Source organism: Amblyraja radiata, chromosome X (assembly GCF_010909765.2).
Source record: "Amblyraja radiata isolate CabotCenter1 chromosome X, sAmbRad1.1.pri, whole genome shotgun sequence".
Taxonomy (NCBI): Eukaryota; Metazoa; Chordata; class Chondrichthyes; order Rajiformes; family Rajidae; genus Amblyraja; species Amblyraja radiata.
The window spans coordinates 8,352,754-8,488,994 of record NC_045999.1 but is presented as its reverse complement, the minus strand read 5'-3'; the positions used below and the strand labels follow the sequence as shown (position 1 = coordinate 8,488,994).

The following is a 136,241-nucleotide window of genomic DNA, read 5'->3' as shown; positions in this document are numbered from 1 at the left end:
GTTAAAAAAAAAATCAAACTCGTGGTAAGCACGTAGAATGTACGTAGCGGGTACGTCGGAGCTCGGGGACGTCTCTTAGCGGCTCCTAACGCTAACGGCAGGTACTCGGTAAACGCGGTAGGCTCGTGAAGATTTTTCAACATGTTGAAAAATGTCCACGAGAGTCCCGAGTACCGATGAGTGGCCATTACCGTAATTCTCCAAGTTCGAATCGGGGAAACTCGGGAGAACTCTTGAATTAGCTCGTACAGTGGGACAGACCCTTAACTCCAGCATTTTGTGTCTATCTTTGATCCTTGTCAAGTGTCCTTTACAAGACAGTTATCACCCTCCTCTCCCCCTCTCCTTCCCCCACCTCCCTCACACTTCCCCCCCTCCCTTTACCCCCCCCCTCGTCGCCCTTCCCCCTGACCCTCCCCCCCCCCCCTCGTCGCCCTTCCTCCTGACCCTCCCCCCCCCCCCCCCCCCCACCTTCCTGTTGCTCTCCAGATTCATTCAACAGCAGTCCAACTGTGTCAGCATTTACAGTCGGTCTCTTTGTATCTTTCAGTTCCGTCTCCATTTTAGATCTGCAGTCACACGGCATGGAGGCAGGCCCTTCGGCCCATCGAGTCCACACTGCCCAAAGCACCCATTTGCACTAACCCTACGCTAATGTCATTCTGCTCTACATCCCCATCAACTCCCTCCGTATCCTATCACCAACACCCAAGGGGTAATGTATGTACCCCAGCCGGGTAGCTGGGCCTGGCCAAGACGGTCATTCAAGGGTCCAGGTGGAGGGGTACGGTACGAGACTCTAGACTTTCGACATACAGCGTGGAAACAGGCCCTTCGGCCCATCGAGTCCATGCCGACCGCCGATCACCCTGTACGATAACACTATTACAATATACAATTTACAGAAGCCAATTAACCTACAAACCTGTTCGTCTTTGCAGTGTGGGAGGAACCCGGAGCACCCGGAGAAAACCCACGCAGGTCACGGGGAGAAGGTGCAAATTCTCTACAGACAGTACCCGTGGCCAGGATTGAACCCGGGTCTCTGGTGCTGTAAGGGAGCAACACTATCACTGCCGCCCACACTCGACTGCCTGCCCCTCTTCTGGGCCTCCGTCCGTGCCCATGTGTCTATGGCGACTGGAGGCCTTCTGTGAACGCTGGTCGCAGCGGGGGGGGGGGGGGGGGTCGAGTGAGTCGTGGATACGAATGAGAATGTTGTTATCTGATGATTCATTGATGTTTGCCAACTGCTGGCTAGTTTTGATCTTCCTAATACCTTGCAGCTGTGATTACTTGAATGAAAACAGGCCCTCCGGCCCACCGAGTCTGCTCCGACCAGCGATCCCCGCACATTAACACAATCCTACTCGCACGAGGGACAATTTACATTCACACCACCTAGCTGGAGATCCTGGGGAAAACCCACGTATGTCACAGGGAGAACGTATAAACTCCCTACGGAAAGTGCCTATGGTCAGGATTGAACCCGGGTCTCCGGCGCTGTAAAGCAGCAACTCTACCGCTGCGGCACCCTGACCAGTTATGTTTTGATTTGACACTAATTTTTCAATGGTGCAATTGTACTGTATTATCACAAGTACCAAGGTACAGTGAAATTCACTTCAGCACACAGTTCAGTACAGTTATCACTAAATCTAAGAACTTCGATCGATCTTAGATAAGCAGCTTAGATGCAGGACAAGTATATAGTACTAGTATACTGAGACAGCATACGAGATTTCGCCAGATCTGGTACCATTTTTAGCCCCGTTTGTTCGAGGTGTACAGTTTGGAGAAAAGTATCGGTGATGAGAGGAAGGAGACGGGCACGAATATCTTTATTCAGAGGATGTCGAATCTGCGGAATTCTTTGCCACAGAAGGCTGTGGAGGCCAAGTCAACGGATATTTTTAAGGCAGAGATAGATAGATTTTTGATTAGTACGGGTATCAGGGGTTATGGGGAGAAGACAGGAGAACGGGGTTAGGAGGGAGAGATAGATCAGCCATGATTGAATGGCAGAGTGGACTAGATGGGCTGAACGGCCTAATTCTGCTCCCATCACTTACGACCTTATGAGAGGGAAGATTTGTTTGGACAGGTGAAGACTGAGGCAGTGTAAAACACCCTTTAGGAATGTTGGCACACTAAAGTAGGATTCATTTCTGCCCCATTATTGTGGGCACTGATTATTTAAATCTTTGTAATTAACTTTTGGCTGATGTGTGTGTCATAACAGTGCCACGTTGGGAAATTCCCCTTCTCAAGTTTCATTACTGATCTTATGTAATACCAGTTTGATTTCTGCGAGCATCATATTGAATTCTCAACGGCGAATGCCGTTTGTGTCAGCTGTGAGAACAATAAGAACAATCTTTGGTTACTCCCAAGGTTGTGGGGGATGCGGTTCCTGAGCTGGAGCTATGAGTGCGTAGTCCAGGCTGAGAATATTGAGAACTTCTTCAAAGTGAAACCTTAACTCCGTTTCACTTTCCACAGATGCTGCCCGACGTGCCGAGCCTTTCCAGCATCTTCTGGTTTTTTTTTTCTAATGCCCCTGCCCCACTAAGGAAACCTGAACGGAAACCTCTGGAGACTTTGCGCCCCACCCAAGGTTTCCGTGCGGTTCCCGGAGGTTGCAGGTGGTTGCCGGAGGTTGCAGGTAGTGGAAGCAGGTAGGGAGACTGACAAAAACCTCCGGGAACCGCACGGAAACCTTGGGCGGGGCGCAAAGTCTCCAGAGCTTTCCGTTCAGGTTTCCTAAGTGGGACAGGGGCATAACTCTTCAAACTGCGTTCCCTCTCGAATATTGCCCCCCCTTGACTGTTAATGCCAACATTTTAATCCCTTGCATTCAATCCCTTGTTCCACTACAACCTTTTGAGATATTTACTTTATTCAGTTTAGTTTCGGAAGGAACTGCTGATGCTGGTTTAAACCAAAGATAGACACAAAAAGCTGGAGTAACTCAGCGGGACAGGCAGCATTCCCTTTCTCTCTATAGATGCTGCCTGTCCTGCTGAGTTACTCCGGCTTTTTTTTTGTCTATCTTTAATTTAGTTTAGAGATACAGCATGGAAACAGGCCTTTCGGCCTACCGAATCCACACTGACCATCGAGTTCTATGTTATCCCAGTAACGCACCCACTCCCTACACACAAGAGGGACAATTTACAGAGCGCCAATTAACCTACAGATTTGCACCTCTTTGGGATGTGGGAGGAAACCAAAGCACCCTAAGGAAACCCACACAGTCACCGGGAGAACGGACAAACTCCACACAGACAGCGACCGAGGTGGGAATCAAACCTGGGTCTCGGGCGCTGTGAGACAGCAGGGTTACCAGTTGTGCCTGTTGCCACCACTTCACCCATCACCTCTTCTCACCTATGCCCCTACTTTCCCACTGATCTTCAATTGCTGTGGCCATCCCTACAGTGCTATGATTTGCCACCATCACTTGCCAACACACTCTTCCACACCCGTCAATGCTTCTCCAGTCAAAGAATCCTTTTTACCCTTCATCCCCAATGTTATTTTAACAATGATTGTCAAATGCAAAGGAAATATAAAATAATAATGGACTTGTGAAGGTTATCGGCTTTCCCCCTGGACCTATTGGGCTAAATGGGTTGTTTCTGTGCTGTTATTGTTCAGCAGACCACTTTAGACTTTAGAAATACAGCGCAGAAACGAGACTATCGGTCCACAAAGTCTACCCTGCCCATCGATCACCCTGGAAACAAGCACTATCTTATACACTAGGGACAATTTACAATTTTTTTTTAAACAAAGGCATTTAACCTACAAACCTGTACGCCTTTCCAAGATTCAAGATTCAAGAGAGTTTATTGTCATGTGTCCCAGATAGGACAATGAAATTCTTGCTTTGCTTCAGCACAACAGAATATAGTAGGCATAAATAAAGAACAGATCAGTGTGACCATATACCAATGAATATATATATATATACACACATAAATAAACAGATAAAATGCAATGGGCTATTAATGATCAGAGTTTTGTATGAGTTGAGTTTAATAGCCCGATGGCTGTGGGGAAGCAGCTATTCCTGAACCTGGATGTTGCAGATTTCAGGCTCCTGTACCTTCTACCTGAAGGCAGCAGAGAGATGAGTGAGTGGCCAGGATGGTGTGGGTCCTTGATGATGCTGCCAGCCTGTTTGAGGCAGCGACTGCGATAAATCCCCTCGATGGTAGGGAGGTCAGAGCCGATGATGCACTGGGCAGTGTTTACAACTTTTTGCAGTCTTTTCCACTCCTGGGCGCTCAAGTTGCCGAACCAAGCCACGATGCAACCGGTCAGCATGCCTTTTGGAGTGTGGGAGGAAACCAGAGCACCCGGAGAAAACCCAGGTGGTCACGGGGAGAAACTCCGTACAGACAGCGCCCGTGGTCAGGATTGTATGTGGGTCTCTGGCGCTGTGAGGCAGCAACTCTACCGCTACACCACCGTGTGCCACAGGCACTTGTATGTCATGCCGTAGTTTCATTTCTCAAGGCTGGCTGCAGCAACTTTCTAAAGACAATGTGTTCTTGGAGTTCTTCCATGGAAGTTTTAATTTCCCTGGGACTTTGAGCGGATCCTATTGGGACATCATCCAAAGGAAGTCTTAACCTCACCCGCTTTACAGAAAACAGACAGAGTCAGACAGGGTGGCACGGTGGCACAGCGGTAGAGTTGCTGCCCCACAGCGCCAGAGACCCGGGTTCGATCCTGACTACAGTTGCTGTCTGTGCGGAGTTCGCAGGTTCTCCTTGTCACCGCGTGGGTTTCCTCCGGGTGCTCCGGTTTCCTACCACATCCCAAAGATGTGCAGGTTGGTAGGTTAAATGGCTTCTGTAAAATAATTGTAAATTGTCCCTAGTGAGTATGATAGAGCTACGTAGTATATTCCAGGTGATCGCCGATCGGTGCAGTCTCGATGGGCTGAAGGGCCTGTTTTCACGCTATATCTCTGGTGAAAGTCGAAAGATCAAATTGAAGAAACGTCCCGAGCTGAAACGTCACCTATCCATGTTCTCCAGAGATGCTACCTGATCCGCTGAGTTACTCCAGCACTCTGTGAAACGTCACCTATCCTTGTTCTCCAGAGATGCTGCCTGACCCGCTGAGTCACTCCAGCAGATAGACACAAAATCTGGAGAGAAGGAATGGGTGACGTTTTGGGTCGAGACCCTTCTTCAGACTGAGTCCCTACCCGAAAGCTGAAGAAGGGTCTCGACCCGAAACGTCACCCATTCCTTCTCTCCACAGATGTTACCTGTCTGTCCCGCTGAGTTACTCCAGCATTTTGTGTCTGTGTTCAGTTTTAACCAGCATCTGCAGTTCCTTCCAAGATTCCAAGACATTTTGAGTTACTCCAGCATCTTGTTTCAGATCCAGTGGTGGTTCACACTCCACCGGAGATATTTTGTGGTTCTGTGCCAATATGCAGGACTGGTCATGGATGTACCTGTGCGAGGTGTTGCATTTGCTCAGGGTATCCGTGACTGCTGGGATAAAGCATACTTCCGAAAGATTCCAGCCAAGTTCGTGCATCAGATTGGAAACAAGTACGAAGCTACTGTTTAATCACCAAACAATGGGTCTTTGAGCGGCAAGGAATGAAAACCTGACACTTATTTTGCTAGGTATGCACGCTCCTTGGACGCCAGCCAATTTGTGGGTCAACATTCTTTCGATAGATTATTTGGAGCTAGTTTTACGCAGGTAACATTTCTTATCAGCCATTGTTATACGTCAGCAGACATTTGTACTCTGACACAATCTTATTGGCAATTAATTTTCTCATTGGAAATATTTTTGGTAGTCTGGTTAGTAATGGGCCTGTTCCATTTCGGCGATGTTTTAGGCGACTGCCGGCGAATACGACAATGGAATTCACCGAAGTCAGCACTGGCGGCAACCTGCGTCACCTGGCGACAACATACGACATCCTGGTGGCCGACAACCTAAGTTAACCTGGCGACGACCTACGATGTCAGCTGATTTACATCGGTGAGACCAAGCGTAGGTTGGGCGATCGTTTCGCCGAACACCTCCGCTCAGTCCGCAATAACCTACCTGACCTCCCGGTGGCTCAGCACTTCAACTCCCCCTCCCATTCCCAATCCGACCTACGCTCATTGGCGTCAAGCTACGCTCATTGGAGTCAAACCCACTGTTGCCAAAAAATTTTCACCATGTTGAAAATCCAGCGGCGACCTGAAAGACTTTACAACTCTTTGGGCGACTGAGGAGACGACTCACGACCATACAGGCGACACCCCTGCGACCATATGATGACAGCCTAGTCGTCTAAAAAAATCGCCTAAGTGGGACAGGCACGTAATGGTAACTGTTTAAAATACGCATTGAAGTGGCATGGAGACACAAGGAACTGCAGATGCTGGAACCTTGAGCAAAACACAAAGTGCTGGAGTAACTCAGGGGGTTCAGGCAGCATCTGTGTGGAGGTGACTTTTTGGAAGACGGACACAAAATGCTGGAGTAACTCAGCGGGACAGGCAGCATCTCTGCAGAAAAGGAATAGGTTTCGGATTGGAACCCTTCTTCAGATAGAAAGAGGGGTTCCGACCCAAAACATCCCCTGTTCCTTTTTTTCAGAGATGCTGCCTGTCCCGCTGAGTTGCTCCAGCATTTAGTGCCGATTTTCAGTATAAACCAGCATCTGCAGTTTCCTCCTACACATTGAGTTAAGTTAATTCATGATGGGAAAATTAAAACAAATCTTTCCCATGTACAAGGAAGTAGATAGAAGGCAGATTGAGGAGAAATGATCGGCAAATAGATTGTTTGAAAGAAAGGAGACAGGCACTAATATACAAACAAGAGGTTACTTTTATGTGACTATCTTCCTGTTGTTTCTTGGTGCCATGCGTTCCCAGTTTTAACCTCTTGCTTCTGTCAGCCACACAAAGAGTCTTCCCCTGAAGATAGACACAAAACGCTGGAGTAACTCAACGGGCCAGGCAGCATCTCCGGAGTAGCATGGTGGCGCAGCGGTAGAGTTGCTGCCTTACCGGGCCCGGGATGCGGGTTCGATCCCGATCACGGGTGCTGTCTGTAGGGAGTTTGTACGTTTTCCACGTGACCTGCGTGGCTTTTCTCCAGGAGCTCCGGTTTCCTCCCACACTCCAAAGACGCACAGCTTTGTATCCTAATTGGATTGGGAACATTGTAAATTGCCCCTAGTTTGTGTGGGATAGTGTCATCGTGAGGGGATCGCTGGTCGGCGCGGACTCGGTGGCCCGAAGTGCCTGTTTCCGCGCTGTAACTTTAAACTAAACTAAACTAAACTAAGAAAAGGAATAGGTGATGTTTCAGGTCGAAACCCTACTTCAGACAGAGAGTCAGCGGAGAGGGAAACCATGTTGCTTCAAGTGAGAATAAAGGGGAAGATACAGAGTACAGAATATAGTTCTCAGCATTGAGCCCTTCAGTTCCATAGACAAAGTCCAATGTCAATGGGGTAGAGGTGAACCAAACAGGACCCTAGTTTATGGAAGGACCCTAGCTTATGTCTTGTGGCTTTTTATTTGTATGACTGACTTGGCAAATAAAAGTCCTCGTATGTTGAAAAAACATTACTTGGCTAATAAAATATTATTGTATTATTATTATTGTCGAAACATTTAAGAGTCAGTGAAGACATGGCCAACTTCCTCAGGCTTCTCGGGAAGCCAAGGCGCTGGTGTGCCTTCCTGTCTTGCAGTGCAGAGTTGGTACGTATCCAGGTTAGAAGCTGTGGAGGGAAGATCTCCTGATGGCTTTCACACCAACGATATCTTTACTTTAGTCTTTAGCGCGTAAACAGGCCCGCCGGGTCCCTGGTGATCCCTGGACCAGCGATCACCCTACACACTAGCACTAGCACTATCCTACACACTAGGGACGATTTATAATTTTACCAAAGCCAACTGATCTACAAACTTGCACGTTTAGTTTAGTTTAGTTTTGAGATACGGCGCGGAAACAGGGCCTTTGGCCTAGTGAGTCCGCGCTGACCAGCGATCATACACAAACACTGTGGTACACAAACACCATGGGACCATTTACAATTTTACCAAAGCCAATTAGCCTACAAACTTGTACGAATTTGGAGTGTGGGAGGATACTGGAAACACCTGGAGGAAACCCACACGGTCACGGGGAGAACGTGCAAACTCCATACAGACAGCGCGCAGAGTCAGGATTGAACCCGGGTCTCTGGTGCTGTAAGGCAGCAACTCTACCACTGCGCCACACGATGTATCGTTGCTACCTATCTGTAAAACTGTTGAAGTGTTCAAGAAGGAACTGCAGATGCTGGAAAATCGAAGGTAGACAAAAATGCTGGAGAAACTCAGCAGGTGCAGCAGCATCTATGGAGCGAAGGAAATAGGCAACGTTTCGTCCCGAACTGTCGAAGTGGGACAAGTCTTTCAGCTATCACCTGATGCCACAGAGCAGCTCTGACACTGGACAGATGGGTTAAACTCTGCTCAAATATCTGGGTAGGAATAAGAACCACATCCTCCTGACACAGATGCAAGCGTGCTCCCGTCAAACCACAGCCCGTCACAAGCCGTTCAACTGGGCCTGGGAGGAGGCCGAATGAGCAAACCTCGACAAAAACCTCCTCATCTATTTACACGAGTGAAGTCTGTGTGAAGTGATTGTTGGCCAGGAAGATCTGTGCGACAAAAGTACTTAAAAGTGAAACTTTACATCGAGGCACCCCATCACACAAGGCAGCTTCCCTTCCATTGACTCCATCTACACTTCACGCTGCCTCGGCTAGAGCCAGCAGCATAATCAAGGACCAGTCTCCAGAACAAGGGGTCTTCCAGAACAAGGGGTCACAATTTAAGGATAAGGGGGAATTATTTTAGGACCGAGATGAGAAAAATATTTTTCACACAGAGTGGTGAATCTGTGGAATTCTCTGCCACAGAAGGTAGTTGAGGCCAGTTCATTGGGTATATTTAAGAGGGAGTTAGATGTGGCCCTTGTGGCTAAAAGGATCAGGGGGTATGGAGAGAAGGCAGGTACGGGATACTGAGTTGGATGATCAGCCATGATCATATTGAATGGCGGTGCAGGCTCGAAGGGCCGAATGGCCTACTCCTGCACCTATTTTCTATGTCTCTATGTTTATATGTCTCACCCCGGTCACTCCCTCTTCTCCCCTCTCCCATCAGGCAAGAGGGACAGAAGCGTGAAAACGCACACACCTCCAGATTCAGAGACAGTTTCTCCCCGCTGTTATCAGGCAACTGAACCATCCCAAACCCACCACCAACCAGAGTGCGGTCCTGACCTCCCATCTACCTCATTGGAGAACCCAGCACTATCTGTAATCGGACTGCACTGGACTTTATCTTGCACTAAATGTTAGTCCCTTTATCCTGTATCTGTACACTGGGCAGTGGTCAGGATTGTAATCATGTGTTGACTTCCCGCTAACTGGATAGCAAACAACAACAAAGTTTTCTGCTGTACCTCGGTACACACAACACTAATAAACTAAACTAAAATAAACCATCACGGGTGATTAAACATGTTGATATGAAGAAAATCAGGCAGGTTTTCCAATACGGAAGATATTCTTATGCCTGAAGGCTCTGAGGGCCAGAGTTGCACTGTTGTGCAAGGAATTTGCATACTCTGCATGGGACTGCATGGGGATTCCCCTGGCACTCTGATTTCCTCCCACGTCTTAAAATGTGCTGTTTGATAAATTAATTGGCCACTGTAAATTACCGCAGGTTTAGGTTTCTGGTAGATAATTAGGGTGGCGTGCAGGGGAAGGTGAGAGAGAACAGGTTCCATGCAAAGTATGTGAGAGAATGGGGTTGATGAGATTTCCCAGGGGCTGGCATAGACTCAATGGGCTGAATGGTCTCCTATTCCCTTTGATGAGTGAGGTCCCCAGCCAGAAATGCATAACAAAGAGAGCGTTCAGTTTCTGCTGTTCAATATCGCCATTTTATTGACATGGACATTAGGCATTTGAACACTCAGGAAATGCACAGTGTGCTGGAGTAACTCAGCAGGTCAGTCAACATCCCTAGGGAACTTGGATAGGTGACGCTTCGGGTCAGGACCCTTCTTCAGAAAATTAATCTGAAGAAGGCTCGACTCAAAACGTCACCTATCCATGTTCCCCAGGGATGTTACCTGACCAGCTGAGTTACTCCAGCACTTTGTGCCTTTTATTTTGTAAACCAGCATCTGCAGTTCTTCCTGTCTCAATTCCTCCTGTTCCACGTGTACAGTGTGCCGCTTGCCCTCAACTTATAAGGGATAGGAGCAGAATTAGGCTATTTGGCCCAACAAGTCTACTCCACCATTAAATGATGGCTGATCTATCTCTCCCATCCTAACCCCATTCTCCTGCCTTTCCCCATAACCCCTGACACCCGAACTAACCAAGAATCTATCTATCTCAGCCAAAAAAATATCCGTCGACTTGGGCGACTTCCATCACGTCAACCTCCACTTTAAACAAGAGTGATCTCTGTCTGTGATTGCAATAGTGCGGTGAACAATGTGGTGGCTCGTGGGTTGTAGATTGTGATGGTCTACAGTACCAGTTCTGGGCTACTATAGATGTAGCAGAGCCAACAGGTCAGTTGAGGACACCGTCAACTTAGCAACTCATCACATCCTGAACCACCTGGAGTCCGCAAACACATATGCCCGCATCCTGTTCATGGATTTCAGCTCGGCATTCAATACAATAAACCCGGCTATACTGTTTAATAAATTACTGGACATGAACATTGATCCATGCATTTGTTACTGGATTCACAGCTTTCTCTGGAACAGGAAACAGAGGGTGAGGATCAACAATAATACATCCTCCCCTCTGTTCCTCAGTACAGGCACACCCCAAGGCTGTGTTCTTTCTCCCTGGCTTTTCTCTCTTTACACAAACCAGCTCACATCCCACCACAGCTCTGTCAACTTGTACAAATACGCGGACGACTCAACAATCATAGGTTTCATCACCAACAACCAAGAAACTGAATACCGTGCACAGATCAACCAAGCAGTGACCTGGTGCACAGACCATGACCTCTCACTCAATTCATCAAAAACAAAAGAACTCATCATTGACCTAAGACGCCAGCCACCCCCCAAAACTCCTGTGCTCATCAACGGTGAATCCATCATCATCACTGACACTTTCAAACTCCTTGGTACCCACATCAGCAACAATCTCAAATGGAGGACAAACGCAGACCACATCTATGGAAAAGCCCAGCAAAGACTTTTCCATCTTCGACAGCTTAGGAAGTTCAGAGTAAGGCCTCATCTGATGCTCTGCTTCTATACAGCCATTATTGAAAGCATCCTCACTTCATCTATCACAGTTTGGTTCGGCAGCCTCGACTCACTCTCCTGGAAGAAACTACAACGCATTATAAACAGAGCTTCCAAAATTATTGGCTTACCCCTTCCATCACTTGAATCACTCTACCATAAACGGACACTTCACAAAGCCCGCAAGATCATCACTGACCCCACTCACCCTGCACACTATGCCTTTCAGCTACTGCCCTCTGGGAGGCGTTACAGGTCAATTGCCTCCAAAACAACCCGTTTCAAAAACAGTTTCATTCCTACCGCAATTAACTTTTTAAACTCCGTACGGTGAGGAAATACGAATAAGCGTGGCCCTTATGTATTATTAAATGTGTCTGTTTGTATGTATATCTACGTCACGAGTTGGATGTTTGATGAAATGTTGGAACCTGTATCGAGCTGTACTGAGAACAAATTCCACCAGCCTGGCTGTGTGGTCATTAGAAAAATACAATACAATACAATTGCCTGTGCTACATAAAGGTGGCCTCTCCAAGTCTCTAACCCAAGTTTAGTTTAGTTTAGTTTAGAGATGCAGTGCCGAAAAACAGGCCCTTCAGCCCACCGAGTCTGCACCAACCAGCGATCCCCGCACATTAACACAAGCCAACACACACTAGGGATAATTTACACTTACATCGAGTATACAAACCCAAGCCAAACACAACCTACAAACATGTACGTCTTTGGAGTGTGGGAGGAAACCGAAGATCTCGGAGAAAACCCACACAGGTCACGGGGAGAAGGTACAAACCCTGTACAGACAGCACCCGTAGTCGGGATCGAACCCGGGTCTCCGGCGCTGCATTCGCTGTAAGGCAGCAACTCTACCGCTGCGCCACCGTGCCCGTCCAAGTATCCAATCTTCCATATTTTAATCGCGATTTATTTCCATTTGTTTATGCACAGATGTACCTACGATAGATCTCCTAATTAGTGTGGACTCTGCCGTTATAAATAGCACTATGTTTCTTAGCAACATAGATATACAGTACTATACGTCCAAGGCCATAGCAATGTCGATCTGTGAAAGGGTCTGCCAGAATTACATGGACATCAATAGTCACAAGATGTTGACATCCCACTCTCAGGTGACTATAAAGGCAGAAGAGAGCAGGCTTGAATATATATCAGATTTTGAGGTAGACAGAGATCTTTATTGCAATGTTTCCCCCCCCCTCCATTATAAAAATAAGCTCAATATTATAGCTCAATAATTTCTCCTCCATATGATAAGTATCCAGTCCTAACGCCAGTCTGTCCTTCCATCTTAATGGGCCTATCCCACTTAGGTGTCTGCTTGCGACTGTCAGAGTGGAACACACACACACACACACACACACACACACACACACACACACACACACACACACACACACACACACACACACACACACACACACACACACACACACACACAACACATCGCAAAGGCGGGGGACAGGGCAAACGGGGGGAGCGCTGTCTGAGTGAAATTCACACGGTGCAAAGCCAAGATGATACAGACACACACCGCGATGAACAGGAAGGTTGGCGCTGTAATTAAGACGGCTAAATCACAGTGTACGGGAAGTCCTTTAAAAGATGGGGGGGTGGGTGGGGGGGGAGAAGGGGGGGGAGAAGCGGGGGATGAAGGGGGGGAGAAGGGGGGGGGGAAGGAGGGGGAGAAGGGGGGAGAAGGGAGAAGGAGGGAGATGGAGGGGGGGAGGGGGGGAGAAGGGAGGGGGAGAAGGGGAGGAAGAAGGGGGTGGGGGGAGAAGGGGGGGGGAGAAGGGGGGGGAGAAGGAGTGGAGACAACATTTAAGAAGCCAGAGATACAAGTCAGTGAAGCTCGGAAGACATTTAACATTACCGGTCGGTTATCCTTGGTTCTGAAAACTACTGCTTATGTTTTGTTTTCCCGATGAGTCAATGAAATTCACCGGTCAGCGCCGGCTACAACCTACGAGAACCTTCGACCTCCTGGCGACCCACCTACGGCACGAGAATTCTCGCTACTCTCCATGGCGGCTTCATTCTAGTCGCCGCTAATTTTTCAACATGTTGAACAATTCGTGGCGACCATAATGAGGCCACGACTAGTTCCCAGAATGCGGGAACTCTCCACGACCATGAAGGCGACTCCCCGGCAACCACCCGTGACGCGAACATGTGGCGACCATGTGGCAACTGCATAGTCTCCTGCAGTCGCCTAAAAAGTCGCCTAAGTGGGACAGGCCCATGAAGATAGTTTATTCTCAGAACAGTGGCCCATGATGTTGTATTTATATACGAAACGATACGATAGAACTTTATTCATCCCTGGCGAGAAATTGGGCTGCCGACAGTCACAACACACAACAAGGTACACGAAAAATTGAAATGAAAATTAAATTAAAAGTGAAAAAAAAGAAATGTCAAGCGACTGTTGGCTGGCTGCCGTGTGCATAATGCTTTAACCAGAATGGACAAACAAACGCAGGCTTAATCTCCTACGCGGAGGATTCTAAAACTATAGTGATCACAAAGTCATAGAGGCAGCAGCAAGGAAACAGGCCTTTCAGCCCATCCATTTATACTAACCCAATTTTATTCTCCCCACATTCCCATCAACTTTCCTCAGATTCTACCACTCACGTGCATGCCATTAATTCCCTTATTAATTTACCATCCTGCAGGTTTTTTGGTGAGCAGCGAGGGAGGGGTGGGGGGGGGGGGTGTGAGGAACCGGAGCACACCACCTTCACGGCCACAGGGAGAATGTGCAAACTCCACATGGTCAGCGCCCGAGGTCAGGATCGAACCTGGGTCAACAGGGAACTGTGAGGGAGCGCCTCTACGAGCTGTGCCACTGAGCTGCCCCCTAGTGGCAGTCCCTGGTCCACCAGAGAAGGTGAGTATATTCCATTCACAAAATCTGATGTAGTGTTGTACAATGAGCAACTTTGTATTGTAGCCTCCTAGATATCGGCGAGACCAAGCGTAGACTAGGTGACCATTTCACCAAACACTCTATGATCTGCTGGAATTCCCAGTTACTATTTTAACTCCACGAAGCAGGCTGCTTAGGATGAACCTCAACTAAAGACCAAAGATAGACACACGAAGCTGGAGTAACTCAGCGGGACAGGCTGCATCTCTGGAGAGAAGGTATGGGTGACGTTTTGGGTCGAGACCCTTCTTCAGGCCGAGAGTCAGGGGAGAGGGAAACTAGAGGGAGGAGACTCTAATGGGACTGAGACCCTGTCTAGGACCTGGCTAGTCTGAAGAAGGGTTTCGGCCCGAAACGTTGCCTATTTCCTTCGCTCCATAGATGCTGCCGCACCCGCTGTGTTTCTCCAGCATTTTTGTCTACCCTGGCTAGCATTGGCAGGATCCGTCTCACCTCCAGCCGCACATGGTCTTGGACAAAAACCAAGATGCTGGAGGAACTCAGCGGGTCAGACACCATCTGTGGAGGGAATGGACAGACAAGGCTTCAGGTCAGGACCCCATCTTCAGACCGATGGAGTAGAGGGGAGAAAGCTGGGAAAGAGAGACAGAGGGGGAGTGAGATGGAGAGGGGGGGAGGGGGAGAGAGAGAAGGAGGGAGAGAGAGAGAGAGGGAGAGAGAGACGGGAGGAGAGGGAATTTCTCCAGCTTTTTTGTCTACCTTCGATTTTCCAGCATCTGCAGTTCCTTCTTAAACATACTGTCTGATTCACCTCTACCCCATTGCGGACATTGGACTTTGTCTATGGATCTGATGCGCTACAATGCTGAGAACTATATTCTACATCTGGTTTACTCTATCTACTGCTCTTGAGTTTGACTTGATTGTATTCATGTAAGGTATATCTGATCTGTTTGGACAGCGTGCAAAACACAGCTTTTCACTGAAACTCGGTACACGTGTCATTAATAAACCTAATCCTGAACTATTCGGGGGATTACAATTGGCATCTGTGGCTAAATTGAAAATACAGAGGACTCTGGTACCAGGGTTACAGTCTGAGATGGATACAGAGTGGGGTGAGGGCTATTTGGGACCAAGGTGTCCTTTTTCACATGGGGGATAGTGACTCTAAACAAGAGTGTGAATAGTCATTGGAACATGGAACAGTACAGCACAGGCCCTTCGGCCCACAATGTTTATGCTGAACATGATGCTGTAGCGGCACCTAGTGGTGAAGCTGGGCATTCAGAACCCTCGTCATTGGTCGGGACTGTCACGTGACCAGGGGGGGTGGGGGAAGGGGGGTTCGTTTGCTGGCATTTGAGAGTAATCAGTAGTTAGTGCTCCTCGCGTCGACAGGAGCTGTAATCGTTAATTCTTAACGAGGGACGCGATAGTTCGAGCATTTGTTTTCATTAATAAAGAATATTTCGCTCAACCTGCCTGGTCTCACTACAATGCCAAGTTAATATGATCTGCCTGTACATGATCCATATCCCTCTAGTCCCTCTATATCTATATGTTTATCTAAAAACCTTATAAATGCCACGATCGTATCTGCCTCCACCACCTCAGGCAATGCGTTCCAGCACTCGCTGTGTAAAAAATTGCCACGCACATCTCCTTTAAACTTTCCCCCTCTCAACTTATAGCTGTGCCCTCTAGTGTTGGACATTTCTACCCTCGGGAAAAAAGGTTCTGGCTGTCTACCGTATCTTTGCCTCCCATTATTATACATACTTCTATCAAATTTCCTCTCCACTTACATTCTAGAGGAAACAATCCAAGTCTATCCAACCCCTCTCTGTATCTGAAAGCCCCTAATCCAGGCAGCATTCAGGTAAACCTCCTCTGCACCCCTCATTACTATAATGGAGTGACCAGATTTGTATGCAATTCAGCCAAAGTCCTATAGTGATGAATCATGACTTCCTGGCCGGGATGGCTGAGAGAATGGAGCGGCTGGACTTGTACACTCTGGAGTTTAGAAGGATGAGAGGGGAATCTTATTGAAACATATAAGATTATTAAGGGTTTGGACACGCTAGAGGCAAGAAGCATGTTCTCGATGTTGGGGGAGTCCAGAACCAGGGGCCACAGTTTAAGAATAAGGGGTAAGCCATTTAGAACAAGGAGATGAGGAAATACTTTATCACACAGAAAGTTGTGAGACTGTGGAATTCTCTGCCTCAGAGGGCGGTGGAGGCCGGTTCTCTGGATGCTTTCAAGAGAGAGCTTGATAGGCCTCTTAAAGATGGTGGAATCAGGGGATATGGGGAGAAGGCAGGAACGGGGTACTGATTGGGGATGATCAGCCATGATCACATTGAATGGCAGTGCTGGCTCAAAGGGCCGAATGGCCTACTCCTGCACCTATTGTCTATTGTCTTATATTCATTGCCCCACGCAAGGAAGGCAGCTCTACATTTTGTCTTCTTTATCACTCTTTCTGATGTCGCTGTTATAAATTTGAACACCAACATCTCTCTCCACATCCATATTGTTAAGGGTCTCGCCATTAGCTATTAACTGGACAGGCTAGATGCAGGGAGAATGTTCCCCGGTGTTGGGAGAGTCCAGAACCAGGTGGGGTCACAGTTTCAGAATAAGGGGTAGGCCAATTAGGACTGAGATGAGGAAAAACTTATTCACCCAGAGGGTTGTGAATCTGTGGAATTCTCTGCCACAGAAGGCAGTGGAGGCCGATTCACTGGATGTTTTCAAGAGAGGGTTAGATATTATCTTAGAGCTAACGGAATCAAGAGATTGGGGAGAAAGCAGGAATGGGGTACTGATTCTGGATGATCAGCCATGATCATATTGATTGGTGGTGCTGGCTCGAAGGGCCAAATGGCCTACTCCTGCACCTATTTCAATGTATACTTTCCCCTTACATTCTACCCACCAAAATCTGCCCATTTCTGGAGCTGATCTATGTCCCGCTGTATCTTCTGGCAGTCTTCCTCACTGCCTGCAACTATTCCAATTATAGTGTTGTCAGCAAACATATACCAATCAATCTACATTTACACCCAGGCCATCATTGTGTATGTTAGAGGAATCAGGAATATAGAAATGGCACCGGATCATGGCTCTGAGGTAGAGGATCAGCCATGGTCTTAATGAATGTGAATGGTTCGATGGTAATCATGCATTGTTTTTAAGTTTTTTAGTTTAGAGATACAGAGTGAAAGCAGGCCCTTCGGCCCACCGATTCCGCACTGCCCAGCGATCCCTGCACATTAACACTATCCTACACACACAAGGGACAATTTTACATTTATACCAAGCCAACCCTGTACGTCTTTGGAGTGTGGGAGGAAACCGAAGATCTCGGAGAAAACCCATGCAGGTCACGGGGAGAACGTACAAACTCCGTACAGACAGCACCCGTGGTCAGGATCGAACCCGGGTCTCCGGCGCTGTAAGGCAGCAACTCTACCACTGCGCCACCGTGCTGCCCTTTCTTTCCGCTGACTGGTTAGCCTGCAACAAAAGCTTTTCACTGTACCTCAGTACACGTGACAGTAAATGAAACTGGACTAATGAATGGCGTGGTAAGTTTAAACAGCCTTGTATTCTGTTCTTGAACCTTATGAATCTTTTTTTTAATGTTTATTTTATTAGAAGCAATTGTACAAGAATAAAGCAATCGGCACAACAATTATACAATTTTCGTACAGCTTCATTTTTAACATTTTATAAACTGATACATGAAACGGGAAAAAAAGTAAAAAGGAAAGAATGAAGAAAAAGAAGAAAGATACAAAAAAGAGAGAAGAAAAGACCCGTGAACTGCCAAAGAAGTGAGAGAAGAAAAAAAAGAGACCCCCCCCAAAAATGGAGATGTGTCCCACTATCCCCCCCTCCCCCTCCCCCCCCCCCCCCAGCTCACCCATCCCAAGCATCGGTTTTAAATTTGTGTTTGACCATTCTATTGTTGAAGAAATTCAGTGAAAGGAGACCATGTTTTGGAGAATTGGTCTGATTTATCAGCCAAAACAAGCCTAATTTTTTCTAAATGTAGTGTCTCGGTCATTTCTGTGATCCACATCTTCACTGTGGGGACTGTTATCTTTTTCCAGAATTTGAGTATATGTTTTTTCGCAGTTATTAAGCTGTAGTCAAGGAAAAGTCTTTGGAATGTCGTTAACTTAGAACAGCCCTCTGACATTCCTAAAATTATTAGTATTGCATCTGACTCCAGTTGAATTTTAAGTGTTTTAGAGATGATATCGAATATTCCCATCCAGAAATTTTGTTTTTTTATACAGGATGCGAAGGAATGGGTTAAGGTAGCTTCTTGGAGGTGACATTTGTCACAGATGGGGGAGACAGATGGGAAAATCTTATTCAATTTGGTCTTTGAATATTATAACCGAACCTTATGAATCTTGTGTTCATAAGTGATAGGAGCAGAATTAGGCCATTCGGCCCTTCAAGTCCACGCCAACATGAATCATGGCTGATCTATCTCTCCCTCCTAACCCCATTCTCCTGCCTTCTCCCCATAACCCCACATCAAGATTAGATCAACATCTGTGTGTGAATGTGTGTGAGTGATTGGTGGTGGTCGGAGGGGCCGTAGGCGCAGATTGGCAGCCACGCTTCCATCAGTCTGCCCCAGGGCAGCTGTGGCTACAGAAGTAGCTTACCACCACCGAGTGTGACTGAGGAGTGAATGAATAATGCGATGTAAAGCGCCTTGAGTATTAGAAAGGCGCTATATAAATCCCATCCATTATTAATATTATTATTATCTGGACGATCCAGTGATGTGCTCTCGTTATTGTATCAAGTCCAAAGACGTACAGGTTTGTAGGTTAATTAGCTTGGTGTAAGTATAAATTGTGCCTCCTGGTGTGTGTGGGACAGTGTTAACGTGTGGGGATCGCTGGTTGGCACTGACTCGGTGGGCCGAAGGGCCTGTTTCCACGCTGTATCTGGAAAGTAAACTAAACTAAAATTGCACACATTACTCCCCCCCTCTATTGAGCCCTGTGGTGAAATGGCGTGTTTACTGTAAATCGTATTGTTTCTCAATGGGCAGCTGCTGCAGGTCTGCTGATTGATGGTTGTGGCTGAGTTGATCTAGTCCCGGAGTCTTGGCACATGTGTGTGTGTGTGTGTGTGTCTGGCACCGCGTCTCAGTCGACAAGGGACGCGCTAGTCGGTCAGCAAATCCCGACCAGCAACAACCCCCCCACTAACCCCCACCTAAAAAAAAAAACCTCTCCAGCAACTCCCCACCTCCAAATATTATTCCCACAGCCCCGATGTTATTTGTTCTCACAAAGGCTTCAGGGAGAAACAGACTTCTGGAAAGTGCCGTTCGTATTTTCAGACTGCACGGTGCTTTAAATAGTATCTTATATAGGGAGAGGGGAGGGGAGTTGGCTGACAGGTGCAGTCACTGGGGTATTGACACTAAGACAAATCTCCGAGCAGGCGGAATAGTGAGTACAAAAGTAGTTTCTATTGTATTACACTCATTATTTCTCACTTTAGAGAACCTTTGGCCGCTGGGTCTATTGTCAAACACAGTTCTGGAGCCTGTAAAGTTGTCTAGAGGACGTACACTTTTCTCTCTCTGTACACCCATGAAGCTGCCTGCATCTATTTTTAAACTCTGAACACCAGCCCCGTTATAACTTTCGCTCTCTCGGTAGATTCGTAGGTTTGTAGTTTGTAGTTTGTAGATTTCATGCTTCCAATACTTTTTTTAAATGAAAAAAAAACAACTTTCTGGTGATTGCAATAGTTAGCAAATTAATTTGGGGAATGTAAAGGAGAAGTTTTGAAATGCCAGCGTTAAGGGCGCAGACATTTACTGGAAATGGTTCTTTGGTGATTTGTATTAATGTTAAACTCCTGTTTAAATTTCTCCCAATAGCTGGTGATCCTCACATCAAACCGAGAGGATTTGTGGCTGGTTTTGTCCGGGGTGTTTCTTTGGGATTTTACTTCCTCGGGAGTCTGGATTGAGGGATCTGTGGCGGTCGAGGATTCGAGGTGGGGTTTGCACAGAGGCAAGGAAGGAGAATGAGTTCCAAGCGGATTATCCGGTCTTATTCGGCCAACGGCCGCTACCCATCCTTCGACACTAACGGGGATAATGAGCCGCCTGTCCGGGGAGAATCTAGCCGGAGTTATTTCCTCAACGTGCGGCCTGAGAACAGGTGAGATGTGGGCAGTGGCTTCAGGGATCTGGGGACAGGTGGAGGCCTTTCGGCCCATTGAGGCTGGTCTACATTCCGCACTGGCAAACCATTGGCATGTGCTTTGCTGGATAATACAGGTGTCATGTAGTTTCTGTAGTGTAGTGTTCTGAAGAAGGGTCTCGACCCAAAACGTCGCCCATTCCTTCTCTCAATAGACAATAGACAATAGGTGCAGGAGTAGGCCATTCGGCCCTTCGAGCCAGCACCGCCATTCAATATGATCATGGCTGATCATCCCCAATCTGTACCCCGTTCCTGCCTTCTCCCCATATCCCCTGACTCCGCTATTTTTAAGAGCCCTATCTAGCTCTCTCTTGAAAGCATCCAGAGAACCTGCCTCCACCAGGCAGAGAATTCCACGGACTCGCAACACTCTGTGTGAAAAAGTGTTTCCTCATCTCTGTTCTAAATGGCTTACTCCTTATTCTTAAACCGTGGCCCCTGGTTCTGGACTCCCCCAACACCGGGAACATGTTTCCTGCCTCTAGCGTGTCCAAGCCCTTAACAATCTTGTAATGTCGTTTCTGTAATGTAGTGTAGTGTCTGAAGAAGGGTCTCGATCCGAAACGTCTCCCATTCCTTCTCTCCGAAGATGCTGCCTGTCCTGCTGAGTTACGCCAGCTCTTTGTGCCTATAAAATGATCCCACTATCATGTCACAATGCTCTAATGTGGTATACTCATGTAGTATGTAAAATGATGAGAGGCATGGATAAGGCACAGAAGCATAGTATACTAATGTAGTATGTAAGACGTATAGGTTTGGCAGTTAATTGGCTTGATATAAGTGTAAATTGTCCCTAGTGTTCGTAGGATAGTGTTAATGTGTGGGGATCACTGGTCTGTGCGGACTCGGTGGGCCGAAGGGCTTGTTTCCACGCTGTATCTCTAAACTAAACTAGACTAAGTTAGTCCCATTTGGACGTGGTTGGCCAATAGTCAAGTCGAGCTTATCGTTCAAGCACAAGTGCGGTGTATATGTATGTGCGGATATACACAGTATGTACGGTGAGGTACAGGCACAATGGAAATCTTGCTTGCAGCAGCATCACAGGCACCTAGACTCAGACAACACACAGAAACATAGACTGCAGAAGAATCTCGACCTGAAACGTCACCCATTCCTTCTCTCCAGAGATGCTGCCTGTCCGGCTGAGTTACGCCAGCTTTTTGTGTCTACCTTCAACATATTATACTTATACTCATAGTGTTTTATGACTGTTGGCAGATCAATTTCTCTCCTGGGATAAATAAAGTTCTATCGAATCGTAAAACGTTTGTGAATTTTATAAAACGGTTAAACGACGGCCGTAAAGGAAAAGGAAGACATTGGTGCAAATCACATTTAGAAATAAAACCCAAAACAGGACTGCACAGTGGCGCAGCGGTAGAGTTGCTGCTTCACAGCGTCAGAGACCCAGGTCCCCAGGTTCTATCCCCACTACGGGTGCTGTCTGTACGGAGTTTGTACGTTCTCCCCGTGACCTGCGTGGGTTTTCTCCGAGACCTTCGGTTTCCTCCCACCCTCCCAAGACGTACAGGTTTGTAGGTTAATTGGCTTGGTATAAGTGTAACTTATCCCCAGTGTGTGTAGGATAGTGTTGGTGTGCGGGGGATCGCTGGTCGGCGTGAGCTCGGTGGGCCGAAGGGCCTGTTTCCATGCTGAATCTCTAAACTAAACTAGACTAAGTCCATGGTAGTACAAGAGGTGGTCTGTAGAATTCTGTGGCCAAGATGGCTTTTAAGGGGTCAAATTTTGTTATAGCTGCAAACTAATAAATCTATTATCAGAAAAGGAGGATGGTGTGTATATGGAACGTGTTGCCAGAACAAGTGGTAGAAATGGTTACAATTATGACATTTAAAAGACAATTGGATGGGTACATGGATAGGAAAGGTTTGGAGGAATAAGAGTCAGGCTGAGGCAAGTGGGTCTAACTCGGTTATGCAACTTGGTTAGCATGGATGTGTTGGGCCGAAGGGTCTATTTCCATGCCTTATGATCCTATGACATTGTCAGGCTGGTGAAACCTTTGCGTTCTGGGATGCAGGGTGTTCCTAGTGCCCCAGTGTGTGATCGGCAAGAGAAAGGCACAGCAAGCAATTTGGGGGGGAAAAAGATGCATTTTGGTAGTGGTTGAATCTAAAAGGAGAGATATCGTACATCAGCTTCACTGGGGGCATGGGTGAGACAACATCTGGACTACTCCATACGCAACGCTTGCTTACACAAAGGACTGCAGATGTTGGAATCTTGAGCAAAAACAAAGTGCTGGAGGAACTCAGCGGGGTCAGGCAGAAGTGTGGGAACGCACACCTCCAGGTTCAGGGACAGTTTCTTCCCGGCTGTTATCAGGCAACTGAACCATCCTATCAGCAGGTAGACAAAAGTGCTGGAGAAACTCAGCGGGTGCAGCAGCATCTATGGAGCGAAGGAAATAGGCAACGTTTCGGGCCAAAACCCTTCTTCATCCTATCAGCAACTTGATAGCAGTCCTGAGCTACCATCTACCTCGTTGGAGACCCTCGGGCTATCTTTAATCGGAAATTACTGGATTTTATTTTGCACTAAACATTACTCCCTTTATCGTGTTTCTGTACACTGTAAATGGCTCGATTCGAATCATTTATAGTCTTTCCACTGACTGGATAGCACACAACTTAAGCTTTTCACTGTACCTCGGTACACGTGACAATAAACTAAACTGCACTAAATCTGTTAAGGCAATGAAGTTTTCTGAACTGAAGACGTGCCCTAACCTGCAACATTACCCGTCCATTCCCTCCATAGATGTTGTCCACCCTGACCCACTGACTTCCTTCAGCACTTTGTTTATTAGAGAAGGTTCGCTAGAATGTGTAGGAAGGAACTGCAGATGGAACGAAGATCGACACAAAAAGCTGGAGTAACTCAGCGGGACAGGCAGCATCTCTGGAGAGGAGTAATGGGTGACGTTTCGGGTCAGAAGAAGGGTCTCGACCCAAAACATCACCCGTTCGTTCCTTCTCTCCAGAGATGCTGCCTGTCCCGCTGAGTTACTCCAGCATTTTGTGTCTATCTTCAATGTATTGAATGGGAGGGTTGACTTTAGTGGGAAAAGGTAGACTTGTATCTGGTGGAATTCAGAAGAGCGAGAGGTGACTTGATTGAAGATCTTGAGGGTCTGGAGAAGATGTTTCTTCTGGTGGGTGAATCTTACTTAGACTTAGACTTAGTTCCTCCCACACTGTTGAGTGCACTGGGCAGCAAGCTTTTGCCATCCTGTTTGGTCATGTGTGACGTCTTCCACCCTCGATAGGCTTGCGTCCCGGCCTTCCAAATCCTTCTGGAATGTTCACCTCCATGTGAGTTTTGGTCCGCCTCTTTTCCTTCTTCCGTCAGCTTGCCTCGTCATTGCTATCTTAGGTGCACGTTCTGGTGACATTCTGAGTACATTTCAAGCCCTGCAGATTTCATCCTGCGTCCCTCTATGTCCTGGCTGAGAGGCCTAGTTGCAGTTTCCCGGTAGAACTCCTCGCTTGTGATGCGGTCCCTGTAGCTAGTCTTCACGATCTTCCTCAAGCAGCGTTGTTGGAACGCATCCAATTTCTTTTTCATCTTCACATTGATTTTCCATCTCACTTGGCATAGAGGGCTGTAGGGAGGACTGCGGACTGGAAGAGCTTGACTTTTAGCATCTTGGATATCCCGCCACTAGACCACATTGGCTGCATTCTTCTGAAGACTGATGCAGCTTTACCAATTTGGGAGTTTGTGTCGACTTCTGCATCTCCATCTGCTGTGAACATGCTGCCAAGATGGGCACATCTTGTGGCGATTTCCACAGTTTACAATCCACAACTGCTTGGGGGACCCCCACTAGAGACAGATGGGTGAAACCTTTCCCCTCAAGAACATGGCGATTCTTGGGTATTCTCTTCCCCTAAGGGTGGTGAAACCTGAGCAGTTAACTTTTTTTAACGTGGAGGTAGATCGCCCAAACATCGGACATTCGAAGGCCACCTTCCTTCACTCAAAGGCCAAAGTACCAGCTTCAAGGGCGTGACGTTCGTGCATTTGTCTGGCATCCAACGACCATCCATTTTGGTGGCCGATACCAGACTGAACCTGTTGACCTGGTGAAGATGAAAGGGCAAGACCCATGTGTAAATGCTGCAACATTAATATCTGACCAGTGAGCGTGGAGAATTTACAGGCAATATCCCATCCATAGAGAGACACAAAAATCTGGAGTGATTCAACAGGTCAATTTAGAGGTACAGTGCGGAAACAGGCCATTCAACCCACCGAGTTAATGCCAACAGCGATCCCCACACACTTACACTATCTTACACACAAGGGAGAATTTACATCGAAGTTAGACACAAAAAGCTGGAGTAACTCAGCGGGTCAGACAGCATCTCTGGCAAAAAGGAATAGGTGCCGTTTCAGGTCGAGGCCCTTCTTCAGACTGTCTGAAGACCCGAAATGTCACCTATTCCTTTTCTCCAGAGATGCTGTCTGACCCGCTGAGTTTCTCCAGCTTGTTGTGTCCATCTTCGGGTTAAACCAGCATTTGTAGTTCCTTCCTGTACAATATCCCATCTACTTTTGCTCTTTGCAAAACGTGCGTTTTGCTGAGCTGTTTTGTACGAAGTCTAGATATAACCATAACATACAGGGGGGGCAGTTACAGACAGTATCAGAGAGCAGGATTGAACCTGGGCTCACTGGAGCTGTGAGACATCAGATTCACTATCAGTGTCTCTGTGTCACCTCTATAGGGAGCATTCACATTTCCAGAGTAAGCCTTTAAGAAGGAACTGCAGATGCTGGAAAATCAAAGGTAGACAAAATTGCTGGAGAAACTCAGCGGGCGCAGCAGCATCTATGGAGCAAAGGAAATAGGTGACGTTTTGGGTCAAGACCGTTCTTATAGGTTACAGTTTAGTTACTCTTCACGCTATCTGCTGTACTTATTGTCTGCCTTTGATTGTACTCGTGTATACTATTATCTGATTTAAATGGATAACACACTAACAAAAGCTTCTGGCTGTCTTGTGTAAGGAGGAACTGCAGATGCTGGTTTATACCAAGGATAGACACAAAGTGCTGGAGTAACCCAGCGGGTCAGGCAGCATCTCTAGAGAAAAAGTACAGATGACGATTCAAGTCAGGTCTGAAGAAGGGTTCCGAACCGATATGATGTCTGACCTTCGCTCCATAGATGCTGCTGCACCCGCTGAGTTTCTCCAGCTTTTTTGTGTACCTTCGATTTTCCAGCATCTGCAGTTCCTTCTTAAACAACATGATGTCTGACCTGCTGAGTTAAGACATCGTATATACAACCCCACCCAGAGGCCTACCGTTTACTGTGTAGGTCCTGCCCTTGTTCGACATCCCAAAATGCAACACCTCACATTTTTCTGTATTGAATTCCATCAACCATTCCTCCGCCCACCTGGCCAATCGATCCAGATCCTGCTGCAATCTTTCATGACCATCTTCACTATCTGCGAAACCACTCACTTTTGTATCATCAGCAAACTTGCTAATCTTGCCCAGTCTGTCCCCATCCAAATCATTGATGTAGATGACAAACACTAACGGGCCCAGCACCGAACCCTGAGCCACACCACTAGTCACAGGCCTCCAGTCCGAGAAGCAACCTTCCACCATCACCCCCTGCTCCCTTCCATGGAGCCAATTTGCGATCCATTCAGCTATCTCTCCTTGGATCCCATGTGATCTAACCTTCCAGAGGAGCTTATCATGAGGAGCCTTGTCAAATGCCTTACTGAAATCCATGTACACAACATCGACAGCTCTGCCCTCATCAACCTTTTTGGTCACGTCTTCAAACAAACTCAATCAGATTTGTGAGACACGACCTCCCATGTACAAAACCATGCTGACTATCCCTCATCAGCCCTTGCCCATCCAAATGCCTGTAGGTTGAGGTTCACAACATCAGTCGTACCATGGGTTGCTCCCCAGTGGACACCAATAACCTGTAGATAGACACAAAGTGCTGGAGTAACTCAGCGGGACAGGCAGCATCTCTGGAGGGAAGGACTGGGCGATGTCTCGGGTCGAGTCCCATATCTTTGCAGCATCTGTGTCCGCAATTTTCAAGTTCTTCTATATCAATCCAGGAAACGTTAGATTCATGGAGTCATGCATGTACAGAAATAGGACCTTCACCTTGCCTCACAGCCATCTGTCGGTCCATTGTGAAATGTACTTGTTGACGTTGGCAAACAGTCCTCCCATTCCTTCTCTCCGGAGATGCTGCCTGTCCCGCTGAGTTACTCCAGCATTTTGTGTCTATCTTCGGTGTAAACCAGCATCTGCAGTTGTTGATACCTCTATAATCTTTTTTGCTTGCTGTTTCAACAAAGTATTAACACAACTATCTGGGCATTTTTATGTGGCAGAGGAATGCCATAGAAATTAATGTTTAATTTTATTGCCCCATATGTAGTTTTTTTACATATATGGTCCGAGTTTTGTTAGGAATAGGAATACTTTATTGTCATATGTGACTAGGCACAGAGAGACTCTCTGGTTGCATAAACAATGTATACAAATAAATATCAGCCACCTACGGCGCTGGCGCAGTTACAAAGCACGCCGGCTCCCCCTCTTGTCCCCCCCCGCCCCCACCATTGTCCAATGTTCGTCCCCTCCCCCCTCACGGAGGTCCAGTACAGTTTATAGCGGACTCAGATACTATTACTGTGCGGAAGCAATTTTTAACCTGCCAAAGAGATGGCAGCCAAGAAACGTCACCTATCCATGTTGTTCTCCAGAGATGCTGCCTGACCCGCTGAGTTACTCCAGCACTTTTTATTCTTTTACGCAAACCAGCACATGCAGTTCCTTTTATCTCCCGTGTATCCACATAATCCGCACATTATGTGTTTATTGCTGCGATTATTCCCACCAACTCATTTCACATTAATATGAAAACTCTTTGTATTCGCTAATTCATTATGGCGCAAAGGAGGCCATTCAGCCCATCGAATCTGTACAGGCTCCCATTAGAGCAATCATATTCTCCCTCTGCTAATTCCCTGGAGCTTTCAAATTATTGTCTCTGACTCGTGCCCATTTATTTATTTATTTTTGCCCCTTACCACGCAACGGCCACTTTACCAAGCCGTGCAGCTTTGGAATGTGGGAGGACACTCATGCGGTCACAGGGAGAATGTGCAAACGCTATCCTGGCCACACACTTATCTCACCACTGCCAGCAGGAAGAGGTACAGGAGCCTGAAAACTGTAACGTACAGGAACAGCTTCTTCCCTACAGCCATCGGGCTATTAAACGCAACAACGAATAAACTATGAGCACTGAACTGCAAAAGACTATTACTATTTGTTATTTGCACTATATTTGTTATTTATTGAACTTTTTCTTTTTTTCTCTTCCCTCTTTATGTACAATGTTTACATATTCACATATTGTGTTGTACTGCAGCAAGTAAGAATTTCATTGTCCCATCCAGGAAATATGACAATAAAACACTCTTGATTTGACTTGTTTCCGCGCTGTATCTCTAATCTAAACTCATTTGAGCACTGCCGATTATTTTCTCTTTCAGACAAACGTTTTGCACCATCATTGCTCAGATAACGGAAGAGACTCAGCCAGGTTTTGAAACCACACTGAAATCCCATTCAGTATCTGAAGACTCTGATATCAAGTTCACTTGCATAGTCTCAGGTATGGAACTCACTTGTTCTTTTCTGGGGATGATCCCACCATGAATTGCTGGCTCCATTGCTGATATACACTTGTTAATTGCATCCAAACCATAACTTTGGAGCCCCAAAAAGGGACCGCGGGTCTGATGGTGACAGAAAGAACTGCAGATGCTAACTTATTTTTGGCTATTCAGTTTTGGTCTCCTAATCTGAGGAAAGACATTCTTGCCATAGTACAGAGAAGATTCACCAGACTGATTCCTGTGATGTCAGGACTTTCATATGAAGAAAGATTGGATAGACTCGGTTTGTACTCGCTAGAATTTAGAAGATTGAGGGGGGATCTTATAGAAACTTACAAAATTCTTAAGGGGTTGGACAGGCTAGATGCAGGAAGATTGTTCCCGATGTTGGGGAAGTCCAGAACAAGGGGTCACAGTTTAAGGATAAGGGTGCAATCTTTTAGGACCGAGATGAGGAAAACATTTTTCACACAGAGAGTGGTGAATCTCTGGAATTCTCTGCCACAGAAGGTAGTTGAGGCCTGTTCATTGGCTATATTTAAGAGGGAGTTAGATGTGGCCCTTGTGGCTAAAGGGATCAGGGGGTATGGAGAGAAGGCAGGTACAGGATACTGAGTTGGATGATCAGCCATGATCATATTGAATGGCGATGCAGGCTCGAAGGGCTGAATGGCCTACTCCTGCACCTATTTTCTATGTTTCTATGTTTATGGGGGGGAAAAAAAAGCAAAGTGCTGGAGTAATCAGCGGGTCAGGCGGCATCTCTCAAGAACATGAAGAGGTGACGTTTTGGGTCTGGACCCTTTTTCAGACTCCAGGATTGACATTAGTCTTGAGAACAATGCCAGACAAGTGTACACAAAGCTGTACGGGGTGGATGTGAAAGTGGGACATGATAGGAAAAAAGACACAAAGTGCTGGAGTAACTCAGTGGGTCAGACAGCATCTCTGGAGTACATGGATAGGTGACTTCAGGACGGGCTCCTTCTTCAGACTGGGAGAAAATCTTCAACGCAGACATATCTTGAGGAGATCTTTCAGTAGAATGTATACGCAAGGAACTGCAAATGCTGGTTTACAAAACCGACACAAAGTGCTAGAGTAACTTAACGGGTTAGGCAGTATCTCTGGAGAACATGGATAGGTGGCGTTTCAGGACAGGACCCTTCAGATAAATAGATGACGTTTCAAGTTGGGACCCATCTTCAGACTAAAGATAGAAGATAGAATTTGTGTGAATGGGTGGCCATTGGCCAATGTGGACTCGTTGGGCTAGAGTGCTGGGTTCTATGCTGTATCTCTAAAATTAAACATAAAACTACAGTTGAAACTTCAGATGACAAACGACTAGAGTAATCTCTTGAGAAGTGGCGCAGCGGTAGAGGTGCTGCGTATCAGCACCAGAGACCCGGGTTCGATCGTGACTCCGGGCGCTGTCTGTAGCGAGTTTGTACGTTCTCCCTGTGACCGCGTGGGTTTTCTCCGGATACTCCAGTTTCCTACCACAATCCAAAAACGTGCAGGTTCGTAGGTCAATTGGGCTTCTCTCAATCTGTGCCTAGTGTGGAGGTTGTCAGTGTGGGATAATATAGAACCAGGGTACGGGTGATCGTTCGTTGGTGAGGACTGTTGGAAGGGCCCGTTTCAACGCTGTATCTCTGAACGGAATCCTGGCATTGATCCCGGCGTTATTGCTACAGGTCCACCACCAATTTTCTGGCAATTAGATATCCGGCACTTCCTTTAATCCGGACAGAATTACGAGCCTGCACTTGAAATCCCTCCAGGAAATCACTGGATGGATTTAAGAGATAGTTAGATAGAGCTCTATGGGGCTAGTGGAATCAAGGGATATGGGGAGAAGGCAGGTTATTGATTGGGGACAATCAGCCATGATCACAATGAATGGCGGTGCTGGCTCGAAGGGCCAAATGGCCTCCTCCTGCACCTATTTTCTATGTTTCTAAGTTTCTAAGTCCCCCCAAAAATGTGGCATCTAGGCCGGGTGAGGCGGGCCATTTCCCCATTGATCGGGACCTCCGCGACCAATCGGTGGTGTGTCGTCCCCCCCCCCCCCCCCCCCCGGCTCTGGAACTCCGACCCAGCCACAGATGACAGATCCGTTCCCATAGCCGACTTCCGAGGCTGACTCTGGGCCGGCATCTCGGCCCCCCCGGCGGCTAGGCGGAACGTTCTGCTCCAGTTCGATTCCTCTTAGAGGCCGTGGCCTGTGTTGGTCCAGCAAAATGGACAGTCCAGCAAGGTCCTGGAAGCACGGATGTAGGGAAACTGGTGGTGGACCTGTATTAGCGGTGAACAGGCCCAAATCCCGATTATCTGCATTTTCGGAGTAAGCTCAATAAATGACGTAGCATTAAGAAGCAGACAAAACTCACAGAACTTCTAAACCCGAAATTAAATCTTCATTGCTGTGTACCGTGATGCTACATTGTAATTTGCTGCTGTTTCATGGATCTGTGAGTGATCCTGGGTCATGTTAACAGCCTGTTACAAACACAACGCCGCACAGTGGTGCAGCGGTAGAGTTGCTGCCTGACTGCGCCAGGGACCCGGATTCGATCCTGACCACGGGTGCTGCCTGTACGGAGTTTGTACATTCTCCCCGTGACCTGCGTGGCTTTTCTCTGAGATCACACTCCAAAGAGGTTAATTGGTTTGGTATAAATGTAAATTGTGTGTGGTATAGTGCAGGGATCGCTGGTCGGTGCGGACCCGGTGGGCCAAAGGGCCTGTTTCCGCGCTGTATCTCTAAACTAAGAAACAATAAACCAAGATGTGCTTGTGTCAGAGGCCCAGTGGCTATAATGTTCCATGTATTTCCAAGCTACAGTGGAAACCATCATAAGCTGCAGATCAGGCAAGTTCAACTCATTACAGTTCAGTTTATTGTCACGTGTACCGAGGTACAGTGAAAAACTTTCTGTTGCCTGTTAAACGGTCAGCAGAGACACTATAGCAGAGGATGCTTTGAAAATGCAGGGTGACTTGGAAAGGTTGAGGGAGTGGGCAGATGCACGGCAGATGAAGTTTAATGCGGATAAATGTGAGGTTATCCACTTTGGTATCAAAAACAGGAAGGCAGATTACTATCTAAATGGCGTCAAGTTGGGAAAAGGGGAAGTACAACGGGATCTGGGGGTCCTTGTACATCAGTCCATGAAAGTAAGCATGCAGGTACAGCAGGCAGTGAAGAAAGTGAATGGCATGTTGGCCTTTATAACAAGAGGAGTCGAGTATAGGAGCAAAGAGGTCCTTCTGCAGTTGTACAGAGCCCTAGAGAGACCCCACCTGGAGTATTGTGTGCAGTTTTGGTCCCCTAATTTGAGGAAGGACATTCTTGCTATTGAGGGAGTGCAGCGTAGGTTTACAAAGTTAATTCCCGGGATGGCGGGACTGTCATATGCTGAGAGAATGGAGCGGCTGGGCTTGTACACTCTGGAGTTTAGAAGGATGAGAGGATATCTTATTGAAACATATAAGATTGTTTAAGGGTTTGGACATGCTAGAGGCAGGAATCATGTTCCCGATGTTGGGGGAGTCCAGAACCAGGGGCCACGGTTTAAGAATAAGGGGTAAGCCATTTAGAACGGAGATGAGGAAACACTTTTTCTCACAGAGTGGTGAGTCTGTGGAATTCTTTGCCTCAGAGGGAGGTGGAAGCCAATTCTCTGGATGCTTTCAAGAGAGAGCTAGATAGGGCTCTTAAAGATGGCGGAGTCAGGGGATATGGGGAGAAGGCAGGAACGGGGTACTGATTGGGGATGATCAGCCATGATCACATTGAATGGCTGTGCTGGCTCGAAGGGCCGAATGGCCTACTCCTACACCTTCTTCTTGGAAGCTCCCTCAAAACCATTATTCAATCCTTCAATGGAGGAAGATGCATTCCTTTGTATTAAACACAAAAATAAATGGTAGAAACATTCAGTGTGTCAGGCCGCATATGTCCAGTCCAGGCACCTACCTGTGTAAAAAGAAAAGTTGCCTGTACATCTCCTTTAAACTTGCACTTACCACGCACACTCGTTAAAAAACTATTTTAAACATTTGTGTGGGAAGGAACTGCAGATGCTGGTTTAAACTGAAGATAAAGATACAAAATGCTGGAGTAACTCAGCGGGACAGGCAGCATCTCTGGAGAGAAGGAACAGGTGACGTTTCGGGTGGAGATCAGCTCCGAGACAAGGAGATAAGGAGGAGTAAGGTGTGAAAACGGGACATAGCTGGAAGGCAGGAAACATGTCCCTGATGTTGGGGGAGTCCAGAAACAGGGGCCACAGTTTAAGAATAAGGTAACGGGACTGGAAGCGATGTCCCATTGTCACACCTTGCCCCTCCTTATCTCCATGTCACCCTCTCCCCTGACTCTCAGTCTGAAGAAGGGTCTCGGCCCGAAATGTCACCCATTCCTTCTCTCCAGAGATGTTGCCTGTCCCGCTGAGTTACTCCAGCATTTTATCTCTTTATCTTCAGTTTAAACCAGCATCTGCAGTACCTTCCTTCACATTATTACCGCACAGACGTTGATCAGGGAAGATCATGACGTGATGTTGTCCTGGATTGATTATTCTCCTTTAGGTCCGGTTAGTGTCCAGCTTCACTGCTTTCTGTCACATGATACATTTTTATGTTGTTAACTTCAAGCTATTTTAACCATCCAGCACGCTGGGCTGTGCTTGCGGCAAGATAGGACATGTGAGAGATATTGAGTTACAGACCATCCCTCTGGGTTATGGAGCAGGGACCTAGTTGTAGGCTGCGTGACCTGCGGCTTTAATTGAAGGTAAGCAGTAAGGGTGGGTTAGCAGGGAGTGACCCAAGGCGGTCCATGCAAAGGCCCTAGGTCACAACAGACAATAGGTGCAGGAGCAGGCCATTCAGCCTTTCGAGCCCGCACCGCCATTCAATGAGATCATGGCTGAACATCCATAATCAGTACCCCATTCGTGCCTTCTCCCCATATCCCCTGACTCCGCTAACTTCAAGAGCCCCATCTAGCTCTCTCTTGAAAGTATCCAGAGAACACTGCCCTCTGAGGCAGAGAATTCCACAGACTCACAACTCTCCATGTGAAAAAGTGTTTCCTCATCTCTGTTCTAAATGCCTTACCCCTTATTCTTAAACTGTGGCCCCTGGTTCTGGACTCCCCCAACATCGGGGACATGTTTCCTGCCTCTAGCGTGTCCAAACCCTTAATAATCTTATATGTTTCAATGTCACCTCTTAAATACACTAAGTTCCACTTCCAGCTAAACCTGAATCAATGATAAATTGGTAATAGATAGCAATTTGAGCCGGCACAGTAGAGTCACATTAACACTATCCTACACCCACTAGGGACAATTTACCAAGCCAATTAACCTACAAACCTGTACATATTTGGAGTGTTGGAGGAAACCGGAGATCTGGGAGAAAACCCACGCAGGTCACGAGGGGAACGTACAAACTCCATACAGACAGCACCCGTAGTTGGGATCGAACCCGCGTCTCCGGCGCTGCATTCACTGTAAGGCAGCAACTCTACCGCTTCACCACCGTCACCATCTCCTGGCTAACAATGATCTATTCTACTTTTTCCACGATCTCCACCCCCCTTTGATGTATCGATCTTACACCTTGCACTTCCTTATCTCTGTATCTCCTCCTCCCCTGACTCTCAGTCTGAAGAAGGGTCTCGACCTGAAAGTCACCCGTTCCTTCCCTCCAGAGATGCCGCCTGCCCCGCTGAGTTTCTCCAGCATTTTGTGTCTCAAAGAGATTCTATCTATTCCCCCTCATGGTTGGTGAGTTCTGACGATGAGGCATTTTGCCAGACAAGCTGGGCAGTCTGCTCTGGGAACCACGCCACTGGATCCATGGAGTCATTACCCTGCAGTGCCGCTAGGACGTTCCATGCTGACCAATGCCCTTGTGGTCAAAGGTGTTGGTTCGGAAGGACAGACGGTGTGGCAAAGTCCAGCTGACTGGCACATTGTGTGGCATATGCAAATTTAAAAAATAAATGTTGACAGTAAAAGAACAATAATTAGAACTAATGATATATCAAAGATCAATGAGACAGCCCTGCCTAAAGAGCTGGCCATAGAAACATAGAAACATAGAAAATAGGTGCAGGCGGAGGCCATTCGGCCCTTCGAGCCAGCACCGCCATTCATTGTGATCATGGCTGATCATCCCCTATCAATAACCCGTCCCTGCCATCTCCCCATATCCCTTGACTCCACTAGCCCCTAGAGCTCTATCTAACTCTCTCTTAAGTTCATCCAGTGACTTGGCCTCCACTGTCCTCTGTGGCAGGGAAATGCATAAATTCACAACTCTCTGGGTGAAAAAGTTTTTTCTCACCTCAGTCTTAAATGACCTCCCCTTTATTCTAAGAATGTGGCCCCTGGTTCTGGACTCGCCCAACATTGGGAACATTTTTCCTGCAGCTAGCTTGGCCAGTCCTTTTATAATTTTATATGTTTCTATAAGATCCCCCTCATCCTTCTAAACTCCAGTGAATACAAGCCTAGTCTTTTCAATCCTTCCTCATATGACAGTCCCGCCATCCCAGGGATCAATCTGGTGAACCTACTCTGCACTGCCATGCTATGAGACTCTGCAACATCCCATTCTCAGCTTACACTTTGCACAATAATAAAAAATGATGTTACACATCAATTCAGTGTTATTTCTGTAACCTGCCTCATGACTCGCAAAAGGAAGAAGCGGGCAGGGACATGTGAGATAGGATCACATGAATAGTGTGTGTGTACACTGAAGTGCTTTGACTCTGGTTGTTGTCAAACTTCTCTCGAGAGGCCGGGTCACTCGGTCTGTCAGGCATTCCATGTCGACGTGATGGCATCACCGGTACAGTGTGGAGCTTCATGTCCGTCAGTGGTAGGAGCAGCATTAGGCCATTCGGCCCATCAAGTCTACTCCACCGTTCAATCATGGCTGATCTATCTCTCCCTCCTAAGCCCATTCTCCTGCCTTCTTCCCAGAATCCCTGACACCCGTACTAATCAAGAATCTATCTATCGTCACCATCTCTGCCTTAAAAATATCCACTGACTTGACCTCCACAGACATCTGTGGAAAAGAATTCCACAGATTCACCACCCTCTGATGAAAGAAATTCCTCCTCAACTCCTTCCTAAAGGAATGTCCTTTAATTCTGGGCCTATGACATATGGTCCGAGACTCTCCCACTAGTGGAAACATCCTCCCCACATCCATTCTATCCAGGCCTTTCACTCTTCTGCCTCTTTGGGGACCCTTCAACTATCTTTAAATTGGACTTTATTTTGCACTAAGTGTTATTCCCTTTATCATGTATCTGTACACTGTGAATGGCTCGATTGTAATCATGTATAGTCTTTCCGTTGACTGGTTAGCATGCGTCAAAAGCTTTTCACTGTACTTCGGTACACGTGACACTAAACTAAACATTAACTCACATTTGGCCATGTGATCAAGATAGACATAAAATGCTGGAATGTCAACGGATCAGGCAGCATCTCTGGAGAAAAGGAATAGGTGACAGTTCGGGCGTCTTTTTCACACCGAGAGTTGTGAGTGTGGAATTCTCTGCCTCAGAGGGCAGTGGAGGCCGGTTCTCTGGATACTTTCAAGAGAGAGCTAGATAGGGCTCTTAAAGATAGAGGAGTCAGAGGATATGGGAGAAGGCAGGAACGGGGTACTGATTGGGGATGATCAGCCATGATCACATTGAATTGCGGTGCTGGCTCGAAGGGCCGAATGGCCTACTCCTGCACCTTATTGTCTATTGTCTATTGTTTTTGACTGGACAAGCTAGCTGCAGGAAAAATGTTCCTAATGTTGGGCGAGTCCAGAACCAGGGGCCACAGTCTTAGAATAAAGGGGAGGCCATTTAAGACTGAGGTGAGAAAAAACTTTTTCACCCAGAGATTTGTGAATTTGTGGAATTCCCTGCCACCGAGGGCAGTGGAGGCCAAATCACTGGATGGATTTAAGAGAGAGTTAGATAGAGCTCTAGGGGCTGGTGGAGTCAAGGGATATAGGGAAAAGGCAGTGCTGGCTCGAAGGGCCGAATGGCCTCCGCCTGCACCTATTTTCTATGTTTAACTGGCCACCTTCTCCTCGACCCAGCAATAGTGCTCGGGCAACTCTTGCTTAGCATCTGCCTGAAAACAGGATGTTACTGGCACCAAACTTACAAATGCACCCATAGACATGAGGAACTGCAGATGCAGGTTCACTTTAAAAAAAGACACAAGGTGCTGGAGTAACTCAGCGGGGTCAGGCAGCATCTCTGGAGAACATGGACAGGTGACTTTTCAGGTTGGCTTCTGAGAAGAGTCTGAGGAAAGGTCCTGACCTTTGGAAAGGTGATGGTGATGTTTCTGGTCGAGACCCTTCTTCAGTCTGATAAAAGAACGGAAGAAACTATCAGAATTTTAAATTTTAAGATTTAACAAAGAAAGAAAAAGTCTCGCATTTGGTTCGTGCCCTTTGTAACCACAGTGTTCCAATGCTCTTTACAGCCAATGAGACATTTCTGAATTGTAGTCACTGCTGTAACACAGGAATTAGATAACCTGAAAAAGACACAAAGTACTGGGGCGACCCAGTGGCCCAGGCAGCATCTCCAGAGAACACGGATATGTGATGATTTGGGTCCGGACCGTTCTTCAGACTGAGTCATACTGCACGGATCCATAACTATTGCCCCAAATTTCCCACAAGATGCCCCATCTCCACTAGTCCCATCTACCTGCGTTTGGCCCATATCCTTCTAAACCTTGCCTATCTATGTACCTGCTGTTATAACAAGGGTGTGAAGGTAGGTCCTGACCTGAAACATCTCCTAGCATCATCTCTGGAGAACATGAATAGGTGATGTTTTGGGTCAGGACCTTCCCTCGGGCTCTTCCGAGTTCCGACCTGAAAAGTCACCTGTGCATGTTCTAAGAGATGCTGCCTGACCCGCTGAGTTACTCCAGTATTTTGTGTCAACCTATGAATCTGTTCTGTGACCGGTTTGGTGTTCAAAGCTTCAGTTTAAATCTATCCAGAGGCAAGTTGGGGTCAGGCGATAATGCTGTGAGCACGTCTAATCTAAGTTGCTGCTCAAAGTTAATTCCCTTTATAGATGTTATTCCCTTATCATGTATCATCTATATGTTGTAAATGGCTCGATTGTAATCATGTACTGTCTTTCCGCTGACTGGTTAGCATGCAAAAAAAGCTTTTCACTGTACCTCGGTAACACATGACAATAACGGCACGGTGGCGCAGCGGTAGAGTTGCTGCCTCACAGCGCCGGTGACCCGGGTTCGATCCTGACCACGGGTGCTGTCTGAACGGAGTTTGCACACTCCAAATGTTTGTAGGTTAATTGGCTTGTTATAGTGTCCCTAGTGTGTGTAGGATAGTGCTAGTGTGCGGGAATTGCTGGTCGGTGCGGACTCGGTGGGCCGAAGGGCCTGTTTCCGTGCTGCATCTCTAAACTAAACGAAACTAAACTGAAAACCACCAGCCAGAATATGGAGGCAATCTGTGAAGGGATACCACCCAATGCTGGATGCAGCTTAACACTCTGTCCTTGCTTGTAGAGTCAGGAGCTGTAAAGGCTCCAAGTTCCTTGCTGTGTTTAAAAATAAATCTGCTCCTTCACTTCCAGCCCTTCCCCTCTCCCCTTCAAGGACATTCAATGACTACCACCCTCATAGAGCCTTACCCCATGGACACAGGTTCTTCAGCCACTCTCGTCCATGTCGACTGGGTTTTACAACAGAAATGTACCCAACTTGTCTATGCCACCTGAGATTCCCCATCTACGCTAGTCCCAACTGCCCGCATTTGGCCCATATCCCTCTAAACGTTGGATAGGCACAAAAAGCTGGAGCAACGGGACAGGCAGCTTCTCTGGAGAAAAGGAATAGGTGATGTTTTGGGTCGAGACCCTTCTTCAGACCCTTCCTGAACTCAAAACATCATCTACAGCATTTTATGTCTTTCCTTAACATTAATACTAATGAATACAGTGCATGATTCATGAACTACATGATTATGTGCAGTTTTGGTCCCCTAATTTGAGGAAGGACATTCTTGCTATTGAGGGAGTGCAGTGTAGGTTTACAAGGTTAATTCCCGGGATGGCGGGACTGTCATATGTTGAGAGAATGGAGCAGCTGGGCTTGTACACTCTGGAGTTTAGAAGGATGAGAGGGTATCTTATTGAAACATATAAGACTGTTAAGGGCTTGGACACGCTAAAGGCAGGAAACATGTTCCCGATGTTGGGGAAGTCCAGAACCAGGGGCCACAGTTTAAGAATAAGGAGTAAGCCATTTAGAACGGAGACGAGGAAACACTTTTTCTCACAGAGAGTGGTGAGTCTGTGGAATTTTACTTCGGAGTCACGTGAGTGACTACGTGAAGAACCCCGCCAGGACGCATGCGTGCCATATCGCTTTCACGCTTGCGAAACGACAGGCGGGGTGGAGCGTTCCCCCGCAGCGGTAAGTTTGAAACCGCGACCTGCAGGTAAGTGACTTACTCTGCGGTAGTTTTTGTCCCCGCGCTGTTTTTATACAGGGGGGGAAGCTGGACAAAATAGTGTCCACAAGTGCTGCGAGTGAAGCTGGCTGGGGAGGACCGCGAAGTTGCGGGAGCCAGCAGCAGCTGAAGGCACAAGCCCCGTAAGTGGGATCAGCTGTGCCGACTTTTGGTCCTGCGCCGGCCAGAACACCACGGCCGGGCGGGAGACTATTCACAATGGGGCCGTCGACTTTGACAAGTCAAAACGGCAGGAGGAGGGGTGGAAGGACGTTCCCCCTTAACGGCAAGTTTTAAGCCTGGACCTGCAGGTAAGTGATACTGCGGTCTTTATTGTTCCCATACTGTTCTACAGGTGGGGGAAACATGCACAAGACAAAGAAGTCGACCAGAGCTGCGACAAAGCTGGCGGGGGAAGACCGCGGAGTTGCGGACGCCAGCAGCGGACGGCGGCACAGGAATCACCCGTAAGGGAACAGCTGTGCCCGACTTCGCCCCCGCACCGGCCAGATTAAACACTGCGTCTGGGCGGGAAGGCAAGAAGAAAACCAAAAGAGTCGTTGACTGATGAGTCCGGCTTTGAGCAGCCGCGAGCGGCCAGCGACTGTGAGCGCTGGAGCCGGTTGGAGCGGCTTATGGAGCAGAGCTCCAACATGACAGACTCCGGGAGATGGAGTCTAGTCACCGTGGGGATATAAAAAACACCCACAGCAGCACCTTACGTAGGGCTGCACACCATCTCCCTCGTCAGAGGGCAGTACTGGGGGGTCAATTCTGGGCTGACCCTGAAGAGGGGTTTTGACGAACAAAACTACAAGTGTGCAGGGGGTGCAGGAAGGCAAAATCTACTGGTCATGGTGTTCAAATACATACAGCCAGACCACGATGGACACCACTGCAAAAATACTTGGGACCAGGAATCTGCGCATCCCTGAATGTTCCAGTCGTGGAAATAGCATCTGGAAACATGTCGGAGCAGGACTTAGGAAAGCCTTGGGGTCTCCTACAGCCAAAGACAGCACCCTTGTGCACCCACCAGCAGAACAAGAGAAGCTGGTGAAAGCTCAAAGGCCGGGCATACAGGACAGCGGTCTTTTAGACCATAGCCCAGACCGGCCTTTCTGGAAGATGCGCAAACCCCCAACCCAAAAACAAACCCAGACACCGGCGCCTCAACCTCCACGAAGACCACACAGAAGAAGCAAACTTCCACTGGTAACAATGGAGGTAGGTGGGTCTGGTCCCTTACAAATTATAGGAAGAGTGGATAATACACACATTGGTGGGAGATTACACTCTTTTGGATACATGGTGTATATCATCTACAGACACTTATATCCTAAGCAGTATCCAGGGATATACCATTGAATTGTGCAAAAGGGGTAATGGGTAAACCCAACACGATTGGCTGGAATTTGTGTCTTATATCTTTACCAAAAACAAATTAGATGGTGACAGTCGCATCATCATCATTGACCAAATTGAATACATTGTACTATATATTCAGTACACAATGGGAACTGGTAACTGCTAAAGGACTGATTTCCAAAGGCTACTCCATGGCTAGACCTAAAAGATGCTTACTATTCAGTGCCTACACAGACTGATCACAAACGTTATTTTAAAAAATTCAACTGGATGGGGCAGCTCTGGCAGTATAGAGCTCTACCAAATACATAATCATATGATCATACTAATTATGGGCTTAACTTTGGAGTTGGCCTAACTAGCTGTAACAGCCACCATACAATTGGGTGAAAACTGGGGTTATCATCCATCCAGTTAAATCTAAACTAACGCCTACCAACATAATGGATTATTTGGGGTTCACTATTGACAGCTCACATGTCGGTGACTTTACCAAAGGACAAGGCTACAGTCTTAACTGAGGCCTGCAACAACCCCACTGACATCAGTGAACCGTCATTCAGATTGGTAGCAAGGGTAATTGACATATAGTGTCTGCCTTTCCAGCCACACAATTTGGACCTTTGTATTACCAAAAATCTACAAAGGGCAAAAATACAAACAAAGTTAATACTGGTCATTTCGACAGACCAATAAGCCACCAATCAAAGCTTATGGAATTAAAATGGTGGAGGGATAACATTCGGCATTGTTCCAACCCTATCGTTATCAGCAAACCCTTAGTGGTGCTACAAACTGATGCCAGTGCGCTTGGTTGGGGTACTACCAAGGTAGATGAAAGGCACAGGAGGCATCATTATCACAGACACTGGGCATAAACTACCTGGAAATGTGGGGTGCGTTCTATGGCCTAAAGTCATACTGCTCTGGGATAAATCACCAGCAGAGTGACAATCTGACTAATACAATTTGGTAATGGTGTGTCCAGAGAAATATTGGAATATCAGCTACTTACCTACCAGGTAACCCAAAATTCAGTGACAGACATCAGGTCACGCAAATTCAATAAAATAAGACTTAATCACCAGTTACCAAACTGTGTTTCTTGGGAACCAGACCCTGGGACAGCAGGGACAGATGCTTTTCACTGCATTGAGGGGGCAATTGTTTATCTATGTATTCTCTCCTTTTCTGCATCATCAGTCGGGTATTACGGAAAATACAACAAGACTCAGCGTCTGTTAATTGGTAGTGCCGATTGGCCTACTTAACCATGGTTCCCTGTGATACTCGACATGGGTTTTAACCATGTATCACCATCCTGAAACAACCAGATTATTAGTTCATCCCGTAACATCCCATGTCAAATACAACAGACCTATCAATTTGTAGAGTCTAAAGAAACCTCTACTGCAACTGGGACTGGCGGACCGAACATTGAACATTATCTCAGCGGGCCACAGACAGTCCACCAAAAAACTATATCTGGTATACATCAGGAAATGGGAGATATATTGTCACAGAAACAACATCACCTACAGTTCGATGAACATAACGTCTGTTCTGGAATTCCTGGCAGGCCTCCATTATGATGAGGGGCTCGGTTACAGTGCCATTAACTGCGCCAGAAGTGCCCTTTCAACATATCTATGGCGAGGATCAGAGCGTCATTCTGTTGGGACTCACCCCTGGTAACCAAACTTATGAGGGGAATTTTTAATATCAATCCCCCAAGAACCAGGTACTCTCTAAAATGGGATATGAGTATTGCCCTAACGTTGCTAAGGAATTGGTCTCCAGCAACAGCTCTGTCTCTGCAGAGACTGACGCACAAAACAGTCATGCTGATGGCTTTGGTCACGGCACTAAGGGTACAGTCGTACATAAGTTAAGGCTGGACTATATGACTTCTTCAACAGGAATATAACGTTTCATATTACGAATTAGTCAAACAGAACAGACCGGGATCATCAGGCCTCAAAATAGAATTTAGGGATTACCCTACAGATATCGTCTCTGTATGATAAGACAATTATTGTTATATATGGAGAACACCAAAAACATCTGAGGCTATGAGATGGCACTACTAATCAGCCACAAACAACCCCAAAAAAAAAAAAAAAAAAGTGTCGGTTCAAACTATTTCCAGATGGCTGAAACAAGTTTTAACAACAGCTGGGGTGGATACTAACATATTCAAATCTTATTCCACCAGGGCTGCAGCTACATCGGCAGCTATGGAGTTGGATGTACCAATGAACCAAATCCTCGAGACAGCAGGATGGATCAGGGGAAAATGTTCCAACTATTCTACCACAAACCAGTAGTTAAACTGGAACTTTGCAGTCAATTTTAAGTTCTGTAATATAATTTCACCCCATAAATAGGGGCTATAATTTGTTGTTAACAATTTATCATGGATTTCAATGTTGGATTCATGTCTAAACATGTTAACACAATTCCTCCCACAGTCAATTAAGGCAGATGTGATGCATGGACTCGTTTCCACGGCATGAAATCACAGAGCTTTGAAATCTTCACGTAGTCACTCACGTGACTCCGAAGTAAAATAGTAAGATTAAACGAGAACTTACCAGTTCGAAGTTTGATCGTTATTTTATGAGGAGTACGTTGAGGGAATACGTGCCCTCCGCTCCCACCCTTGATCATATACTCAACTGGTATTTTCTTCTCTAATCTTACTATGTTCAGTCATTACAGTTATCTGTGATTTCACACCGCTGCTTTGAAGAATGACACGCATGCGTCCTGGCGGGGTTCTTCACGTATTCCCTCAACGTACTCCTCATAAAATAACGACCAAACTTCGAACTGGTAAGTTCTCGTTTAATCTTACTATTCTCTCCCTCAGAGGGCGGTGGACGCAGGTTCTCTGGATGCTTTCAAGAGAGAGCTAGATAGGGCTCTAAAAAATAGCGGAGTCAGGGGATATGGGGAGAAGGCAGGAACGGGGTACTGATTGGGGATAATCAGCCATGATCACATTGAATGGCGGTGCTGGCTCGAAGGGCCAAATGGCCTACTCCTGCACCTATTGTCTATTGTCTATTGTCTATTGTCTAATACAATGGGTGCGCCAGCACTGAGATTCTTTGTGCTTTCTGACTAACCATGTTGTATCTCTTATTTTGAATGGAAATGACACTGTGGCTGACCTGAATATGTTCTATTCCTAGGACATCCGGCGCCGGAGATCACATGGTACAAAGACGACAAGGAGATGGACCGATATTGCGGCCTTCCCAAGTATCAAATATTCCAATACGGAAAGAAACACTCACTTCAGCTGTACAAGTAAGTGATGGAGCCTTGGTATCATAGAGCACAGAAGCACACCCAACTTGCCCATGCCCAACAAGGTACCCCATCTACGCTAGTCCCACCTAGTCTACGCTAGTCCCAGGCAGCATTTGGCTTTTATGGTCTCAACCCGAAACGTCACCTATTCCTTTTCTCCAGAGATGCTGTCTGACCCGCTGAGCTTACTACAGCTCTGTGCGTCTAACTTTGGTTTAACCACCATCAGCAGTTCCTTCCCATGCATTTGGCCCATATCTCTCTAAACCTTGTCTGAAGACTGGTCGTTGCCTATTTCCTTCGCTCCATAGATGCTGCTGCACCCGCTGAGTTTCTCCAGTACTTTTGTCTTCCCTCTAAACCTTTCCTAACTATGTACCTGTCCAATACGTCACCTATCCTTGTCCACCAGAGATGCTGCCTGGCCCGCTGAGTTACTCCAGCACTTGACGTCTTTTTTTTTGTCAACCAGCACCTGCAGATCCTTGCTTCTACCTGTCCAAGGTAAGGTCAGGTAAGAAAAGATTTTGCTCTGGTCTGGTGCTGCAACTTCCCTCTGCTGTTCCAACAAAACACACAATGGGCAATGTTGAGGTAGTGGATAGGTACAACATTGGGCGTTCATCCCTGTCCCCCAGGTGAGGCAAAGTGTCTAATTTTGTAAACCGGCATCTGCAGATGCTTGTTTCAACATCTTTCAAAACCCTTTGTGTGACAAAGAGTCCTTAACCCGAAACGTTAACTTCGTGTCTCTTTCCATAGATGCTGACTGACCTGCTGAGTCTTTGCAGTGTCTTTAGATTTTATTTAATATCTGAATGCACTCGCTAGAATTTAGAAGATTGAGGGGGGATCTTATAGAAACTTACAAAATTCTTAAGGGGTTGGACAGGCTAGATGCGTGAAGATTGTTCCCGATGTTGGGGAAGTCCAGAACAAGGGGTCACAGTTTAAGGATAAGGGGGAAGTCTTTTAGGACCGAGATGAGAAAAACATTTTTCACACAGAGAGTGGTGAATCTGTGGAATTCTCTGCCACAGAAGGTAGTTGAGGCCAGTTCATTGACTATATTTAAGAGGGCGTTAGATGTGGCCCTTGTGGCTAAAGGGATCAGGGGGTATGGAGAGAAGGCAGGTATAGGATACTGAGTTGGATGATCAGCCATGATCATATTGAATGACGGTGCAGGCTCGAAGGGCCGAATGGCCTACTCCTGCACCTATTTGCTATGGTTCTGTATTTCTATGCAAACATCCAGGTATTTAAGATGGGAAATTCGAGGAACTTCAAGCTTGTGCTGAAGATCTTTTCATAAAGTTATTTTAGGACAATAACTCTATTTCTAAGCCCTTTTTCTGGGCATATTTCCTTTTCAAAACATGTTGCCAAGTTGCTATTGAAATGTGTTGAGTAGGTATGACTGGTTTAGCCTCGAGTAGCATCGTTTGTAACCAAGAACGGTTTGTGCCTGCAGATGTACAGAGGACGATGCGGCAATCTACCAAGCTTCGGCCAGGAACAGCAAAGGGATCGTCTCGTGTTCTGGCGTCCTGGAGGTGGGCACCATGAACGAGTACAAGATCCATCAGCGGTGGTTCGCCAGGCTGAAGCAGAAAGCAGACGCCAAGAGGCGCGAGTTGGAGGAGTCCAGGATGAGGGGCAAGGAGAACATCGCCTCCATGGCCAACGTCCACGATCGCAACCTCCAGAGGACGTTGAGTCCAGAGAGGGCCCAGCGCAAACGCAAGTCCCAGCTCGAAGCCAAAGCGGGCTCTCTCGACTCTTGGAGGGACAAGGAGGTTGGGTTCAAAGTGCACATCCCTGACCCGCACGCGACGTTGAGCAAGAACGTCGAGCGGGCGGAGAGAGACACTGCGTCGAGAGCCGAGATTCACAACGGCTACATCACCGGTCCCCAAGGGGCCGAGCTTGCCGCCATGACGGAGGGGAAGCTGCCAGCGAACAATTCGCTGGACGACTTGGAGAAGTGCCTCTTGTTCGGCAGCGGCATCTACGAAGTGGAGCCGCTTGTTTCGCCTCGCCCGTCGGACAAGGAGTTTGCGGCAAGGAAGAAAAAGAGGAGGCTTTCGGGAGACAAAGGCAGGGCGTCGTCGAAGAAAGCCGAGGGCGACGAGACCGCGCTGAATGGCGTCGACCAGGGCAGCGACTCCGGCGACTTATCCCGTTACCTCAGGGACACTCTGCGGAGAAGCAAACTGCGCAGGGATCCCCAGCGCTCCCAATCTGAGGACTACATGGGGATTGATGAGCAGGTGTCATCAGTGGTGTTGGGACAGAGGCAGAGGCCTTCCAGTCCAAAGAGCGAGAGAACCGAGATACAAAGTGACTTTGGGCGCCAGTCACACGAGGAAGCCCAATCTGAGGCGACAACATTTACAAACGGCGCCAAACCCGATGACCAAGAGCCCACGTTCTCCAGCCCCCAATCTCCCGACAAAGATGTGTACTTCTCCATGAAGGATATGTACCTCGAAACCATTTCGGGACCAGAGTCACTCAGTCAGCGACAATTAACTCAGGCTTTGGAGAAGATCTTCGAGGTTGACGCCCAACCCCAACCCGACGGTCAGAAAGCGCCACCGAGTGGGTTTGCTGATGATGCGCCAGATCAGATGGAGGTGAGGTCGGGAAACGATGGCGAACCGATGAAGACCAGCGAGGATTTACAAAAGATGGAGGTGTCGAGGACAGAAGTGGACGCGTGGACGCCTCAAGCCGGTTCGCAGATGCTAAAGGTGGACGCGTTCGACAAGGTGCAGCCATCTTGTGGAGTGACGGAGGATGCCGGAGGTAACAAGCCCAGAAAGGGGGGCATTTGTACGGTGGACATGCCTGGGAATGCAGCGCAAGAAGGCTTTAAATCTCCTGTCTCACCCGTGAATACAGTGCCACAGCCTGTGTTCCGGGTCTCGTACTCGTCGGTGGCGGTTCAGACCGAGGATATCCTGGAGGCTTCGGCACCATGTGGGCAAGGTTACCCGCCAAAATACCCACCCTTGGCCTTGCCAAATGAGCAGCTGGACTACCCAACTCTTCCCGAGGTGAGTGCTGTCTTGGTGGTGAATGAGATCAGGGCTGCCAACATTGGGTGACAGTTGGGAGTGAGAAATTGCGAGAGACCAAGCCCGAGGGAGCGCAGCGACTGAGGCGGGGGAGGGAGGGGGGAGGGTGTGGGAGAGGGGTGTGATGGTGTGGGAGGGGGGTGTCCCCCTCGCATTGGTATGGAGCGTTTGCATTTTTCAGCTTGAAATTGTGCAATCTGGTGCATATTGTAGCGAGTCTTTTAACTTACACTTGAATGCAATATTTATGCTTTAAATTGGATTAGCTGTGAATAATGTTAGGCTAAATTACATTCCACAGTAGAGCCAGGCTCTGATCAACATGTGGAGCACATGAATGATCTTAGTATATTCATGTATGGAAATCAGATTATAATCAAACACTTGGCCCATGTTGACCAACCTGGGTCTCACTGCACACATGGTACTACTCCTGACCCTGACTCCAGTTGCATACCTTCTCTTATTCCTGGCCCTGAGTCCAGCCTTTCATCTGACACAATTCTACCCTGATCATAGCTGCTTACCTGCTTAGGTTCCTGGTGCTAAACACTCCCATTGTCCCAGCTTTGACTGCACGCCTGGTACTATTCCAGACCTTGACTCTGGATGCACACTTGACCTTACTCCTAGCCCCTCTGCACTGACAATATATCTGGCCTACGCATAAAACCCCATAATCTGACCCCCTGGACTTAACCTATTACTTAACCTATTACGTTAAGCACCTATTAAGTCCATAGGTGCTTATCTAATGCGGTAATCTTTTATGGGGCACTTCACAGACCAAATTTTTTATAACAAAATTTGCAACATCCATTGGCTTCCTTGTTATCTAACATGCTAGTTACTTTGTCAAAGAAGTCATCAATTGGTTGAACACAATTTCTCATCCAAAAAATTATACTCACTCAGCTGTATAAGTATTTTGTTAACATTTCCTTAATTTTCCTAATAAACTCTCCTGAAGTCATTTTCACCCCCAATATTTTCAGTATTTTGCTGTCTTCCTCTCAGCTGGGACTTTTCCGACATGCAAAGTCCAATAACTATATAGTCGTTAGAATTTAGAAAATTGAGGGGGGATCTTATAGAAACGTACAACATTCTTAAGGGGTTGAACAGAAGATTGTTCCCGATGTTGGGGAAGTCCAGAACAAGGGGTCACAGTTTAAGGATAAGAGGGAAATCTTTTAGGACCGAGATGAGAAAAACATTTTTCACACAGAGAGTGGTGAATCTTTGGAATTTTCTGCCACAGAAGGTAGTTGAGGCCAGTTCATTGGCTATATTTAAGAGGGAGTTAGATGTGGCCCTTGTGGCTAAAGGGATCAGGGCGTATGGAGAGAAGGCAGGTACAGGATACTGAGTTTGATGATCAGCCATGATCATATTGAATGGCGGTGCAGGCTCGAAGGGCCGAATGGCCTACTCCTGCACCTGTTTTGTATGTTTCTATGTTTCTATATATTTAAGCAATATTATTCTATTAATTGTGATCTTGAGAGTACATAATATTTTCTGTGGTATTCCTAACACAACAATGATGCCGTTTACCTTCATCTTCATCACACAGACTGCGCTCCTCCGCTTTCCCTGGCCCCCACCTTCGCTGTGTGTGTGTGTGTGTGTGTGTGTGTGTGTATATATGTGTGTGTGTGTGTGTGTGTGTATTTAAATGTGTGTGTGTGTGTGTGTGTGTGTGTGTGTGTGTGTGTGTATATATGTGTGTGTGTGTGAGTGTGTGTGTGTATTTAAATGTGTGTGTGTGTGTGTGTGTGTGTGTGTATGTATATATATGTGTGAGTGTGTATATATATGTGTGAGTGTGTGTGTGTGTGTATATATATGTGTGTGTGTGCGCGCGTGTGGTCGGTAGATGCAGCTTGCGATTCCCTCGCTCGATGCAGCTCCCGGTTTCAACGCGGCCGGTCGATCCAGCTCGAGGCTTTCCAGGCGAGTGTCCTCGAGCTTGAAGGTTGAAGACACTCTTCTGGACTCGGGGATTAGGTCGCCCAAGTGGGACAGGCCCTTTAGGTTTAAGATGAGAGGGGAACGATTTAATAAGAACCTGAGGGGCAACTTTTTCACACAGAGGGTGGTTGGTACATGGAGGGAACTGCCTGTGGAGGTATTTGAGGCAGGAACTAGCGCAATATTTTTAGTTTAGTTTAGAGATACAGTGTGGAAACAGGCCCTTCGGCCCACCGAGTCCGTACCTAGCAGAGATCCCCGCACATTAACACTATCCCACACACACTAGGGACAATTTACACTTATATCAAGCCAATTAACCTACAAACCTGTACGTCTTTGAAACCGAAGATCTCGGAGAAAACCCAGGCAGGTCACGGGGAGAACATACAAACTCCATACAGACAGCACCAGCACCTGTAGTCGGGATCGAACCTGGGTCTCTGGCGCTGTAAGCGCTGTAAGGCAGCAACTCTACCGCTGCGCCATCTGAAAGATATGTGGACAGGTAAATGGATAGTGGGACATGGGTCTGTGTCCTTGCTGCTCGGCACTCTGACTCTATGACCTCATGGAGGACAGCGTTCTGGTTGAGTGGGAGAGTTTGGCTCGCCGCCTATTTAGAGAAGCATTAAGCAAGCACTGTTTGACAGGAGTTGCATATAATGACATCTGTTGTAGCTGATGCTGTTGCTAGCGGCAGTAGGTGACCTCCAGAATGGGAGGCAAAAACCACGTCGTCATCCATACCGGGTACATACGATACCACAACATGTAAAGCGGAACAAATGCCAGGAGGATATCAACTCATTAGAAGTGACGTCGTGCTTCTCTTTAACACTTGCCTTTGGAAACTGCGCATGAAGATACCCTTCACGTTCCATCGGCACATTGAAGCCATCTTTAGTTTAGTTTAGAGATAGAGTGCGATGACAGGCCCTTCGAGTCCGCACCGACCAGCAACCCCCTCACACATTAACACTAACCCTACATACACCAAGTCAATTAACCGACACACCTGTACGTCTCTGGAGTGTGGGAGGAAACCGAAGATCTCGGAGAAACCTCAGGCAGGTCACGAGGAGAACGCGCAAACTCCATACAGGCAGCACCCGTAGTCGGGATTGAACCCGGGTCTCCGGTGCTGCAAGCGCTGTAAGGCAGCAATTCTAGCGCTGCACCACCATGGCCGCCCACGGTTTTCTTTTCGGTGTCTCAGTTACAGAGAGAATTATCAGTAGATTAACTGCCCAGCATTTCCTTTTTATTCTTCAGTAGGCATCGTGCCCTGGGATAGGAGACACGACGTTGAAGAAACATTTAGACAGGTACACGGATAGGACAGGTTTAGAGGGGTGTGGGCCAAATGCAAACAGGTGGGACTGGTGTAGATGGGACATGTTGGTCGGCATGGGCAAGTTGGGCTGAAGGGCCTGTTTCCACTCTGTATGACTCCATGACTCTAAATGACCAGAGGATCCTAAAAACTGATGGAGTGATTCAACCCCAAGGCCTCTCATCTCGGTTCAGTTCCTGGACCAGCCTTAAGGATGAACGACACTGAGATGGGTATTAAATGAGCATCAATTTCACACACAAAAAACCCCAGTGTCTACCTGCACAGTACAAGTAGTTACTTGGGGACACAGACTCTGAAATGTATATAAAATGTAGAAACAAAGAACGGGTTTATACCAAAGATAGACACAAAGTGCTGGAGTAACTCAGCGGGGTCGGGCAGGTGGGACTAGTGTAGATGAGGTATGGGTTGGTCGGTGTGGGCCAGGCTGGGCCGAAGGGCCGGTTTCCACACAGTTTGGCTCTGTGACTCCAGGAACTGCAGGTGCTGGAATCTGAGCAAAACACAAAGTGCTGGAGGAACTCAGCGGGTCAGGCAGCATGTGTGGGGCAGTCACGGTGGCGCAGTGGTAGAGTTGCTGCCTTACAGAGAATGCAGCGCCGGAGACCCGGGAACATGCAAACTCCACACACACAGCACCGAAGGTCAGGATCAAACTCAGGTCTCTGGTGCTGCGAGGCAGCCTGTCTACCAGCGCCGCCCAATGCCACAGAAAACAATGCAGTCCACTTAGTAAATGGGATATCGAAATCTCCAATGCACTGTACCTCCAGGTTGCTGAAGCAGAGAGATAACTCGATAGACCCAAAATGAAGAGGGTGTGAGCTACAGGGAGAGGTTGAGTAGGCTGGGACTATTCCATGGAGCGTAGGAGGATGAGGGGAGATCTTATAGAGCTATACAAAATCATGAGAGAAATAGATCGGGTAGATGTACAATGTCTTTTACCCAGAGTAGGGGAATCGAGGACCAGAGGACATAGGTTCAAGGTGAAGGGGAAAAGATTTAATAGGAATGCGAGCGGTGACTTTTTCACACAGTGTATGGTGGGTGTATGGAACAAGCTGCCAGAGGAGGTAGTTGAGGCTGGGACTATCCCATCGTTTAAGAAACAATTGGCCAGGTACATGGATAGGACAGGTTTAGAAGGTTATGGACCAAGTGGGACTAGGGTAGCTGGGACATGTTGGCCAGTGTGGGCGAGTTGGGCCGAAGGGCCTGTTTCCACACTGTATCACTCTATGACTGTAAATCAGCGGGACAGGCAGCATCTCTGGAGAGGAGGAATGGGTGACGCTTTGGGTCGAGACCTTTCTTCAGCTGGGTGAAATGCCACCAATCCAGATTTCTTCAGACTTGAAGAAGGGTCTCGACCCGAAACATCGCCCATTCCTCCTCTCCAGAGATGCTGCCTGTCCCGCTGAGTTACTCCAGCATTTTGTGTCTACCTTCGATTTAAACCAGCATCTGCAGTTCTTTCCCACACATTGTCAGACAACATGGTTCTCCTTGTAACTGTTGGACCAGCACCTTTTATCAACAATTACCCAAATAAGAATAAAAAATGCAATAGAGGGTCACAAATAAACTGCAGCTATGAATAGACGTTTGTAACCACTTTGGAATGTATTTCTCAACCTGTTGATAAAGAAAACAGGACAAGGGCTGAAAAATGAAGACACAAAATGCTGGAGTAACTCAGTGGGACAGGCAGCATCTCTGGAGAGGAGGAATGGGTGTCTGAAGAAGGGTCTTGATCTGAAACTTCACCCATTCTTTCTATCCAGAGATACTGCCTGTCCCGCTGAGTTACTCCAGCATCTTGTGTCTATCTTCGGTGTAAACCAGCATCTCCAGTTCCCTCCTGCACCATAAGAATTAAAGACAGCTGGCTGAGTCTCACTGGGGCTCAAATGACAATAAAAATATTGTATTGTATTGTATTGACATGTCACCAATCCAGAGTTTTACTCTCGACACAGAAGGAGGCCATTTGGCCCGTAAAATCTATGTTAGCTCTCAGAGCAGTTCCATTCCTTCCCTTGTTTCTCTTTGAAACCCCTTACATGCTTCTCATCATCATTTTAAATAATGTTTTCAATTACGTATTATATTTATGAGTTAGATTTGTGTATTGTTTTACTGGTCAAAATATACTGCCAAATGCATGGAGGCATCTTGGAATTATTTTTCATATTTCTAACAAATATTTATATTTTTGTGTATTCATAAGTTGATGTAGGAAAAGCAATGGTCGGGAAAGTAAATTGGTAGTAAGGAATGCATCCTACCTACATCCTTGAAATAATCGAAAACAGTCTCCTCCATTGCATCTTTCATTCAGTCAACAACAATACACAATCCCAACCCAATGAAGGGGCTGTCCCACTTGGGCGACCTAGTTGGCGACTTTAGGAGAGTTTGAAAAAATGACATGTTGAAGACCTCCTTCGACTATGTTGAAGACCAGCTGCAACTAACTTCGGGAAAATTGGACACTGAATAGTGGAGAGTGAAGACGATCTCCTTCGATCTCCTTCGACCTCCCTTCGACTATGATGAAGACCATCTACCACTACCTTCAACTACCCTCGATTACCTATGACTAACATGCCGACCTACTTCGACTAAACCTTCGAATAAAAAAAGTATCGATTTTTTTCCATGGCGACCTTTTTTTACTCGCGGGCATTTTGTTAACATATTGAAATAAACGCCGCGCCCTAGCTGAGGCCTCGAGTACGCGGAGACCACTCTCGAGCATGAAGGAGAGTTACGAAGACCTCCTACGACCTCGTGTCGACCATGCTGCGAGTACGAGTCGAGGACAAACTCGCCAGAACTCGCGGATTAGGTCGCCCAAGTGATCAGCTGTTGCCTCACAGCGCCAGAAACCCGGTTCAATCCTGACTATGGGTGCCGTTTCTATGGAGTTTGCACGTTCTCCCTGTGACCGCGTGTGTTTCCTCCGAGTGCTCCAGTTTCCTCCCATATTCCCAAGACGTGCGGGTTTGTGGATTAATTGTAAATTTCCCCTAGACTGTGGCATGCAAAAGTAGGATAACACAGAACTAGTGTGAATGGCTGATGGATGGTCAGGAAGCACTCGGTGGGCCGAAGGGCCTATTGCCACGCTGTATCTCTAAACTAAAACAAAACTGAACTAAAACAAGTGTGAAGAGCTCACCTTGGCCTCTGCAGGATAATTGCAAACAATTTGACGCTTACTAGCAATGTTACTACATTTTGAGATTTAAAAAATCAAGTCTTTAATTTATCCCATCAGATAAAGCATAAAAAGAAGTTTAATTTGACACCTAATTCACTTTCATATCTTCAGTATTAAAAAAGTTATGGCAATTTTCATACTCGGAAATTGGCATCTTGTTCCCTATTGCTTTTTCATTGACTTAACACAAAAGCTGTGATCGAGAACATTTAAAAACCGATAACTTTCTTAAAATTTAAGAGAACTGAAATACATTTTCAGTTATTATAGATTGAAGCATTCTGAAACAAATGAAACAATCTTACTTAGATTACTTGAAATTAAAGCATATAATTAGTTAGTTACCTAATTGTAGCTAATTACAAAATTCAATTACTAGATCTAAACATCTATCCATTTCTTAAGAATAGATTAACATTTTTAAATAGCCTAAGTGTCCAAATAACATTCACACAATAATTCAGAATATAACATAATTTTAAAATCTCATTGTCATGGGTTTATAGGCCAAATGGAAGGAATTTAATGTTTAATACCTGTAAATTAATGGCCATTTAAATCAGCTTGCGAGTGGGATTTTCTGGAATGGGACCATTTGGAACGCTGAGGTTGCGGTGATTTTAGTCCCCATATCGGCAGCAAATACACTGCCGGTTCGTTCGGGGACTAAATCACCGCTTCGCAACGTAAAATGTGAATTAAATACATCTTAAGAAACACTTTTATACATAAAAAGAAACTACTTTCTTTTACCTGGTCCTCCATAAAATCCGTCCCCGTTGTCGGCATTGGCGGTTTCAGAAGCGGATTTTAAAATCATTCCAGCGATTAACTTGTCGGGTGAATTTTTTTTAAAAACACACAGAATGGCCGATTCTTTAGCAACATCTTGCACTCCAACAAATATAATTCAGGACCAGGTCGGAAAAAATCCTGTTTTAACCCCGTCCCCCCCTCAAACGCGCCAAAATCGCGCACAAGGCCAGTGGCAGAATTGCAGCGCCGTTGAAGGTAAGTTTTGTAACATACCTACACTTACGTTTTTCTTGGTTTTTCTCGGTTGCTATGACAACAATGTATTGATTTATTGGCCTTGTGCACATTTGCAAGAGTTTAGTTTAGTTTATTATTGCCACATGTACTGAGGTACAGTAAAAAGTTTTTTGTTGCGTGCTATCCAGTCAGCTAAAAAGACTACACTTGATTACAATCAAGCCGTCCACAGTGTACAGATTACAGCTTTGGCCCACCGAGTCCACCCCGACCAGCGATCCCCACACTCTAACACTATCCTACACACATTAGGGATAATTTACACATACACCAAGCCAATTAACATACAAACCTGTACGTCTTTGGAGTCTGCGAGGAAACCGAAGATCTCGGAGAAAACCCACGCAGGTCACAGTGAGAACGTACAAACTCCGTACAGACAGCACCCGTAGTCGGGATCGAACCCGGGTCTTTGTCTCTGCAAGGCAGTAGCTCTACCACGACGCCATCATGCCGCCCTGCTTTCTAACTCTGTGACGTTAGGAAATTAGATCTTAAACTGATCTCATCTGCACTGTACATGATCCTCATCCCTCCATTCCTTGCCTGGTTTAAAGCCTCTCAAATGCCATTATCGTATCTGCTTCCACCACCACCTCCACCCTTGGCAGTACGTTGCAGACTCTCATCACTCTCTGTGTAAAGAAACCTGCCTCACATATCTCCATTAAACTCTCCCCTCCCATCTTATATCTATGCCAACTATTATTAGACATCTCCACCCTGGGGAATAAGGTTCAGAATCTTTATCCCTTTCTACGCCTCTCATAATATTTTACACTTCTATCGAGTCACCCCTCATGAATAGTCAGGTTGCAGATTATCGGAGTTTTACTGTATCTCTTTCAAGAGTTCCTGGACTTTATGATTGGCATGAATCTTACTGTGAGCTCACGGAGTAACCTAACACCATCCTGATTACAGCTGTTTTTTGTCCTCAGCTTAGAAGTGCTGTGGGGACATTTTAAATGTGCAAGGCCCGACACGTAGAGTCGCTGCCTTACAGCGCATGCAGCGCCAGAGACCCGGGTTCGATCCCGACTACGGGTGCTGCCTGTACGGAGTTTGTACGTTCTCCTTGTGATGTACGTGGGTTTTCTCCGAGACTTTCGGTTTCCTCCCAGGTTTCCAGGTTAATTGGCTTGGTGTAAATGTAAATTGTCCCTAACGTGTGTAGGATGGTGTTAATGTGCGGGGATCTCTGGTTGGTGCGGACTCGGTGAGCCGAAGGGCCTATTTCTGTGCTGTACCTCTAAACTAAATGAAGCTTACTCAGATACATATTGCTTCTTAACACAGAGGCACAAACCTCCTAATCTATGAATTGGGACGAAATGGGACCCAACGAGTCACACTTGGTCTAGTCATTCATAAAGCATGTAATCCTAACACTGATAAGGCAGCTTCAATGATAATCAAACTCTCGATCTCTCCTGTGTTCAAGAAGGAACTGCAGATGCTGGAAGATCGAAGGTACACAAAATTGCTGGAGAAACTCAGCGGGTGCAGCAGCATCTATGGAGCGAAGGAAATAGGCGACGTTTCGGGTCTGAAGAAGGGTTTCAGCCCGAAACGTCGCCTATTTCCTTCGCTCCATAGATGCTGCTGCACCCGCTGAGTTCCTCCAGCATTTTGTGTCTATCTTCAGTGTAAACCAGCATCTGCAGTTCCTTCCTGCACAGTAGCTTAGTTTATTATTGTCACTTGCAATGAGGTACAGCGAAAAGCTTCTGTCTGCATGCTATTCAAAGAAAAGACTATGCATAAATACAATCAGCTGTCCATGGTAAAAGATAAAGGGTAAAAGGTACAACATTTAGTGCAAGATATAGCATTGAAGTCCGATTACATAGAAACATAGAAACATAGAAAATAGGTGCAGGAGTAGGCCATTCGGCCCTTCGAGCCAGCCCCGCCATTAGATATGATCATGGCTGATCATCCAACTCGGTATCCTGTACCTGCCTTCTCTCCATACTCCCTGATCCCTTTAGCCACAAGGGCCACATCTAACTCCCTCTTAAATATAGCCAATGAACTGGCCTCAACTACCTTCTGTGGCAGAGAATTCCACAGATTCACCACTCTCTGTGTAAAAAATGATTTTCTCATCTCGGTCCTAAAAGACTTCCCTCTTATCCTTAAACTGTGACCCCTAGTTCTGGACTTCCCCAACATCGGGAATAATCTTCCTGCATCTAGCCTGTCCAACCCCTTAAGAATGTTGTAAGTTTCTATAAGATCCCCCTTCATTCTTCTAAATTCTAGCGTGATTATAGATAGTTCAATAGTCTCCAATGACATAGAGGGGAGATAGACACAAAAAGCTGGAGTAACTCAGCGGGACAGGCAGCATCTCTGGAGAGAAAGAATGGGTGACGTTTCGGGTTGAGCCCTTTCTTCAGACTAGTCAGGGGAAAGGGACACCCTTGCTCCTCCTCTTTGATTCCTCCTGCTCTCTGTCACGAAGGGTCTCGACCCGAAATGGGCTCCACCCTTCCTGAGGTCATCTGTTGCTGGCACTGATTTGTTCCAGCCTTTTCTCGCCTCCTGTCCCCCCCATCCCCCACCTTTATCTTTCAAGGTTCCCTGCCCGAAACGTCACCTATCCATGTTCCTCAGAAACGCTGCCTGAGCCGCTGAGTTACTCCAACATTTTGTGTCCTTCTCTGCGGTCTCTTGTCATCTTGGATGGAGTTATCACCAAACCAAGAACGTATTGAGAACGTCCAAGAATTTTTTATGATTCCTACTGTACTTTTATTAATATGTGTGAAATTTACTAACATATTGAATGAAATGGGTGCTGAATTAAACAGTATCAATGATTCCTGGGTAGTGTGTGAGTGTGAAGGGTTTTCTATGATTTAACTATAGATTTTGACCAGTCTGCTTCAGTCAGTGTATTGAGTCAGGAGTTGGGTGGTCATGTTACAGCTGTACAAGACGTTGGTGAGGCCACGTTTCAGATACTTTGTACAGTTCTGGTCTCCCTGGCAACCACCTTGCAAGGGTTCAAAAGTTATGGGGAGAAGGCAAGAGAATGGGGTTAAAAGGGAAAGATGGATCAGCCATGTTTGAATGACACACAATGCTGAAGGAACTCAACGGGGCAGGCAGCATCTCTGGGGAGAAGGAACGGGTGATGTTTCAGTTCAGGATCCTTCTTCAGACTTCAGATATCGACCCGAAACGTCTCCCATTCCTTCTCTCCAGAGATGCTGCCCGTCCCGCTGAGTTACTCCAGCATTGTGTGTCCATCTTTGGTTTAAACCAGTATCTGCAGTTTCTTCATACTCAGCCATGATTGAATGATGGAGTAGACTTGATGGGGAGAATGGCCTAATTCTGCTCCTATCACTTATGAACCCAAAGTTATGATTAAGTGATTAGCCACAGAGTGGGAGAGTCTAAAATTAGAGGGCACAGGTTTAAGGTGAGAAGATGTAAAAGGTCCCATTCCACGCTGAGGGTGGTGTGTCTATGTAATGATCTGCCAAATAAAAATATAGAAGTGATACAGTAACAATATCCGACAGATACGGCTAGGATAAGTTTGGAGGGATATCAGCCAAGTACGGTCGTGAAACGAGCTTGGTTAGGAGGGACGAGTTGAGTCGAAGTATAGTTCTCACCTGCTCAGCACATAAAGTGGGCTAGATTATTGAAAATATCCCTCCAAACTTTCCCAAGTAACAAAAGTAGCTTTTAAATGCCGCAATTCGAAGGTTCAAACGTCAGTTTATTGTCACATGTACCAATTCAATAGGTACAGTGAAACTCGAATTACCATACTAAGAAAAAGCAACAAGACACACAACTACATAAAAGTTAACATAAACATCCACCACAGTGGATTCCCCACATTCCTCACTGTGATGGAAGATAATAAAGTCTAATCTTCTTCTCTCTTTATTCTCCCACGGTCGGGGTAGTTGAACCATCCGCAGTCGGGGCGATCGAAGCCCCCGTGTTGTGTCCATGTCTACAACTTGCTGACTCGAGCTGCTCCTAGACTTTCCCCAGTAACTCACTGGTTCAGGCAGTATCTCTGGAGAACATGGCGGACGACAGATGGCACAATGGGCTAAGTGTTCGGCTGGCAACCGGAAGGTGGCTGGTTCGAATCCCGCTTGGAGTGCATACTGTCGTTGTGTCCTTGGGCAAGACACTTCACCCACCTTTGCCTGTGTGTGTGGATGTAATTATGTGAAGCACTTTGGGGTCAATGCAAGTTGACTAAAAATGTGCTATATAAATAAAGAAATTTAATTTAATTTAACATGGATTGGTGACCTATCAGGTGACATTTTGGGTCGAGACCCTTCTTCAGACCAAAGATCTTTGCTTCAGACTGGTGTCCTGAAGGAGGTGTCGGAAGAAAGGTCCTGACCAGAAACGCCACCTATTAATGTTCTCCAGAGATTCTGCCTGAACTGCTGAGTTACTCCAGCATTTTGTGTCTTTATTTAATCCACTCACGTTTAACAATCTTTATGAGCTCCTTCTCCCATGCAAATGAAGCCCAAATAGCTGACCTCCATTGGCATAACTTTAGATCCTAATTTAAAGGCCCGTCTCTTCTGCTTGTGTTTTCCAGACCATGGGGCTAAGGCAAGGGGCAGAACCTAATGGTTCCCCCGTCTCGGAGAAGGTGGACAGTGAGGGCAGCGTTGGAGCCTTCAGCGATGAGTGGGAGAAATTGGACATCCCCAGCATCTCGGAGCAAACGGACATCTCGGGCGAGCCGCCCGTCCCTGTCACCTTGGCCTCTGGGGAGACGGAGGAGGAGCTGAGGGACTGCCACAGTGAAGGTACATCACCACCTCAGAGTGATGAGGAAGCTAGCCCAGTGGCTGGAAGGATAGACCAGACTGCCCACCAGCAAGACCTCACAACCGATATCAAAGCAATAGAAATCTCCACCACACCTCTTTCCGTTGTCTCCCAAATCGTTGCTATCCCTCAAACCTCCCGAGAGGAGATGATACTTACAGATGAAGAGCCTCTAGTTGTAGAGGAGATACCAGACCAACAAGTTGTCACAGGTTCTCAGCCTGATGCTCCATTCACTGGTTCGGAAGTTCCTTTGGATGAAGAGGTTTCTAGCGAGGTGAGTGTCGAGAACGAGAAAGTCTCTGAGGAAATCGAAGACGAACTGTTGAACGGCAATGAGGAGAAGGAAGCGAGACCCAAGGAGGAGGAGCCGGCCCACGCAACCGCAGATGGTTTTGGCACGCACTTGGTCGAAAAGTTTCTGTCGTACTTAAAACTACCCAGTTTTCTGTCGGGTGAGAAATCTGTCCCCGGAGTGGGAAAACCAGAAGCAGCAGCCGATAACTTGCCAGTCCCGGCTCTACTCTCAGACAAGGGTGTGCCGCACAAAACGAAGGAACATACAGATGCATCTGAATTGCCAGCCACTGGCGTGGAGATATCGTTGGAGTCAGACGTTTCCCCATCTTCAGCAAACGTGCTTCCAGCCAGCACTGAAGATCACCATCTTCCCGAAGAAGACCATCTATTGGATGCGCCACCCACAGAGGCAGATGTTGACCCCGTTGAACTCGTCATTAGGTCACTATTGACCACCGTGGAAGAACTTAACATGGACACTGCGATCATTGTGCCACCATCGTCAACGTTAAGTGCTCCCTTCTCCAACGTTGCATCCTGGACCGCCCTTGGAGATGACAGTGCTCCTAATGTGGTGGACACGGGAGATCCCGAGACACCTCTTCAACCAACAGCTGCCCCCGAGATGCCATTGGACCAGTATACTCAACCAAGTCAAGTGGAGGCATTAAGACTCCCAAGGCTTGAAATGGTCTCTTCTCCTCCACCAAGCTTGGATGTTAAGAGCCTCGAAGGACCAGAGGAAGAGCAAGGTAGAGTGGGTGAAAGTAAAATGGACTTAACCGCACACAAGAGTCTGGTAGATAAAGCAGAGGAACAAAATAGTGCTGGGGAAATTAGCGGTGACCAATCTAAGATGTTGCAAGTGACATTGGTTCCCAGTGATGGAATGGTACCTGCTCCAGGGCCAAGTACTGAAGATGTAGATGTTTCACAGCCAACAAAGATGACCTCAGATGTACGGGTGGAAGTAAGCCAAGTGCCATCCATCGTGGTGGACAACGTAACATTGAAGAGCGTGACACAGGAGAGAGTAGAGGATACCGAGGCATTGAAGAAAGAAGTCCTGCCTGCGCAAGGCTCCAACGCCAAGATGAAGCTCAGCGACGCTCTGCCTGCCATCCCGTCCGCCACGCCGGCGGAACTCGCCTCCGGTGCCCGCCGCAAGATCTTCCTGCCCAGGTCCAAACAAGTGGAGGAATCTGAAGCGTTGGCGGCGGACCTGCCCGCCTTGTCGGCGCACACGAAGAAAGAGGAGGGGGTGAGGAAGGTCCTTGCCGAGGGGGATGCCGGCCACGCAGAGGAGGAGCCGGCTCGCTTCCCGTTGGCGCTCAAGAGAAGCGCGGCACTGTTGCAGGCCCCTGCGGTGCAACAGAATGCGCCACTGGAGAGGCGATCGCCAACGACAGCGCGCAAGATGTCCATGCTGGAAGTGCCCAAACTGTACGAGGAGCCTGCGGACAAAGTAGAGAGTTCCGTGGACCCTGGAAAAAGTGGAGCGAAAACTGAGGAGGCCAAGTCAGCTAAGAACCTCTTAAAAGGTAGGAGGGCACTACGACTTTGTCCTGGATAACTGGGACCCTTTATCAAACAGGGCGGAACTCATTGCCACAGACGGCTGTGCAGGCCAAGTCAATGGATATTTTTAAGGCAGAGAGATAGATTCTGGATTAGTATGTATGTCGGGTTATGGGGTGAAAGCAGGAGAATTGGGTTGAGAGGGAGAGCCATGATTAAATGGTGTAGATGATGGGCCGAGTGGCCTTATTCTGTTCCTATCATTTATGCAACAGAGCCCCACAATGGACAAACTCGGCTTAGTTTTTCATGGACGCTAGTTAGACTTGTGACACAGTAGTTTGGCCCATTTTTGTCTATCTTCGATTTTTCCAGCACCTGCAGTTCTTTCTTAAACTTTTAAACTGAAGTGGTAGGTTGGGATGGCGTTCTGTCCTTTTGTATCTATCTTTGGTTTAAACCAGCATCTGAAGTTCCTCCCCACACAAGTCATTTGATATGCTTGCTTTTATAGGCTGAAGCATTGTTGGGAAGTCATGTTAAAGTTGTATAAAATATTGGTTGGACAGAACTTGGAGAATTCTGCACAGTTCTGGTCACCGTACAACAGGAAGGAAGAGGTAGCGATAGAGAGAGTGTGGAATAGATTCACCAGGATGTTTAGGAAGGCAGATACTGATTTACACCAAAGATAGGCACAAAGTCCTGGAGTAACTCAGCAGTTCAGCATCTCTGGATAAATAGGATGGATAAAGTTTCGTGTCGCTATCCTTCCCCAGAGTCGAAACATGGCTCATCCTTTTTCTCCGCAGATGCTGCCTGACCCGCTGAGTTACTCCATCACTTTGTGTCTATCTTCAGCAGGATGTTGCCTGGAATGGAGAGATGTACTGGAGATATGAGGAGGGATTGGATGGACTGGGTTAATTCGCAGTGGAGTACATGAGGATGTGATGTGACCTTGCGGAAGTTTATAAAGGGATGAGGGGCATTGAGAGGATAAATAATCACAGTCTTTCCCACAGGACAGGGGAGGCTAGAACTGGGGGACGCAAGTTTAAGGTGAGAGGGGAGAGATTTAAATGGGATCTGAGGAGTATGTTTTTCCACTCAAAGGTTGATGGTTTTTTGGAAGGAGTTGCTAGAGGAGGTTATGATTCAAGATTCAAGAGAGTTTATTGTCATGTGTCCCTGATAGGACAATGAAATTCTTGCTTTGCTTCAGCACAACAGAACATAGTAGGCATTGACTACAAAACAAATCAGTGTGTCCATATACCATTATATAAATATATACACACATGAATAAATAAACTGATAAAGTGCAAATAACAGATAATGGGCTATTAATGTTCTGAGTTTTGTCCGAGCCAAGTTTAATAGCCTGATGGCTGTGGGGAAGTAGCTATTCCTGAACCTGGTCGTTGCAGTCTTCAGGCTCCTGTACCTTCTACCTGAAGGTAGCGGGGAGATGAGTGTGTGGCCAGGATGGTGTGGGTCCTTGATGATACTGCCAGCCTTTTTGAGGCAGCGACTGCGATAGATCCCCTCGATGGAAGGAAGGTCAGAGCCGATGATGGACTGGGCAGTATTTACTACTTTTTGTAGTCTTTTCCTCTCCAGGGCGCTCAAGTTGCCGAACCAAGCCACGATGCAACCGGTCGGCATGCTCTCTACTGTGCACCTGTAGGAGTTGCTGTATGGAGGCTGATGCAATCACATTGTTTAGCCAGTACGCTGCCAAGTTTTATTTTACTATTGGCCATGACCCAAGTATTCTTGGGAGTGGCACTGAATCAGTTTAAAAGGTATTTGGACAGATGGGGATTTTAGAGACTGCAAATGCTAGCATGGCGAACAAAACACAAGGGCGGCACAGTCACGCAGCGGGTAGAGCTGCTGCCTCACAGCGCCAGAGACCCGGGTTCGATTCTGATCCACGCCGCTACCTGTGTGGAGTTTGCACGTTCTTCCTGTGACTGCGTGGGTTTACTCCGGATGATCCGGTTCCCCCCCCCCCCCCCCCCACACCCCAAATGACGTGTGGGATTGTAGGTTAATTGGCCCTCTGTGAGTTACCCCTAATGTGTGGTGAACGTGGGATAACATGGAACTCGTGTGAAACTGGTGATCGATGGTCGGCGTGGACACGGTGGGCCGAAGGGTCTGTTTCCACGCTGTATCTCTAAACCAAACAAATTACTATAGGAACTCAATGGGTCAGGCAGCCTCTGTGGAGGGACAAGGACACACAATGTTTCCGATCGAGCCCCTTCTTCACTTTTGTAATGAACCCTGTTAACTGACTCACAAGTAATTCAATGTTAAACAGAATGGTTTAAAGAAACATACTTAGATTAGTACGGATTATGGGGAGAAGGCAGGAGAATGGGGTTGAGAGGGGATGATAGATCAGTCATGATTGAATGGCAGAGTAGACTTCATGGCCTAACTCTGTGTCAAGAACTTATGAATATTACCAGCTGGACTAGAAGGAAAATACTTTGTGGCGACTTAAGAAAGGAATATTTAACTAGCTAATAAGAGTGATTTCTTGTAAATTCCTCTCTTCAATGCTCTTCAAGTGAATGGAGTCCAATGTATGTCCGTCATATCCAGTTTGAGGTGTGAGCTGGTGGATCTGTTTCTCAACGGCCACCATTTGCTGCTGTGTAATGGCTTCCATTTACAGATGTGCTAATGGCCACCATTCACTGATGTACTACCCTGTGACCAACCTTCATATTTTGCCGCCTTTAGCTCCACAGGTCATTCGAAAGATCAGAGCAGAGCAATTCTCAGATGCTTCTGGGAACCTGAAGCTGTGGTGCCAGTTCTTTAATGTGCTGAGTGACTCCACCATCAGATGGGACAAGGATGGACTACACTTGAACAAGCTGAAGCGAAGGTAGCCACCACCAGCTTTTTTCCTTGCTCCGGGCACCCAATGGTAGATACTTTGCTTGCTTGTTCCAAGTGGATTGGTTCCTTATTGTAGTTTCCCCTGGGAAACGCTGTAGACAAGTTTAAATGCCCTTCCTCCACCCTAACTCATTCTTTTGTATCCTCTGTAAAAATACAAAACTTCTGGACGGAAATATTCAATATCATTTCTAAAGCACTTAAAATTCAATTGGAGCCAGATTCAAAACTATTAATATTAGGAATGTCAGAGGGCTGCCCTAATCTAACGATATCTCAAAGACGCTTCGTTGACTATGATTTAATAACAGCGAAAAAAGTTATACTTAAAGTCTGGAAAAAGATAACAGTCCCTACAGTGAAGATGTGGATCACAGAAATGACCAAGATACTACATCTAGAAAAAATAAGGCTTGTCTTGACTGACAAACCAGATCAATTTTCCAAAATATGGTCTCCTTTTATTGAATTTCTTCAACAACATAATGGTTGAACACAAACTCAAAACTGACGCTAGGATCGGGTGAGCGGGTGTATGGAAGGGCAGTGGGATATATCACCGCTTCTTTTACTTCTTCGTTAGTTCTGGGATTTTTTTTTTTCTTTTTCGTGTCTTTCTCGAAATTCTTTTCTTTTTCTTTTCTTCTTTCTTTCCCTATTTTCCTTTTTCCTTTTTTCCGATTTAGTTATTAATTTATAAAATGTTAAAATTGAAGCAGTATGAAAATTGTATAACTGTTATGTCGATTACTTTCCCTTTGTACAATTGCTTCTAATGAAATAAATATTAAAAAAAAAAAAATACTAAAAAAAATAAATGCCGTTCCTCTTACTTGGCAGTGAACTCCTGTCAGAAACCACCTTCCAACTGAGGGGGGGTGGGGTGGGGGGGGAGATAATGGCGGGGACTGGCGGGGTCTGCACTGTTCCAGATCCAGCTAATGCTTGTTATTTCTTCCTTCCTGGATTCTACCAGCTCTGGCGATGAGAGCCAAGTGTCGTTGGCCATTGTAAAAGCCTCAGCGAAGGACTGCGGCGTTTACAGATGCATGGTGGAAAACGAGTATGGTTCAGATGCCACGGATCTCCTGCTGAGCAGTGAAAGTAAGTATCGGAGATCGACATGTTGTGTTTCAGCTGTTGTAAATAACTGAAGCCTTACACCAAGATAAAGGTCCAAAGACTTTATTAACTACATAGCAAACATGACTTCACACTTGCACGTCTTTCTAATCCTAAGAGAACCAGGCAAGGAGGGCTACTGTAAAGCTATTGTATTGGGCGTAACTACAAAAGCATGACATAACATGAGTGACACAGATCTACAAATACTGGAGTAACTCAGTGGGACGGGCAGCAACTCTAGAGAGAAGGAATGGGTGACGTTTCGGGTCGAGACTCTTCTTCAGACTTGGCATTCAGTATTGGTATTGGTTCATTATTGTCAAGTGTGCACAAATATAATGAAAAACGTTTGGTTGGCATAGAGGGAGTGCAGAGAAGGTTCACCAGACTGATTCCTGGGATGTCAGGACTTTCATATGAAGAAAGACTAGGTAGACTAGGCTTGTACTCGCTAGAATTTAGGAGATTGAGGGGGTATCTTATAGAAAATTACAAAATTCTTAAGGGGTTGGACAGGCTAGATGCAGTAAGATTGTTCCCGATGTTGGGGAAGTCCAGAACAAGGGGTCACAGCTTAAGGATAGAGGGGAAATCCTTTAGGACCAAGATGAGAAAAACATTTTTCACACAGAGAGTGGTGAATCTGTAGAATTCTCTGCCACAGAAGGTAGTTGAGGCCAGTTCATTTGCTATATTTGCAAGAGGGAGTTAGATGTGGCCCTTGTGGCTAAAGGGAGCAGGGGGTATGGAGAGAAGGCAGGTACAGGATACTGAGTTGGATGATCAGCCATGATCATATTGAATGGCGGTGCAGGCTCGAAGGGCCGAATGGCCTACTCCTGCACCTATTTTCTATGTTTCTATGTTTCTATGATCCAGTGTCTAGATATCCAGGCCCCTTTTCTCTGCTGAAGGAGGGTCTCGACCTGAAACGTCACCCGTTCCTTCTATGCAGAGATGCTGCCTGTCCCGCTAAGTTACTCCAGCATTTTGTGTCTATCTTCTGTACTGTTCTATGTTCTATGTGGTATTTATCTTGTAACTGTATGTGGTACCATTGCTCTGGTGAAAATAGGTGTTGCCTTTCCGACACCACAAACCGACATTGACTTCCATTGACCCCATTTATACCTCACGCTGCCTCGGCAAGGCCAGCAGCATAATGAGGCACAAGTCTCACCCCGGCCACTCCCTCTCCTCCCCTCTCAAATCGGGCAAAAGGTGAAGTGTGAAAACGCACACCTCCAGATTCAAGGACAGTTTCTTCCCAGTGGTTAGCCGGCAACTGAACCATCCAACTATACAACTTGGGCGGCACAGTGGTGTTGAAAAAGCTACTTTCTTAACTACTAAACCAGGTTCGCTTCTTAATAAACAGACAACACACAAACTGTTTGGTAGACCAGTTCAAAACTTTACTTAACATCGGCCGATGGAAGGGAGGGAGAACTCCAGTCAAGTAACCATTACAGACACTTGACCGTCCTCCGTTCACCTTTCTGAACAACAGAATTACATTGCCTTAAATAGGGTTTTTTTGTCCCCTTAGCACATTTCACAGACATTAGTCATGGTCAGAGGTACAGGAAAAGGTTTCCACAGAATGCATCACATCAAAGGCCTTTTGTTTACATAGTACAAGATAACATTGGCCATTTGGTTTACGACATTTTATCTTCACAGAGATCACCCTAGCTCTTTCGCCTGCTGCTTCCTCGCTGTCATTTGGTCCCTCATAAACATTGGCCATTTGGTTTATGGCATCTTACTTCAAAGATGTGACTAGCTGTTTCTTTCTCTGTCACCTCCTCACTTGGGAGACAATGTTATAGGATTTATTATCCCACACACCCGCAACCTGAGGCAAGCCTAATTTGAGACTAAATATAAGCTGTAAGCTAGCCCAGAAGCCAATTTAATATCTTCTTATATTTTAACTAAAATTCAGCTTCATCATTGTAAGCGGTAGAACTACTGCCCTACAACGCCAGAGACGCGGGTTCGAATCTGACTACAGGTGCTAGTTTGTACGGAGTTTGTACGTTCCCTCTATGTCCTGTGTAGGTTTTGTCCGAGATCTTCGGTTTCCTCCCACACTCCAAAGATGGTATAAATGTAAAATTGTCGCTAGTGTGTGTCGGGTAGTGTTAATGTGCGGGGATCGCTGGTCGGTGCGGACTCGGAGGGCTGAAGGGCCTGTTTCTGCACTGTATCTCTAAACTAAACTACCTTAAACTGGAGAGCAGTCCTGAGCTACGATCCACCTCATTGGAGTTTATTGGACTATCTTTGATCGAACTTTACTGGACTTTAACTTGCACTATACATTATTCACATTATCCCCTTTATCATGTATCTGTACATTGTGGATGGCTCGATTGTAATCGTGTATTGTCTTTGTATTAGTACGCAACATTGAATGGCGGTGCTGGGTCGAAGGGCCAAATGGCCTACTCCTGCACCTATTGTCTATTATCTATTGTCTAAAAGCTTTTCACTGTACCTCCGTACACGCGACAATAAAATAAACTCAATTCACAAGTTCGCAGGTTATGGGAGTAGAATTAGGCCATTCGGCCCATCGAGTCTACTCCTCCATGCAGTCATGGCTGATCTCTGCCTCCTCATGCCTTTTTCCTGCCTTCTCCCCATAACCCTTGACACCCGTTCTAATCAAGAATTTGCCTCTTTCTGCCTTAAAAATATCCACGGACTTGGCCTCCACAGCCCTCTGTGGCAATGAGTTCTACAGAGTAACTACCCTCTGACTAATTAAGTTTCTCTTCACCTCCTTTCGAAAAGAGCGCCCTTTAATTCTGAGGCTATGATCTCTGGTCCAAGACTCTCCCACCAGTGGAAACATCCTCGCCACATCCACCCTATCTATGCCCTTCCTTATTATAACCATATAACTATATAACAATTACAGCACGGAAACAGGCCATCTCGGCCTTTCTAGTCCGTGCCGAACACTTACTCTCACCTAGTCCCATCTACCTGCACTCAGACCATAACCCTCCATTCCTTTCCCGTCCATATACCTATCCAATTTATTTTTAAATGATAAAATCGAACCTGCCTCCACCACTTCCACTGGAAGCTCATTCCACACAGCTACCACTCTCTGAGTAAAGAAGTTCCCCCTCATGTGACCCCTAAACTTCTGTCCCTTCATTCTAAAAATCATGTCCTCTTGTTTGAATCTTCCCTATTCTCAATGGAAAAAGCTTGACTGTACCTCGGTTCACGCGACAATAAACTAAACTCAATTGACAAGTCCACAAGTTATGGGAGTAGAATTAGTGTATTCTGTAAGTTTCAATGAGGTCCCCCTCAACCTTCTAAACTCCAGTGAGTAGAGTATTAACTCAATTAATACATCAGTGGCAGTAAAAGATGTGGGAGTGATCCAAAGTCTTGCAAGGCACGGTGTGAATAGGCTCCATTTTCTTGTCACCACCATATAAGCAGTTGCAATATTTTTTTTGGTGCATATTAAATTCTTTCTGTTTTCTGCACTAGTGTTGACTGGATTTGTTTCAAGAGAAGAGATTGAAGGTAAGATACAAGCTTTGAATTGCCCCACCGATGTTTTCCCTTATCCCGGGTCCCCATCATTCTTTGTAACCTATGTCGATGTGGGTGTGTGTTCCAGTGGGTGAGGAGATTGAGATGACACCCATGCCGATCACCAAAGGACTGACGGACACGGGATTTTGGGGCAATAAGCTCTTCGGCAGAATCATGACCACGGAGCTCAACGTCGGTGATGGTTTCCGCCGCAAGGCAAGCCGGGTGAAGGTCATCTACGGACTGGAGCCGATATTCGAATCTGGTGCCACCTGTATTGTCAAAGTGCGAAACTACATTTCTTACGGGACCAAGCCTGATGGTGGACTTGTTGACAGCAACCATGATCTCACTATGCAAGTAAGTCATGCCCTTTGTTAGAAGCTGCTCACTGCATTGTGTGGAGCAAGTTTTCTTCCCACAGAGGGTGACGGGTTCGCCAGTATTCTGCCATTGTTGTCAGCGTGGGTTTTCTCCAAGAACTTCGGTTTACTCCCACACTCCAAAGACGTACAGGTTTGTAGGTTAATTGGCTTCAGTAAAATTGTAAATTGTCCCTAGTGCGTAGGATAGTGCTATTGTAAGGGGATCGCTGGTTGGCACAGACTCGGTGGGACGAAGGGCCTGTTGCCGCATTGTATCTCTAAACTAAACTAAAACTCACTTCCAGGGGTGGTGTTGGAGGCAGATACGATAGTGACTTTTAAATGGGTACATTGATATGCAGAGAATGGAGGGATAGGGATCATAAGACCATAATATCATATGACATAGTAGCAGAATTAAGCCAGTCGGCCCATCAAGTCTACTCTGTATTCAATCATGGCTGATCTATTTTTCCCTCTCAATCCCATTCTCCTGCCTTCTTCCTGTACCCTTTGATTTCCTTACTTATCAAGAATCTCTGCCTTAAAAATATCCAATAACTTGGCCACCACATTTTGGTGTAACCAAATTAGCAACGAATTCCACAGATTCACCACCCTCTGTCTTAAGAAACTCCTCCTCATCTCCATTCTGAAGGAACATCCTTTTATTCTGAGGCTGTGCCCTCTGGTTCTACAGTCTCCCACTATTGGAAACATCGTCTCCACATCCACTCTATCACATGCCAACAGATGTATGTATCGTGCATCATGTTCGGCACAGACATTGTGGGCCGAAGGGCCTGTTACTGAGTCATACTGTTCCATGATTCTATGATATCAGATTGTATTCTATTGCAATACACCTATGGATGACTTTCCCTATTTTCGAATCATCCTTGATGAGAGGTATAGAGGAAATTTAAACGAACCATGGAACATTTTTGCATTTGTATGTACAGGTATTAGCATTTGTCTCTGTAAATTATCCCTGGCATGTAGATTGTACGGGTGATCGCTGGTCGGTTTGGACTCAGTGGGCCAAGGGCCTGTTTCCATGCTGTATTGGATGATAATAGAGCATCCTCTGGGGTCTGTACGCAAAGAGTCGCAATGTATCACCGCCATTTTGCCACATCCTGAAAATGGCGGTCACGGTGGCGCAGCGGTAGAGTTGCTGCCTTACAGCGAATGGAACTCCGGAGTCCCGGGTTCGATCCCGATTACGGGTGCTGTCTGTACGGAGTTTGTACGTTCTCCCCGTGACCTGCGTGGGTTTTCTCCGAGATCTTCGGTTTCCTCCCACATTCCAAAGACGTACAGGTTTGTAGGTTAATTGGCTTGGTAATTGTAATAATTGCCCCTAGTGGGTGTAGGATAGTGTTAGTGTGCGGGGATCGCTGGTGGGCGCGGACCCGGTGGGCCAAAGGGCCTGTTTACGTGCTTTATCTCTAAACTAAATGTAGTGGTGGGGTAAGTCTGATGCCAGTAGATCTGGCTGTGATTCTAATTAGATTAGAAATTAATTAGATCCTTTATCTGTCATTCAGACCTTTCGGTCTGAACGAAATGTCGTTGCCTGCAGCCATACATGTAATAATAAACAACAAAACAAACAATAAACACAAATTAACATCCACCACAGTGAGTTCACCAGGCACCTCCTCACTGTGATGGAGGCAAAAATCTTAGGGTTACTGTCTCTTCCCTCCTCTTCTCCCTCTGCGCTGAGGCGATACCCCACCGTGCGATGGTAAGTCAGTCCCGCGGCTCACCGAGCTCCACGAACGGGCCGGTTCAAGCTCCGCGGCCCGGGTGGTCGAAGTTGCCGCCCTCCAGTCCAGCGGACGCAGCTGTTGCCGCGGGAGCTCCGGAAAACAGGCACCAGCCTGTGACCTGCGAGCTCCCGACGATGTCGCCTGCTGGCCCGCAGCCGAGCCCCGGATTCAGGTCGCCGCCGCCAGAACGCCGCCTCAGCCACCGGAGCACCGTCCCCGCGCCGGGCCGCCCTCATGGGAACGCCGTCTCAGCCCCGCGCCGGACCACCCTCACGGGAGCGCTGTCCCAGCCCGAGCCGGGCCGCCACAGCCACCGGAGCGCTGTCCCAGCCCCGAGCCGGACCGTCCTCACGGGAGCGCCGTCCCAGCCTTCGAGTCGTGCCGCTGCCACCGGAGCGTTTCAGTCCCGAGCCGGACCGCCCTCACCGGAGCGCCGAGTCGTGCCGCTGCCCGAACGCCGCCACAGCTCGAAGACGGCCAGCCTCGCGTTGGTGAGTACTGGCTGGCTCTACCTCCGGAGCCTCGAGGTCGGTCGCAGGTTGGAGGCCGCCAGCTCCACCATTAGGCCTCAGCGCGGACGGAGGCAGAGGAGGGGGATACGACAAGAAAAAGTCGCATTCCCCCGAAGGGAGAGACAGAAAGCCCTGTTTCAGCCCCCCCCCCCCCCCACACATAACACAACCTAAAAAACAAAATTTAACTAAACAAGACAAAAAAAACAACACAAAAAAGTAAAAACAGACGGACTGCAGGCGAGCCGCAGCCGTACAACAGCGCCGCCACTTCCGGAGTTGCTAGTTTAGTTCAGAGATACAGCGTAGAAACAGGCCCTTCAGCACACCGAGTCCTTGCCAACCTGCGATCCTCGCACACTTACACTCTTACACACAAGGGAGAATTTACATTGAAGATAGACACAAAAAGTTGGAGTAACTCAGTGGATCAGGCAGGATTTCTGGAGAAAAGGAATAGATGACGTTTCTGGTCGAGACCCTTCTTCAGACTGAGAGTCAGGGGAAAGGGATCGGAGATTTACATTTATACAAAGCCAATTAACCTACAAACCTGTATGTCTTTGGAGTGTGGGAGGAAACTGCAGATCCCTTAGAAAACCCACGCAGGTCACGGGGAGAACATACAAACTCCGTACAGACAGCACCGTACAGACAGTCAGGATCGAACCTGGGTCTCTGGCACTGTAAAGGCAGCAACTCTACCGCTGCGCCACCGTGCCGTCTTTGTGGTGCTCCCTGTATCATAGAGTCACACAACATTGAAACAGGCCCTTCAGCCCTCTTGTCTATGCCGACCAAAATGCTCCATCTACTCTGGTCTCACCTGCCCATATCTCGAAACCTTTCCTATCCAATGCAGGTGGAGATGGTAATGTTTGATTTTGTTTTAAAGTTACTAATTTAATCTTTTAATTTTACAGGAATGTAAGCTTCAAAATACAGCGAGAGAGTACAGTAAAATATTTGCCGCTGAGACGCGCGCAGTGGAAGGGTTCGGGCCCGTGCCAGAGTAAGTGCTTGTCATTTATACATCTTGATTTTACAAAACGATGGCTATTTGTGGCTTACCTGGATGTGTGCTCCCAGGATCATTCCCCTGCACTTGCTGTATCGCCCTGGCAACAACATACCCTATGCAACTATCGAGAGGGACTTGATGGGGCAATTTATGAAGTATGCAATGGAGGACAAGAGCAAGAATCTGGCGGGTGAGATCGGCTCTGAAGTCGTACAGAGGTGTCACACCTTTCAACACTGGATTTACCAATGGACAAACTGCAACCTGCTGGTGACTGACTTGCAAGGTAAGGTTATAATTAACTTCAGGCTCTACTGTAGCGCGGCACAGTGGCACAGCGGTAGAGTTGCTGCCTTACTGCCCCGGAGACCCAGGTTCGATCCTGACTTGTACGTTCTCTCTGTGTTCATTCTCTCTGGTCTCCTCCCACATTCCAAAGACGTGCAGGGTTGCAGGTTAATTGGCTTCGGTAAAAATTGCAAATTGTCCCTAGTGTGTAGGATTGCGTTAGTGTGCGGGGATCGCTGGTTAGTGTGGACTCGGCCTGTTTCTGCGCTGTATCTCTAAACTTAACTGAACTAAACTGAACAATGGGAGCTATATTCAGGTGTTGCTATGCACATTGAATGAGATTCATTGGGCCTGTCCCACTTGGCCGTCATTTACATGACTGACCCGCGACGGTCTTGCACGTCATCATGCGTCCACACAGCCGTCTGGAGCGCGTGACGTCATTTGAAGATAGACACAAAATGCAAGAGTAACTCACTGGGACCGGCAGCATCTCTGGAGAGAAGGAATGGATGATGTTTCGGGTCGAGACTTCTTCAGTCTGAAGAAGGGTCTCGACCCGAAACGTCACCCATTACTTCTCTCCAGAGATGCTGCTGGTCCCGCTGAGTTATTCCAGCACTTTGTGTCTATCTCCAATCGTCTTGGCCCCGCTCTGGGAGTAGGAGTGGGGGCGGATCCGGATCTGCAACGGCCGTGAGCCCCAGGCCGAGCTCGGCCATCGCTTGCCTGCTTCTGCTGCTGTTGGAGGTGAGACGTTGCGTCGTGCCAGGGTCTTGGGCCTGACCCATTTTGGCCGTCAGTTACGCGACAGGCCGTTGGCGCGCGAAGATTTAGTGCAGGACGAAGTCCACACTCCTCCACACCCCTCCATGCGCCCGTCCCACCCTAGCCACGCGCTACCCACGCACTACCCACACGCTAGCAGGTCGCGTAAATGGCGTGCGAATGATGCCCGTGGGACAGGCCCTTTAGGCGATTTTTTGGCGAGTACAGGCGACTGCCGCAAAATTTTAAACGTGTTGAAAATTTTTCGGCGATAGTGGTGACAATGTTTGCTGTCGTAGGTTGTCGCCAGGTGTCAGAGGTGAATTCCATTAACACTGGCAGTCCCTGGCAGTCGCCTAAAGAGTCGCCTAAATGGAACTCTGACTAACTCTACAAACCTCATCTGCACCCCACATTAGGCCAGAATAGTGACACAAGTTAGTCTTTACAAACTACGTGATTGCTCATTGAACTATTTTCTTTTTTGCCTGGTCCCTTCTCGACACAGGGGTGGGACTGAAGATCACCAGTGTGCAGATCGCTACTAATTCCAAAGGGTAAGTCAAGATTATCATTCATCCAGGTCAGACCAAGACCTTGTACCAACCATCTGTCTATCAACCCCACCCCTTACCATGGTTTATTCCCCACCTCCCTTTACAATCAGCAATACAACCAGTTCTTTAGCAAGAGCGAATTGGGAAATTGTAGTCAGAGACGTCGCAGTTTGTTTCAAGTCAAGGTGGTGCAGTGGTAATGTTGCTATCTCTCAGCGCCAGGGACCCGGGTGCTGTCTGTACAGAGTTTATACGTTCTCCCCATGACCCTTTTGGTTCTCTCCGAGATCTTCACTTTCCCCCTACACTGCAAAGAAGTCCAGGTTTGTAGGTCAATTGGCTTGGTTTAAGTGTAAATTGCCCCTAGATGGTGTTATATGGTGTTAAGATGGTGTTAATGTGCCGGGATCACTGGTCTGTGCGGACCTGATGGGCCGAAGGGCCTGTTCCCGTAAACTAAACTCCTCCTAGAGTCAAGAGTGTTTTATTGTCATATGTACCTGAGACATTTTCAGGTGAAGACCCTTCCTCAGACAGGAAGAAAAGAAGGGTCTCGACCCGAAACATCACCAATCCATGTTCTCCAGAGATGCTGCCTGACCCGCTGAGATATTCCAGCACTATGTGTCCTTTGGATAAAGATGTTTCTTCTGAATTCCTGTTGGAATTCTTAGTCCTTATCTTATTTTTGCTGCTTATTTTCGAGAGCTGGAAACGTCCTTCCTTGATCTAGAATTGCAAAACATTTGGAGAAATAAGGAACTGCTGATGTTGGGTAAAAAAAAAAAAGATGCAAAGTACTGGAGTAACTGCGGGTCAGGCAGTGTCTCTTGAGAACATAGATAGGTGAAATTTCGGGTCGGGAAGCATCTCATTTTGTAGGTGGATAGGAAGCTTTCAGTTTAGTTTTTCAGTGTCGAGGCTGGGACCCTTCTTCAGACTAGTGTTCTGATCTGAACCACATTCTCCAAGGAATGCTACCTGACCCGTTGAGTTAAGGGCCTGTCCCACTTGGCAATTTTTTTCGGCGACTGCCGGCGTCAGATTAGGGTCGGCAAAAGATTTTGAACATTTCGAAATCCAGCGGCGACAAAGAAAATGTTGCGACACTTGAAAGTACACCGCGCGGCATACGTTATCACGCCGCGTCATATATCGGTGACCTGATATGTCAGCCCATGATGCCGGTAGTCGCCAAAAAAAAATCACCAAGTGGGACAAGGCCCTTTACTCCAGCACTCTGTGTCTTTATGTGTAGGAGGGAACTACAGAGGCTGGTTTAAACCGAAGATAGACACAAAAAGCTGGAGTAGCTCAACGGGTCAGATAGCATCTCTGGGGAAAACGAATGAGTGATGTTTCGGGTCGAGCCCCTTCTTCAGGATAAGCCCCTTCTAAGGATAAAGGGGAAATCTTTTAGGACCGAGATGAGAAAATCATTTTTTACACAGAGAGTGGTGAATCTGTGGAATTCTCTGCCACAGAAGGTAGTTGAGGCCAGTTCATTGGCTTTATTTAAGAGGGAGTTAGATGTGGCCCTAGTGGCTAAAGGGATCAGGGGGCATGGAGAGAAGGCAGGTATGGGATACTGAGTTGGATGATCAGCCATGATCATATTGAATGGCGGTGCAAGGATGAAGAGCCGAATGGCCCACTCCTGCACCTATTTTCTATGTTTCTATGTTTCAGTCTGAAGAAGGGTCTCAACTCTGTGTCTCTATTTCTTCTTTAAAATCTCTTCTCCTCACTGAATTGGATTTCCTTTCGCAGGTATCAGGGCCTGACAGGGAATTGTTCTTCCTCCGTCATTGAAGAGTTTCCCGACACCCATCAGTGCAACCACTTGTGTGAGGCGCTATTGCTGAAGTCATTGAAAAACGCCGACAGCCTCCAACCGCATAAACCCAAGGGATCCAAGAGCCCATCGATGACCAGGAGGGCCCAGTCAGCCCAGTCCAGCCCTCAGATGCAGAGGAAGGGCCAGTCCAGTCCTCAGTCCCAGAGGAAGGGCCAGGCCAGTCCTCAGTCCCAAAGGAAGGGCTTGGTTAGTCCACTGGTCCAGCGGAAAGGACAGACCAGCCCACTAGTCCCACGGAAAGGCCTAACAAGCCCACAAGCTTCTCGGAAAAACACCTCAGACCCCAACGTGGCCCCTAAGGATGGCAGTGCGGAGGACTCCCAGGAAACCGGGAAGCACAAAACAGTGGAGATCCCCAAGACTGTCAAACTCCGGTAGACACGTTGGTGCAACCATCAGTCGGCGACAGGGCATCAAGCACTTTTTATTTTTGACAATCGACTGTTTAATCTGGAAAGATTTGAGTCAAACGAGGGATAGGAGAAACTAAAGAGAGTTAAGTGACATCAGCAATAATGTCCCCATGGTACTGAACATCCACGAGAAGCCTCATGAGTTCAAACATCATAATTCTGGGCCGCTTGTGGGCAACGTTGAGTAGCGCCATTGGGTGGGCCTTTATCATGAATCAGAGAACAAAGTTTGCATGTTTTACGAGCCGTCAGCAGAACCGCTGAGATTTGCTCTTGAAATAACCACCTGCATGAACTGTTCTTTAGAACCTATAGTGTATGTTTTATTATTCTTATGCTTTGGCTTTTAAGTTTATGGCAGGGAACTAAAAGCCTCTGCTGCAGGCTGGCTAAAGTGCGTCAACGCAAACTAGAGGGCGTTTACAATGTCAGCGACTAAGACACTAGAAATACTCTGTACCAATGAGTGCTTTAGTACTCCGGGTATTCCGGGCAGCACGTTGAGGTTGCTGCCTTGCAGCGCCGGAGACCCGCGTTCAATCCCCACCACGGGCGCTGTCTGTACAGAGTTTGTACGTTCTCCCCGTGACCCGCGTGGGTTTTCTCCGAGGTCTTCGGTTTCCTCCCACTCTCTAAAGACGTGCAGGTTTGCAGGTTAATTGATTTGGTACAAATGTAATTTATCCCCGGTGTGTGTAGGATAGTATTAATATGCGGGTCGGCGCGGACTCGGTGGGCCGAAGGGCCTGTTCCCGCGCTGTTTCCCTAAACTAAACTATTTATTGTGGTAAGAGTTTACGGGTAAGTGAAGCATTTGGTTTATATTATGACTACTATCAAAACGTTTAAGAAATGTTTAGACAGGTACGTGGATAGAGGGATGTGGGCCAAACGCAGGTAGGTGGGACAAGTGTAGATGGGACATGTTGGTCGGTGTGGGCAAGTTGGGCTGAAGGGCCTGTTTCCACGCTGTAAGACTCTATATTAGCCAGATGGAGGATTAGCTGGGACCATTATTGGGAGAAGGACTGTGTCAAGGACAACACTTCTACTTGCTGTTACTTGCTGGTTTGTGTTTGATTTGTATTTTGCAATGACTTTGATTCTGTTGGAGCAACGTCCCACAGTGAGTAGTGAAGTGCATCTTGCCTGGATTGTTGAGGCCTGTCCACAGGCTTTAGTTCAGTTCAGTTCAAGTTTATAGTCGCATGTACCGAGGTTCGGTGAAAAGTCTTTGCTGCGGGCTAACCAGCCAGTGGAAAGGCAATACGTGGTTACAATCCAGCCATTCGCAGTGAACAGACACATGATAAGGGAATAACGTTTAGTGCAAGGTAAAGCTAGTAAAGTCCGATCAAAGATAGTCCGAGGGTCACCCATGAGGTAGATAGTAGTTCAGGACTGCATCTAGATGCGGTAGGATGGTTCAGTTGCCTGATACAAGCTGGGAAGAAACTGTCTCCGTATCTGGAGGTGTTTGTATTTTTTGCCCGATGGGAGAGGGGAGAAGAGGGAGTGGCCGGGGTGCCTTTAATTATGCTGCTGGCCTTGCCGAGGCAGCGTGAGGTATAAATGGAGTCAATGGAAGGGAGGTTGGTTTGTGCGATGGTCTGGGCTGGTTCCCAAACCAAGTTGGCTGTAATCCCTTGTGGTCTTGGATGGAGCTGTTCCCAAACCCAGCTGTGATGCATCCCGATAAAATGCTTTCTACGGTGCATATGTAGAAGTTGTATGAGCACGAGGCTTGCTATTGCTCACTGATTAGGGTGCCCTGGTTCAAGCTGTAGCATGAACCCCCCTCCCTTTGCAGAATGATACTCCGTGCAGGTACATCCTTGCTCCTTTCTCGAAGTGCGTCTCTTCTTTACAGCATGTAGTGTTGGTGGACTTTACACTCCCAACCCCACTCTCTGATGTAAATGCACCATCCCTAAATAATGTATTGCACCATCTCCTTCAGTTGGTTTCTGGAGAGGATAACAAATGAATAATGGATCCCTCCTGATCTGTAACGCAGGATGAAAATTGGATAGATTTCCTACGTGATCCATTCCCGTCCCCATTTCATTTCCGGTTCGTTCCCAGGGGATCAATGAGGGGCAAGGGCAATAATGGGGACCTTCACTCCAATGTATACTTCTTGGTGGGACTCAGGACCAGCTGAGATTTGCTGGATATTTGTTCAGTTTGTACGGCTGATGAACTGATTTATTTGGGTACTTTGGACCCTGGTCCTAGTTGTGAGCAGTGCAGACATAAGCTGATAGGAGATAGGCACAAAAAGATGGAGTAACTCAGCGGGACAGGCAGCATCTCTGGAGAGAAGGAATGGGTGACGATTAGTGTCGAAATGTCATCCAACCTTGGGTCTCGACATGAAACGTCACCCGTTACTTCTCTCCAGAGATGCTGCCTGTCCCGCTGAGTTACTCCATCTTTTTTGTGTCTATCTTCGGTTTAAACCAGCATCTGCACTTCCTTCATTCAACATTGAACTGATGGGAGAATCGGTGGTCCATTCATAGGATGCCAGGGTATTATGCGCTCCAGTTTCTTCCGTAGGGTGGCACAGCGATAGAGCTGACTCCTCACTGCGCCAGAGACGCGGGTTCGATCCTGACCTCGGGTTCGGTCTGTGTTTGGAGTTTGCACGTTCTTCCTCCGGAATCTCCGGTTTCCTCCCCATCTTGAAGACGTGTGGGTTTGCTGGGTTAAATGGCCTGGGAGCTGCAAAATCCTCCCAATTCACTGGAATAATAAATGAACCAACATCAGTATCTTGACCCAGGCCAATGTCCTCAGCTTTGGAGATCCTGACTACCTTCATGTTGGTCAAACATATCGCTTGCCCTCCTGACACCAGGCTCTCCAAGCCGGCAGGCCACTCACAGAGCTGAGATCTGGCACAACTACTATCAGAGCGGCACGGTGGTGCAACGGGTAGTGCCGCTGCCTCACAGCGCCAGAGACCCGGGTTCGATCCTGACCTCGGGTGCTGTCCGTGTGGAGTGTGCACGTTCTCCCTGTAACCGCGTGGGCTACCTCCGGGTGCTCCGGTTTCCTCCCACATCCTAAAGACGTGTGGGTTTGTTGGTTAATTGGCCGTCTGTAAATTGTCCCCAATGCGTAGGGAGTGGAATAACAAAAATGGAATAACATAGAACTACTGTGAACTGGTGATCGATGGTCAGCATGGATTCAGTGGGCTGAAGGGCCTGTTTCCATGCTGTATCTCTAAACCAAAGCCTCCTCTAGTATCTTTGCTCCAAACTAAAAGGAGGATAGGAAGACAGAAGTAAAAGTTCAGAGGTCACTTAAATTGCACGCAGAGGAATGAAATATGGACACAGCAGAGGTGTTGATTGGAATTGTAACCCTGTGATGCTAATGGCAACATGCCCTGACTGAGCACTGGAGCAGTGTATTTAACCAGCGTGTCTGAACATGTACAATGGAATTAGACTGAAGAAGGGTCCCAACCCGAAACGTCAACCATCAATCTTCTCCGGAGATGCTGCCTGCCTTACAAAATTCTTAAGAGGTTGGACAGGCTAGATGCAGGAAGATTGTTCCCGATGTTGGGGAAGTCCAGAACAAGGGGTCACAGTTTAAGGATAAGGGGGAAATCTTTTAGGACCAAGATGAGAAAAACATTTTTCACACAGAGAGTGGTGAATCTCTGGAATTCTCTGCCACAGAAGGTAGTTGAGGCCAGTTCATTGGCTATATTTAAGAGGGAGTTAGATGTGGCCCTTGTGGCTAAAGGGATCAGGGGGTATGGAGAGAAGGCAGGTACAGGATACTGAGTTGGATGATCAGCCATGATCATATTGAATGGCGGTGCAGGCTCGAAGGGCCGAATGGCCTACTCCTGCACCTATTTTCTATGTTTCTATGACCCGCGGAGTTACTCCAGCGCTTTGTGTATTTTAACGTACAGGCCGGATGGCTTGAGATTGATCCTGGGAAGTAGCAGCCCCTTCCCAAATGGACTTGAGCATTTGGACTTAGACACTGCTGTGGTATTGCCCCAACATAGACCGCTGCGATTGGAACATTGGCGTTTCATGAGCAGCCGTTAATGTGCCTGATGTGACGTTTCTTTAATCAGAGGGTGGTGAATCTGTGGGATTCCTCGCCACAGAAGGCTGTGGAGGCCAAATCGATGGATGTTTTTAAGGCAGAGATAGATAGATTCTTGATTAGTACGGGTGTCGGGGGTTATGGGGAGAAGGCAGGAGAATGGGGTTAGGAGGGAGAGATAGATCAGCCATGATTGAATGGTGGAGTAGACTTGATGGGCCGAATGGCCTAATTTGGTTCCTATCACTTATGACCTTGACACTAATACAGAATCCTAGTTGATCAGAAGCGAGTGAACCTGGGAGAGTAAAAATAACCCGGTGTGGAACTCACTTAGTGTTCCACCGCTGCTGCTTCTGAAGATGTAACACTTTCAACTGCAACATTGCGTGTAGCAGTTCTGTATTGAACAGTACTGGCAAAGTGAAAAAATATACAGTGGGAAAGACATCAATAAAGACATGCCTGCACGGTGGGGCAGTGGTAGAGTTGCTGCCTTACAGCACTTACAGCGGCAGAGGCCCGGGTTACATTCTGGCTATGCTTGCTTGTCTGTACGGAGTTTGTACGTTCTCCGCATGTCCTTTGGTTTCCTCTCACACTATGAAGACGTACATGTTTGTAGGTTGATTGGCTTGGTAAAAATATAAAAATTGTCCCTAGTACATGTAGGATAGTGTTAATATGCGGGATCGCTGGTCGATGCGGACTCGGTGGGCCGAAGGGATTGATTCCGTGCTGTACCTCTAAACTAAACTAAACTAAATGATGACCTTTAAGGTTTTGAAATGAGCAATCTGTCATTTTACAATTGGTCATCATGAAAACTGCAGTTCTTTTACTTTTTTCGTTTAACAAGCAGTTTTTATTCAATTAATTGCCGGTACTAAAAAGATTAAAACTGCTCGATTGTGCAGGAAGGAACTGCAGATGCTGGTTTAAACTGAAAATGCAGTAACTCAGAAGGTTAAGAAAGCATACATAGATACATAGAAAATAGGTGCAGGAGTAGGCCTTCGAGCCAGCACTACCATTCAATGTGATCATGGCTGATCATCCACAATTAGTACCCTGTTCCTGCCTTCTCCTCATATCCCTTGATTCCGCTAGCCCGAAGAGCTCTATCTAACTCTCTTTTGAATGCATCCAGTGAATCGGCCTCCACTGCCTTCTGAGGGCAGAGAATTCCACAAATTCACAACTCTCTGGATGAAAAGGTTTTTCCTCATCTCAGTTCTAAATGGCCTACCCAGCATCACTGGAGAGAAGGAATAGGTGACGCTTCGTGTCTCGACCCCTCTTCAGACTGAGAGTCAGGGGAAAGGGAAACAAGATATAGACGGTGATATAAAGATACGTAGAACAAATGAATGAAAGATATGCAAAAAAGTAACAATGATAAAGGAAGAGCTTACAGCGCCAGAGACCCGGGTTCGATCCCGACTGCGGGTGCTGTCTGTACGGAGTTTGTACGTTCTCCCTGTGATCACGTGGGTTTTCTCCGAGATCTTCAGTTTCCTCCCACACTCTAAAGACGCACAGGTTTGTAGGTTATTTGGCTTGGTGTAAATGTAAAAATTGTCCTTAGTGTAGGATAGTGTTAGTATGTGGGGATCGCTGGTCAGCACGGATTCGGTGGGCCGAAGGGCCTGTTTCCGCGCTGTATATCTAAACTAAACTAAAACTAAACTAAGACATGGGCCAGATTCACCCCCCCACCGACTCCAACGATGTTTGGCTGAGATGATTCCTGCAGCCAAAACTCTTTGGCACAGGCATGTGGGTCCCGACCCGAAACGTCACCTAGCCATGTTCTCCACAGATGCTGCCTGTCCCACCGAGTTACTCCAGCAGTTTGTGTCTTACCTCGGCGAAGTCATCATTAACTCGTGCAAGCTTCACATTTTAGACCAGTGACGATTGATACAGTTGGGGGTGGTGAATCATTTGGCTGAGATTGCAGCAGCTCTATATGGTTTTTAACAGGTGACAAAATAGACTTGGTGAGGGAAATGTGAAGATGCTGACATCGTTGCTGAGTGCCATTTACATTAAACACAAGCAGATCAGTCAATCAGTTTGCAGTTTCAGTTCAGTTTTGTTTATTGTCACGTGTACCGAGGTACAGTGAAAAGCTTTTGTTGCGTGCTAACCAGTCAGCGGAAAGACCATACGTGATTACAATTGAGCCATTCACAGTGTACAGAAGTTGGAGAAGTCAATGTTCATACCGCTGGGGTGTAAACTACCCAAGCAAAGTATGAGGTGCTGTTCTTTCAATTTACACTGGGTGGGCCTCACTCTGACAATGGAGGAGGCCCAGGACAGAAAGGTCAGGTTGGGAATGGGAGGGGTAGTTGCTGAGCCACGGGGAGATCAGGTAGGTTAAGACGGACTGAGCGGAGGCGTTCAGCAAAACGATCGCCGAGCCTGCGCTTGGTCTCGCCGATGTAGAGAAGTTGACACCTGGAACAGTGGATACAGTAGATGAGGTTGGAGGAGGTGCAGGTGAACCTATCCCTCACCTGGAAAGACTGTTTGGGTCCTTGGATGGAGTCGAGGGGGGTGGGGGTGAGGGTAAAGGGACAGGTGTTGCATCTCCTGCGGTTGCAGGGGAAAGTAAGGAACTGCAGATGCTGGTTTAAATCCCGCTGAGTTACTCCAGCTTTTTGAGGATTTTACTTTCTCTGGATCTACCCGATTAAATCCTTTCTTGATTCGAAACACTTTGAATGTGCTTGTTGTGGTTAACCGAAATGCGGAGTGGTATAATGTCATTCCTGATAGCCTGGGTCAGGTCAGCCTGACCCAATTCAGGTCTGGTGTCACAGTTTGACTTGGCATAGCATCCTCCGCTTTCCCTTCTGCACCACAACAGCGCCCTCTACTGCCCTGGGGAAATTACACAACTCCCATCTCATATTTCGCTTGTTTAAGAAGAAGCTGCAGATGCTGGAAAATCGAAGGTAGACAAAAATGCTGGAGAATTCAGCGGGTGAGGCAGCATCTATGGAGCGAAGGAAATAGGCAACGTTTCGGAAGGGTTTCGACCCAAACATTGCCTATTTCCTTCACTCCATAGATGCTGCCTCACCCGCTAAGTTTCTCCAGCATTTTTGTCTACCTCATATTTCACTTGTGCAGCTTGCAACCCAGCAGTATGATTATTGATTCCTCTAACTTCAGGTAACCCAGGCATTCCCTCTCTCTCTATCCCTCCACCACCCAAGTCGCACTGTCTTCTGGTTCCCACCCAACAAACATCTAACAATCTCTTATTTACTTTATAATCGTTACTTTTTTGCATATCTTTCATTCATTGTTCTTTATCTCTCTACATCGTCACCTATATATCTCATTTCCCTTATCCCTAACCAGTCTGTAGAAGGGTCTCGACACGAAACGTCACCCATTCCTTCTCCCCAGAGGCGCTGCTGTCCCGCTGAGTTACTCCAGCATTTTATGTCTATCTTCGTTTGAATAATGAAGATACACACAAAAAGTTGGAGTAACTCAGCGGGACAGGCAGCATCTCTGGAGAGGAGGAATGGGCGACGTTTTGGGTCAAGTCCTTTCTTCAGACTGAGAGTTAGGGGAGAGGGAAACAAGAGATATAGACGGTGATATAGAACAAATGAATGAAAGATATGCAAAAAAGTAACAATGATAAAGTAAACAGGCGATTGTTAGCTGAGGGCTAGATGAAAATGAGTTACAGACAATGAGACTCAACAAGCCAACTGAGCTCAGTACAAAGTTTGATTTCTCTAACTTCAAGTAACCCTTGCATTCCCTCGCTCTCCATCCCTCCCCCATCCTAGTTCTCCGACTAGTTTCACTGTCCTCCTGATTAAACTTTACAGGTTGTATGCCCCGTTGTCACCTTCTTCAGCCAACAATGAACCATTCTACATTTTCCTTGATCATCGTCCCCTTTGATCTGTGTTTTCACACCTTACCCTTCCATATCTCTATCTTCGTCTCCTCTCAGTCTGAAGAAAGGTCTCGACCCGAAACGTCGCCTATTTCTTCTCCCCAGAGATGCTGCCTGTCCCGCTGAGTTACTCCAGCAGTTTGTGTCTATCCCACATGGACCGATGCAACTTCCATCTAATCCCAAGGATCCACCATTGCTTTGTGTTGTTAGATAAAGACCATTGCAAAGAGAATTCCTTAAAGCAGCAGGATGAAGATACCATGTACTTTATCCATTATATTTGACGCAGGGTTTTAAATTGAAGAGGTTCTGTCTTTTCCCTACCAACAGTCCCTATCATTTTAGAACTGAGACTCACAACAAAGCAATGGTGAACAATTCTTCATATACATCTATACCCCATCATTGGTGTACCAGCACTCATGCATGCGCACACGCACATATACTCACATATATACATACACACAAACATACACACAAACACGCACACACACATACACTCACATACATACACACATGCACACGTACACTCACATATATATATACACACAAACACACGTACACACACACACACACACATACTCACATACACACACATACACATACACACACACACACACACACTCACACTCACACACACACACACACACACACACACACACACACACACACACACACACACGTACACTCACATACACATGTACACATACACACATTTTAGGTTAGGTTATTGCCATGTGTACCGAGGTACAGTGAACCGTTGTTTTGCGTGCTAACCAGTCAGCGGAAAGACAATGCATGATTACAATTGAGCCATCCAAGGTGTATGGGATGCATTATAAAGGGAATAACATTTAGTGCAAGATAAAGTCCTGTAAAGTCCGATTAAAGATAGTCCGAGGGTCTCCAGTGAGGTGGACGGTAGCTCAGGACCAGTCTATAGTTTTCAACAGGATGGTTCGGTTGCACGATAATAGCTGGAAAGCGACACTCACAGACACACTCACAGACACACTCACAGACACACTCACAGACACACTCACAGACACACTCACAGACACACTCACACTCACACACAGTGGGTGGCATGGTGATGCAGCTGGTAGAGTTGCACCCTCTGACCAAGGCAGCATTCAGGTAAATCTCTTCTGCACCCTCTCCAAAACCTCCACCTCCATCCTGTAATGCAGTGACCAGAATTGCACGCAATACTCTCGGTTTGGCAGGACTAGTAAGATTAACCAAGGGTTTCGGCCCGAAGCGTTGCCCATCTCCTTCGCTCCATAGATGCTGCTGCACCCGCTGAGTTTCTCCAGCTTTTTTGTGTACCTTTGATTTTCCAGCATCTGCAGTTCCTTCGTTAACACTATATTCAATTGCTTTCCCTTTCAAAGTTATACTGGGTGAATTCTAAAAGGTTACACTTTGCATTGATTTGACTTTTACTGCATGAATAAATTGCAGATACTGCTATCGCTGCTCTTTAAAGTCACTTCCAATGGGTGCTGGTCGTTCTTTGCATTTCTGCATCATTGGCCAGTCTTACAGTACTTTGAATCAGATGAAGTCATCTGTAAGTTTAGATGCAGAAAGTTGCTCTGACGTACTTGGAAATTAAATTCTAAAAATAATGGCACTGATAACGTTGTAATGTTTGGGACTTTAATAGCTTGCATCAGCTGGAAGTTTTTCCATAGAGCTAAGGTTTAGGTAGGTATTTTGATTGGTACGGGTGTCAGGGGTTATGGGGAGAAGGCAGGAGAATGGGGTTAGGAGGGAGAGATAGATCAGCCATGATTGAATGGTGGAGAAGAAGTGATGGGCCGAATGGCCCACGTTTGCTTCTACCACATGAACTAATACATGTAGTTAATTCATTAGCTCCGGGCTGAATTATATGGATCATCATCCACTGCCTGCCTCTTTGATTCTTTTGAAATATCTCACAGAATAAAAGTTCTGGGAACTCTCAGCCTCACCTGGATGTGGAGAGGATGTTTGCACTGGTGGGAGAGTCTAGGACCAGAGGTCAGCCTCAGAATTAAAGGGCGCTCTTTTAGGAAGGAGGTGAGGAGGAACTTCTTTAGTCAGAGGGTAGTTAATCTGTGGAACTCATTGTCACAGAGGCTGTGGAGGCCAAGACAGTGGATATTTTTAAGGCAGAGGTAGACAAATTCTTGATTAGAACGGGTGTCAAGGGTTATGAGGAGAAGGCAGGAAAATAGGATAAGGGGGCAGAGATCAGCCATGATTGAATGGCTGAATAGACTCGTTGGGCCGAATGGCCAAATAGCCCTGTCCCACGGTGCGAGTTCATTCCAAGAGCTCTCCCGAGTTAAAAAAAAATCAAACTCGTGGTAAGCACGGAGAATGAACGCAGCGGGTACGTCGGAGCTCGGGGACGTCTCTTAGCGGCTCGTACCGCTAACGGCAGGTACTCGGGAAGACTCGCTAGCGGCAGGTAAGCACGGGAAGACTCGTAAAGATTTTTCAACATGATGAAAAATGTCCACGAGAGCCCCGAGTACCGACGAGTGGCCATTACCGTAAATATCCGAGTTCGAATCAGGGCAAACTCGGGAGAACTCTTGGTATGAACTCGTACAGTGGGACAGGGCTTTAACTCTACTCCTGTAACGTGAACTTGTGACCTCTGGATGAAAACGTTAGCAACACATATTCTTGTATAGGTACATCCGGTCATCCTTGTGCTTGTGGAAACAAGGAACTCCTGATGCTGGTTTACACAAAGGGACACAAGGTGTTGGAGTAACTATCCACGTTCTCCAGAGATGCTGCCTGACCCGCTGAGTTACTCCAGCACTTTGTGCCCATTCTTGCATTTGTTTAATTCATTATTATTTTAAAAAACCTATTGCCTCAATTTAATGAGAAACCATTAACTGAACGAATATTTATAAAGTATTTAGAAGGGCTTAATTGAACCCAAACAACATTGCCTGCTCACTACAGGTTGCCGATGAATAGACTCTTTTGCCTTTGTCGGACAAGTTATGGACTTACTGAGTCAAGATTGTGTTATCAATATGAGCTCTCCCTCTCTGTGACCTTTCCTGCTCTGATCAAACTCTCTGGGCCAGAAGATAGACACAAAATACTGGAGTAACTCAGCGGGTCAGGCAGCATCTCTGGAGCGAAGGAATGGGTGACGTTTCAGGTCGAGACCCTTCTTCGCTAGACTGAGAGTCAGGGGAGAGGGTGACACGGAGATAAGGATGGGTAAGGTGTGAAAATGGGGCATAGCAGGAAGCTATGTCGCATTTTCACACCTTGCCCTTCCTTATCTCTATGTCTCTGATGTTTCAGGTCAGGAGCCTTCTTCAGACCCGACCCAAAATGTCACCTATCCATGTTCTCCAGAGACGCTGTCTGTCCCGCTGAGTTACTCCAGCATTTTGTGTCTATCTCTGGACTAGAATTGGCAGCAATAAAAGGGAGACAGTGAGACTGACCTTGGAAACGATACCGAAGGCAACTGAACCCACCCCAAACACTGGGCACCCATGTACACTAATCCTACACTCATCCCACTTTACTCTCCCTCCCTTCCCTGCGCCTCACACTAATCTCACGCATGCCAGGGGCAATGTACAGCTGCCATTTAATATGCCATTCATACCATCTTTGGAGTGTGGGAGGAAACCGGAGCACCAGAGGAAATCCTGAGGGACCACGTGCAAACTCCACACAGACAGCACCGGAGATCAGGATTGAACATGGGTCGCTGGAGCTGTGAGGCAGTGGTAGGAGGCAGTGAATCAGGGCGACACCTGGTGGCTGGATGTAGATTGTTGATGGAACCCTCAGTTGCTTTATGCTTCAAGTTATAGTCGGTCACCTTGACCACTGTATTTCACAAGCGGAAGATGAGCAGTTAAATAGAGCACTCGATTTAACTGAGCTTTGGTGTGTATGAGGAGAGAGAAGGAAAGAAAGGCATGGGGTGAGATGGGGTTGATTCTTGGAAGGGGTGTGTGTGATGTTTGGTGGACTGTGTGGGGTGGGAGGACCCGTTGCTCCTCCTGTGCAGCAGGTGGCGCTGCACAGGACAAAGGGAGATGTTTTGTATGTAGTTGATCCTGTAGGCAGACAGTGTGCGGGCAGCCATTGTGACTAGTCTTGCTGCCAGCATTGAGTGAAACATTAAAGACTTCTGTTGGGGTGAGATGGAGTTGATTCTTGGAGGGGGTGTGTGACTGGGATAAGTGAGTGCGGGAAGTCATAGTGAGGTGTAGGTGGATCTGGTGGAAAATGGGAGAGGCTGAGAGATGGAAGGAGGTAGTGGGAAGAATGAGTGTAGTTTAGTGTATTATTGTCACGTGTCCCGAGGTACAGTGAAATGCTATTGTTCACGTGTTATCCAGTCAGCAAAAAGACTTCACGCAAATTCAATCAAGCCGTGTACAGTCTTTTCCCCAGGAGAATGGGGTTAGGAGGGAGAGAAAAATCGGCCATAGTTGAATGACGGAGTAGACTTGATGGGCTGAATGGCCTAATTCTGCTCCTATAACTTATGAATACCTATCACCGATCAATATTCTCCAGAGATGCTGCCTGACCTGAGTTACTCCAGCCCTTTGTGTCCTTTTATGTAAACCAGCATCTGCAGTTCCTTGTTTCTACTTTTTTTGAGTGCTTTGCCGATCTTAGTCGCACTAGCTGCTAAGTTATCATACCTTGCTAAAGTCTATCAAAGTTCAAACATTTCCTATATAGTCACCTTTGATGCACCGAGTCTCTTGCCCAGAGTAGAAACATCGAGTAGCAAAGGACATAGTTTTAAGGTGAAGAGGAAAAGATTTAATAGGAATCTGAGGGGTAATTTTCCCCCACAAAGGGTGGTCGGTGTATGGAACGAGTTCCCAGGGAAGGTATGTTTAAGAACGAACTGCAGATGCTGGAAAATCGAACATAGACAAAGCTGCTGGAAAAACTCAGCGGGTGAGGCAGCATCTATGGAGCGAAGGAAATTGACAACGTTTCGGGTCTGAAGAAGGGTTTCGGCCAGAAACGATGCCTATTTCCTTCCCTCCATAGATGCTGCCGCACCCGCTGAGTTTCTCCAGCATTTTTGTCTACCTCCCAGAGAAGGTAGTTGAGATAGGGACTATTTCAATGATTAAGAAACAGTTAGACAGAACTTCTTCTTCTTCTTACGTATGGCGTGCGCAGCCTAAAGTTGGAGGTCAACTTGTTCTATTTGATCTATTTGTTAGTGCACGTCGGGTTGATTGCATTAGTCGAAACATGGCGGACCACGTGAAGGTTGCAATCTCCCACCCCAGTTAGACAGATACATACATCTATGGAGCGAAGGAAATAGGCAACATTTCAGGTCTGAAGAAAGGTTTCGGCCCGAAACGTTGCTTATTTCCTTCGCTCCATAGATGCTGCTGCACCCGCTGAGTTTCTCCAGCATTTTTGTGTACCTACATACATAGGAGAGGTTTGGAAGGATATGGGCCAAAGAATTCCATAGATTCACCATTCTTTGATTAAATAAATTCCTTCTCACCTCCTTCCTGAAGGAACAACCCAGCTGTATTTATTGTGCACTTCGAATAGTGACAAGCAATCGCATGGTACTTACCAAATGTACCACACGTTAGACTGATTCTCATTACATTCAGGGTGTTTGGGAATACCGATAACCCTTGTTATAACGGACGGGAAGGAGGTAGAAGGGGGGAGATCGGTGCCTGTTTTTGCCGACTGTCCGCTATAACTAAAGAGGTTTGCTCCAAGCACTCTGGCTTGTTTTCAAATACAAAGTTCTTTTGAACAGCTAAAAATGTATTTTTGCTACGAAAGATAAAAACATTAGCTTTAGTTTTAAAGCTAAAAATACTAAAGGCAGTTTGTTGCAGGGCAGCACGGTGGCGCAGCGGTAGAGTTGCAGCCTTACAGCGCCGGAGACCCGGGTTCGATCCCGACTGTGGGCACTGTCAGTTCGGAGTTTGTACGTTCTCCCCGTGACCTGCATGGGTTTTCACCGAGATCTTCGGTTTCCTCCCACACTCCAAAGACGTATAGGTTTGTAGGTTAATTGGCTTGGTGTATGTGTAAAATTGTCCCCAGTGTGTGTAGGATAGTCTTAATGTGCGGTCTCGGTGGGCCGAAGGGCCTGTTTCTGCGCTGTGTCTCTAAAACAAAAAAAGAAACTAAAAATATGGTTTAACAGAGTATCATTGCTCAAATGTCTATTGAAGCTATCACCTGCCAATGTCAATGGCCTCCCGCAGTGTAACTAGCAGCCTGTGTTCTTAAAGAGGCAATGTGTCTGATTACTGTGGGGACCGCTATAACCGAAACCCATTATAAAGAGGCCCGTAATAACGAGGGTAGTTTGTATTTAAAAATCGGGTTTAGTGTGGGGGGGAAAAGAAGCATTTCACATTTGTCCAATGTTAGCATTGACCGCTATCTGAACAAAACAACTTTATGTTATATTAATATTGTTTAGAATATTCCTGCTCATATAATTGAAATACAGTGGAACCCCCTTTAAGCAAGCATCATATCAGTAATTTCATTATTTAAAGAATTAAAGAATTAACACATTTCACTGGGGTTTTTGAAATGTTTCACTATTTGGGAGTTTAATTATCAAGGGGAGTTCGGTTATGAAAGAAATTTCATTCAATAAGGAATTTTATTATAAGGTTTCATTGTAAAGCATGCTTCATAATGAAGGGGGTTTTGTTGTAATGGTTTCATTATAAAGAAGTTTGGTTTTCAATGTATTGGCTATGTTAATAATTGTGGTACTTAAAGTGCACATCCCTCGAACTCAAGTCTTTTCATATTCACATCACTGTGTATCACACTAAGAGGAAAGAAATAAAACATTGTCCAACTGAAAATGGGTTTTTCTTTTAGTCAAAATGGAAGCGAGCGAACTTAACTTCACTAGGGTGTATGCTGTTGAAAATATGATGCTCAAAATGGTTCTTGGCATGTCTTCCAACTCAGTCTAATCTTCAAGGATCAGTCTGAAGAAGGGTTTCGACCCGAAACGTTGCCTATTTCCTTCGCTCCACAGATGCTGCCTCACCCGCTGAGTTTCTCCAGCATTTTTGTCTACCTTCAAGGTTCAATTGCCATCTTTGTGTCTCACCCTCTCCACTGCCCGTGTTGGGTCTTCTAAAGGTAGAACATAGAACAGTGTGGGTGGCACAGTGGCGCAGCGGTGGAGATATTGCCTTACGTGCCAGAGATTCTGACTACGGGTGTAGGTAAAGACTACCTCCTCCTGATTACGGCCAGTGCCTTCTCTCAGGCACAGTGGTGCAGCGGTAGAGTTGCTGCCTTACAGCACAAGAGACCCGGGTTCGATCCTGACTACAGGTGCCGTCTGTACGGAGTTTGTACGTTCTCCCTGTGACCACGTGGGTTTTCTCCAGGTGCTCCAGTTTCCTCCCACATCCTAAAGACATGCAGGTTTGTAAGTATATTGGCTTCTGTAAATTGTCCCTAGTGTACAGCATAGAACTAGTGTATGGGCGATCGATGGCCAGTGTGTATTCTGTGGGCCAATGGGCCTGTTTCCACAATGTATCTATAAAAACTAAAGCCAAGTTCCACAAGAACAGGACTTCCTGCCCACAGTGCCAGTACTGAACGTGATGCCACGACTGATCCCATCTGCTGCACACGGACCTTATCTCTCCATTTCCTGCATATCCAGGTGCCTATCCAAAAGACTCTAAAAATGCCACCTATCGTATCTGCCTCCACAACCACCCCTGGCAATAGACAATAGGTGCAGGAGTAGGCCCTTCGAGCCAGCACCCCCATTCACTGTGTTCATGGCTGATCATCCACAATCAGTACCCCGTTCCTGCCTTCTCCCCATATCCCCTGACTCCGCTATTTTTAAGAGCCCTATCTAGCTCTCTCTTGAAAGCATCCAGAGAACTGGCAGAGAATTCCACAGACTCCAGCTCTCTGTGAGAAAAAGTGTTTCCTCGTCTCCATTCAAAATGGCTTACCCCTTATTCTTAAACCGTACGGTGACCATATCAGGCAAGTCCCAGGCTGTCACAGGCCTGCAGCCCTCCTTCACACTATTTCTATACACTTTGTACATAGAAACATAGAAAATAGGTGCAGGAGTAGGCCATTCGGCCCTTCGAGCCTGCACTGCCATTCAATATGATCATGGCTGATCATCCAACTCAGTATCCTGAACCTGCCTTCTCTCCATACCCCCTGATCCCTTTAGCTACAAGGGCCACATCTAACTCCCTCTTAAATATAGTCAATGAACTGGCCTCAACTACCTTCTGTGGCAGAGAGTTCCAGAGATTTACCACTCTCTGTGTAAAAAATGTTTTTCTCATCTCGGTCCTAAAGGATTTCCCCCTTATCCTTAAACTGTGACCCCTGGTTCTGGACTCCCCCAACACGGGACCATGTTTCCTGCCTCCAGTGTGTCCAAACCCTTAACAATCTTATATGTTTCAATAAGATACCCTCTCATCCTTCGAAACTCCAGAGTGTACAAGCCTAGCCGCTCCATTCTCTCTGCATATGACAGTCCTGCCATTCCCCGTTCCTGCCTTCTAAACCATATCCCTTGACTTTAAGATCTTTAGATAGATTAGATTAGATATAATTTATTGCCACACAGCCAGGCTGGTGGAAATTTGGGTTGTCTGCAGCGATACAATAATAAAGAACACACAACCACAATAAAACTGTAACACAAACATCCACCACATCATCACTGTGGTGGAAGGCACAACATTTGGCCAGTCCTCCTCCATTTCCCCCCCGTGGTCAGGACCAGAGTCCAGAGTCAGTCCAGGATCGGCTCTTCCTCACCGGAGACCGCGGCTTTAAGTTGTTGTAGGCCGCAGGCCGGCGGTCAAGATTTAAAGTCTCCGCCGCAGCCAGAAGCACCGTAGACTGCAGGGCCGGCGGTCGAAGCTCCCCTCCAGGGGTGATGGTAAGTCCATGCCGGCCCTGCGGTAGAAGTCGGCCGCGGGCCGGCAGTGACGGCTTCTTCTTCCCCCGGGTCCCCCACGAGGGATCCCGGGCTGTAGACGCCGCACCAGCTGGAGCTCTGCAGACCGCGGCTTCAGGCTGCGACTTCAGGCTGCCGGCTGCCCCGGGCCAGCGAAACGGAGCGCTCCCCTCCAGCGAGCCCCAGCGAGGGCTCACCCGCTCCACGCCGAGAGTCCATGCTGCGCCCGCCGCTGAAGCCCCGGGCGCGTCTCCAGGAAAGGCCGCGTCGATCCTTGATGTTAGGCCACGGGGGAGGCGACCTGGAAAAACTCGCCTCTCCATGGAGGAGGCGACCGAAGCGGTTTCCCCCTCACCCCCCACATAAAACACACAAAGAAACATTAAATACAGACTTTAAAACATACTAAAAAAATAAAAAAAGGTTGAAAAAGGTTAAGAGCTCTAACTCTCTCTTGAAAGCATAACAATGGCTCGTTCTTGACATACACCCATTAGTACTCCCAGTGAGAGGGGCGGCTGGGTGGCCCAGTAGTAGAGTTGCTGCCTTACAGAGCCGGTGACCCGGGTTCGATCCTGACCACGGGTGCTGTCTGTACTGAGTTTGTACGTTCTCCCCGTGACCTGCGTGGGTTTTCTCCGGATGCTCCGGCTTCCTTCCTCACTCCAAAGATGTGCAGGTTTGTAAGTTAATTGTCCCTCGTGTGTGTAGGATAGTGCTAGTGTATGGGATGGACCCGGTGGGCCGAAGGGCCTGTTTCCATGCTGTATCTCTAAAGTCATATCTACCTGGAACAAATACAAACAGTCAACCACATAAAACCACCATAACAGGCGGGGTGAGATTATCATAGATAGGTTTACAAGCTAATATACTAAAATTGGAACAATACTGGGAAAACGAGCATGGAACCTATGCAAGGAAGACGCACTCATTCATGAAACAAACCCTGGTTAGGTGCTATGTACCCCTTCCATCAGTAGGTGGAGGTATTGAGCTGACTACATGTTATTGGGAATCCTTGTGGGCCTGTCCCAGTTAGGCGATTTTTCAGGCGACTGTTAAGTTGCCAGCAGTCACCTGAAAAACCGGCAACTGGAATGGCGACTGTCAGAGTGGAACACACATGCACACACAGCTTACTTCACCAGCCCGTTACGCAGGCGGGGGACAGGGCAAGCGGGGGGGAGCGCTGTCTGAGTGAAATTCATGCGGTGCAAAGCCAAGTTGATACAGACACACACAGCGATGAACAGGAAGGTTGGCGCTGTAATTAAGACGGTGAAAGCACAGTGTACGGTAAGTCCTTTAAAAGAGGGGGGGGGGGGGAGGGGGTGGAGAATGAGTGGAGGCAACATTTAAGAAGCCAGAGATACACGGCTGTGAAGCTCGGCAGACATTTAACATTACCGGTCGGTTATCCTTGGTTCTGAAAACTACTGCTGATGTTTTTTTTCCCAATGAGCCAATGAAATTCACCGGTCAGCGCCGGCTACAACCTACGAGAACCTTCGACCTCCTGGCGACCCACCCACGGCACGAGAATTCTCGCTACTCTCCATGGCGGCTTCATTCCAGTCGGCGCTAATTTTTCAATATTCGACCATAATGAGGCCGCGACTAGTTCCCAGAATGCGGGAACTCCTCACGACCATGAAGGCGACTCCCCGAAGCGAAACCACCCGCGAACATGTGGCGACTGCATCGTCTCCTGCGGTCACCCATAGGTTTTAGTATAGATTACCATTTTATGTTTATTGTCACGTGTATCGAGGTACAGTGAAACGCTTTTTGTTGCGTGCTATCCAGTCTAGTTTAGAAATACAGCGTGGAAACAGGCCCTTCAGCCCAACGGTTCCGCGCTGACCAGCATCACCCCATACACTGGTTCTCCCGGTTGCCAAACACTTTAATTCCCCTTCCCATTCCCACACTGACCTTTCAGTCCTGGGCCTCCTCCATTGTCAGAGTGAGGCCCAACGCAAATTGGAGGAACAGCATCTCATATTTCCAGGTCTTTCCAGGTGCGGCAGAGGTTCACCTGCACCTCCTCCAACCTCATCTATTGCATCCGCTGCTCTAGATGTCAGCTGCTCTACATCGGTGAGACCAAGCGTAGGCTTGGCGATCGCTTCGCCGAACAACTCCGCTCGGTTTGCAATAACCAACCTGATCTCCCGGTGGCTCAGCTCCTCAACTCCCCCTCCCATTCCGAATCCGACCTTTCTGTCCTGGGCCTCCTCCATGGCCAGAGTGAGGACCACCGTAAATTGGAGGAGCAGCAACTCATATTTCGCTTGGGCAGTTTGCACCCCAGCGGTATGAACATTGACTTCACAATTACAGGTAGTCCTTACTTTCTCCTCCCCTTCTCAGCTCCACCTCTTCTTTTCTTCTTTTCTTCTTCCCGCCTCCCCCCCCCCCCCCCCCCCCCTCACATCAGTCTGCAGAAGGGTTTCGACCCGGAACGTTGCCTATTTCCTTTGCTCCATAGATGCTGCCTCACCCGCTGAGTTTCACCAGGATTTTTGTCTACCTTCGATTTTCCAGCATTTGCAGTTCCTTCTTAAGCATCTCATATTTCATTTTGGCAGCTTCCAAGCCAGTGGTATTAATATTGATTTCTCTATTTTCAAGTAACCATTACATCCCCTCCCTCTCCATCCCTCCCCCACCCAAGTCGTACCAGCTTCAAAGTTGTCTCGTTGAGTCTCATTGTCAGTAGCTCATTTTCACCCAGCCCACAGCTAACAACGGCCTGTTTCCTTTATCATCATTACTTTTTTGCAGATCTTTCATTCATTTGTTCTACATCTCTCTACATCACCCTCTATATCTCTCGTTTCCCTTTCCCCGACTCAGCCTGAAGAAGGGTCTCGACCCGAAACGTCACCCATTCCTTTTCTCCTGTCCCGCTGAGTTACTCCAGCATTTTTGTGTTTGTCTTCGGTTTAAACCAGCACTTGCAGTTCCTTCCTGCACATTGAGCCACTGATACCCAACAGACTTTTGTGGAAATTCACCACAACTCTTCAAAATAAGCTTCAATTTATTTGCAGTGATTGTTGTTCACAAAGACCAGATAATATAAACAATTTTCAGCAGACTTAAAATAGTAATGGCACATTTTAGCAGCTTGATAATAAGTTATTTATACTTGAGAGAAAGGACTTAAGTAGGCGGTTCCCATTCAATGTTTTAGAATTTGAAGTCATATTTTTCTCTGAATGTTTGAGGGGAAATTCACAGACTGAAGGAGTTTGGGAGATCATATTTAATATTCCGAAGCGATCAACAGAAATGGCTAAAGAAGTAAATGCAGAGTCTTTTATCCAGTAAGGGAATCAAGGAGAGAGGATGAAGGTGCGGGGGGAATGATTTAATAGGAATCTTACGGGGCAACTTCTTTACAGGGCCTTGGTACAGGGTCATGGTGAGACCACACCTCAGAGTATTGCGTACAGTTTTGGTCCCCTAATCTGAGGAAAGACATCCTTGCCATAGAGGGAGTACAGAGAAGGTTCACCAGACTGATTCCTGGGATGGCAGGACTTTCATATGAAGAAAGACTGGATAGACTCGGCTTGTACTCGCTAGAATTTAGAAGATTGAGGAGGGATCTTATAGAAACTTACAAAATTCTTAAGGGGTTGGACAGGCTAGATACAGGAAGATTGTTCACGATGTTGGGGAAGTCCAGAACAAGGGACGAATGAAACAGTTTAAGGATAAGGGGGAAGTCTTTTAGGACCGAGATGAATTTTTTTTTTCACACATAGTGGTGAATCTGTGGAATTCTCTGCCACAGAAAGTTCACTGGCTATATTTAAGAGGGAGTTAGATGTGGCTAAAGGGATCAGGGGGTATGGAGAGAAGGCAGGTACAGGATACTGAGATGGTTAATCAGCCATGATCATATTGAATGGCGGTGCAGGCTGGAAGGGCCGAATAGCCAACTCCTGCACCTATTTTCTATGTTTCTATGTTTACACTATGTATGGAACGAGCTGCCAGATGATATAGTTGAGGCAGGTACTAAAACAGCATTTAAAAGACACTTGGACAGGTACATGGATAGGAAAGGTTTATTATATAGGCCAAATGCAAGCATGTGCAGCTGGAATTCTTAAGGGATTGGACAAGCTCGATGCAGGAGAAATGTTCCCCATGTTGGGGGAGTCCAGAACCAGGGGTCACAGATTAAGAATAAGGGTGTCAGCCATTTATGAGTGAGATGAGGATAAACTTTTTCAACCAGAGAGTTGTGAATCTGTGGAATTCTCTGCCATGGAAGGCAGTGGAGGCCAATTCACTAGATGTTTTCAAGAGAGAGTTAGATTTAGCTCTTCGGGCTAAAGGAATCACGGGATATGGGGGAGAAAGCAGGAACGGGGTACTGATTTTAGATGATCAGCCATGATCATTGTTGAATGGCGGTGCTGACTCGAAGGGCCGAATGGCCTACTCCTGCACCTATTTTCTATGTTTCTATGGTGTAGATGGGGCATTTCGGTCGGCATGGGCAAATAATGTTATATACAGTACAGTCAAGTTTGTTAAAGTGGGATTGTTAAGGAGGATTGTGTTACGATGAGCAGACCTGTGACGCATATTCTTACAATCGCATGTATAAACCTGCATCAATCCCCCCCACAAATTGTATGCATCGAATTGGAAACTTTCCTTTCAAGGAAAGCACGGAGCTAGTATTTTTATAAACCAAAAGCTACGGAAGTCCATAGATGCTTAGCCACATTAGGGTGGCTATCACTAACTGCACTAATTGTAGTTGTAGTTGCTTTTCTTTTTTACTTTCCACACTTTACTAACCCTATTAGCTATCACCTTTTTTATCTTATATCACATTATATTTTGTATTTGGAATGGAATTGCATATTTTATTTAAGGAGATACGTTCGGATGGAAAACAGACGTGACCTAAAATTCATCTACCTGAAGTTCAAGTATAAGGTAGGGTTGAGTGTGCTGAATCATCTGCTCTACCACTTAATCACAAGATGCAAGACATGAATATAAAAATTGGGGGTGAGGGAATTAAATTCTGTAGTTGGAATGTTAAGGGAATTAATGAACCTATCAAGAGAGGCAAAGTGTTAGCTACATTTAAAATCATTGAAAACAGATATAATATTTCTCCAGGAGACACATCTTAAAAAGGAAGCACAACATAGACTGAAAGCAAAATGGATTGCTAAAGCGTACCACTCTTCATTCTCACATAAATCAAGAGGTGTTGCAATATTAATTCGTAAAGGTATACCCTTTAAACATATATCAACGATAGAAGACATTGAAGGCAGATATATTATAATAATAGGGGAGTTATACTTAAAAAAGGTGACTCTCCTCAATGTGTATGGACCAAATTTTGATAGCCCTCTGTTTTTTTAAGAGAATTCTTAACAATATCCCGGAAGGCACACAACAAAACTTAATAATTGGTGGAGATTTAAATTGTACATTGGATGCTTGTTTGGACAGATCATCAACTCAAAGAAAACTAAAATCTTGATCAAGTGAATTTTTAAATTCATATATTAATACCACTAATATTAAGGACGTTTGGAGAATTGAAAATCCATCGGGCCGAGAATACTCATTTTACTCACCAGTACATAAAACTTACTCAAGGATAGACTATTTTTTGGTAGATTCAAAACTTATCCCATTCACCTATAACTCACAATATCACAACATCATAATCTCAGACCATGCCCCATTAACATTTATGATCAAAGTAAACGGAATGGCAGAGACACAGTCACAATGGAGATTTAATCCCCAAATCTTAAAAGATAAGTCATGTAATGAATATCTAGTAAAACAGATTAAAATGTTTTTTGAGGCTAACGATAGCCCTGAAATCTCTGCCTCGCTTCTTTGGGAAACATTTAAAGCATTTGTACGAGGAGCATTAATTTCTTCCCAATCATGTTTTAATAAAGAGAATAGGGCCAAACAACAGAAACTGGAAATGGAAATAAAGCAATTAGACACAGAAAATGCAGCAGCACCATCCACGATAAAACACAATAAAATTGCAGTATTGAAATATAAATTAAACAAGATTTATTCAGACCAAGTTATAAAACTTTATCAACATACAAAACAATCACATTTTGAATTTGGTGACAAACCACAAAAACTATTAGCGCGTCAACTTCGCAAATTGGACGGGGAAAAAACAATACACAAAATTAGAACAGATAAGGGAGAAACATTAACACTGCCTAAAGATATTAATGATAGATTTCTACAATACTACCAAAAATTGTATTCATCTAAAATAACAGAACAATCAACGGGAATGGAAACATTTTTACAGAATTGTAAGTTTGCGGGTCTAGATCAGAAAGAGAGAGAATTGCTAGGGGCTGAAATTACGTTTGTGTTACGATGAGCAGACCTGTGACGCATATTCTTACAATCGCATGTATAAACCTGCATCAAAATCTTTGTTCTGCAGAGAATGGTTTGTGGACCATCTCTGCATCCAAGGCTAACACGATGACAGGACACAGTGAATTAAAAAAATATATACAAATATCGGGAGGAAAACTAGAAGAATCACTGGCAGGGTGCACTGGTGTTGTAGACACTGCAGCAGCTTTGCAAGAAACTCTGACTGACATTTGTCCATTGTCCTTCGAAGGTAAAGTTTCCATTTCCAGTCATATTGGTGCTGAGGAGAGAAGGGGGGGGGGGGGAGATATTAATTCCAATAGAAAATTATTATTATTTTTTTTAATTTTATTTATTTTTAATTTTTATTAGAAGTACAATAATATGGCACCGTAGATACCTAGTGTCTATTGACATGTTACAGTTCATATACAGCTTCTTATTTATTTATTTTTATTTTAACAATAAAAAGGAGACAGAAAAATAGAAAATAAATAGAGAAGTGTGGTTGCAGGAGGGCTGTGATTGGAAACTAAATATTCCAGGATTTCGTTGCTTCAGGTGTGATAGAATTGGAGGGGCAAGAGGTGAAGGTGTTGCATTGCTTATCAGGGAATATGTTACAGCAGTGCTTTGGCAGGATAGATTAGAGGGCTCGTCTAGGGAGGCTATTTGGGTGGAACTGAGAAATGGGAAAGGGGTAGCAACACTTATAGGGGTGTATTATAGACCGCCAAATGGGGAGCGAGAATTGGAAGAGCAAATATGTAAGGAGATTGCAGATATTAGTAGTAAGCACAAGGTAGTGATTGTGGGAGATTTCAATTTTCCACACATAGACTGGGAAACACATTCTGTAAATGGGCTGGATGGGTTGGAGTTTGTAAAATGTGTGCAGGATAGTTTTTTGCAGCAATACATAGAAGTACCTACTAGAGAAGGGGCGGTGCTGGACCTCCTGTTAGGAAATGAGACGGGTCAGGTGGCAGAGGTATGCGTTGGGGAACAGTTCGGGACCAGTGATCACAATACCATTAGTTTCAATATAATTATGGAGAGGGTCAGAACTGGACCTAGGGTTGAGATTTTTGATTGGAGAAAGGCTAACTTTGAGGAGATGCGAAAGGATTTAAAAGGAGTAAATTGGGACATTTTGTTTTATGGGAAATGTGGAAGAGAAATGGAGTACATTTAAAGGGGAAATTTTAAGAGTACAGAATCTTTATGTCCCTGTTCGGTTGAAAGGAAATAGTAAAAATCGGAAAGAGCCATGGTTTTCAAGGGAAATTGGACACTTGGTTCGGAAAAAGAGGGAGATCTACAATAATTATAGGCAGCATGGAGTAAATGAGGTGCTTGAGGAGTATAAAGAATGTAAAAAGAATCTTAAGAAAGAAATTAGAAAAGCTAAAAGAAGATATGAGGTTGCTTTGGCAAGTAAGGTGAAAGTAAATCCAAAGGGTTTCTACAGCTATATTAATAGCAAAAGGATAATGAGGGATAAAATTGGTCCATTCGAGAGTCAGAGTGGACAGCTATCTGCAGAGCCAAAAGAGATGGGGGAGATATTGAACAATTTCTTTTCTTCGGTATTCACCAAGGAGAAGGATATTGAATTATGTGAGGTAAGGGAAACAAGTAGAGTAGCTATGGAAACTATGAGATTCAAAGAAGAGGAAGTACTGACACTTTTGAGAAATATAAAAGTGGATAAGTCTCCAGGTCCGGACAGGATATTCCCTAGGACATTGAGGGAAGTTAGTGTAGAAATAGCAGGGGCTATGACAGAAATATTTCAAATGTCATTAGAAACGGGAATAGTGCCGGAGGATTGGCATACTGCGCATGTTGTTCCATTGTTTAAAAAGGGGTCTAAGAGTAAACCTAGCAATTATAGACCTGTTAGTTTGACGTCAGTGGTGGGCAAATTAATGGAAAGGATACTTAGAGATAATATATATAAGCATCTGGATAAACAGGGTCTGATTAGGAACAGTCAACATGGATTTGTGTCTGGAAGGTCATGTTTGACTAATCTTCTTGAATTTTTTGAAGAGGTTACTCGGGAAATTGATGAGGGTAAAGCAGTGGATGTTGTATATATGGACTTCAGTAAGGCCTTTGACAAGGTTCCTCATGGAAGGTTGGTGAAGAAGGTTCAATGGTTGGGTATTAATGGTGGAGTAGCAAGATGGATTCAACAGTGGCTGAATGGGAGATGCCAGAGAGTAATGGTGGATGGTTGTTTGTCAGGTTGGAGGCCAGTGACTAGTGGGGTGCCACAGGGAGCTGTGTTGGGTCCACTGTTGTTTGTCATGTACATCAATGATCTGGATGATGGTGTGGTAAATTGGATTAGTAAGTATGCAGATGATACTAAGATAGGTGGGGTTGTGGATAATGAAGTAGATTTTCAAAGTCTACAGAGAGATTTATGCCAGTTGGAAGAGTGGACTGAAAGATGGCAGATGGAGTTTAATGCTGATAAGTGTGAGGTGCTACATCTTGGCAGGACAAATCAAAATAGGACGTACATGGTAAATGGTAGGGAATTGAAGAATGCAGGTGAACAGAGGGATCTGGGAATAACTGTGCACAGTTCCCTGAAAGTGGAATCTCATGTAGATAGGGTGGTAAAGAAAGCTTTTGGTGTGCTGGCCTTTATAAATCAGAGCATTGAGTATAGAAGTTGGGATGTAATGTTAAAATTGTACAAGGCATTGGTGAGGCCAATTCTGGAGTATGGGGTACAATTTTGGTCGCCTAATTATAGGAAGGATGTCAACAAAATAGAGAGAGTACAGAGGAGATTTACTAGAATGTTGCCTGGGTTTCAGCAACTAAGTTACAGAGAAAGGTTGAACAAGTTAGGGCTTTATTCTTTGGAGCGCAGAAGGTTAAGGGGGGACTTGATAGAGGTCTTTAAAATGATGAGAGGGATAGACAGAGTTGACGTGGATAAGCTTTTCCCACTGAGAGTAGGGAAGATTCAAACAAGGGGACATGACTTGAGAATTAAGGGACAGAAGTTTAGGGGTAACATGAGGGGGAACTTCTTTACTCAGAGAGTGGTGGCTGTGTGGAATGAGCTTCCAGTGAAGGTGGTGGAGGCAGGTTCGTTTTTATCATTTAAAAATAAATTGGATAGTTATATGGACGGGAAAGGAATGGAGGGTTATGGTCTGAGCGCAGGTATATGGGACTAGGGGAGAATAAGTGTTCGGCACGGACTAGAAGGGTCGAGATGGCCTGTTTCCGTGCTGTAATTGTTATATGGTTATATCAGAAAAGGAAAATGAGAAAAGAAAGAAAATGAAGAGAAACGAATCAGAGGTAGAAAGCAGAAGAATAAAGGAGAGATAGCTATTTGTTATTCTTGACCAGAGAATGATCAATCATAACACAATGAATTATAGATCACCATAAGACCAGTCAACATTCCTTCCAACCCCGCAAAGTATCACCTCATTCTTTGGTGATAGAGCACGGGAACAGGCCCTTCGGCCCACTGAGTCCGTGCCGACCAGCGATCCCCGCGTCGACCAGCGATCCTACACACACTAGGGACAATTTTTACATTTATACCAAGCCGATTAACCTACAAACCTGTACGCCTTTGGAGTGTGGGAGGAAACCGAAGAATCTCGGAGAAAATCCACGCATGTCACGGGGTGAACGCACGAACTCCGTACAGACAGCGCCCGTAGTCAGGTCACCGGCGCTGTAAGGCAGTAGCTCTACCGCTGCGCCACCGTGCTGCCCCGAACGTGGTTGAAAACTATGGTCTCTCTTTAGAACATAGAACAGTGCAGCACAAAAGGAGGCCCTTTGGCCCACAATATATGTGCTGAACATGATGCCCATACTAGCTCTTCTCTGCTGTACGTAACCCATGTCCCTCCATTCCCTGCATATCCATGTTGCCATCCAAAAATCCCTTCAATGCTAAATTGTTAACATGATCTCCAGCCTGTACACGAGCCATATCCCTCTATTTTCTGCACTTCCATGTGCACTCGGTGGGCTGAAGGGCCTGTTTCTGCGCTGAATCTCTGCACAAATGCTGGAGAGACTCAGCGGGTCTCTCAGAGACTCAGCAGCATCTATGGAGCGAAGGAAATAGGCAACGCTTCGGCCCGAAACCCTTCGGGTTTCGACCCGAAACGTTGCCTATTTCCTTTGGGTTTCGGCCCGAAACGTTGCCTATTTCCTTCGCTCCATAGATGCTGCTGCACCCGCTGAGTTTCTCCAACATTTTTGTCTACCTTCGATTTTCCAGCATCTGCAGTTCCTTCTTAAACACTAGAACTAAACAAAGCCGAACTAAGCAGTGGAACTCACCTCCCGTAGAGACTGGAACAGCAGCTTTGCAAGTCGGTGCTGGTCCCACTGAAGTCACTGCTATTGAGGTAGCTGATGCAGTCTAAAACCTCCCTCGGCACGTACAGGATCCCTAAAGCACAGAAAGCAAAGATAAACAGGCCGCAAATAGATAATCCGTTATTAACTCACATTATTTCAACGGCTCAATGGTTTGATGGTTCCTTTTTATCGCGCGTATTGCCTTGTAGCGCCAGAGACCCGGGTTCGATCCCGACTACGGGTGCTGTCTGTACGGAGTTTGTACGTTCTCCCCGTGACCTGCGTGGGTTTTCCCCGCGATGTTTGGTTTACTTCCACACTCCAAAGACGTACAGGTTTGTAGGTTAATTAGCTTGGTATAAATGTAAAAATTGTCCCTAGTGTGTGTAGGATAGTGTGCGGGTGTCGCTGGTCGGTGTGGACTCGGTGGGCTGAATGGTATGTTAGCATTCATAGCAAAAGGATTTGAGTATAAGAGCAGGGAGGTTCTACTGCAGTTGTACAGGGTCTTGGTGAGACCACACCTGGAGTATTGCGTGCAGTTTTGGTCTCCAAATCTGAGGAAAGACATTCTTGCCATAGAGGGAGTACAGAGAAGGTTCACCAGACTGATTCCTGGGATGGCAGGACTTTCATATGAAGAAAGACTGGATAGACTCGGCTTGTACTCGCTAGAATTTAGAAGATTGAGGGGTGATCTTATAGAAACTTACAAAATTCTTAAGGGGTTGGACAGGCTAGATGCAGGAAGATTGTTCCCGATGTTGGGGAAGTCCAGGACTAGGGGTCACAGTTTAAGGATAAGAGGGAAGCCTTTTAGGACCGAGATGAGAAAAACATTTTTCACACAGAGTGGTGAATCTGTGGAATTCTCTGCCACAGAAGGTTGTTGAGGCCAGTTCATTGGCTATATTTAAGAGGGAGTTAGATGTGGTCCTTGTGACTAAAGGGATCCGGGGGTATGGAGAGAAGGCAGGGATGGGATACTGAGTTGGATGATCAGCTATGATCATATTGAATGGCGGTGCAGGCTCGAAGGGCCGAATGGCCTCCTCCTGTACCTATTTTCTATGTTTCTATGTACAAAGTGTATAGAAATAATGTGAAGGAGGGCTGGAGGCCTGTGACAGCCTGGGGCTTGCCTGATTTGAGCACCGCTCATAACAACTGTAGCTCGGACAGTACTTGGAAAATGGGGCTGAAACATGGCGACTCTTGCATGCAGGCTCGGTAGGCAAGGAAAGGATTTAATTGTGCATTTGAACCTCACACAGGTGATAATTAAGCACCATTGAACCTTTGAACGTAATTGCGGTATTTTTGTTTCGTGGATGGTTTCAGGCATGGTCTGAACGGGAGTGAAATACTGACAGCACTTTGTTTACCTGCGACACATGCGTTCACCAGCGAAGTGAAGAATCCAGTGACGAGGGCTCTGATGATTATTTCTGCAAAGTCACTCTTACGGTTTGGAGCTATGGCAGCTGTAAGGGGCGGCGGGGAGGAAAGGGAGAGAGGGTGTGTCAGAGAGAAGTCGTTATCGTGGAGAAGGCATGAATCGACAACATGGATCTTTGCCAAATTTCAGGACATCACCGAGCTTTCAATGGTTTTTGCAAGAAGGTCATTTCTAGTTGTCTGATTGCTAATACCCTGTTGTCAAACGTTTGATATGGGCGGCACGGTGGCGCAGCGGTAGAGTTGCTGCCTTACAGCGCCAGAGACCCGGGTTCGATCCTGACTACGGGTGCTGTCTGTACAGAGCTTGTATGTTCCCCTTGTAACCTGTTCAAGTTCAAGAGAGTTTATTGTCATGTGTCCCTGATAGGACAATGAAACTCTTGCTTTGCTTCAGCACAACAGAACATAGTAGGCATATCTTGTCGGTCAGAAGTCTATCACCTGCGATGGAGATGGTGAGGTCAAGGAATGGTAGGGAAGTGTCGGAAATAGTCCAGGTGTATTGGAGTGCTGGATGGAAGTTGGTGGTGAAGTGGATGAAGTCAGTCAGTTGTGTGTGGGTGCAGGAGGTGGCACCAAAGCAGTCGTCGATGTAACGGAGGTAGAGGTCGGGGATGGGGCTCTGGTACGTATTGAACAAGGATTGTTCGACGTACCCGACAAGGAGGCAGGCGTAGCTGGGGCCCATGCGTGTGCCCATAGCTACGCCTTGTATTTGGAGGAATATAGTAGGAACATAGTAGGCATTGACTACAAAACAGATCAGTGTGTTCATATACCATTATATAAATATATACACACATGAATAAATAAAATGATAAAGTGCAAATAACAGGTAATTGGTTATTAATAATCAGAGTTTTGTCTGAGCCAGGTTTAATAGCCTGATGGCTGTGGGGAAGTAGCTATTCCTGAACCTGGTTGTTGCAGTCTTCAGGCTCCTGTACCTTCTACCTGAAGGTAGCAGGGAGATGAGTGTGTGGCCAGGATGGTGTGGGTCTTTGATGATACTGCGTGGGTTTTCTCCAGATGCTCCGGTTTCCTCCCACACTCCAAAGACGTATAGGCTGGTATAAATGTAAATTGTCCCTAGTGTGTGTAGGATAGTGTTAACGTGCGGGGATCGCTGGTCAGCGCAGACTCGGTGGGCCGAAGGGCCTGTTTCTACATTGTATCACTCGATGTCTCTAGGCTACCTTGTCACATTGAAGGGGTTTTATCACAGGGACAGTTACTTACAGAGTCCCCCGAGCATGATACCGATCGAGGAGAAGTTCGCAAAGCCACAGAGAGCGTAGGTAGATATCGTTTCGGCTCTAGGCTGCAAATAAAAACAGAAATCAAACCTTTCTCATCCATCTCCCCGACCGACCTCTCAGATGTTGCGATTAAAGTTCTCAGTTTGTGAAAGAGTCTTACAGCACAGGAACAGGCCCTTCGGCCCACTATGTCTGTACTGACCGTCAAGTATTCATCTGTGCTAATCCCATTGACCAAACTTGCCTTAGACTTTGTAGAAACCTCCGTAGCCTTCTAGTTTAGGTCAGAGATATAGCATGGAAACAGGCAATTCGGCCCATCGAGTCCACGCCGACCATTGATCGCCAGTTCACACTAGTTCTTTGTTGTCCCAATTTCACATAAATTCCCTGCACATTCGGGGCATTTTACGGAGGCTAATTAACCTACAAACCCGCACGTCTCACTTACCAGGCTTTGTCCTGCCTCACCTTTCTCCTAGCTTGCTTCTCCACCTCCAGCATCAGTCTGAAGAAAGGTCCCAACGCCGAAACATCACCGCCATCCATGTTCTCCAGAGATGCTGAGTTACTCCAGCAATTTGTGCCCTTTTTTTCTGACCCAGCATCTGCAGTTCCTTGGCTACTTGTTGGCTGAAACTTCACTTTTGACTTTCACATTAGGCAGCACGGTGGCACAGTGGTAGAGTTGCTGCCTCACAGCGCCAGAGACCCGGGTTCGATCCTGACTACGGGTGCTGTCTACACGGAGTTTGTACCTTTTCCCCGTGACCTGCGTGGGTTTTCTCCAAGATCTTCGGTTTCCTCCCACACTCCAAAGATGTACAGGGTTTGTAGGTTAATTGCATTGGTTATAAATGTAAAATTGTCCCCAGTGTTTGTAGGATCGAGTTAAGATAGTCCCTAGTGTGTGCAGTGGTTTGATGGTCAACGCAGACTCGGTGGGCCGAAGGGCCTGTTTCCGCGCTGTATCTCTAAAAGAAACTTGCTACAATACGCAATACTCACTGAGATCCATTGCTTCTTGCCGTTGATAAATTCAGATACTCCTGCTAGACGTTTGCTCCTGTACTGGGAAAGGTTCTGGTAAGCCACAAACTCGTTGAGGAAGAGTTTAACTCCAATCAGCTCGGCAACGAGGAACGAGTCTTCCCAATCAGCTCCCATAATGAAGGCCAGAGGCATGAAGATATAAGAGCAAATATTCTGCAAAAGAGCAAATATTCTGCAAAAACAGCATAAAAAAGTGCTCAATATCCACTTTTTTTTTTTTTTTTGTCTAGTTTAGTAATTTTTTTGGTTATTAGGTGGTGTTATGTGTGTGGGGGGAGGGTGAAACAGAGCTTTCTGTCTCTCCCTTCGGGGGAATGCGACTTTTTGTCGTATCCCCCTTCTCTTCCCCCGTCTGCGCTGAGGCCTAATGGCGGAGCTGGCGGCCTCCAACCTGCGACCGACCTCGAGGGTCCGGAGGTAGAGCCAGCCAGGACTCACCAACGCGAGGCTGGCCGTCTTCGAGCTGTGGCGACGTCCGGGTAGCGGCACGACTCTGCGCTCCGGTGAGGGCGGACGGTGCGGAGCTGAGACACTCCTGGGCGGCCGGCACGGCTACCGGCTGGAAGGCGCTCCCGTGTGAGCAGCCCGGTGCGGGGCTGAGACGCTGCCTTGTGGGCGGCCCGGTGCGGAGCGGAGACGGTGCTACGGCGGCTGAGGCGGCGGCGACCTGGATCCTGGGCTCGGCCGCGGGCCGGTGGAGGACAATGTCGGGAGCTCGCAGGTCACAGGCTGGTGCCTGTTTTCCGGAGCACCCGTTGCAACAGCTGCGGGCAGCTTCGACCACCCCCCGGGCCGCCATCGCCCGGTGGGGTATCGCCTCGGCGCAGAGGGAGAAGAGGAGGGAAGAGACAGTAACTCTAAGACTTTTGCCTCCATCACAGTGAGGAGGTGTTTGGTGAACTCACTGTGGTGGATGTTAATTTGTGTTTATTGTGTTTTGTTATTATTACATGTATGGCTGCAGGCAACAGCATTTCGTTCAGACCGAAAGGTCTGAATGACAAATAAAGGATTCAATTCAATTCAATGCACATCCCCAACCAGAGTGGCGTATACAGTGTAGTGGAGGAAGGAACTGCAGATGCTTCATCTATCAGCAGCTGAGGAAGCACAATCTGCCACAGGCAATGATGGTCCAATTCTACACGGCCATCGTAGAGTCTGTCCTCATTTTCTCCATCATGGTCTGGTTTGGCTCAGCCACCAAGCACGACACCCGGAGGCTGCAGCGCATCGTCCGATCAGCTGAGAAGGTTATTGGCTGCAACCTTCCCCCCATTGACGAACTGTACACTGCAAGGGCCAGGAAGCGAGCGGGCAAGATCATCTCTGACCCCTCTCACCCTGGCCACAAACTCTTTGAATCACTTCCCTCTGGAAGGCGACTCCGGACTGTCAAAGCTGCCACAGCCAGACATAAAAACAGTTTTTATCCACGAGTAGTTGCTCTACTCAACAGCCAAAAATCTGTAGCCTCCATTTGATCTGGTATTTTGTTGGTTCACATGCTTGATCAATGGTGTTTTATCATTAATGTTTTATTATTATTAATGTTTAGTGTTTTCTGAGTCATTTGTAACTGTCACTGTATGTCATGTTGTTACTTGTGGGCGGAGCACCAAGGCAAATTCCTTGTATGTGAATACTTGGCCAATAAACTTACCTAGCTTATCCATGTTCTCCAGAGATGGTGCCTGACCAGCTGAGATACTCCAGCACCTATTGTCCTTGTTTTGTTAGCCAGCATCGGCAGGTCCCTGGTTCCCCAATAAAACATTCCCGGTTGGAACATGTTTCGGAAGGAACTGCAGATGCTGGTTTACACCGAAGATACACTCAAAAACCTGGAGTCTCTCAGCGGGCCAGGCAGCATCTCTGAAATTTGAAGAAGGGTCTCGACGCGAAACGTCACCCATTCCTCCTCTCCAGAGTGCCGTTTGTCCCACTGAGTTACTCCAGCATTTTGTGTGTGTACACAGCATTAACTCGGAGAAGTAGAGACACCGAGTCACGGGCGCTAAAACTGGCCCTTCGGCCCATCTCAAGGTTTCAAGGTCAGTTTATTGTCACATGTACCAATTAAGGTACAGTGAGATTTGAGTTATGCTGACCAAGATGCCCCTACTAAGCTAGTCTCATTTATGTCTAGGGTCTAGAAAGTGGCATGGTGGTGCAGCGGTAGAGTTGCTGCCTTACAGCGCCAGATCCTGGGTTCGATCCTGACTACGGGTGCTGTAATTGTAAATTCTCCCTGTGACCACGGGGGTTTCCTCCAGGTGCTCTGGTTTCCCCCCAGACAGGTTTGTAGATAACTTGGAAAATTGTGGATTGTCCTTGGTATGTAGGATAGTGCTAGTGTACAGGGTGATTGCTAGTCAGCGTGGACCTTGTAGGACTAAGGGCTGGTTTCCGCGCTGTTTCTCTAACGTCTAAAAGCGTGGAATATAGGCGTGGAAACCGGCCCTTCGGCCTACTGATCCCATGCCAACCATTGATCACCCGTACACTAGTTCTATGTCATCCCATGTTTGCATCCTAACACTAGGGGCAACTTACAGAAGCCTGCACATCTTTAAGATGTGGGAGGAAACCAGAGCACCCGGAGAAAATCCACTGGGAGAATGTACAAACTCAGCACAGATAGTACCCGAGATCAGGATTTATCCCGGGTCCCTGACACTGTGAGGTTGGCAGCTCTACCACTGTGCCACTGTGCATGTGGCATTTGGCCCACATGCCCCTAAACCTTTCCTATCCATGTACTACTTTTCACACAGAGTGGTGAATCTCTGGAATTCTCTGCCACAGAAAGTAGTTGAGGCCAGTTCATTGGCTATATTTAAGAGGGAGTTAGATGTGGCCCTTGTGGCTAAAGGGATCAGGAGGTATGGAGAGAAGGCAGGTACAGGATACTGAGTTGGATGATCAGCCATGATCATATTGAATGGCGGTGCAGACTCGAAGGGCCGAATGGCCTACTCCTGCACCTAATTTCTATGTTTCTATGTTTCTACTATCCACGTGTCATTATTGAGTTCAGATGTCGTTATAGATGTGTAGAACAGGCGGATTCTACGGCTTCCCAGCTCAAAGTTAACTGTGAGGAGGATGCTAGGAGACTGCAAGGTGACTTGGATAGGCTGGGTGAGTGGGCAAATGTTTGGCAGATGCAGTATAATGTGGATAAATGTGAGGTTATCCACTTTGGTGGCAAAAACAGGAAAGCAGACTATTATCTATTGAGTTCAGATGTCGTTATAGATGTGTAGAACAGGCGGATTCTTTAAGCTCAAAGCAGTCAGGGAGAATTGAACGGTGTTTCCCTACAGAACTATGACAGAGGGAAGCCCTTAAAGTTCTTTAGGGCCTTTAAAGATCTATAAGGTGCTGGTCAGGCCACATTTTGAGTACTGTGAGCAAATTTGGGCACCATATCTGAGGAAGGATGTGCTGGCTCTGGAGAGGGTCCAGAGGTGGTTTACGAGAATGATCCCAGGAATGAGTGGGTTAGCATACTCGCTGGAGTTTAGAAGGTTCACCGTGTATAGATACATGATAAGGGAATAACGTTTAGTGCAAGGTAAAGCCAGCAAAGTCCAATCAAGGATAGTCCGAGGGTCACCAAGGAGGTAGATAGTAGCTCAGCGCTGCTCACTGGTTGTGGTAGGATGATTCAGTTGCCTGAGAACAGCTGGGAAGATACTGTCCCTGAATCTGGAGGTGTGCGTTTTCACACTTCTATACCTTTTGCCCGATGGGAGAGGGAAGAAGAGGGAGTGGCCAGGGTGCGACTCGTCCTTGATTATGCTGCTGGCCTTGCCGAGGCAGCGTGAGGTGTAAATGGAGTCAATGGAAGGGAAGGTACACAAAAATGCTGGAGAAACTCAGCGGGTGCAGCAGCATCTATGGAGCGAAGGAAATAGGCAACGTTTCGGGCCGAAACCCTTCTTCAGATGGAAGGGAGGTTGGTTTGTGTGATGGTCTGGGCTGCGTCCACAATTGGCAGCGATTTCTGGAGGTCTTGGTTGGAGGTGTGTACGGCTGGTCTGTGTGGATATGGGTGTAGTGTTTACAGGGGGACATGTCGAGGGGTAAAGATGTATCATACCTCGAAGCTGAGCTGAGGGTAGTCCACCATACCTCCAAACCAAGAGAGAGCCGCGTTCAAAAACTTCAGAATAGCTAAAAATGCAAGCAGGTTCACGGTGATGTTAGCAACCAAACCAACCGAGGCAGAGGCACCATTACTTGCAGCTTCTAGAACATTCTGTTCTCCGCTGAAGGGGGAATAAACAAAAGAAAGAGACGGTTAGCTTTAAACGCTCCAGAGATCCAGGTTCGATCCAGACTACGGGTGCTGTCCGTACGGAGCTTGTGCGTTCTCCCTGTGACCGCGTGGGTTTTCTCCGGGTGCTCTGGCTTCCTCCCACACTCCATAGACGGCCAAGTTTGTAGGTTTGTTGGCTTCGGTAGAAATGTAATTTGGCCCTAGTGTGCAGGATAGTGATCATGAATAGGTCATCATTGGTTAGCATGGTGGGCCGAAGGGCCTGTTTCCGTGCTGTGAGTTAGCAACCCCATCACTGTAGGTTTGGACATCACTGTGCCACCCAATTTCAAGTCCCAATTCCTACTGAGCCTAGTATCCTAGGCTTGGATAGAAGGGATGTGGAGAGGATGTTTCCACTAGTGGGAGAGTCTAGGACCAGAGGGCACAACCTCAGAATTAAAGGACGTTCCTTTAGGAAGGAGTTGAGGAGGATTTTCTTTAGTCAGAGGGTGGTGAATCTGTGGAATTCATTGCCACAGAAGGCTGTGGAGGCCAAGTCAATGGATAATGTTAAGGCAGAGATAGATAGATTCTTGATTAGTATGGGTGTCAGAGATTATGGGGAGAAGGCAGGAGAATGGGGTTTGGAGGGAGAGATAGATCAGCCATGATCAAATGGCAGAGAAGACCTGATGGGCCGAGTGGCCTAATTCTGCTCCTATCACTTATGTCCTAATGCCCCTGTCCCACTTAGGAAACCTGAACGGAAACCTCTGGAGACTTTGCGCCCCACCCAAGGTTTCCGTGCAGTTCCTGGAGGTTGCAGGTGGTTGCCGGAGGTTGCAGGTAGTGGAAGCAGGTAGGGAGACTGACAAAAACCTCCGGGAACTGCACGGAAACCTTGGGTGGGGCGCAAAGTCTCCAGAGGTTTCCGTTCAGGTTTCCTAAGTGGGACAGGGGCAATAAGACGTTGAAGACTCCGGAGCGTTTTGATCGTGGACACATACAGAGCAGAGCTGGACGCACACACCTACTGTCTAGTTTCACTCCTTCCTCAGTCTTGAACTTGGATTCTTCGACTTCAGGGTAGCTGAGCTTGGAAAGAGCGAGAGCGCACGGCGCTGCCATCACGGATGCCGCTATCAAATTGGACGCATTAATCTGGAAGACAAGGCGAGGACAAAGATATTAATGGAGAAGAACAACTAACCCAAGGGATTCCGGCCAGTTTCTTGAAAGACAAAGGACAAAGGACATTTATTGTCACGTACACCAATTGGTGTAGTGAAATTTGAGTTGCCATTTGCAGCATACCAATAAAAATAAGACACAACATTAAAGAAGAATTTAACATTAAACATAAAAGCATCCTCCCACAATGGTTCCCACTGTGAGGGAAGGCAGCAAAGTCCAGTCCTCTTCCTCTTGTTCACGCCGTGGTCGGGGACTATTTCAGGCCTCCGCAGTCGTCGCAACGGCGGCCCGGTGAATTAAAGATGAATTAAAAACGAAATTAGGATGTGTAGGAAGGAACTGTACCTTTCTAACTGTTTCTTAAATGTTAGGATAGTCCCAACCTCAACTACCTCACCTGGCAGCTTGTTCCATACACCCACCACCCTTTGAGTGGAAAAATTACCCTACAGATTCCTATTAAATCTTTTTCCCTTCACCTTGAACCTCTGTCCTCTGGTCCTCGATTCCCCTACTCTGGGCAAGAGACTCCGTGCATCTATTACGCCAGGCGTAGATATGATAGACAGTTAGAACCCTTTCACCAGGTAGAAATATCTAATATTAGAGGGCGTGGGTTGAAGGTCAGGGGGCAAAATGAAAAGAAGATGCACATGATGTTTTTTTACACAGAGGGTGGTGGGTGCCTGGAACATGCTGCCAGGAGTGGTGGTGGAGGCAGATATAATCATCGCATTTAAGAGACTTTTGGATAGGCACATGGATTTGCAGGGAATGGCGGGATGTGCGCAGGCACCGGCATAAGGTCGTATGGTGATAGGAGTAGAATTAGGCCATTCAGCCCATCAAGTCTACTCTGCCATTCAATCATGGCGGATCTACCACCTCACCCCATTCTCCTGCCTTCTCCCCATAACTTCTGACACCTGTACTATTCAAGAATCTCTCTATCCCTGCCATAAAAATATCCACTGAAGGCAGTGGATCCTCAGAGGGCGATGGAGGCCAATTCTCTGGATGCTTTCAAGAGAGAGTCAGATGGAGCTCTTAAAGATAGCGTAGTCTGGGGATATGGGGAGAAGGCAGGAACGGGGTACTGAATGTGGATGATCGGCCATGATCACATTGAATGGCGGTGCTGGCTCGAAGGGCCGAATGGTCTACTCCTGCACCTGTTGTTTATTGTCTATTGTCTCCACAGCCTTCTGTGGCAAAGAATTCCACAGATTCACCACCCGCTCTGACTAAAGACATTTTGTCCTCATCTCCCTAAAAGAATGTCCTTTGATTCTGAGGCTATAAGATTCTGTCTTAGTACCAGCTTTTAACAAACGATGCCTCACATTTTTGACCTTGTAGTTTACTTTAGTTTATGGAGACTGCATGGAAGCAGGCCCTTCGGCCCAGCGAGTCCATGCTGACCACTGATCCATCATTCACATTATTCTACATCATCCCACCTTCTCATCCACTCTATACGCACTAGGGGCTATTTTACAGAGGGCCAAGTGACCTACAGACCCACCCGCACGTCTCTTTGGGATGTGGGAGGAAACCGGAGCACCCGGAGAAAACCCACGCGGTCACGGGGAGAAGGTGCAATCTCCGCACGGAAAGCGGCCGAGGTCAGGATCGAACCTGGGTCTCTGGCGCTGTGAGGCGGTGGCTCTCCCAGCTGCGCCACCGTGCCGTTTGAGTTGGACTTGAATCTCAGCCTCCGTGTTTTTGGCCGGTGGTTTCTAGGTTTCTTGCTGTCCCTTTGTTAGTTCAGTTTAGTTTAGAGGATAAGCGCGCAGCCCTACCTACACACACTAGGGACAATTTACATACACTTATACCAAGCCAATTAACCTACAAACCTGCACATCTTTGGAGTGTGGGAAGAAACTGGAAAAATCCCACACGGGCCACGGGGAGAACGTACAAACTCCGTACAGACAGCACCCGTAGTCGGGATTGAACCCGGGTCTGTGACACCGCAAGTGGTGCAAAGCAGTAACTCCACCGCTGCGCCACCCATCATTCTATGAAAGTTTCAAGTGAAAAGACAAATGTAGATGGTCATTGATGCTTCAAGACTGGCTGGCTCTTACCCCGAAGGAGATGTAGGCTCCAAGCACACTGCCAGCGATGGTAGCAAAGCCCCCAGTCATCACAGCGTGGATCTCTGATTTGGTCATCTCCATCAGATAGGGTCGGATGAGAAGAGGCGCTTCCGTCTGAAAAGAAACATTCCTTCAGGTGTTGTAGGCAGGAACTGCAGATGCTGGTTTAAATCGAAGATAGACACACAATGCTGGAGTAACTCAACGGGACAGGCAGCATCTCTGGAGAGAAGGAATGGGTGACGTTTCGGGTCGAGACCCTTCTTCAGTCAGAAGAAGGGTCTCGACCCGAAATGTCACCCATTCCCTCTCTCCAGAGATGCTGCCTGTCCCGCTGAGTTACTCCAGCACTTTTGTTTATTCCTTCTTTGCAAACCAGCAGCTGCAGTCTGAAGAAGGGTCCCGACCCGAAACGTCACCCATTTCTTTTCTCCAGAGATGCTGCCCGTCCCACTGAGTTACTCCAGCATTTTGTGTCTCTCTGGAGAACATGGATAGGTAACGTTTCGGGCTGGGACTTAAGCCATTCGGACCATTCAATCATGGCTGATCTATCTAGACTTTCTTCAGACTGAATGTGGTGGGTGGTGGTGGCATGAGAAAGTTGGACATGAGGAGGGGCAGGACAAAGCCTGGCGAGCGATAGGTGGATACAAGTGAGGAGGATGCTTGATGGGCAGCTGGTTGGACAAAGGCCATAGATGGAAAGACAATTTGGTGTCAGATAAGGATAGAAGAAGTACGAATTGTGAAGCCAGATGAAGGAATATGGGTGGATGTGGAGGGGAAGGGGAGAACTGGGTACAAGTCCGGATGGGCCACAGGGAAGAGAGGGGGGGAGGGGTGATTCGGGTAGGGAAGTGGGGTGTTTAAAGTTAATTACCTAAAATTGGAGAATTCAATGTACGTATCATTCTTTCTTGATGATAGAATGGGTCGACTGGGCTTGTATTCACTGGAATTTGGAAGGATGCGAGGGGATCGTATAGAAACATATTAAATTCTTAAGGGATTGGAGAGGCTAGATGCAGGAAAAATATTCCCGATGTTGGGGGAGTCCTGAATCAGGGATCACTGTGTAATGCCCCTATCCCACTTAGGGAACCTGAACGAAAACCTCTGGAGACTTTGCGCCCCACCCAAGGTTTCCGTGCGGTTCCCGGAGGTTGCAGGTGGTTGCCGGAGGTTGCAGGTAGTGGAAGCAGGTAGGGAGACTGACAAACACCTCCGGGAACCGCACGGAAACCTTGGGCGGGGCGCAAAGTCTCCAGAGGTTTCCGTTTCCTAAGTGGGACAGGGGCATAAGAATAAGAGTTGTGAATCTGTGGAATTCTCTGCCACAGAAGGCAGTGGAGGCCAATTCACTGCATGTTTTTTTAAGAAAGTTAGATATAGAGCTAACGGAATCAAGGGATATGGGGAAAAAGCAGGAACGGGGTACTGATTTGGATGATCAGCCATGAGAATATTAATTGGCGGTGCTGGCCATAAGGTCCGAATGGCCTACTCCTGCACTGATCTTCCATGTTTCTATGTAAGCTATCCAAACATTGGCCTGTTGGTCCTGACTGGCATTACAATGGCGGAGACATCTGGCTCGGAACCATTGATGTTCTCGAGAAGGAGCGATGCCGTTGTCCCGAATGCCAAAGCAGGTTGGCAGGAGTGAAGGTAGAACCATTGCAACACAGCTGGAGGAGGCAGTTACCTGTGATTGTCGACCTACCTGTCCCACAAAGATATTGCCAGCGACGCTCAGAGTCTCCGTTGCCGACGTGCCCATAGTGACCTGCATCAGCCACGCAATCTGGAGAAATGACAACACAGTCCGTACGGACTGCACTTAGCGATGTCGTAACAGCGAGACATCCATGTAGACCGCAGCCCGCCGTTCGAGGGCCCACGGGAACACACCTGGAGGGCCGGTGAGCTGGCGGGTTGCGGGAGGGAGTGCATGGCCTCGGTGGGGGAGTAGGCCGCTGGAGGCCCCGCAGAAGCCTGGGGCTCAATTAGGTCGGGCACTGCTGGAGGACCTGCAGCAACATGGGGCTCGACTGGACCGGGCGCCGCTCCAAGGGGCACGCGGTCTACAGCGGTGGAGGACACCACGGCTGCACTTGGCCAGTCCGACCCTGCAACGTTGCCAGGACAACAGACCTTCATGGTCAGGTCAAGATCCCTGCACTTACAACAACTGGGACTTGAACATGTGGCATCTCTGCATACTGTCTCAGAGTACGACTGTTATACACTTGTACTGCATCTGAGATGCTTATCCAAGATGTATCTCAGTGCTTAGATGAGAAAAACATTTTTCACACAGAGAGTGGTGAATCTCTGGAATTCTCTGCCACAGAAGGTAGTTGAGGACAGTTCATTGGCTATATTTAAGAGGGAGTTAGATGTGGCCCTTGTGGCTAAAGGGATCAGGGGGTATGGAGAGAAGGCAGGTACAGGATACTGAGTTGGATGATCATCCATGATCATATTGAATGGCGGTGCAGGCTCGAAGGGCCGAATGGCCTACTCCTGCACCTATTTTCTATGTTTCAATGTTTCTTATGTATAGTGATACTTGTACAGAACTGAATCCAAAAATGAATTTCACCGTTCCTCGGTACATGGGACAAATGCAGTGCCTTAAACGTACCATTACGTGTCTGTGTAGGAAGGAACTGCAGATGCTGGTTTAAACCGAAGATAGACACAAAAAGCCGGAGTAACTCAGCGGGACAGGCAGCATCGCTGGAGAGAAGGAATGGGTGACGTTTCGGGTCGAGACCCTCTCTTTGGACTGAAACGTCACCCGTTACTTATCTCCAGAGATGCTGCCTGTCCCGCTGAGTTACTCCAGCTTTTTGTGTCTAACTTCAGTACCATAATATGTCAGTGTGTATGGGAAGGCAAAGCGAGGTGAGGTGAGAGAGTGATGGTGGGTTGACACAGAGAGGGAAGCATAAGATGAGACATGTTACCTTCAGAGTGATGTACCTCAGGGGTGGCTCATTGTGTTCTGCCTCCAAACTGTGCTCCATTGAAGTCGATAAATGGCTTTCAGAAGGGGAACGCCAAGCACTGACACTATCGCGCTGTGCGTTCAGCTATACCTACCTTGAGAATTATCCACTGCATGGCGCCAATGTAGTAGAGAATGGACATCACGGAGCTGAAGAAGACAACAATCGGCAGCGCCTGTGGACGGGGAGACAAGTCAAACCATGTTGACGGAGCTCATGCAGGGACAATGGCCAGGATTCCAATTCACAACCAGCCATGGACTGGGCGAGAACAGCCAAAGAACCCAGGTCTCGTAACCCCACACCATTTCAGGAGTTATTACATTTCTCAATGCCCTATTGGGAAATGGGCATCTTGGTATAGTTTTAGTTTTAGAGCTACAGCATGGAAACAGGACCTTCGGCCCATCGAGCCCATGCCGACCAGCGATCCCCGCACATTAACACAATCCTACACACACTAGACTTACATTTATACCAAGCCAAACCTGTACGTCTTTGGAGTGTGGGAGCAAACCGAAGATCTCGGAGAATCATAGAATCATAGAAAGTAGGTGCGAGAGTAGACCACCAGGTCCGTCGAGCCCGCACCGCCATTCGCTCATGGCTGAACACTAAACAGACACCCTTACCCACAAACAGTAGACACAAGACACAGAATACAAGACACTACCCTCCCCTTTATACCGCTATCACCCCTCTCCACCCCAAGAACCGCGTGATCTCCTGGGGGAGGCAAAAAAACGGATAAAAACCCAGGTCCAATTCGGGAAAGAAATCCGGGAAATTCCTCTCCGACCCCAATCCAGGCGATCGACACTTGTCCAGGAGATCACTCAGGTCTTACTATACTAACCATACCTAGGTCCATATCCCTGCCCTCTCCCCGTAGCCCCTTATCCCCTTGGCAGCTAAAAAACCATCTATTTTAGATTTAAATATATTTAATGTTTCTGCTTCCACTGCTCCCTGGGGCAGTGAATTCCATAAATTAACCACCCTCTGGGTGAAGAAGTTCCTCCTCATCTCAGTTCTAAAAGAGCCCCCCCTTATTCTGCAACTATGTCCCCTAGTTCTAGAAATCCCACACGGGTCACGGGGAGAACGTACAGACTTCATACAGTCAGCACCCGTAGTCGGGATCGAACCCGGATCTTTGGTGGCGTAGGGCATCAACTCTACTGCTATGCAACTGTGCCACCCTGATTTCTACATTTTTTAGTGTTAATATAGACTCTCTCCTTTCAGTATCCAAACAAAAACATTACTGTGCCAGACACCTCCCTCGGATCTGGAATTGTGGTTGTACGGGCAGGATAAAATATGAAGCTTTTTATCCAGGTTAACCTCTCATTGTGTCCTCCACACAACATCATCTTATTGACACTAACAGGTTGATCACAGTGTCGTTAAACCTCGGCAGAATCAACAGAATGAGAACAGGCAGACGTAGGAGAGTGACCTGAAATGCGAAAATGCCATCGATCAGCTGATCTCCGAAGATGAAACTGGATCCTGCAGTCGTATAATTCAGGAAAGTCTGCAAGGAAAAACAAACAGGAGGAATTAATATTTACAGGTAAGCAAGACTAAAGGGCCTGTCCCACGAGCATGCGACCTGCATGCGGCAAGGGCGACCAAACCGGAAGCGGGGGCCGCGCGGAGGTTGAGTGAGTGACGTGAAGTTCGAGCGAAGCCCGCGGGAAGTTCGCGCGTGACGTACGGCGTCGAGACGCTGCGCACGCCCGTCGAGGCAGGCCGTTGCCGTGCTGAATTTTTGAACACGGTCAGTTTTTCGGAGCCCCGCGCGATGTCGGGACCAGCTTCGCACAACTCCATAGGGCTACGGCGATCGAAGTGGGACCAGCCCTGCAAGGCCGTACGGCTCAAGTGACCACGTTAGGTCGCGCTTGCCGCATGGAGTCGCATGCTCGTGGGACATGCCCTTTACGGCGTTGACATTCCCTCACAGTTCTTTTTCATAATGAGAAGGAACACAGTAGAACAGCTCTATTTATGCTTTCTCTGGATTCTCCAATTCTCTGGATGCCAGTTCTCTGGATGCTTTCAAGAGAGAGCTAGATAGGGCTTTTAAAGATTGCGGAGTCAAGGGATATGGGGAGAAGGCAGGAACGGGGTACTGATTGTGGATGATCAGCCATGATCACAGTGAATGGCGGTGCTGGCTCGAAGGGCCGAATGGCCTACTCCTGCACCTATTGTCTATTTGGTGAAACGGAGTGGGCCTGTGCTCGCTGGAGTTTAGAAAGATGAGAGGAGACCTCATTGAAACATATCGAATAGTGAAAGGCCTGGATAGATTGGATGTGGAAAGGATGTTTCCACTAGTGGGAGAGTCTAGGACCAGAGTAGACAGCCCCAGAATTAAAGGATGTTCCTTTCGGAAGGAGATGAGGAGAAATTTTTTTAATCAGAGGGTGGTGAATCTGTGGAATTCTTTACCACAGAAGGCTGTGGAGGCCAAGTCAATGGATATTTTTAAGGCTGAGATAGATAGGTTCTTGATTAGTACGGGTGTCAGGGGTTATGTGGTGAAGGCAGGAGAATGGGGTTAGGAGGGAGAGATAGATCAGCCATGATTGAATGGCGGGGTGGACGATGGGCCAAATGGCCTAATTCTGCTCCTATCACTTATGATCTTATGACTCGATGGGCCGAATGGTCCTATTCTGCTCCTACGTCTGATGGAAACTTTTCTGTTTTTTGTTGATGGGATTCTGACACCTCTGGCAGTAACAGCTGGGAAGAAACTGTCACTGAATCTGAAGGTATATATTATCATCTTTCTGTAGCTCTTGCAAAAAACATAGTGCTGGAGTAATGAATGGGTCTGGGGAGGAAAATGTTAGGAGTCATAGAGTGATACGGCGTTGAAACAGGTTCTTCGACCCAACATACCCACACCAGCCAACATGTCCCAGCTACGCTAATCCCACCTGCCTGCGCTTGGTCCATATCCCTCCTCTGGCAGCTCGTTCCGTACACCCACCACCTTGTTGAGACTGGAAGAAATCTGACATACTGTCAGCTTTTGTGGCTAATTGTTTTCGAAGGGACTGTACTCAATGGCCACCAAGGTTAAGAAAGTCAAGAGTCTAAAGTGTTTTATTGTCATATATCCCAGATCGAACAATGAAATTCTTACTTGCTGCAGCACAACAGAATATGTAAATATACTACACTGTAAAAAATATGATAAACGAGAGAGAAATATATATATATATATATATCGGTGTGTGTGTGTGTGTGTGTGTGTGTGTATAGTGTGTGTGTGTGTGTGTGTGTATAGTGTGCGTGTGTTGTAGGCCCCTCTCCGTCATGAGTGACCATGGGTGATGCATCCTAGTCGGATGCAAGCCTGGGCGATCGATGTCATATGGAGGACAGGCTGTTGTCTATGCAGCACGTCCACGTCCCTCCCTCTCCACGTCGCTGATCGACCCAAAGGAACAGCAGGGCCGTTACAGTTTGTCACCAGCGCTGTCGCAGGAGCTGCCAGAGCGAGGTTGTAGACAACGACGAACTGCCTTAGGGGCTCCGACTCCGGATTGTCTTGAGGTTCACTACTGGAGCCTTTTCCATGACTGGATACGGCCACAAGGCAGTGGAGGTTTTAAATCAGAGTTTTCCCTCTCCTAGATGGACTGCCTTCCCAGGCTGATGAGCCCCATCTGCCCGAGACTCATGGGGGCGGGAGCGTCTGCCTTCCCGTGCAGGTCTACAGCACCTGCCCACTGTTGTGTGTGTGTGTGTGTGTGTGTGTGTGTGTATATATATAATGGCGGTACTGGCTGAAAGGGCCGAATGGCCTACTTGTGCACGTGTTTTCTATGTTTCTATGTTTCTATGCTCTGGTTGGTGAGAGGACAGTCCAGTTACCTGATAATAGTTGGGAAGAAGCTGGGAAGTTGCTGCCTCAAGCAGGAGTTTCGATGTACCTGAAACCTGTACATTGTGCATTTGACAATGGACTAGATTTGACGACATCTTCCCTCTGAACATACCTGGATTTGGATCCCAAGCCAGTTGAAAGCCTGAAAGCCGGGCTCCGTCCTGATGATGAAGATGCCGAGAATAAATTGTAATCCCAGCCCCACAAACAGTGCTCTCCATGACACCTGGTTAGATGAAGGCCACAGTTAGTTCACACAGCGGGCCACACGGTGGCGCAGCGGTAGAGTTTAATTTAGTCTAGTTTCGAGACACAGTGCGGGAACAGGCCCTTCGACCCACCGGGTCCGCGCCGACCAGCGGTCCCCGCACATTAACACCACCCTACACACACTACGTTTACCAAGCCAATTCACCTACAAACCTGTACGTCTTTGGAGTGTGGGAGGAAAACGAAGATCTCGGAGAAAACCCACGCAGGTCACGGGGAGAACGTACAAACTCCGTACAGACAGCACCCTTAGTGGGGATCGAACCCGGGTCTCCGGCGCTGCATTCGGTGGAAAGCAGCAACTCTACCGCTGGTGGGAGAGTCCAGGATCAGAGGTCACAGCCTTAGAGTTAAAGGGCGCTCTTTTAGAAAGGAGGCAAGGAGGAACTTCTGTAGTCAGATGGTAGTTAATCTGTGGAACTCGTTGCCACAGAGGCTGTGGAAACCGAGTCAGTGGATATTTTTAAGGCAGAGATAGACAAATTCTCGATTAGAACGGGTGTCAAGGGTTATGGGGAGATGGCAGGAAAATGGGATTTGGGGGCAGAGATCAGCCATGATTGAATGGCAGGGTGGACTCGATGGGCCGAATGGCCTAATTCTATTCCTATAACCTGTGGACTTGTGAAGTGCGACGACAGGACAAGCGCAGGGTGGACTGGAAGATCGACTCACCGCCTGCGGCCTTGCGGAGAAGATAAAGAGCAAGGTGACGAGCGTACACAATCCTCCGAAGGAAATCAGCTGTTTGGGTCTTCTTGCCGTGTCCGCGCCAAGCCAGGCAACTAGTCCCACCACCGCCAACAGGGCAACCAGCCTGGTAGAAGGAAACCCAACAAACTATTAGTCCGAAGATAGACACAAAAAGCTGGAGTAACTCAGCGGGGCAGGCTGCATCTCTGGAGAGAAGGAATGGGTGATGTTTCGGGTCGAGAACCTTCTTCAGACAGATAAAGCGAATAATGTTTGTTGCAAGATAAAGTTCAATAAAATCTGATTAAAGACAGATCGGGGTCAGGACCGCTCTCTAGTTGGTGGTGGGATGGTTCAGTTGCCTGATAACTGCTGGGAAGAAACTGTCTCCGAATCTGGAGGTGTGTGCGTTTCCACACTTCTGTACCTCTTGCCTGATGGGAGAGGCGAGAAGAGGGAGTGATCGGGGTGAGATTGTGTTTGGGTCGAGACCCTTCTTCAGACTGATGTCAGGGGAGTGGGAGGTACATAGATAAGGAAGTGTTAGGTGTGAAAATTGGACAGAGGGAATGCTGATCAAGGAACATTTCAGTCTGTTGGTCCCTTCATTTGATATTACTCTGTTCAATAGTTTATAAGAGGTGGGATGCAAGGAGCACCTAACATGAAGATCTTACAGAACAAAACACAAAGTGCTGGAGCAACTCAGCGGGTCAGGCAGCATACATGGAGGGTATGCACAGGTGATGATTTGGGTCGGATTCTTCAATAAGACTTCGACAGATAGCAGAGTTCTTGGTCTTTTTTAGTATTTAGAATTACAGCGTGGAACCAGGCCCTTCGGCTCATCAACTCCACACCAACCAGTTCTATCCTACACTCTTGAGACAATTTACAGAAGCCAATCGGCCTACAAACCCGCACGTCTTTGGGATGTAGGAGGAAAGCGGAGAAAATGCACGCAGGTCACGGGGAGAATGTACAATCTCTGTATGGACAGCACCCGTAGTAAGGATCAAACCCGGGTCTCTGGCGCTGTGAGGCAGCAACTCTACCGCTGAGCCACCGTGCCACTCTGTGGCAGCCACAGATTTTGTACGTGACCTGCGATGCCAGATTTTATTGTCCATTCCTAATTGGACAATAGGTGACGTGGTGACGTCGGCAGTGACGCTCGGTCGCGCGCGGCGCCCCACGATTTTGGGATGTACAAAATCTTTGCGCGCCATTTTAACTCCCCTCCCCTCTCCAATAATTATACATCCCCAATCCTGGACTTTTCACTTGTCACTAATTTCATGTTTCATGTTTCTTGTCGTGTTTTATGACTGTTGGCAGACCAATGTCCCTCCTGGGGTAAATAAAGTTCAACGGTATTGTATCGTATCGTAAACGTTGCGACAGCATGAAGAATAAGCGCTTTAACAACGCAGATCGGGTACAAACCACCTACCATTTGAACCATTTGCTGTTTCTCTGCAGGAAGGAACACGCAGGGGAGAAGAAGTGGAGGATCTGTTCCCCGAACAACTTCTTCACCAGCCCGTAAACCATGAAGAAAACCACGATGCACATCATGATGAGGAGAGCAAGGGCTCGCTGGAGATCCAGCATGCAGGCGGCGATGAGGAATCCAAGTAAAGCTGCGGTGGGGAGCGGAGAGGGGAAACAACATGAAACGTAGCTCATTTTACAATCACAATCATACTTGATTAGCCAAGTATGTTTTGCAATATACGAGGAATTTCATCTGCCAAGCCAATCTTAAGAGCCTGTCCCACGATACGAGTTTGCCCAAGAGCTCTCCCGAGTTAAAAAAAAATTAAAACTCGTGGTACTTCATTTATTTACTCTTGGAAATTTTTCACACTGTTGAAATAACTTCACGAGTTTCACGAGTTACCGCGTTTCCCGAGTACCTGCCGTTAGCGTTACGAGCCGCTATGAGACATCCACGAGCTCCGGCGTACCCGCTACGTACATTCTACGCATTTACCACGAGTTTGATTTTTTTTTAAACTCAGGAGAGCTCGCATTGTGGGACAGGGCCTTTACAAATAAAAAGCAACGGAACACACAAGATACATCCCACCACAGTGACCCCTCCACATACAAGCCCAGCCACTCCATTCTATTAACATATGACCGTCCCGCCATCCCGGGAAGTAACCTCGTGAACCTACGCTGCACTCCCTCAATAGCAAGGGAGTTGAGAAGAAAACGATGAGGGTCTTAGATAAGGCAGGAATTTCCCCATCAGAGGAGAGGTGGGACTAGTGTAGAGGGAGGCCATCTTGGTCGGTATGGGCCAACTTAGGCCGAAGGGCCTGTTTCCGTGCTGTACGACTCCATGACCATATGTGATCGATGCTGAACCATGCCAGGCAGCGGCCCAACTAGTAATCTTTACCTGCGGCCAAGAGACCAAGGACGATGCGTTTGATTAGCGTAGAGTGGGCGTTGTATGCCTTCTTTACCCTTGAAGCAGTCTCGGTTATTTTCCTGGAAAACACGAAAGTTTCCAACTCATAATTCAGAGTGAAATATTTCAAATTATTATAGACGCACTCTAAGATAAATGATGTCAGTTATGGAGCTAAGGTAGACAAAAATGCTGGAGAAACTCAGCGGGTGAGGCAGCATCGATGGAGCGAAGGAATAGGTGACGTTTCGGGTCGAGACCCTTCTTCAGACTGATGTGGAGGTGGGGGGGGTGGGAGGAAGAAAGGAAGAGGCGAAGACAGTAGGATATGTGGGAGAGCTGGGAAGGGTAGGGGAAGGAGGGAGAAAGCAGGGGCTACCTGAAATTGAAGAAGTCAATGTTCATACCGCTGGGGTGTAAACTACCCAAGCGGAATATGATGTGCTGCTCCTCCAATTTGCGGTGGGACTCACTCTGGCCATGGAGGAGGCCCAGGCCTGAAAGGTCGGATTCGGAATGGGAGGGGGAGTTGAAGTGCTGGGCCACCGGGAGATCAAGGTGAGTTGTGATGTTGAATGAGAGTCAAGAATCAAGGGGTGTATAATTCTTCCCGACCAGGGGTGCTGTCTGTACGGAGTTTGCACGTTCTCCCCGTGACCACGTGGATTTTCTCCGAGATCTTCGGTTTCCTCCCACACTCCAAAGACGTGCAGGTTTGTAGGTTAATTGGCTTGGTGTAAATGTAAATTGTCCCTAGTGTGTGTAGGATAGTGTTAATGTGCGGGGACCGCTGGTCGGCACGGACCCGCTCGGTATCACTAAACTAAACTAAACGAAACTAAAAGTGTAACCTAGCCATGTCCAGCTGTAGAAACTAGGAACTGCAGATGCTGGTTTACAAAACAAAAACACACAAAGTGCTGGAGTATCTCAGGCATCATCTCTGGAGAACTTGGATAGGTGACGTTTCGGGCCGGGAACTTTCTTAAGACACTCTGGAGAACAGACTCTCTAAGGGTGGCATGGTGTTGCAGCAGGTAGAGCTGCTACCGTACAGCGCCAGAGACCCGGGTTCAATCCTGACCTCGGGTGCTGTCTGTGTGGAATTTGCTCGGGTCTGTGTGAGGTGTTGGGACTCTTCTTCAGACTGATGGAGGAGGAGGGAGAAAGGTGGAAAAGAGAGATAGGGGTGGGGCAAAGCCCGGTAAACGAAAGGTACTGAGGCAGAGAATCTCACAACAACTGACCTATTGAGCCAACCACTTGAATCACTAATGTACATTGGTCTACAGAGTAAATGCTGCTAAATGGGGTTAGTATATATAGTTATTTAATGGCTAGTATGGACATAATGGACAGAATGGCCTCTCTCTGTACTCTAGGACTCCAGACTCTACTATAGTTAGGAAGGGCCTCAACCTCCCTTCCATTGACTCCATCTACAACTCAAGCTGCCTCGGCAAGGCCAGCAGCATCATCAAGGACCAGTCGCACCCCGGCCACTCCCTCTTCTCCCCTCCCCCATCGGGCATAAGGCACAGGAGTGTTAAAACGCGCACCTCCAGATTCAGGGACAGTTTCTTCCCAGCTGTTATCAGGCAACTGAACCATCCCACCACAACCAGCGAGCGGTCCTGAACTACTATCTACCCCATTGGTGACCCTCGGACTATCCTTGATCGGACTTTGCTGGCTTTACCTTGCACTAAACGTTATTACCTTATCATGTATCTGTACACTGCGAATGGCTCGATTGTAATCACGTATTGTCTTTCCGCTGACTGGTTAGCACGCAACAAAAGCTTTTCACTGTACCTCGGTACACGTGACAATAAACTAAACTGAACATGGCTGGGTAACTTCTCTCGGAGAGAAATGGGTGGAAAGTTGGTGTTTTGGTGAGAAAATAAATCTGAATTAATTTTGACTTGTACCTTACAACCTTGGGACTCTCTTTCTTGTCGGAAGTCCATGCCGAGGTTTTATCTGAAGGTTTGGATGGAACATCTTCCTGCAATACGAAGGACATATTCAGTGCAAAGCCAACAGCATAGTCAAGGACAAGTCTCACCCCAATCACTCCCTCTTCTCCCCTCTCCCATCAGGCAAGAGGTACAGAAGTGTGGAAACGCACACCTCCAGATTCAGGGACAGTTTCTTCCCGGCTGTTATCAGGCAACTGAACCATCCTCTCACCAACTAGAAAGCAGTCCTGACCCTCAGACTATCTTTAATTTTATTGAACATTATCTTGCACAATACCTTATTCGCTTTACCAGTCTCGACCCGAAACGTCACCCATTCCTTCTCGCCAGAGATGCTGCCTGTCCCGCTGAGTTACTCCAGCATTTTGTGTGTATCTTTGGTTTTGACCAGCATCTGCAGTTGGACGGCTCGATTGTAATCCTGTATAATTTTTCTGGCACGCAAGAAAGTGGCAATAATTAACTAAGCTAAACGAAACTAAAGATGCTTGTTTAAAATAACCAAGTTGCTCAAATAACTCAGCGGGTCAGGCAGCATCTCTGGAGGGAATGAATAGGCGACGTTTCGGGTTGACACCCTTCTTCGGACTAATTGTAGTAGGGGGATGAAGCTGGAAAGGAGCTGGAGGTGCCATGCTATCTCACTTTGACAGGGCTGCATCAAACACATAAGGTCAGAAGGAATAGGAGTAGAATTAGGCCATTCGGCCCTTCAAGAGTACTCCGTCATTGAATCATGGCTGATCTATCTCTCCCTCCTAACCCCATTCTCCTGCCTTCTCCCCATAACCTGTACTAATCAAGAATCTATCTATCTCAATGGACAATAGACAATAGGTGCAGGAGGAGGCCATTCAGCCCTTTAATAATAATAATAATAATATCTTTTATTGTCATTGCACATATGTGCAACGAGATTTGATATGTTTTTTGAGCCAGCACCATCATTCAATGTGATCATGGCTGATCATCCCCAATCAGTACCCCATTTCTGCCTTCTCCCCATATCCCCTGCCTTAAATATATCCACTGACTTGGCCTCCGCAGCCTTCCGTGGCAAAGAATTTCACACATTCACCACCCTCTGACTAAAGAAATTTCTCCTCATCTCCTTCCTAAGAGAACGTCCTTTAATTCTGAGGCTGTGACCTCTAGTCCTGGACTCTCCCACTAGTGGAAACATCCTCTCCACATCCACTCTATCCAAGCCTTTCACTATTCTGTATGTTTCAATGAGGTCTCCCCCCCTCATTCTTCTAAACTCCAGCGAGTACAGGCCCAGTGCCAACAATGCTCATAATACTCATTGCTGCGATCATTCTTGTAAACCTCCTCCTCTGGACCCTCTCCAGAGCCAGCTCACCCTTCCTCAGATACGGTGCCCAGAATTGAACACAATATTCCAAATGCGGCCTACAGGGCCTGTCCCACTCTCACGACCTAATTCACAAACTTTTTCACTCGTGGACATTTTTCATCATGTTGAAAAAACGCCCCGACCTACTTGAAGCCACGAGTACCTACGACTAGCATCACGGCCTACCTACGACCTCGTGACGACCTTGCTGCGAGTATGAGTCAAGAGCAAACTTGGCGGAGGTCGTGAATTAGGTCGTGAAAGTGGGACAGGCCCTTTACCAGCACCTTATCGATCCTCAACGTTACATCTCTGCAAGAGACATCTGAGAAATTACCTCCATTTCAAACCCGGCGTTGTCTGCACTATAGATGTGGTTATTGTCGGGTGAAGACGCCATCTTATCCATTTCTTGAATTCACTTCAATGCTTGAAAAACAAAAAGCAGTCTGTGATTAGAACAGTTATATTTCAGAATGTAAGCAGTTAAAATTAAATTGAAGGTAGACAAAAATGCTGGAGAAACTCAGCGGGTGAAGCAGCATCTATGGAGCAAAGGAATAGGCGACGTTTCGGGTTGAGACTCTTCTTCAGACTGAGTAAGTTGGTCACTGACCTACCACCTCCCAACTCCGAACCAGCTAATGCACGTTGCAGGATTTTATCTTGCGCTAAATATTATATCCTTTATCCTGTATCTGTACTCGATTGTAATCCTGTATAGTCTTTCCGCTGACTGGATAGCACGCAACAAAAAAGCTTCTCGCTGTACCCCGATACATGTGACAATAAATAAACTAAACTGAACTAATCAGTGATAAGCCTGTATTCAGTCCGCCTGGGCCTACCTGATCTCCCATTCCCACACTGACCATTCTGTCCTGGGCCTCCTCCATTGTCAGAGTGAGGCCCAGCGCAAATTGGAGGAACAGCACCTCATATTTCGCTTGGGCAGCTTACACCCCAGCGGTGTGAACACTGACTTCTCTAATTACAAGTAACCCCTGCATCCCCTCTCTCCCCCCGCCCCCTTCCCCAGCCCTGTTCTCCTACTAGTTCCACTGTTCGCATCTCTGTATCCCTTCGTTAATCCCTCGGAATCCTCTGTATCACCTCTTCCCCAGCCAACAATGGACCATTGTGGGCTCTACCTTGGTCAGCTGTTGCCGGCCCTGCTTTGTTCTGGCCTTTTCCTACCTCCAGTCCCCACTCCTCTACTTTCAGCCTGAAGAAGGGTTCCCACCCGAATCGTCTCCAGAGATGCTGCTCGACCCGCTGAGTTACTCCAGCACTTTGTGGCTGTCTTCCCTGTTCAACAATACAGGATCAGGCCCTTAGTTGCAATTGGTTTGCACAAAACTTCATTCAAGCCAATTCCGATAATAGATTATTTATTAACAGTTTTGTTGAACAATATATTTTGTTGCCGATTGTGTTGTCCGCGCATTAAATATAGGAGTTTGTTGCATCGTTACATAGAACAATACAGAACAGGAACAGACACATCTGACCAACCTCTCATGATGCCAAGAGAAATGAATCTTCTTTGTCCACACGTAATCCATATGGCTCCACTCCCTGTGTTACTGTGCCCATCTAAAATCATCTTAAACTCCACTATTGTATCTGCCTCCACCACCACCACTTCCGACAGCGCGTTCCAGGCACTCACTTCCATCTCCTGCACATTTCCTTTCAACTTTGCCCTTCTCACCTTAAACCTACGCCCACTAGATGCGGCGCAGCGCTAGAGTTGCTGCCTCACAGCGCCGGAGACCCGGGTTCGATCCTGACTACGGGTGCTGTCCGTACGTTCTCCCGGTGACCACGTGGGTTTTCCCCGGGTGCTCCGGTTTCCTCCCACATCCCAAAGACGTGCAGGTTTGTAGGTTAATTGGCTTCAGCAAAAAAGTTTCAAATTGTCCCTAGTGTGTGTAGGATAGTGCTGGTGTAGGGGATCGCTGGTCGGCGTGGACTCGGTGGGCCGAATGGCCTGTTTCCGTGCTGTATCTCTAAAATTAACTAAACTATAAATTAAACCATGTCCTCTCGCCTTTGATATTTCCAAACTGGGTTCTGACTGTCTCTTGTATTTTTCCAAACTCCCAACAGCTCTCCATTCAACCTCCGGCATTCCAGAGAAAGTAACCCGTTTTCCCCAACCCCTTCTCATAGCAAATACCCCCTAATCCAACAGTGGGGATCCCAGAATCTGCAGTGGTGGCTAGAGACGTTATCACAACTCCACATTCTCCCTTTCAAAGACAACATTTGATCAGCTTTCCGGCACTTTTTGCATATTTTCCATCTCATTTGGCGTTTTCCCAATGCACTTCGCCCTTTGCTTCAGCCAAACATCACTAGCAGTTGCATCAGTGTGTGCCTAACACCGTGATATATACCGTACATCTACCGAGCGAAGGAACAGGTGATGTTTTGGGTCGAGACCCTTCTTCAGACTGATGTGGGTGGTGGGAAGAAGAAAGGAAGATGCGGAGACAGTGGGATGTGGGGGAGCTGGGAAGGGGAGGGGAAGGGGGGAGAAAGCAGGGACTACCTGAAATTGGAGAAGCCAATGTTCATGCTACAATTGTCAAAGTAAGCTGATATCTAATAAGCAAAAGTTTATTCAAACACATGCAACAGGGCAAGAGCACCTTGTGTTGCTGCCTTCAGGGAGTTACATGTGTACAATGACAAGTCCTGTTATTCCCTGCTCAACACTCCCACCCTGTGGTGTCCCGCCGCAATTACACGTCCTGGTATTCCCTGCTCAACACTCCCACCCTGTGGTGTCCCGCCGCAATTACACGTCCTGTTATTCCCTGCTCAACACTCCCACCCAGTGGAGTCCCGCCGCAATTACACGTCCTGTTATTCCCTGCTCAACACTCCCACCCTGTGGTGTCCCGCCGCAATTACACGTCCTGTTATTCCCTGCTCAACACTTCCACGTAGTGGCGTCCAGATTCAGATTCAGATTCAATTTGAATTGTCATTGTCGGTGTACAGTACAGAGACAACGAAATGCATTTAGCATCTCCCTGGAAGAGCGACATAGCAAATGATTTGAATAAATAATAATAAGTGTCCGGGGGGGGGGGGGGGGTGATTGGCAGTCACCGAGGTACATTGTTGAGTAGAGTGACAGCCGCTGGGAAGAAGCTGTTCCTGGACCTGCTGGTCCGGCAACGGAGAGACCTGTAGCGCCTCCCGGATGGCAGGAGGGTAAACAGTCCATGGTTGGGGTGAGAGCAGTCCTTGGCGATGCTGAGCGCCCTCCGCAGACAACGCTTGCTTTGGACAGACTCAATGGAGGGGAGCGAGGAACCGGTGATGCGTTGGGCAATTTTCACCACCCTCTGCAATGCCTTCCGGTCGGAGACAGAGCAGTTGCCATACCATACTGTGATACAGTTGGTAAGGATGCTCTCGATGGTGCAGCGGTAGAAGTTCGCCAGGATCTGAGGAGACAGATGGACCTTCTTCAGTCTCCTCAGGAAGAAGAGACGTTGGTGAGCCTTCTTGATCAGAGTTGAGGTATTGTGGGTCAAAGAGAGGTCATCGGAGATGTTGACTCCCAGGAACCTGAAGCTAGAAACACGTTCCACCTCCATCCCGTTAATGTGGATGGGGGTGTGCGTGCCGCCCCTGGACTTCCTGAAGTCTACAATGAGCTCCTTGGTCTTCTTGGAGTTAAGGGCCAGGTTGTTGTCAGCGCACCATGCTGCTAAGTGCTGGACCTCCTCCCTGTAGGCCGACTCATCGTTGTTGCTGATGAGGTCAATCACCGTTGTATCATCTGCATACTTGATGATGGTGTTAGTACCATGTACAGGTGTGCAGTCATAGGTGAAGAGGGAGTAGAGGAGGGGGCTCAGCACACAGCCCTGTGGAACGCCGGTGTTCAGGGTGAGGGTTGAAGAGGTGTGCTTGTCTAACCTAACAGACTGGGGTCTGTTGGTTAGAAAGTCCAGTATCCAGTTGCAGAGGGAGGGGTCGATGCCCAGGTTACCGAGTTTGGTGATCAGTTTTGATGGTATAATGGTGTTGAATGCTGAGCTGTAATCGATGAACAGCATTCTTACGTAAGTGTCTCTGTTGTCGAGGTGGGAGAGGGCGGAGTGAAGTGCCGTTGAGATGACATCCTCCGTACTCCTGTTCTTGCGGTAGGCAAACTGATAGGGATCCAGTGTGGGGGGTAGGCAGCTTTTGAGGTGTGCCAGGACCAGCCTCTCGAAGCACTTGGTGATGATGGGGGTAAGTGCAACTGGGCGGAAGTCGTTGAGGCTTGCCGCAGTGGAGTGTTTTGGCACTGGCACGATGGAGGTGGTTTTAAGGCACGTGGGGACAACTGCTTGGGCAAGTGACAGGTTGAAGATGTCAGTCCAGACGTCTGTCAGCTGCGCAGCACAGGCCCTGAGCACGCGCCCGGGGATGCCGTCAGGGCCAGCAGCTTTACGTGCATTAGTCCTACTCAGTGCCACGTATACGTCGTAGGGGGTGAGTGTGAGGGGTTGGTGATCGGCAGGTAGCACAGCCTTGATGGCTGTCTCTAGATTGTCCCTGTCGAAGCGGCCATAGAAGTGATTAAGCTCCTCAAGGAAGGAGGCGTCGCTGGATGTGGGGGTGGTGTTGGAGGGTCTGTAGTCCGTGATGGCCTGGATGCCTTGCCACATGCGTCGGGGGTCGGAGTTGTTGTTGAAGTGCTCCTCAATCCTGAGCTTATGGCAGTGCTTGGCCTTCTTGATGCCCCTCTTCAGGTTAGCCCTGGATGAACTGTAGGCTCGAGCATCGCCTGACCTGAAAGCGGTGTCCCGTGCTTTCAGCAGTAGCCTGACCTCGCTGTTCATCCATGGCTTCTGATTCGGGAATATGGTCACCCGTTTGAGGGAGGTGACACTATTGATGGTGGAGTTTATAAAGTCCAGAACAGAGGATGTGTAGGAATCAATGTCCGTGTGGGAGTCAAGGGTGGCCTGGGCTGCAAACGCCTTCCAGTCAGTGTTTCCAAAACACTGCTGAAGTGTGAAGTCCGCTTCCTCTGACCATACTTTAACTGTCCTCACAGTTGGTTTAACCCGTCTGATGAGTGGGGAGTACTTAGGGAGCAGGAACATTGAGACCGCAATTACACGTCCATTCTCCCCTTCTCTCTTCCCCATTTCCCACTTTCCCCTCTCTCCCCCTCTCCCCTTCTCTCCTCCCTCCACTACCCTGTTCCCCTCCCTATCTCTCTCTCCCCCAGGCCTCCCTCCCTCTCTCTCTCTCTCTCTCTCCTATTTAATGGTGCCCTCCCATAACTATTTAATGGTGCCCTCCTTTAAATATTTAATAGTGCCCCCCTCTAATTATTTTGTGGTCAACACTCCCACCCAGTGGTGTCCTGCCGTAATGACAGGTCCCCTGAATTTTATCCACAACATTTTTATTCATGTTCATAAGAGATTGGCGCAAAATTAGGCCATTCAGCCCATCGCATCTACTCCAGCATTCAATCGTGGCTAACCTATCTTTGCCTCTCAACGGGATCTGGGGGTCCTTGTTCATCAGTCACTGAAAGTAAGCATGCAGGTACGGAAAGCGAATGGCATGTTGGCCTTCATAACAAGAGGAGTTGAGTACTGGAGCAAAGAGGTCCTTCTGCAGTTGTACAGAGCCCTAGTGAGACCACACCTGGAGTATTGTGTGCAGTTTTGGTCCCCTAATTTGAGGAAGGACATTCTTGCTATTGAGGGAGTGCAGCGTAGGTTTACAAGGTTAATTCCCAGGATGGCGGGACTGTCATATGTTGATAGATTGGAGCGGCTGGGCTTGTACACTCTGGAGTTTAGAAGGATGAGAGGGCATCTTATTGAAGCATATAAGACTATTAAGGGTTTGGACATGCTAGAGGCAGGAAACATGTTCCCGATGTTGGGGGAGTCCAGAATCAGGGGCCACAGTTCAAGAATAAGGGGTAAGCCATTTACGGAGATGAGGAAAAACGTTTTCACACAGAGAGTTGTGAGTCTGTGGAATTCTCTGCCTCAGAGGGCGGTGGAGGCCGGTTCTCTGGATGCTTTCAAGCGGGAGTTAGATAGAGCTCTTAAAGATAGCGGAGTCAGGGGATATGGGGAGAAGGCAGGAACGGGGTACTGATTGGGGATGATCAGCCATGATCACATTGAATGGCAGTGCTGGCTCGAAGGGCCGAATGGCCTACTCCTGCACCTATTGTTTAGTGTCTAGAACGTAATGAACTTATAAAGTTATAAAGCTAAAAGTTTTAGAGAACTCTTGGAGTGATTAAACTTGAACATTAACACAAATCAGAACTCAGCAACCGTATAGTTTTAAAAACCATAAATGTAGATAAATTTATGTCAAAGTAAGCTGATTTATCTAATAAATAATCGAACAAAAGGTCTTTCCGTATTCAACATATTAAGTAAAAGTTTATTCAAACACATGCAACAGGGCAAGAGCACCTTGTGTTGCTGCCTTCAGGGAGTTACATGTGTACAATGACAAGCCCTGTTATTCCCTGCTCAACACTCCCACTCTGTGGTGTCCCGCCGCAATTACACGTCCTGTTATTCCCTGCTCAACACTCCCACTTAGTGGCGTCCCACCGCAATTACACGTCCTGTTATTCCCTGCTCAACACTCCCACTTAGTGGTGTTCCACGGCAATTACATCTCCATTCACCCCTTCTCACTTTCCCATCTCCCACTTCCTCCTCTCTCTCCCCCTCTCCCCTTCTCTCCTCCATCTCCACTCCCCCTGCTCTTCCCCCTCTCTATCTCTCTCTCCCCCCCAGGCCTCCCTCCCTCCCTCCCTCCCTCCCCCCCCCCCCCTCCCTCCCTCCCTCCCTCCCTCTCTCTCTCTCTCTCTCTCTCTCTCTCTCTCTCTCCCTCTCTCTCTCCCTCTCTCTCTCCTATTTAATGGTGCCCTCCTTTAAATATTTAATAGTGCCCCCCTCTAATTATTTTGTGGTCAACACTCCCACCCAGTGGTGTCCCGCCGCAATGACAGGTCCCCTGTATTTTAGCCACAATATAACTAGAGATTGGCGCAAAATTAGGCCATTCAGCCCATCGCATCTACTCCGACATTCAATCGTAGTTAACCTATCTTTGCCTCTCAACGGGATCCGGGGGTCCTTGTTCATCAGTCACTGAAAGTAAGCATGCAGGTACAGAAAACGAATGGCAAGTTGGCCTTCATAACAAGAGGAGTTGGATATAAGAGCAAAAAGGTCCTTCTGCAGTTGTACAGAGCCCTAGTGAGACCACACCTGGAGTATGTGCAGTTTTGGTCCCCTAATTTGAGGAAGGACATTCTTGCTATTGAGGGAGTGCAGTGTAGGTTTACAAGATTCATTCCCGGGATGGCGGGACTGTCATATGTTGATAGATTGGAGCGGCTGGGCTTATATACACTGGAATTTAGAAGGATGAGAGGATATC

General features: G+C 47.2%; 2 protein-coding genes, 1 long non-coding RNA gene and 1 other non-coding gene across 6 annotated transcripts; 3 read left to right on the top strand and 1 right to left on the bottom strand.

Annotated features, from left to right (window-relative positions):
- The first annotated feature begins 19,604 nt into the window (after positions 1-19,604).
- alpk3 (alpha kinase 3) lies at positions 19,605-76,614 on the top strand. 3 transcript variants are annotated; one of them, XM_033014855.1, is made up of 14 exons: positions 19,605-19,749; positions 20,187-20,472; positions 28,101-28,222; positions 43,343-43,460; positions 44,938-46,525; positions 58,763-60,839; positions 63,577-63,724; positions 64,715-64,842; positions 68,386-68,421; positions 68,519-68,793; positions 72,012-72,100; positions 72,178-72,395; positions 73,677-73,725; positions 75,496-76,614. In XM_033014855.1, exons 2-14 carry the CDS (start codon positions 20,336-20,338, stop codon positions 75,959-75,961), a joined length of 5,451 nt encoding a protein of 1,816 aa, XP_032870746.1. In that variant the 5' UTR covers positions 19,605-19,749; positions 20,187-20,335; the 3' UTR covers positions 75,962-76,614. The 3 variants fall into 3 exon arrangements, with proteins under 3 accessions (XP_032870746.1, XP_032870745.1, XP_032870747.1); XM_033014854.1 differs by having other exon boundaries at positions 19,605-19,958; XM_033014856.1 differs by lacking the exon at positions 68,386-68,421 and having other exon boundaries at positions 19,605-19,958.
- Positions 76,615-89,504: 12,890 nt separating this feature from the next.
- Positions 89,505-90,900, top strand: LOC116968254. The gene is made up of 2 exons (XR_004410431.1): positions 89,505-89,668; positions 89,895-90,900. It is a non-coding gene; the product is annotated as an uncharacterized LOC116968254 (long non-coding RNA).
- Positions 90,901-93,859: 2,959 nt separating this feature from the next.
- LOC116968371 lies at positions 93,860-93,962 on the top strand. The gene has a single exon (XR_004410462.1). It is a non-coding gene; the product is annotated as a U6 spliceosomal RNA (small nuclear RNA).
- A 4,987-nt stretch (positions 93,963-98,949) lies between these two features.
- On the bottom strand, positions 98,950-124,662 carry slc28a1 (solute carrier family 28 member 1). The gene is made up of 14 exons (XM_033014950.1): positions 124,479-124,662; positions 123,008-123,149; positions 122,175-122,288; positions 119,612-119,689; positions 118,244-118,324; positions 116,859-116,939; positions 115,121-115,246; positions 112,864-112,994; positions 111,672-111,840; positions 107,519-107,716; positions 106,491-106,572; positions 105,176-105,274; positions 103,770-103,881; positions 98,950-99,708 (listed from the first exon to the last, which is right to left on the bottom strand). The coding sequence occupies exons 1-14, from the start codon at positions 124,637-124,639 to the stop codon at positions 99,594-99,596; spliced, it is 1,689 nt and encodes a 562-aa protein (XP_032870841.1). The 5' UTR covers positions 124,640-124,662; the 3' UTR covers positions 98,950-99,593.
- Between the last annotated feature and the right edge of the window lie 11,579 nt (positions 124,663-136,241).

Coding starts and splice junctions, on each gene's coding strand:
- alpk3 (XM_033014855.1), top strand. CDS start 20,336: ATGAGTTCCAAGCGGATTATCCGGTCTTATTCGGCCAACGGCCGCTAC. Junction 60,840..63,576: donor AGCTAAGAACCTCTTAAAAG/GTAGGAGGGCAC, acceptor TGCCGCCTTTAG/CTCCACAGGTCATTCGAAAG. Junction 72,396..73,676: donor GCTGGTGACTGACTTGCAAG/GTAAGGTTATAA, acceptor TTCTCGACACAG/GGGTGGGACTGAAGATCACC.
- slc28a1 (XM_033014950.1), bottom strand. CDS start 124,639: ATGCTGGATCTCCAGCGAGCCCTTGCTCTCCTCATCATGATGTGCATC. Junction 105,275..106,490: donor TATCATGCTCGGGGGACTCT/GTAAGTAACTGT, acceptor CGCCCCTTACAG/CTGCCATAGCTCCAAACCGT. Junction 103,882..105,175: donor GGTGAACGCATGTGTCGCAG/GTAAACAAAGTG, acceptor TCTGTGCTTTAG/GGATCCTGTACGTGCCGAGG.